Raw genomic sequence first — 144,179 nt, 5'->3', positions numbered from 1 at the left:
ACATTCAAGACATCATATAATGGTCATATAAATTTCAAACGACATTATATGACCCTAAGAAGTATTTCATAGAATCTTAACACTTTTTGCCACCGGGCCCCAAAACCTCAAAAAGCGTGGATAATAGCATTCAATTTTAAAATTTTTTGACCTTTTATTGCCCTGAAATAAAATTTGCCGAGATGTTTACCATAATCCCTAATACTATCCGGGAGTCCAATTAGGTGGGTGGAATCATCCAATTTGACTTAAAACAGTCAATTTACCAATTCGCAACTTGCACCGATTTTGTGAATTAAAGCCTATCATGGACATTCAAGACATCATATAATGGTCATATATGGTTTCAAACGACATTAGATGACCCTAAGATGTATTCCCTAGAGTCTCAACACTTTTAACAACCGGGCCCTATAACCACAAAAATCCCTCAAAAAGTGTGGATTATAGCCTTCAATTTTGGAATTTTTTGACCTTTTTTTGTCTTGAAATAAAAATTGCCGAGATGTTTACCATAGTCCCTAATACCATCCGGGAGTCCAATTAGGTGGTGGAACCATCTAATTTGACTTAAAACAGTCAATTTACCAATTCGCATCTAGCACCGATTTTGTGAACTCAAGCTTACCATGGACATTTATGACATCATTGAATTGTTATATATGGTTCCAAACGACATTATATGACCCTAAGATGCGTTACCTTGAGTCTCAACAATTTTAGCCACCGGGCCCCACAACCTCAAAAATCCCTAAAAAAAGCGTGGATTATAGCCTTCAATTTTGGAATTTTTTGACCTTTTTTTTGTCCTGAAATAAAAATTGTTGAGATGTTTACCATGGTCCCTAATACCATCCGGCAGTTCAATTAGGTGGGTGGAACCATCCAATTTGACTTAAATCAGTCAATTACCAATTCGCAACTTACACCGATTTTGTGAACTCAAGCCTACCATGGACATTTATGACATTATTTAATTGTCATATATGGTACCAAACGACATTATATGACCCTAATATGTATTCTATAGAGTCTCAAAACTTTTCGCGACCGGGCCCTGTAACCTCAAAAATCCCTAAAAAAGCTTGGATAATAGCCTTCAATTTTTTAATTTTTTGACCTTTTTTTGTCCTGAAATAAAAATTACCGCGATATTTGACATGGTCCTTAATACCATCCGGGAGTCCAATTAGGTGGTTGGAATCATCCAATTTGACTTAAAATAGTCAATTTACCAATTCGCAACTTGCACTGATTTGGTGAACTCAAGCCTACCATGAACATTAATGACATCGATTAATTGCCATATATGGTTCCAAATGACATTATTGACTCTAACATGTATTCCCTAGAGTCTCAACACTTTTCTCCACCAGGCTCCGTAACCTCAAAAATCCCTCAAAAAGCATGGATAATAGCCTTCAATTTTGGAATTTTTTGACCTTTTTTTGCCCTGAAATAAAAATTTCCGAGATGTTTACCATGGTCCCTAATACCATCCGGGAGTCCAATTTAGTGGGTGGAACCACCCAATTTGACTTAAAACAGTCAATTAACAATTCGCAACTTGCACCGATTTTGTGAACTCAAGCCTACCTTGGACATTTATAACATCATTTAATTGTCATATATGGTTCCAAACGACATTATATGACCCTAATATGTATTCCCTAGAGTCTCAATATTTTTCGCCACTAGGCCCTGTAACCTCAAAAATCCATCAAAAAGCGTTCAATTTTGGAATTTTTTGACTTTTTTTTGCCCTGAAATTAAAATTGCCGAGATTTCTACCATGGTCCCTTATACCATACGGGAGTCCAAATAGGTGGGTGGAACCATCCAATTTGACTTAAAACAGTCTATTTACCAATTCGCAACTTGCACCGATTTTGTGAATTCAAGCCTATCATGGACATTCAAGACATCATATAATGGTCATATATGGTTTCAAACGACATTATATGACCCTAAGATGTATTCCTTAGAGTCTCTACAATTTTCGCCACCGGGCCCTATAAGCACAAAAATCCCTCAAAAAGCGTGGATATTAGCCTTCAATTTTTAAATTTTTTGACCTTTTTTTGTCTTGAAATAAAAATTTCCGAGTTGTTTACCATAGTCCTAATACAATCCAGGAGTCCAATTAGATGGGTGGAACCATCCAAATTGACTTAAAGCAGTCAATTTACCAATTCACAACTTACACCGATTTTTTGAACTAAAGCCTACCATGAACATTAATGACATCATTTAATTGTCATATATGGTTCTAAACGACATTATATGACCCTAAGATTTATTCCCTAGAGTCACAATACTTTTCGCCACCGGGCCCCGTAACCTCAAAAATCCCTCAAAAAGCGTGGATAATAGCGTTCAATTTTGGATTTTTTTGACCTTTTTTTTGCCCTGAAATTAAAATTGTCGAGATTTTTACCATGGTCCCTTATACCATACGGGAGTCCAAATAGTTGGATGGAACCATCCAATTTGACTTAAAAAAGTCAATTTACCAATTCGCAAGTTGCACCAATTTTGTGAATTCAACCCTACCACGGACATTCAAGACATCATATAATGGTCATATACGGTTTCAAACGACATTATATGACCCTAAGATGTATTTGATAGAATCTCAACACTTTTCGCCACTGGGCACCACAACCTCAAAAATCCCTCAAAAAGCTTGGATAATAGCTTTCAATTTTGGAATTTTTTGACCTTTTTTTGCCGTTAAATAAAAATTGCCGAGCTGTTTACCATGGTCCTTAATACCATCCGGGAGTCCAATTAGGTGGGTGGAACCATCCAATTTGACTTAAAATAATCAATTTACCAATTCGCAACTTGCACCGATTTTGTGAACTTAAGCCAACCATGGATATTTAAGACATCATATAATTCTCATATATGGTTTCAAATGACATTATATGACCTTAAGATGTATTCCCTAGAGTCTTAAAACTTTTTTCCACCGAGCCCCAAAACCTCAAAAATCCCCTAAAAAGCATGGACAATAGCCTTCACTTTTGGAATTTTTGACCTTTTTTTGCCCTGAAATAAAAATTGCCGAGATGTTTACCATGGTCCCTAATACCATCCGGGAGTCCAATTAGGGTGGTGGAACCATCCAATTTGACTTAAAATAGTCAATTTACCTATTTGCAACTTGCACCGATTTTGGGAACTCAAGCCTACCATTGATATTTAAGACATCATATAATGGTCATATATGGTTTCAAACGACATTATATGACCCTAAGATGTATTGCATAGAATCCCAACACTTTTCGCCACCGGGCCCCATAACATCTAAAATCTCTCAAAAAGCATAGATAATAGCCTTCAATTTTGGAATTTATTGACCTTTTTTTGTCCAGAAATAAAAATTGCCGAGATGTTTACTATGGTCCCTAATACCATCCAAGAGTGCAATTAGGTGGGTGGAACCATCCAATTTGACTTAAAACAGTCAATTTACCAATTCGCAACTTGCACCGATTTTGTGAACTCAAGCCTACCATGGACATTTATGACATTATTTAATTGTCATATATAGTTCCAAACGACATTATATGACCCTGGGGGAAGAGGTTGACGAGCCTGCGCCGCCCCCGCCATTCACTTTTAACCTTCCTACCCCTTAAAGCTTTCTGACGGTCAGTCCGAGTGATTTTGGATTTTATACTTTGTTTTTTTTTTTTGAGCTTAAATTAAACTCCTTGCGTCCGCCTATAGACATTGCAGAGGAGCTACACATGAAAACGCCCGGCCAGTCCCTTACTGGGGCGAACAGAAAAGCTATGCGGGAAGCCATGGCCCGGGCCGTCCCTGTTGAGCAGCGAGATAAGCTGCGGGGGATACATGAGGGCTTCCTCGGCCCCATGATCAATTGCAGCGCTGAGGTAAATTTTCCCCTCAATTGCACTTAGTCAATTTTTCACTCTTACTTTGCTAACACATTTACCCTGTTTTTCTTATGCGCAGCTTTTCTTGCGGCTGACCGCCTTCCTTGAATGGAAGGAAAAAGAAAACGAAAAGCTGAAGCGCGCCTGGGAAAACGTCCAGAAGGCCCAGGATGCTGTTACTGGGGAAGTGGCCGTCCAGCGCCGATATTTTGATACCTAGATCAATGCGCTGTCCGACAAGGCAACGCGGCAGGCGGAGGATCTGGTGAAACTGGGTAAGTCCCTCAAACAAGAGGCCTTAGCCAGGGACACTATGAGGCAGGAGAGGGATCAGGCCCTCCTGGACGGCCAACGCTGGAAGGAGGGATTTGGGGCTTCAAAGAAGCTCACGAGTGAGGTGTCCTTGGCCCAGAAGCATTTGAAAGAATCCCTGGACGAGGCGGACGCAGTTAGGGCCGAGGTGGAGACCTTGAAGAAGTCTGTTGAGGACTTGACTCTCCAGCTGAAGACGCATTGGGCCCCTAGCGCAGACGAGGTCGTCCGTATTGAACAAAACGCTGAGGATAGGTTGAAGAGTCACTTCTTCGAGGCGTTCGAGCTCATGGTGGACGATGGGGAGGCCGCCTATTTTCAAGAGCGCTTAACTAAGCGCCTCAACTTCGTCTGCCTCAGGGAAGAAGCTAAGAAGGCTGGACAACCTTCTCCAGAGCTGTACGCCACACCAACAACCTCAGAGGACGAGAAAATGAAGTAGCGGCCGGCCATGATGTTGAAGGAGAGAACAAAGAGGTGCCAGCTGAGGACGTTTCTCCTGCAGCTTCTCAGGATCCCGTCCCAGTCCATGATTCAGCTTCAACCCCGGCCGCTCCCTGACTTTCAGCTTTTTCTGTCTTTAAGCTCTATTTATGTATATTTTTCTTGACTTTTTCAACCGCCTTTTCGAGCAGTTTTTATGTAAGATATTTTACCGCCTTTTGAGCGGTCCTTTTATTAATTCAGCTTTCAGGTTTTGCTTCATACTTTGCAAATTTTGCACTTAATTTTTTGTATTTTCGTACGCATACTTTTTCACATTTGAGCGATTTTATGTACGCGTATTTTTGTATCTTCGTACAATTGTGGGGTATGCCCCTTTATTCGGCGTTCTCCTAGTCCATATTTTGGGTGGTTTGATTGACTTGGTAGAATTTATACCTTAAGCGGTATGACTACTAACAAGTTAATCAAATCATAATAATGATTGCCCTTGTACTAGGTGGTACGCCGAATCAACACATTAATTGGCCGTTCAATTGGCTTTATGTGAGTTTGTCCGTTGAAACTATCGCTCGGACGCACTCAGAAAATTCCAAGTATGATCTCAACTTAAAATTTTCATGTTTGGCTGGGCTGAAATGCCTAGGTATGCCCTTGCCCCATTATATGGGTTTCACAGGGTACCTTACCTTTTCCGTCCGCCTTAATTAAGGGCGGACGGATTCATATGACTTGGGATCAAGTTTGCCTATTCTTATTTTATTTAATTTACTTTGGTTCTGCGACCGAGTTGCTATGTTGCAAGCAACCTACTTGCAAATTTCACGCGGCCTATCTGTATAAGTTATGATTGTGCAAATAAGCATAAATTAAATGGAAAAATAATTATAACAATGTTTTACTTTTCATTAATTTGTCAAAATTACATTGTTGTGGCCGTATGGCTTACATTGCTTGGTCAACAGACCTAGCTGTATACACAGCTTTTGGCTAAGTACTTAAACATAATATCTCTTCAGATTGTCAGCGTTCCATGTACGCGGAATGGGTCGGCCGTTCATGGCTTCGAGACGATAAGTCCCATCTCGGACTTCTTCCCTGACTCGATACGGCCCTTCCCAATTTGGGGTCAGCTTCCCTGAGACACTCGGCGATTGTACGCCCTTGTCATCTGTAGACGATATATTTCGTGTCTAAGTGCCGCGTTGCCCCTGGCTTCAGGAAGGAAATCTAGGGCAGTCTTCATGGCTTCCCAATTGGCCGCTTCATCATATAGCATTACCCTAAGGGTGGGATTATACATTTCAATTGGAAGGACCGACTCGGCACCATAGACTAAGAAGAAGGGAGTTTCCCCTATGGAACTCTTGGTCGTGGTTCGTATGGACCACAACACATTGACTAACTCATCAGCCCATAAGCCACCTACTCTTTCAAGCTTGCGCTTAATTCCATTGGAGATCAATTAGTCATATGCCTCTACCTGAACATTTTCCTGTGGGCGGCCGACTGAGGCAAAGCAGTGAGCTATGCCTTGGTCTTCCAACACCATAGACTGAGGGACGCCAAAGCGGGTAATAATACTCTTCCATATGAAGGCGGAAACATCCGTTTATTTGATGCCCCGGACGGCCTCGGCCTCTACCCATTTTGTGAATTAGTCTACTGCTACAAACACATACCGCCTTTGGCCGGACGCTGGTGTGTATGGTCCTAAAATGTCCATCCCCCATTTGGCAAAAGGGAGCGGACTGCTGTTGGCCGAAAGACTGTTGGCGGGCCGGTGAATTAATGTTGCGAACCTCTGGCACTTGTCACACTTCTTTACCATTTCCATTGCGTCCGACTTTAAGCTCGGCCAGTAGTAACCCAGGCGGGCAACCTTTTCAGCCAAAGCTCGTCCTCCAATGTGAGAAGCACACTGCCCCTGGTGAAGATCATCCAAGACACCATGCCCTCTCTCAGGAATGATGCATTTCAGGTACGGCTTTACAAATGCCTTTTTGAACAACTCTCCTTGCTTAATTTCAAACCAGGCCGCTCTCTTTTTCATCAGCCAGCTCTCTTTAGGATCGGCCGGGAGTAATCCATCCTTTAGGTAAGATATGATCCCGTCCATCCAAGTGGAGCTTCTATCAATGGCATGTACTGTTTCAGCGTCAATACTCCTCTTTTCTTTCACTTCCCAAAACACTGACCTGGGAGTATCACATGATGCTGAGGATGCTAACTTAGATAGGGCGTCCGCCTGATGATTGGACGAACGAGGGACCTGCTGTAGAGTAAAATGATCTAGGCTCTCAGCCTCCTCTTTTACAATCTTCAAGTACTTTATCATGGCCGGCTCCCTTGCCTCGAAGTCTCCATTCACCTGGTTGACTACAAGTAGGGAGTCCGAGCATACATCAATTTTTGTCGCTCCTGCCGCATTACACATTCTAAGGCCGGCCAAGAGGTCTTCTTACTCGGCCTCATTATTAGAGGCTTAAAACTGGAATCTCAGAGCATATTCAAACTTGTCTCCCTCAGGAGACTGACATATAACACCTGCACCACAGCCAGTAGCTGTCGCACTACCATCCACGAACACTTTCCAGATTTGATCGCCAGCCGTCTGAAGATCCGGTCGATTCATTTCAGCTAAAAAATCAGCAAAGGCTTGGCCCTTAATTGCTTTTCTTGGCTCAAATGCAATGTAAAAGCCTCTCATTTCCAAGTCCCATTTAAGCATACGGCCGCTTGCCTCTAAAGTTGTAAATGGCTTCTTCAGAGGTTGGTCTGTGTAGACCACAATTGAATGTGCCAAGAAGTATGGCCGCAGCTTTTTCGATGCCATGTATAATGCCAAGCCAAACTTTTCAATAGGGGGATACCTTAGCTCGGCATTATGAAGTACGTGGATGATAAAGTAAACAGGGATCTGGCGGCCGTCCCATTCAGCAAGTAGGACGGCACTTAAGGAGTGTTCTGAGATGGTAAGATAGATAAATAGCTTCTCGCTCTTAAGTGGACTGACAAGCCGAGGCAATGTATGTAGATGGCCTTTTAACGGTACGAATGCTTCCTCGGCCTCCTCTGTCCACTCAAACATGGCTTTCTTCTTTATGGTTTGAAAGAAATAGCGGCACTTATCCCCTGATCTTGACAGAAATTTACCAAGTGCGGCCAAACAGCCGGTCAATCTTTGGACTTCTTTAATTGTCCTTGGTGACTTCATGTCCATGACAGCTTGGATTTTTTCAGGGTTGGCCTCAATTCCACGTTGATCAATTAAAAATCCGAGAAATTTACCGGACTCAACACCAAAGACACATTTCTTTGGATTTAACATCATCTTATGCCGCCTGAGTTCGGTGAATGTTTCTCGTAGATCCTTCAAGTGGTCGGCCGGCTCTTTTGACTTGACAATCATGTCATCAATGTACGCCTCCATATTCCGGCCGAGCTGATCTCTGAAGACTGTATTAACGAGTCGTTGAAAGGTAGCTGGGGCATTCTTAAGGCTGAATGGCATAACTTTGTAACAATACAACCCCTGCTCAGTCACGAACGCTGTTTTCTCCTGGTCTTCTTCCCATTATGGAATTTGACGGAATCCGGAGTATGCGTCCATAAAACTCATCAGGGCATGCCCGGCCGTCGAATCAACCAGGCGGTCAATTTTGGGCAGAGGAAAGCTATCCTTGGGGCATGCCTTGTTTAGATCGGTGTAATCCACACACATTCTCCAAGTTCCATTCGGCTTCTTCACAAGGACCACATTGGCCACCCATTATGGGTAATAACATTGCCGAATGAAACCGGCGTCCAGCAGCTTCTTGACTTCTGCTGCGGCCGCTTGGTTCCTCTCTTCTCCATGATTCCTTTTCTTCTGGCGGACAGGTTTAACGGTCGGGCTTACAGCCAATTTATGCATGGCCTGGTCAGGGCTTATACCTGACATCTCGCCAACATCAAATGCAAATACATCTTTGAACTCTCTCAATAATTGAATTAACTCATCCCCAAGCACACCCACAACTATAGTGCCTACACTAACCGTCTGACTTGGTTGATCGGGGTCGAGCACTATATCTTGGTGACTGTCGGCCGGCTGTGGTCGTAACTCTTCCGGCCGACCGACAGTCATTAGCTGCTATGCTTGCTCTATCTTGGCCGCCTTACGCTTCTGGCCGACGTGCTATGTTGGGAGTGAGGTTCCTTCTTCTTTTGGATCGGACGATTTTGGTCCGCGCGTTGTAGGCTTAACTACCAACTGATTATATTCTTTTGCCATCTTCTGACTTCCTTGGATCGTGCCTATTTTCCCGTCCGTCCTCTCAAACTTTAGCAGCATTAGGTGAGGCATAATGATTGCTTTTGCTGCATTCAGTGTAGGACGTCCGAGTATGACATTATATCTAGTCAGTTCTTTCACAACCAAGAAGCGGACAACCATATCTCTTCCTTCCCCTTTTTGCCCGAATCGGACAGGTAAGTCTATCTGTCCCACTGGGTGGATGACATTCCCCCCAAATCCAACCAACGGGTGAGTGATGTCCTGGAGAACATCCTCTGGGAAGCTTAGATTTTTCAAGGCGGCCAGGCTGATGATATCAGCCGAGCTACCCGTGTCAATTAACATTCATCCGAACTTCAAGTTGGCTATCTTCATAGTGAATACCATGGGATCATTGTGCAAGGCTTTAACCTCCCCCCGATCGGCTTCACTGATGACTACTTCGGGGAAAGGTTTGGCCTTCACTGAATCCATTTGCATTACTTTACCCAAGTTGCGGGCGTCCTGCTTGACCCCCCTCATAGTGGGACCACCTGAAGCAAATCCTCCTGATATCACAGCAACAAAAGCTGAGTCAGTGTTGTTGCCGTCATCTTTCTTGTTTTTGTTCTTATCATTCTTCTGTCTTTGATCGGACGTGTTGTTTGTCCGTGTGTGAGTGAATTTTGACTTCATCACATACGAATTCAGCATGCCCTTCTCGGCCAGCTTGTCCAGCAGTCTCTTCAAGTTAATGCAATCGTTCGTGTCATGTCCCACATCCTTGTGGTAATGACAATACTTGTTCTTGTTCCTATACTGAGTCGGGCCTCTCAGCGGCTGTGGCTTCTCAAATTCAAACTTATCCTTGATTTCCATCAGGATAGAATAGCAATCCTTGTTGAATTCAAACTGAGGCTCGTACGCCTTGACCTTCTTGGACTTCTGTGACTGGGCGTCAGCCACCCAGACTTCCTTTCTCTTTTTTCCTTCTTTCTTTTGGCCGGTCGAGTCTTGTTGAGGAGATTTTTTATCAGCCCCCTTGGTCGGCGCTTCTGTTTTTGTGAGCGAACAAAAGTCCGTCGCCTCAATGTAAGCTTCGGCTTCCCGCAGAACACCTACGTATGTCCGAATATTTTTCCTTACCAAGTCAAATTTAAAACCATTGTGCCTTAATCCCCGGAGAAATTCAGAGTAAGCCATTTCGTCCGGCAGATTATGAATTTGGGCTTTTTCTTGGTTAAATCGCTGGACGTACGAGCGTAAGCCCTCATTTTTTCCTTGGACGATTGTCGCCAAGTTAAGACTAGTCTTTTGAGGCTGTATATTGTATGAAAAATTTCCCACGAACAGCAAACTAAGAGTAGTAAAACAATTGATACATCCGGTCGGCAAACTGTTGAACCAATCCTGCGCCACACCTTTCAGACTGGCCGGGAAACATTTGCACCAATTAGCATCATCTACACTTTGCAAGTACATCAGGTTCCTGTACGAGGTGATGTGCTCTTATGGGTTGCCCGTGCCATCATAGGCTCCCACAAGTACACTCTTCACCTTTGGTGGCTGAGAGGCATTTAAGATATCTTGCGAAAACGGGGGCGGCTTATCTCCCAGAGTAAGTAGGCGCATCTGCCAATCGATGGGTTGCGGTTGCACGGACGGTCCAGCCAGATAGGGAGCCTGTCCGTACACCTGCCCGTATGGCCCATATTGTCCATATGCCTGGGGGTTCAGCTGCATCAAGCCATTGAACCCCTAAGGAGGCTGATATTGCAGTGATTGGGCTATAATGGGAGTTGGAGCATTAAAGACTGTAATAGGAGTTGGGGTACGGACCGCCTGACTTCCGCTGGTGATGGTCGTGTTGGTATGTTGGGAAAGAGAATGATGTGAGAAATCATCCGGCATAGTTGGGGTTGAAGCCGTGTCTGAGTAGGCGGCGCGCTCCCGCTGCTTATGCCGAAGGTAATCTCTTGCGTCCTTCCATCGTCTGGACGGCTCAGGCTCCTCTCTTCAAGGTTGTCTACCCCTCCCCCCAGCCGACTGCGTTTTCATCAGCAAGTCAGAGAAATTAGTCCGTGGCACCCTCGGGGACCTTCCAATCGGCCTTCGAAAATGAGTGTTTCCAGCGTTCATTGCATGGACCGCTTTGCTGTGCGTCTTCTTTGGAGCCCTCTGCTCCTCTCTCCTAGGCGGTTGCCTAGAGGTAGAGGCTCCATTGTTTTCAATCTCTTTTCTGAGTTTGTTAAGGGCGGCCTTAAGAGAGGTTGCGGTAACAAGAGGGTCATCAGCTTCTTGAAATGTGACTATCAGAGGATCACTAGTACGGATTGTAGGGATTAAATCCTCTACATGTCCATCCTCACCTGGATTAGGTGTCTGACCGTCTATCGCCATAGCGTACGAGTATCCCCACAGACGGCGCCAAATGTTTCGGGTGTTTTTTGGATTTCCTCGGATACTGGTCACGCTCTCCTGGCAACGAAACGGTCCCACCTACAAAACAACGAATATTCCGATCAATGGAATATTCGCCTCCGACGATCAAGTCAGTGATCAGAACGGAAAAGGCTAGAAAGAGAAAGTAGAGAGAAGGTGGAGCTATTTAATGCTCTGTTGTTTGTAAATGTCTTAATCCCCTCCCATCATAAATGATTAGGGTATTTATAGGGGTGGGACTCGTGCCCCTCTCTAGGGTTTATACCCTAGATTTGCGTGATGTGATTGGTTGTGCAATCAGTGAATGCCACGTGCTACTCTGGGGGCGCCGTTTTGCGGCTTTCATTGTTATCTCTCGGGATTTGGGCCCTGACGTTGCTAGGGTTTTCTAGCATGTTGATTATTAAGGGAACAAATGTCCTTAACACATAACATCTTCTCGTGACGACACTTGTCACCCTCTGACTGGGCCACGTGTCGCGACGAGACTGGCCTGCGGCTTTAAGGGCTCTGAATTACGTGGCATCTTCCCGTGATGACACGTGTCACCCTATAACTGGGCCACGTGTCACTATGGGATTGGTCCATGTATACGGGGTATTTTTACCCACCACATTTACCATGGTCCCTTATATCCTCCGGGAGTCCCGTTGGGTTGGTTGAACCACCCAATTTGTCTTTAAACGACAATTTTACCAATTTGCTACTTGCACCGATTTCATTAACTCAAGCCTACAACGAACATTTATGACGACATATAATGATCATATATGGTTCCAAACGACATTATATGACCCCGAGATGTATTCTCTAGAATTTCAAGACTTTTCGACACCAAGCCCCGAATTCTTCAAAATTTCGCAAAATGCGTGGATATTAGTCTTCAATTTTGGAATTTTGGACTTTTTTCTCTCAGAAATAAAATTGCCAAAATGTTAACCATGGTCCCTGTCACGGGAAAATTTTATGACTAAACTTTTTTTTTTAAGTTAGAGACCAAGGAGATTCCCGTGATGGCACCTAGACCATGTCTAGACTAGCCTAACTCTTAAGCAACAAAGAATAAATGCACACAAGTAAGAGACAAGCACCAATGACTTAAACACTTTATTATTTTTGTGGCTTACTAATTACTAGGATTTTCTCTCTCTAGAATCTCTCTCTAGAGCTCCCCAAAATCGATGCCAAGCGAATGAATGCCTTGGCCTATTTATAGGTACTGACTACAGCCCATTTAGATAGGATAACTAGCCACTATGCCCACTACACCCATGATTTAATAACTAACCACTACCTGGATGCTTACTTGGAAGTATCTAGACTTATCCACGTACTCAAGGAAGTTATCCACGTTCAGAATGCCCTTGTAACTTCTTGGTAACCGCCACATCCCACTATGCCATGTTCCTATATTTTAGGAGACATACAGCGGTTATGCATATGTGGCGCGCAATCGCCTGATCAAAGAAACCGCCCACTCCCTTAGTGCTCCTATTTCCTAGGGCCACTAAGTGAGTGGTGTAACTTCCACATGACGTGGCACTAACTTCTCAGAATAACTGCCCACGTTTATGGCTACACCCCACTAATTTGGTGTTTCTATTTTATAGGAACCGTCCTCATAGTGGCTTAACCGCGTTCTCGTCTGACCATAGTCACAAGCATAGTCAACATAATCGTTAGTCAACCAACTAACATCATGGTTCCTATATTTTAGATACCATAATTAGCCACGTGCCAACTCAGCATAATCGTCCCGTCAATTTAGGGAGAGTGGTGCTACACAGGAGGTTCCTTCAACCGCCCCCTTAGCCCCACTACTCAGCCAATCACTATATTCAAGGCAACCTCATGCCACCACGATGACTAAGCATAACCATCAAGGAGTGCCTACTATAAACAACCCACAAAGGAAGGCTTTAGTTAGACCAATCATCAATCTAGGACCTTTCCTCAACATCCAGCACCTGGCCACGCAAGCCCATGGTTCCCCCGAAGGACCCATGGTCACCGTTAGCACGGTCTGCACTTGTTCATCCATACCGGAGCCACTATGGTCTCCACTATAGTAGTGGATCATTGAGACAACTTTACATGATCCCAAGAGCATCCCTTAGCCAAACCACGCACCATTAGCTAGCATGCCCGTACTAAGTCCCAAGCCCTTGTTAGTCACCCCGCACCTGCCCTGGTTGGGACCACCGAGTCAGTTTATCCTATCGAGGTGTCCACAATAGTCATCTAAGTCTGTTATAGTCCCCATAGACCATCCTATGTCCAAGTATATGCCCAAGGCCCCTTGAGTCAACCCCTGACCTTTGAGTGAGCACTCGCCCCTTAAAGAGCTTTATTTTGATTAAGCCATGAAATACTAGTGAACACCCAACTGACAATAACACAATAATGGGCTCTCAAGCCCGATCCTTGAACCCAAACTTGGCCCTATGGCCATGTATGATCTAATAGGGTGCTAATAAATTCCCTCAATAATTATCAAAGGTTGTTATGGAGTTTTTCTCATCCAAACACTCTGAGGATCTTTAAGTGTGTGCGTGCGCGCGTGCTACCCATAGGCCCAAGGCCTAGCTGACCAATGTTTTGCTAGCACCATGGTCTAAGCACTTGGTGGGTTATCCCTGATAACCTCACAAGACTTAGACATGGTAGTGAGCAACTCTAGCCTCACATGGCTCATTCTTCCCGAATCGAGCACGCACTTACTCGCGTAGGCAAGAGGGATCCCGAAGTGCTTGCACGCCCATGCGGGGTGGTCGACGGCCTTGCATAGGTTAACCCAAAAATGACCGTGACAATCCCTAATACCCTCCGAGAGTCCAATTAGGTGGGAGGAACCATCCAACTTGCCTTTAAGCGGCCAATTTACAAGTTTACAACTTCTTCGATTTCATTAACTCAAGTCTACCACGACCATTTATGACAACATATAATGATCATATATGGTTCCAAACAACATTATATGACCCGAGATGTATCCCTTAAAATCTCAAGACTTTTCGGCACCGGGCCTCGAAACCTCTAAAATTTCTCAAAAAGCGTGGATATTAGATTCAGTTTTGAAAATTTTTGACTTTTTTTGCCCGTAAATAAAAATTGCCGAAATTTTTACCATATTCCCTAATACTTTACGGGAGTCCAATTGGGCGGGTGAAACCATCCAATTTGCCTTTAAACAGACAATTTACCGGTTTATAAGTTGCACCGATTTCATTAATTCAAGTCTACCACGACCATTTATGACCACAAATAATTTTCATATATGGTTCCAAACGACATTATATGACCCCAAAATTTATTCTCTAAAATTTAAAAAAATTTCGACACCGGGCCCCGAAACCACAAAATTTCTTAACAGCGTGGATATTAGACTTTAATTTTGGAATTTTTTAACTTTTTTCGCCCACAAATAAAAATTGCCGAAATGTTTACCATGGTCCCTAATACCCTATGGGAGTCCAATTGGGTGGGTGGAACCACCCAATTTGCCTTTAAACGGTCAATTTACCGGTTTACAACATGCACCGATTTCATTCATTCAAGCCTACCACGAACATTTATGACAACATATAATGATCATATATGGTTCCAAATGAAATTATATGACCCCGAGATGTATCCCCTAAAATATCAAGCCTTTTTGACACCGGACCCCGAAACCTCCAAAATTTCTCAAAAAGCGAGGATATTAGCCTTTAATTTTGGAATTTTTTGACTTTTTTTGCCCAGAAATAAAAATTGTCAAAACATGTACCATGATCCCTAATATCCTCCGGGAGTCCAATTAGGCAGGTGGAACCATCCAATTCTCCTTTAAACGACCAACTTACCGATTTACAACTTGCACTGATTTCATTAACTCAAGCCTACCACGAACATTTATGACAACATATAATGATCATATATGGTTCCAAATGGCATTATATGACCTCAAGACATATTCTCTAAAATCTCAAGGCTTTTCGACCACGGGTCTCAAACCTCCAAAATTTCTCAAAAATAGTGGATATAAACCTTCAATTTTGGAATTTTTTGACTTTTTTTTCGCCTGGATATAAAAATTGTCGAAATGTTTACTATGGTCCCTAATACCCTCCGGGATTCCAATTGGAACTACTACAAAAAAACCTAACAAGTCAGACTTTTAGAGTCACCTGTGCATAAGGTGTGTCTTTTTAGGCGACTTGTTAAGTTGGGGTTAAAATCAACAAAGCAACTAACGAGTCGCCTAATATATATGAGGCGACTTAATAGGATAATAAGTCGCCCCATATATGCATGCGATTCTATAACCCGACTTATTTAGTGGTTTAAATTAGATTTTCAAAGTCACCTGTACGTAAGGTGCGACTCGAAAACCTGTCGAGTCACCTTATACATATTAGGAAACTTAATAGGTGAATTCTGATAGCTATAACTCTCACCTAAAGAGTCTCCTAATATGTATAAGGCTACTTAATAGGTTAATGAGTCGCACCTTATATACAGGTGACTTTGAAAATTTAATTTAAGCCACCGAATAAGTCAAGTTATAGAGTCACATGCATATATGATGCGACTTGTAAACCTATAAACTCACCTTATGTATATTAGGTGACTCGTTAGGTGCTTTGTTGATTTTAACTCCAACTTAACAAGTCGCCTAATTAGTATGAGGTGACTCGATATGTTTACAAGTCGCACCTTATAAACGGGCGACTTTAAAAGTCTGACTTATTAAATGTTTTATTATATGACCACTACCTAATAACTCGCCTAATAAGTAAGACACGACTCGATAGGTTGATTCTTATAATATATTAAAAATGATTACAATATCATATATACATATAAAGTAACTTTGGGACAATGGCAAGAACTTCAACCTTCCAGGCAAAGAACCAAAGATCAAGCATGCTAAGTAGCATAAACACTGAAATTATATGAGCAAATAAAAGTAGTTGGAAACAAATGTTGATTTTTTTACGTGTCGCCTCTTTCAACACAAGCGACACCTTAGATTAACTTATAGAGTCGCCTCTTTCAATACAAGTGACACAATAGCTTAACCTAGAGAGTCGCCTAACAACTAGTAGGCGACTTATATAAAAGCTATCGAGTCACCTCTGAGGCGATTCCTAAAGTTGGAAGTTATCGTATTGGTGGTTTTACAGTTGCCTTTGAGTTGACTCGTTAGGTCATTTACAGGCGACTCGATAGTGGTTTTTTATAGAAGTCTGGGTGGGTGGAACCATCCAATTTGCCTTTAAACGACCAATTTACCGGTTTACAACTTGCACCGATTTCATTAACTCAAGTCTACCACAAACATTTATGACAACATATAATGATTATATATGATTCCAAACGGTATTATATGACCACGAGATATATCCCTTAAATATTTCAGGCTTTTCAACGCCGGGCCACGAAATCTCAAAATTTTCTCAAAAAGAGTGTATATAGCCTTTAATTTTGGAATTTTTTGACTTTTATTCGCCCGTAAATAAAAATTTCCAAAATGTTTACCATGGTCTCTAATACCCTTCGGGAGTCCATAGGCCAATTTGGTGGGTGGAACCATCCAATTTGCCTTTAAACGACCAATTTACTGGTTTACAACTTGTACTGATTTCATTACCCCAGCCTACCACAAACATTTATGACAACAAATAATGATTACATATGGTTCCAAACGACATTATATGACTCCGAGATGTATTCCCTTGAATTTCAAGACTTTTAGACACCGGGCCCCGAAGAAACCAAAATTTCTCAAAAAGGTGGAGATTAGCCTTCAATTTTTGAATTTTTTAACCTATTTTCGGCTAGAATTAAAAATTGCCGATATATCCCTAATACCCTTTGGCATTCCAATTAGGTGGGTGTAACCATCCAATTTGCCTTTAAACGGGCAATTTACCGGTTAATACTTGCACCAATTTCATTAAATCAAACCTACCACAAACATTTATGACAACATATAATGATCATATATGGTTCCAAACAGAACTATATGACCCTGAGATGTATCCCCTGAAATCTCAAGTCATTTCGACACCGGGCCCTGAAACCTAAAAAATTTCTTAAAAAGCGTAGATATTAGTATTCAATTTTGGAATTTTTTGACTTTTTTTCGACCGAAAAAAAAATTGCCAAAATGTTTACCATCAATACCCTCTAAGAGTCAAATTGGGTGGGTGGAACCATCCAATTTGCCTCTAAACGATTAATTTACCAGTTTACAACTTGCACTGATTTCATTAAGTTAAGCCTACCATGAACATCTATGACAATATATTATGATCATATATGGTTCCAAATGGCATTTTATGACCTCCAGATGTGACTTTGCGACACCAGGACCCAAAACCTCCAAAATTTCTCAAAAAGCATGGACATTAGCTTTCAATTTTGGAAAATTTTTACTTCTTTTGCCCAGAATAAAAATTGCCGAAATGTTTATCATGGTCCCTAATACCCTCCGGGAGTCCAATTGGGTGGGTGGAATCATCCAATTTGCTTTTAAACGACCAATTTACCGGTTTACAACTTGCACAGATATACCGGTTTACAACGACCAATTTAATTAACTTGCACCGAACCCAAATTGAACAGAAACTGACCCAAACCAGTTTTAACCCGTTTAAACCCGAATGTAACCCAACTTGTTACTAACCTGACCTGAATTCAACCCGACCTGTTCCTAACCTGACCCGAATTTAACCTAACCTGTTACAAATTGACCCAAAATCAACTCGACTTTTTATTGACTTGACCCAAATTAAACCTGACTTGTTATTGACCCGACTTAAATTTTATCAGCCCTATTACTTACCCGACCTAAAAATTCAACCCGATCTGTTACTAATTTGACTCGAAATTAACACGATTTGTTATTGACTCTGCCTAAATTCAACCTAAATTATTCCTGACATGATTTCAAATCACCTTAAATGAGACCAAGTGGGTCCAGGCTAGTAAAAGAAAGGAGCATCATCCTCAAATTTAAGAGTTAAATATAGTATATATTTGTTGTATGGTCAAAGGAGATAATTATCTTCCTAAATTATAGACTATAGTTCCCTAGTATATTGTTATATATATTATAGTCAAAGGAAATATTTAGCTTGATAAAAATGATAATGATCTATTTATAGTTAGTTGAACCCAAATATGACATGACTTGGAAATGACCCAACTTGCAAATTATTGACTTAACATAACATAACCCGATTTGAATCCGAGAATGACCCGACTTGGAAATGACCCAACCTGATTATAACCCGCAAATTATTGACTTGAACCGAGCAAGACTTGAGCGGTTGAGCCCGAGAATGACCCGACTTGAAAATGACCCGACCTAATTATAACCCACAAATTATTGACTTGAACCGAACCCGACTCAAACCCGAGAATGATCCAACCTGATTATAACTTGCAAATTATTGACTTAAACTGAACCCGACTCAAACTCGAGAATTACCCTAACCCGTTTTAACCCGGCCTATTGTTCACCCGACCCTAATGTAACCTGACCTGTTATTAACCCGACCTAAATCCGGCCCAAATCCGATGAGAAATATGACCTGACGTGATCCTACTCAAGCATGACCCAAGTCAAACTCGACCCGCATAGGTAATGGAATTAATCTGAATTGACCCGACCCGAGTTGACCTGACCCACTCTTACCCGACCAAAACCCGACCCGTTTACTCGAATTGACAACTCTAGATATAATATTGAAATATAGTTTTTTGCCTAAAAAGGAAATGTAACACTTAATCCATCCTTTTTAAATACTTGCTCCACTTTTTTTTTCGGCCGTTTTTAAATACTTGTTCCATTTTCTTATTTGGAAAACTTTTATAATATTTAATTAATTTCTCTCACTTAATGGACCCACCATTAATCATATTTTATTAATTTCATGTTCTCACTCCTTTAATGTTTTTCCACTACTTTTGCTTTCTACAATTTTTTATTCTTCCACATACCCCACTACCTCTATATTTTATTACTTTTTTCAATTTTTCCTACAACTCCGTACATGGATAAATAGAGCAAGTATTTGAAAACGGAGAAAGTTTAAAATATGGAGGGAGTACAAGTTATTGGACATTTTTTTTTTTTTGGAAAATATATGCATTGGGTTAAGACATTTCAACCACGTGGTTAGAGTCACAGTCAAGCGAAATCACCTAAGCTATTTTTCGGTCAGGAATAAGATTTTTGGAGGTAAAAGGAGAGGAAGATAGTGTACATGTACTACCCTTATAACTGTCATCATAATACTTGTATGTAGCAGTTAAAGCTTGACTGTTAAGCTAAGGTAGGAGTCGAGGGTCAAGGGCGTCTTTTATTTTGACACAGTCCCCCATTATCATTATCATCCATTTTTGTCATTTTCAAATTTTAAAGTGCGTGGTTGGCGATCTGTGGCCATCTTCCATGCATGCTGGGTTGTCAACAACTCTCTCAAAATATCTAGCCCTATTAACCCGGGTTGAAAGGACTTGTAACCTGTAAGAGGTGTTTGGTTTGCAAAGTGGTGTAAGTTAGGAAACAAAAATAGAATTAAAGTGGTATTGGGTTGGAACTTGATACTTAATACTATATGTTTAGTTCAATTCTAAAATGGAATCTCATCCCCTTACTACCATGTATTTGATACTTAAGGTTAAGGAAATGCAATGTGAAAATAGTATAGTGCACCCGGGTGCACCATGTGCATGGTGCACCCAGAAAGAACATTAGACATATTTTAAAGAACATGGGAAAAAAAAAAGAATATGCTAGTGTTTGAAAAAGAACATACCTGTGTTTGACAAAAGAACATGTTTGTGTTTGACAAGAACGTGACATTACAAAGAACATAAAGTCTGTAGAAAAAGAACATGTTATTTTTCATGGTTACTTGGGTGGTTGAACGTGTTTGAAAAAAAACATCATATTTGACAAAAAAGAACATGTTCGTGTTTGACAAAAATATAGGTGATCATTGGGCGGACCGGGGCAAGGTTAAAAAATCAGCTCACTTCTCGAGTCGGGCCAAGTTTTGGGCTAAAGTTTTTGTGCCCAAACCCGCCCAAATGGTCCGGCCGTGCGGGCTTTTCGGGTTGAGTAAAAAAAATCATCTAAAATGCATAAAAACGCAAACCCAAACTCGCCCAAAAATTTAAATTTATGGGCTGGGTCCGACCCGATTTGGGGCAAAATTTTTTTGCCCAAAACCCGTCCAAAATCAAGCCGGGTCAGTCTAACTTTGATCACCTCTAGCCAAAGAACATAAAGGCTTTACAAAAATAACATGATAATACAGTAAAGAACATGTTTTTTTTTCTAGTTACTAGGGTGATTTTTTTTTTTTTTAAATGTACATACATTAAAGAACATATTGTAATATAAAGAACATATATTTCAAACTCAAAGAACATAATAATCAAATTTAAAGAACATATTATGCTCATGTTCTTTATAAATATTTATAATGTTCTATTTTTCGCCCATGTTCTTTTAAATATATCTAATGTTCTTTCCGGGTGCACCATGCGCATGGTGCACCCGGGTGCACCAACCATACATTAAATGGAATGAGCCAAACGGCCCAAACCCACCTTCCCCCCGTGGTTTCTAAACCTCATACCTCATGAATTTGGGTTTAAAATTTATTTTTTTGATAACCAAACATATAGTATGTGTTTTAGTAATTTTAACCCATATTGCATACCTCTAAGGCTCCAAGATCTTTCTGCCTCGGTAGAATTCTTCTCTTTCCAACCAAAAAAAACAAAAAACAAGTGCCGAGTATATAATTGCATTAGAGATTCCTTTTCTAAGGAGGGTTTACTACTTACTACGAGTAGTATTTTCCTTTTCTTACCTTTTAATTTTTTTTTAAAAAAACTATATACATATACAGTACCACTTTATAGGGAGTGCTTGACAATGATTTATGTGTTTGACATGCAACCAAATTCGTGGGTCGTGAGTCGTGACAATGTCTTCGTGCAATTAATCTTGAAGTAGTCAAGTAGACAAATACAAATCTAACTCACATTTGTAATATAAGTAGATAAAAAATAAAACATTGGACCCAAACCACACATCTCTTCCGCACACGTTTACGGAGGAGTGGAGGACATTTGGCCAACTTCCACAATTATTCCACTAGTACGAGTACAAATTTGGAAATTTGAAACACTTCAATTCCTCCTGTGTTCTTTTTTTGGATCTATCTCACACACATTAACTTCCTCCAATCTTTTCACGTGTAATACTTTTCATTTCACTTAAATTATCCCGTTTTTAATTAAGCTTTTCCATTTACTGTAATTTAATAACTTTGTACGACCACAAAATGATTTATAAAAGGATTTGTAGATATATAACGTAATATTGAAAATATAACAATTACATTATGATCTTAAAGCACACTTGATGAGGTGAAAATGTACAAGTGGTAAGGATTATTATAGATAAAACTAGCCTTTTGACCCGTTTGATGCACGAGTTGTTACTTAGATTATTTTTCTTGAAAAGTGTCGGTGTTGTTGTGGAATTTAGTTAGGTATATATACAGAGATATTGTAGGGCATAAAATGACACATTGGTTTAAGTTATATTTAAGTTTAGGAGATGAAAAGACTATTTTATTGTTAATGTAATGAACACTAATTAGTATATAAACTTTAATTTATTATATTGAATATGAAATACTTAATTATCTTACTTAAATTTGTAAGTTTTAAAATGCATAAATATTTAAGACTCAAACATTATTTATACATATTGTTTTCATATTAAAATGGAAACTTGAAAAGAAAGGATTAAAAGAGGTGACATGTGGCATATGAGTGATTATGGTGACATGTGGCTTAGTATAGATTTGTGGTTCGTGTTTTTAAATACTAACTAAGTATAGATATAGATTATACACGTCAGTATTAGAGAAGAGGTTCAACAATTTAAGGTTAGATTTATCAAAAAAAAAAAAAAGAAAGTCATCAAAAGGGGGTCTTAACTCTTAATTGTGGGCATAACTTAAGCAATTAGCATTGCCATGTTTAGAAAGTCGTGCGACATCATCAAACATTTTGACTGCTACGTATTACACTGTACTTAACTAATCTTTTTAACCCCCTTTCTTTTTTGTAAACAAGGTCTAATTAATTTGTTACCATGAGTATAGATTATGATTCGTGGGACTCATCATAGTCATACTCATGTCAATAAAGGATGAGATACTAATACCCTTAGCCCATTGGAATATCATTCTTTAAGAGTAAAAACTAAAAACTATAAAAAGTTGATATCGTAAAAGTATTTTACAAGTCGAATCTTACAAGATCTCACATGATTATATTTTACTTTACGTATAATAAATCATAATATATGGTCAAACAAGCATGATGAATGATGAAAAAGTTCGATTGTTACAATTTTAGTATAACGAATGAGGCATAGAATAAGAGGAAGCACATTTAGGGTCCAAAAATATTACTCTATCAAATTGGTGTGATATAGGGTATGATGGTGACAAACATTAAAAAAGCGCGCATTAAGCTAGGATTCCATGTAATAAATTCAAGATGTACTCTTGTTGAGTAATTACCAGGATCTAGCAGTAAGGGGTGGTATCTAAACTACTTGTGCTACATCTGTATCGTTTGCTTTTTGTTGCTCTAGTACAAAATGGAAAAACATACTCACCTAGTATCTTGTTTAATTGTCTTAATGTGTAGTTTTAGGGCATGTTCTCATTGACTGAACTCAGTTGAACTGAACTGAACTGAACTGAATTGAGCTGAACTGAACTGAACTGAGCTGAACTGAAATGAAATGAATATTTTATAAGAGAAGGAAATTAGGAGCTGAACTGAATTGAACTGAACTGAGCTGAACTAAACTGAACTGAATTTCAACGTAAGAGACCAGACCCTTACTATATATTAAAAATATTATAATTATTTTTATATTTATATATCTAATCTTAAATATTGTACAAAAAGTATGACTAACAAAAAAATAAAGAGGACTGCAAGATTTTTTATATAATTCTGATATAAAAAAAATGTGATGATATATATTAGATAATAAAAAGAAAAAAAAAATACAAAATATACTTGTTAACCAATACTATAAGTGTTTATTATTAACAAGTGGAGATGATTGAGAACTCATCTTGTGTTTTTGATGTCACAAAATCTGAGGCTCGCTATTTGTTAAGTTTACTTTTGTGACTAGGAAATTACATACCTTACGACCTCCCCGCTAACTCTTAAACATTGGGTTGGGTGAACAACTCAAAAGAGAAACAAGTAGAATTCTGTCCATCCTAGCTAGCTAGAGATAGAATTCAATTCTCAGCTACCTCGATCTTGACTAACGTTGAAATTGAGAGTTGTTTATCTAGCTATTATTAGCTAGGTACTTGACGTTTTCCTCTAGATTCAAACCTTCAGCTTGAATTTCTCCTTTCCTCCCTTAACATGATGAATAGAGTAAGTTTTATGTCTAAGGCTAAAAATTACTCCGTATATCATCATCTTATCCGGAGTATCTCCTCAATTATTCATCGTGATCTTTTGTACTGATATAGTCGGTCACTTTGTCTTTGGTTTAACGCTCCTAAACTATTGAATCGCTATATTTATATATTTTTTAAACAAAATACATTTATTAGTGATGTATATTTAGAAGAGAAATCTTCAATGCATCAAAAAATATTTGGTGTAAGATTTAAGAGCATGTACGCTATATATGTATCTGCTTAATTAATTAGCTTGGCAAACACGTACGATTCAAAAAAAATATATTTATGATGACTAATATTAATATTGGATCAATATCTCTGAAATTCAACACTGGAATAATAATAAGTGTGATCAATCTGTACAATTGCCTAAACAAATTTCCTACACCGGCCTTCAAATTAAGGCATTTCTGACAAACTTGAAATTGTACGTGCAAATTCATTCCTAATAATCGAATTTTTCTTCCAAATAAATGTATAATTAATCACTTGAAGTTTGCTGGACGAATCGGCCGGTAATAGCAGCTGCAAGGGCTGCTGTGAAGTTTGGATCTTTAGTCAAGGAAGAGGCCATTTGCTCAGCCAATAGTTTTTGGAATTCTGCTGAACTAAACTTGGGCAACTGGTTATTGGACAACGGTGTGCTATTCAACACCTTGTTGTTGCTGTTGTTGTTGCTGTTGTTGTTGTTGTTGCTGTTGCTGTTGTTGTTGCTGCTGCTGTTGGTGGTGGCAGCTGTGGTTTCGTTAGCGTTGGACTTGGACTTGGCTAGGTCAAGAGTGACGGTGGGACCTGACGAGGCATTGCATGGGACCGAGCCAAGGGCGATGGACCGGCTGGAGGCCGATGGTGCAGCACCCTCTTGTTGTGCTGGGGCTGGATGGTTGTGTTCTCCTTCGTAGGTTGCCACTAGCATTGACTGGTCTTCAAGACTTCTTTGAACCTGAAGATTTTGAAGAGGATTTATTAGTATTAATACTAATAATAATAAACAATTGGTTTTAATATAATAGGCTAAATAAAATAAAAAGCTTTGTAGATGAGAATAAAGAGATAATGTACACTACTACTTGAATTGAATTGAGTCGTGATTGCATTGGGTTCAATAATTAGGCAACCAACCGATTGAAAAAATGGTAATTGTAGGGTATGCCTCCATTAATAAAATGTTTGATAGTCAAAATTGTTGGCAGTAATCTGGTGATGATTGTATGTAATCAAGTAATTTAGAGGATCGGGAATTGAAAAATGATGTGTACAATATAATACAAGGATAGATGTAATTACCTTCTTCTTAACGGGACAAGTAGGAGCGAATGAGCACTTGAAGTAAGCTCTAGGGCAAGGGTTATCTCTAGTCACTTTTTGTCCATATTTCCTCCATTGGTAGCCATCCTTGAGGATCTGCACGCGATCATTAAACAAATTGAAATACTGGCATATGTATTACTCCGTATATATTTGTTACTCGTACACGACAGCTATTATTTGCGCGTTAAAAGCTAAATGATGACTTACCAGGGTTGAATCAGAAGCTTCGGTTCGAACAGCGACCCTTGTGATCTTAGCCTTAATTGTTTCTTCTTTGGGCTTTTCGTAGGAATCTTCTTCGTCGCTAGAGCTGCTCTCGACGATATTGTTATTGTTGTTAGTGTTTCTAACAATATTGGTGTTGTCGAGTTTCCTCTTCTTGTTCACATTATTATTATTATTATTATTATTATTATTATTATTATTATTATTATTGTTGTTGTTGTTGTTGTTGTTGATATCGTTACTTGAATTGGAAGTCTTGCTCATGTAATCAACCAACTGCCTCTTCAAATCATTGTAGTTTTCACACACGACTGTAAGCATTTCTGTTAGCCTCTTGTTCTCTGCATTCACCCTATTCAATTCCTCTACTAATTCTCCTGTCTGCTGGAAACAACCACCATACAAACAAACTTAATTAATTAATTATTTATTTATTCGTTATCAGTAGATGGTGGTAACAAGATGAGAATGAAAAAGAAAAAAGACGAACCTCTTGTTTGGGCCAAAGATTGGTAGTAAATTGATTGGAGGTAGTGGCAGTGATAGGAGGAGGAGGAGACGAGGCAGGCTTGACGATGTTGGGAAGATCTCTTACGGGGGCATCGTCGAAAAGGCGAAGGGTATTATTAGTATTAGTGAGATCAAAAGAAGGAGCGCTGAACCATTTTGATGATGAGTACTCCATAACGAATTTGATAAACCAAAACAATCAACCGAGCTTGAAATTAATAAAACTAGTACTCGCGTAAGAAACAAAGACAGAAAGAAGAGGTCTAGATGCAATTAATAAAGTTTTCTTGAATATTTAGGTGCCAGAAAGAAGAGAGTTAGTCAAATGAAAAGAACCAGAAGAATAAAGAGTATTTATAGAAACCAACCAAAAGATAAGGGAGGGAGGCAGGCAAATTGACACACTTGCGGCCGGGAGGAAGCTTGGAAGAAGCAACAAAAACAAAAGGTAGATGTCACTGCTTATAAGTTTTAAGCTGGCATTTTTTTTTAATTATTATTATACTACTTAGGAGATTGCGTGGATTTCTCGCGTGCAACACCGCTCTTTTTTTTTATTTTTTTTTTTTATTTTGTCTCTTATCCTATGTGGAAGGGTCAATTGGTCAAACAGTCAAGGGTCGGCTCCAATGGGACATGGCCTATTACTTTAGATATCCGATTTTTTAATTCACCGAAAATTCGATTTTGTCTTGTTTAAAATGAACATCTCTAAAAGTTGTATTGTTACAAAATAATTCAAATGTGGTATTATTAAAAAGAACCGGTCAAAAGTTATATTATTTTTGACAATTTTTCCATAAAAATATAGAATTTGTGCGTCGCTAATTCAAAGAACATACGACCCAAATACAAAAAACATATTTTTTTTATTATCAAACCCAAGAAAAACATGTTTAATCAACATATATGTTAAATATCATAAGTTATAATTTAAAGAACATATAGTTGATACCCAAAAAACATCTTGACCACACTCAAAGAACATATTACAGGCATATATGTTCTTTCAAACACAGGTATGTTCTTTCTGCTTTTTTTTTCTTTTTTTTAATCAGGTGAACCATGCACCCGAGTGTATTTTTATTTTCTTAAAGGGTTATTTGTAGTCATTTAATATTCTTTTGCCTATTTCAAATTCTATAATGAGCAAAAAAAAATTCTAATGAGCAAAAAATCATAACTAGGTGCATCCGCCCCTATGTGCATCCAGATGTGTATAAAAAGGTTCCGCTCTATTTGTTTCAAATTAAAATAAAAAATATATTAGACATTTTAACTATTCTGCGCGGTAAATTTGTACTGAAATTATATATATTTTATTAGCTTTTAAATTTGTCTTATCAGTGTGTATTTTATTTCAATGTATCAACTTCAAATATTTTTTACTAATTTTATATTAGATAAGTTATGCATTGATAAATATGTCAATTAAATGGTTGATAGATTAATAATTAAAGTTGTTTATTAAATATATATTACCCCTTTTTATTTTTAATTGCAATAAAGAAGTTTGTTTTATGTCTTATAAATAATACTCCCTTCGTCCCTTTATTACAGTATATGTCTATTTCTCATTTTGCACGTGAATTAACAAAATTAAAGATTGCTTAAAATTAATAATTGGGAGTATAAGTATGCATGTAGGGTTAAAGAGAGATAAAGAGAAAGAAAAAGTGGTTGAAAATCAGGAGAGAGAAAGTATTGGAAATTGATGTTAAAGAACCAAAAAAAAAAGTGATAAATCATCAAAAAAGAATAATATAGTAAAAAAATACAACCTATAAATAAAAACACAGACACTTAATTTTGGTCATCCAAAGTAGGAATACAGACATGTAATAACGGAACGGATAGTGTATGTTTTTGTTATACGAGTACAACTACGAATAAACGGAGATATTATATAAAGGTATAAAGTATAATTATTTACGGAGTATTAAACTACTAGTAATAAGTAAGAGAAGCGGTACATGTTGGTAGATGAAGAGGGGATATACAAAGTCAAGGTCAAGCAACACCTCCTCGTCCTAATCCAGACATTATTATACAACTATAGATAGACAAGAGAGTATGTATGGGATGTATGTTGTAAGGACCTCATTTGAAAATTTTAAAGTTAATAAAGAAATGGTTGGATGTATCAAAACTCCATTACTTAGATATCTATCTTTGACCCGTTGCTTTCCTTGTCGCGTCTCTTTTTTACTCGATCTTTCCTTATCTCTTTTACTACCTTTTTCTTCTAGATTTTTTTTTTTTTTTTTTTTAAAACTTTACAACTTCACATCAACCTATCTAATATATTATATTTAATGTCAAAAATAATTATAAATCATTTATATTTTTATAATTAATTAATTGATTTATAAAAATTAAAGGAAATTTTGTGTCTCCATTTTTTGCAAAAGTCTGTGAACCACTACCCACAAACCATTTTTGCAAAACTTTTGTACAAACCATTTTTTTGAACTAGGACTACTAATATTCTAAATACACATATTCTTATTTGTGGCTGGTTAGCCATTATGAGGGGTAACTCTTTAGTGTTATATTATATAGGGGTTATTTAGTAAGTGTTACAAGGATTATTTCGTTAGTGTTTGAAGGGTACGGTTATTACTTTGTCAGTATTACAAAGGTTACTCAATTAGTAAAATAAGAGTTACTTTGTTCATTTATAAGCGGCCACATGATATATGGTCAGTCGATCACAAGACCCGCAACTTTTAATAACTTAAAGATATACAGAAATATCTATTTTTTTTTACAAGATACAAAAATATCTATGAAGACAAATTTGTTAGCATATTACATTACTCCCTCCGTCCCCTTTTGATAGTCCCTTATGGACTTTTTTAACGGGAAATAATAAACACAAAAAAGAATAGTTAAAGTAAATTGAAAAAGTAAATTGACATTGGGTATGCAAAAAAATAGAGAGAGAAAATATTAAAAGTACATAGGAAAACAAAATTTACATGGGAAAATTAAATTTGCACAAATATTGTTGCAAATTGCACAAATATTAAATTTGCACATGGAAAAATTAAATTTGCACAAATATTATTGCAAATTGGAGAGAATTAGTAAAAAAAAATTAAAATTAAAAGTTGTCGAAAAAAGCATATGGGGTGAATATTTTGGGACTAAAATTTGTCCATAAGGGACTATCAAAAGGGGACGGAGGGAGAATAATATACTACAGAAATTTATTCTAATTAGTAGTACTCTATATATACCTCCTCCGTTTTTTTTAGTTGTCATGTTTGTTTTGTCACGTTTGTCAATGCACAATTTCAACTACTCATATCTTTAATTACTGATAAGCAAAAAGTATGAAAATTTGATATTTTGAAAATATATATTGTGATGAATCTAATAAGATTTCACATAACTATTTTTTTTCATTACATATGAGATACAAAACACGATCAAAGAGAAGTGTGAATATTACTAAATTCAAAACGTGTTAACTAAAAAAACCGGAGGTAACAGTAACTAGTACGAGTATATACGTAGTAAAATCAATTAGTACAAAGACAAATAAAGATGCATTGAACTGATTGTCTGTAGCCAATTAATCATGCCAGTACACATTATAATAAATATATAATTATTGTGTCATGAAAGTTTTCAAATTTGGATTTGTTATCTGATTACTTGATTAGAATCTCATTCATCAAGAGCTAGCCTTAAGAAATCAAAAATATTATTCCTTGAACAAGAATATATACAATTATATATTTAAATCGATAAAAATAAAGAAAGAAAGGAGAATATCCAAATTATGTTGTGTTTCAAATCAGCAGCTTCCTGTATGAACACGGCTGCAAGTTGACCAGTAATATACTTCTATGGTTGTTTATATTGTCATTAGCTATCTTTCTTACTTCTCCTTTTACTACTATTTTATTATTATGTCGGCAATAATTAAACTATCACTCTGAACTTTGATGCTTTTTAAATTTATAATCTTCTCACAACGATTTATTATGAAATTACACACAAACCAAACATTAAACACATGGCTTAATTAATATTAACGGGAAAAAGCTATTGATAACGATTCATACATAATTCAATTATGATGTTATTGCATGCTACCTTTCATTTAAGCTACCATAAGTAAAATTCATTTAATTTTAGCAAAAATGACATGAAAAAAACAAGGTCTAATGTAACTTATGTTTACTAAAAAAATAAATGGCCTAGCAAGCAATTGAATTGTGTTTAAAAATAAAATAGGTATTTCGTATATTGTATAAACAATGCAAATTAATTCACCGCAAGCTTTGAAATATACGGAGTATATGTGATTTGCTGTGATCGGGGGTATATCGATCAAATTTTTGGAGAACTTTGTACAATAATACTGTTTTTAATTGACAATTGCTCGGTTTTTTTCCTAAATAAAAGCTCAAATTCTCCCAAAATTCTTGTCCCTAGCTAAAGCTTCATTTTTCATGTGACTATTATGTCTTTTAATTATGTATAGCAATACAGTATACCAGTATACCCTATGTTTTCTCTTGTTTCCCTTTAAAGAAAACGTTTTGTGTAAGACAAAACTCATCAGGAATTCAATATATCAAACATTAATAATCTAATATTTGACATTAATTATTATATATTTGACATTAATAATTTAATATCTAACATGAAAAATATAATATCTTACATTAATAATCTAATGTCAAGTATTAGATTATTAACTGAACCAATAAGAGGCTCAAAACCGAGGAGAACCTAACAACACGACGTTAGTTAAATGATTTGAAAATATTCTCAACTCACAAAATATTACAGAGCATTTCCATAACTATAAATTTTCATCCTCCTTCAATCTTTATACTACATTTGTTTTTTATGAAACAAGATATACACATAGAGTAAATTAGGAACGTCTTCTCATAAGACCACTATCTTCAAGTACACCAATATAATATAAGTTACATTTTTTCAGAGCTATACCCAGTTAATTCCCCAAATAAACAAAATTTGTTTATTTGGGGGTATAATCGTCTTTTCAAGTATCAGTAGAGGGGTACATGCGTCTTTTTATGTACTAGTTGAGGGATACATGTGTAATTTCCTCGCCAAACAGTTAAAGCAAATTGCAAACAGTAATTGGACAGCTCACCAAAAGTACTGAATAAATGACCACGTTTTTTCAATATATTTACAAAAACGCCATCAGATTAACAAAAATTCGTTTATGTGGCAGATAAACTTGTATTTGCCCTTTTTTTCATGTGCACACAATTAGGAGAGGAACTGTAGTGAGTATCTCTTATTACGGCAACTTATTTTTTTCAAATATTAAAAAAAAAATTACAAATTTCTTCAAAAAAAAAAAAAATTGGTGTACGTTAATTTATTGTAAGACGGATTAAAATTATGTTAAAAGTATTTAAACTTATCCTTTGCACTAAAAAAGTTACTCCATATTATTTTTCAAACAATAAATTTTACAGAGGTTTTTCAGTGTGGCAAGCCACATGGTGCGGCACGGTTACTTGTATTTTAGGGTTACTTGTATTTTAGGGTTACTTGTATTCTAAGGTTACTTGTAGGGTGTTAGTTGTATTATGAGGTTACTTGTATCGTGGGGTTACTTGTATGGGTTACTTGTATTCTGAGTAACTCCAGACCGAAATCCCATACCGAACCAGTAACAGCCTACAAGTAACCCCTGATCAAAACCAATAACAGCCATACAAGTAACCCTAGAATACAAGTAACCCTAGAATACAAGTAACACCTGACAAAACCAGTAACACCCTACAAGTAACCCCGGCCGAAACTAGTAACACTCATACAAGTAACCCCAGAATACAAGTAACACCTATAAGTAACCCCCGACAAAACCAGTAACACCCTATAAGTAACCCTGACCAAAACCAGTAACACCCATACAAGTAACCCCAGAATACAAGTAACACCTACAAGTAACCCTTGCCGCACCATGTGGTCAGCCACATACAAAAATTTGTATAAATTTTATCTTACAAAAAATTCTAATGTATTAGATTAATTATTTTAGTCTATATAGTATGTAGTCATGAATCTATAAAAAAAATAATCATTAAAATAAAATTCAAATCAACCAATAATTAAAAGTTCCCCTTTAAGAGTTAAAGTTATTATAAAAATAGTTAAAATTACTCTCAAACTAACCTTATTACAATAAAATTAACGTACACTCACTGACTCGTCTTACACAGACTTATTGAAAATAATTTAGTCATGAATTACATAAATTGGCTAAAACAACTATTCATGTAATAACTCAAAACATTGTCCGACCTCAAAAATTAGAGTCCTAAGAATTTAACGAGTAGTCGTAATAACTAAGACTAGGACCAGGACTAACACTCCGTAAGAACTCCGCGTGTGGTGCGTGGTACAAAATAATGTTTGGTTATATTATAGTATGACATCAGTTAAATAAAAACATGTGCGGTATTATCGTTTTGACCATCTCTGATTCTTCTATACAGGACAGATAACCGAAGACATACATCTGAATTAATGACTGAATCTTTTGGATTAATATAATAAAAGGTCCATTTTGACTTTTTATTTATTAATATCCTCGCAGTCCGGATCCGGATATTCATTGGTGCACCTATTCTTATTGAATTGACTTTTTTTTATTCAACTGTAAATGTCAACCATTTTGAATAATAAAAAGGGTCAACTCTTTTTTTAATATTAACAAGTCATACCTATCCTTGTACTGTAAGTTTTAATTGGCATAGCAGGCCATGTTTGGAGGAAAAATATACTCGCAATTTTTTTTAATTTTAATGTTTGACATAGCTACCTATCTATAACATTTTTATGTTTTGATACAATGAATTTAATAGCATTTTATCATCTTTAACGACTTTTTCTAATAAATAGGCAGGCCAACTTTTCAAATATTGCTCTCTTGTTCTAATAAATTGCTCTATTGATGTGGTTTCACTATTGCTCTATATACCTATTACAAATTTTTATATGTGATTGGCGACATGGTGTGACCATCCATCATGAAGATTATTTTGTTAGTGTTATAGGAATTGCTCATTTAGTTTTACAAGGATTACTTTGTGAGTGTTATAAGAGTTACTCGTTCAGTATTACAGGGGTTACTTAAGGCCTGTTCACATTGACTGAACTCAGCTGAACTGAACTGAAATGAAATGAATATTTTATAAGAGAAGGAAATTAGGAGCTGATGAACTGAACTGAGCTGAACTAAACTGAACTGAACTGAGCTGAAAATAAACGTATGAGAACAGGCTCTTAAACAGTGTTATAGGGGTTACTTTGTTTTTTTTTTTAAATTTTTTTTTACAAGTGGTCACATGGTATGGCTAGCCGGCGTAGCCGCACACAAGACAAGTTGTATACCAATTATTAGTCAATAGTATCAATTGAACGGAGGTTTGTTTAGTCCACCTAAATTTACTTATCTAATTTGATCTGATTGATCTTATTTATTTTGATCTGATTGTCTTCTTTGACTACACTTAACCTTATATGTATGCTAATCTATGCGGAAAAAATATGCTCCCTCCATAATAATCACAACACTTTGACTTTTGCACTATTTATAATCTTAGTTTAATTATTATTTTTTTACTAATATAAAAAGAAAAGGCATATGTTGCCATTTTTTTATATAGAAAAAATTAAAATATTTTGAATTAGACTTTTATGATTTGATCTAAAATTATTGTGATTGGATTTAAAAATAATAAAAATAAAGTAAACTAAACGAGACTGGATACAATTTATATGATGCAATGTCATTAATGTCATGTACTTGCATATATAGTACGGAGTACAACTTTTTAAAATTCAACTAGATCCATACTCCGTACGGTATAAGACAAAGAATATTATTTAGGGTTATTCTACCTTATTTTCACTTCATTAGAACTGTTATGATTCATTAAACTGAGCTGATCTGAACTAGTTGGAGTTGAACCGAACTGATCTGAATTGTTTATGAGAGAAGGAAATTAAGAAATAAAGTGAAGATAACAGACCCTAAGAGTTATGTTAAGTGGGTAAGTAGTTTTAAATTATTGAGTAATAATAAAGTATACAAGTGGTGATCGAGAACCATATAAGGAATAGAGGAACTAGAGTAATATGTTGATAAAAATTTCGTGCCATGATGTGTTAATCAAAATGATGTACTTATATTATTATTAATAGAGGAATTGAAATATTATGTTATTATGAAAAAGAGAGTTAAGTTGAATAAAAAGGCAAAGCTGAAGGCACCGTCAAGAAAAATGAAAAAAGGGTGATTGGTGAGCCGACATTAGGTTTTGTAACCACCGCACCGGAATTTAGATGCAGTGAACACTGAATACATGATGACCATTTGTACGAATACATATTCTCTTTCTTCTTTCTTCGCTTACAAAGTTGGTTGGCCCATTTTAAATGGAAGCTGAGTCCACACCAGTCAACAACTACTACTCTACTAAGGATTACTAATTTACTATTTAGACTATTTACTACATATTACATAATACGTAGTAGATGTAGATGAACACCATTCTTTTTTTTCCCCCATCTTTTCTTGTCTTTTTCTTCTTTTGGTCATCCAGGGACTACTATCCTCTATCCTTCACCTATTTTTCAACCTTCTTCGCCCCTTAAGCTAAGTTTACAATATTTTTTATTCACCTCTTTATTTCTACTTTTAACTCTAAAAGTTTATATGTGAGATTATGAAAATCACAATATATTATTTAAGCCTGAAGCGAGGATAATCAATGATGAAATTGTTTATGGACTAATTCAACCAAAAGCTTATGGTTTAGGTTTAACAATATGATTTATACTAAATTTAAAACTTTTATATAAGAGCCCCTTAAACTTGAAATGTGAATGCAATATTTGTCATTCATAGACCTGACAACCTGACCCGACCCGATTGACCCGATCCGAATGAACCGACCCGTAACCTGAAGTTAACCCGAAACCATATTGTTTTATATTACTTAGTTTAGGGATTCTTTCTTTCCTAAGTAATAGGTACTCACGATTTTTTTTATATTTTTTTTAACGATTTTACTTTATTTTTCCAACCATCTTTTTAAGTGAATTTATTTGGTGATCCGACACAAACTTGACCCGAACAGACCCGATCCGAATTGACTCAACCCGAAATTGACCGGACTCGACATTGACCCTAAAAATTAACCCGACCCGACCTGAACTTGACCCGAATTCGACCCAAAACCCGAATCGATTCGACCCGAACATTTTCTGACTAGAACTTGCCCGACCTGAATTGACCTGACCCGAATGACCCATTTGCCAAGTCTAGTCATTTATATATCCTGCGCAAAATATTCCACTTTTAAAGAAGCAGTAGATGGTATTCGAACCAGTGTTTTTGTGTCACGCTGGCTCCGATACATTTTATACTCTATCATAAATACGGAGTAATAAAAAAATATGATTTATACTCGTGGGAATTGAAGATGGATCAATTAAGTTATTGGTAATCATCCAAACTAAATTGTCAACATCAGTCATGAGATGCTAAGCACGTTATGAACTTGAAATGTACGTAATACAAGTAGACAATCAGTAAAGGCCAAACCCACTTGGAAATTGCAATTACATAATTTACATATACAACAAAAAGACAAGAGTCTAATTACAGTGAGATTATGATTTTAGGGACAAAAAATAGTGGTATGAGTGTATGACTATTAATAAATGATAATAATAATTGCAAAAAAAAAAAAAAAAAAAAAAAAATTCAAGTCCAACTTCAACACACGTGCTACCACCAATAAAATTCTAGTTTAATGAATGAATAATCATCAATTGGGTGGCCTGACCTGAAAAATTCAAGTCTTTAAGTAGCTGAAACTGGTCATCTTTGTCAATTTTAGGACATGCAATTTGCAATTTTATTGTTGTCGTCCAATCAATTTTTGATTAGACAATTGACGAACTTCGATCACTTAGGCGGCTACTCAATTATCTAACGTCTAAACCCTCCTTTACGTCATTGCGTACATATGTATAACTCAGTCATTGTATTTTTCCACAGATACTATTTTCGGTGCCCCGTATTCCCATAATAAAAATGACACTGGTTTGGGCAAGTCTAGACTCATTAGTCATTACATTTACATAGATCTTGGGCTGCATAGCCATGTATTAGGTAGTACATTGAGCAACCTTTTGAAAATTTCGGTTCAACACTTAGATTGTAGGTCAAGGCTTGGCTAAATCAAAAGCACAAGGCACATGCATTTTAACACTACCTACAATCATCTTTACAATACATAATGGTAGCGGATGATGAGATTTCTGGAGCCTAAATATTACGAGATGAACTTACAATAATTATATGTGACATCATGAAATGAAATGAGTTACATTTTTTTTTTTTTTTTTTTTTGGCAATAAGTACATTACATTTTAGCATAGTTATTTTTTTTTTTTATTTTCTTAAAAAAATCATTAGAGATTTCAGCAAGTAATACTCTGTATGAGAATGCTTTGATGGTTTTTTGATGAAACTACCCTCCTAAAGACAATAGCAAATTAGCAATAAGAGGTTTGTCTAAAGGTTTGCTTTACCTTTGTTGAAAGGAGTAATACATGAAGAGGTTTGTAATTAATCAGATTGTTTCTTCCTACCATTTGTTTCACATTTTGACAAGTGAAAATTGTTGGACTTTTTTTTTTCAATATTATAATTACTCCCTCTTTTTTTTTATAAGCAAAGTTGAAAATTTTCACTATTCATACGACATTATTAACTTAATTTTTTTACTAATATATAATACAGAATATATATACATATGATCATATAATATGTTGTTGGATTTGTCATAGTGTCTACTTTTATAGATTAATTTTTCATAATTTTTACTAATTTCTCATTAAAAATATTAATGGTCAAAGATATGTCTCGACAAATGTGCAACTTGGACTCTAGCTTATAAGAAACACAGAGGGAGTAATAATTAGTCAAATAGTGTGTAACCCAAGCATTACACTGGGTTGTTATTCTTTTTTTTTTTATGCAAAAGTGGGACAAGCCCTATTATCCAAAGCACAAAATAAATTACATAATAAAACATGGCAAGGACACTCTTATGGTATCCTCCCTTAGAAGAGTTTTAATTTCGATTGGAGGAGCATTGAAATAAACTACCCCTTCTTCAAGAGGAACACCCAAATTGGCAAGCCCATCTGCCACCCTATTACCTTCTCTAAAACATAAAATAACTTGAAAATTACAACCAAATTAAAGGAACTAATTAAACTACGGCAATCTGTGAACAGCGGGTTGCTATTCTAATTAAACCTTGTAATTATACATATTTGATATTTTTAACGTCTTTTATTTTTAATTTATTTTTAAAATAGACATTATACTTTCAATTATATACATTGAGTAAAAAGCACATTAAAATTCATTCAAAAAAAAAAACACATTAACATAGGAGCTTGGGCTGTGAGGTTCATGTCCATGTAAAAAAATCATACGAACTAACTGCTAAAGGCCCAAAGGACAACATAAATATGGGCCAGGTAACTCTTCTCAATATCGTGGTCCCTTGATTCTATGCCCATGGGCCACACATACACCTAAGCCCTTGATTCTATACAATTCCTCTAATTATCATACTAGAATCAATCCATATACAACTCTCTTTATTATTATTTATAAACTCTAACCAGTTCAAATCTAACACAATTTGAATTTTCAAAAATTGAAATATTTTAAAATTATAATATACATTGTCAATTGTCATGGATAGTTTTATTATTAGATCAGATTTAATTTACTACCTGTACATGATACACCTAACTTTTAAAGAGGGTAATGCATCCAACGTACAGTAATATTATTGTACATCGGGCAACATCGGGGTAACTTTTCTTGGATTTAGGGCAAATTTTACACTTTTTTGAATAACTTTTATCAAGCATAAATAATTTTTATTTATATCAGGGTAACTTATATATACTAGGTAACTTTTATTTATTAAAGAGTAATTTTTAATCATTTTAAGATAATTTTGTAGCGGATGTACAATATTTTATTGTACATCCGATTTTTTAAAAATTTTGTGAATGGTTTTTTTGGAGATTAGACATCATATGTACAGATGTACTAGTTCCAAAATTGAGTATTGAACATATATACGTACATACGGGGTAATTGGTTATTGAAGACACATTTAATTAAGCATTTCATGTGAAGATAAGTTATTCTTTATATATATATATATGTCTCAAGTTTCATATTTAAATCGAACCATTAGTTGGCGATGAGGATGGATGAATTAAAAAAAGGTGGTGGAATACAAAAACAATGCAAATAAGTAGGTGGATATATCAATATATCATCATGGGAATCAACTTTATTTAACAGATCTCATCCTCATCCTCATCTCATCTATGTTGAATCACTTACTTTCCGGAATAGTACATTACTCCTACGTGTGATTTTTATTTATAGAGATTAATTATTTGATTAATAATCCGGAGTTAGTGAAGATATTTATGGTGATAAGCAAAGGATTTGTTTTTAATTGACTATAATTACAGCAAGCAGATCAGATTCACAACTACTCTAATCATTGTCTATTATTCAATGACTTCCATGCCTTGCTAAGCTAGATGAATAAATTCCACAAAAGATTTTACATGCACCTGGTGTACAGTAAAAATATTGTACATCAAGCCATGTAAGCAAACTCACACGTGCCAAACATTCAACCAATTTCTATCCCGACCTTCGAAGCAAAAATAGTAAAAACCAAAGAAAATAGAAGCCCCAATTTAAAATCGTTGTATTCAAGATTATATTTCGAATAATAATCAATTTCAGAAGAAATTGTGAAGATATGTGATTAGACTCAATGCAAAAACTGAAATCAAATTCAACCGTTTGAAGATCGATTTCGAATTTGGATATGGAGAATTCGGCATTCGAGGTAAAAAAAAAATTGAAATTGAAAATTTGTTCTGTTATAATTGATCGAAAACATGAATATTATTATGTTTGGTATGCATAATATTTTCAGATTTAATGTATACTACAGGCATGTTCCGATTGACTGAACTCAGTTGAACTGAACTGAACTGAACTGAATTGAGCTTAACTGAACTGAACTGAAGTTATTAATTAATGATTTTTAACTACGGATTAGTGATCCTTGATTATTTATTGATTATTTATTACTATACATATGTATATATACAAATGTACATATTATTATTATTATTATTATTTATTGATTATTTTATTAGTATTATTATTATTATTGTTATTATTATTATTATTATTATTTATTGATGATTATTATTATTATTATTTATTGATTATTATTATTAGTATTATTATTTCAATTATTATTGTTATTATTATTATTATTATTATTTATTGATTATTATTATTATTGTTATTATTATTATTTATTACTTATTTATTACTTATTTATTATTATTATTATTATTATTATTATTGTTAATATTATTATTGTTGTTGTTGTTGTTGTTGTCGTTGTAATAAGAGTTTAAAAGAATGAAATTTGGCTTTATATAATTAGAAATATCATTAGACGTAAATTAAGAGTTGAACTGAACCGAACCGAACCGAACTGAACTGAACTGAGCTGAGCTGAGCTGAACTGAACTGAACTGATTTTCAACGGAAGAGAACAGACCCTACTACTCATGAAATTACAATGATAAAAGAATGGGATGAGAAAATTGTAATCGAAATATTGTTCAACATTATAGCACATTGAACAATTTTACTCTTTTCATGTATAAAAGTTACCCTTTTTACCCACAAAAGTTACCATTTTTATGTATAAAAGTTACCCTTTTATCCACAAAAGTTACCTTTTTTATGTATAAAAGTTACCCTTTTTTATGTATAAAAGTTACCATTTTCGTGCATAAAAGTTATCCTTTCTATCCACAAAAGGTACCCTTTTCATACATAAAAGTTACCCTTTTACCCATGGAACGTACTCTTTTCATGCATAAAAGTTACCCTTTTTTTCTTCTTCTGCTGCCTTTGCAACGTTTCTTCTTTCCACAGCATCTTTTTTTTCTTCTTTTTCTTTGTAATTGCAGCCTTTTTTCAATTGCATTAAGATAATCAACATTTTGAAAAAATTATGAAAACACACCTTCATCATCTGACGACTTCTTTGTACTCTTCTTCTTCACCATTACGGAATAAAAAAGAAACAAAGAACAAAAACAAAATTAAAAAACCTAAATTCGAAGAATCAAAACAACTAAAACTAACAAAAATCTCATAAAATTAAGTAAACAAACCTAAATTTTGCAAATAACAACTTCATAAGTGAAAGAGAGGAGAGATAATCGTTGTTGAAGAAACAGAAACCAGGTTGAATGAGATAGAATTGTCAATTGAGGAAGAAAGAAGAGAGAGAAAGAACTTTATGAATGAAAGAGAAAGAGAGAGAAAATATTGGTTTTTATTTGTAGGCAATAAAACTTGGCACGTGTAAATCAAGATGGAAACAAAATTGTTTTTGTTTAGAAAGCCGATTTACACTAATTTAGTGTAAATCGGATGTTATTAAACATTTGTGTAAATTCCATCTCTTCAACGAAACAAAAGTCAATATATATGTTTTACTCCGATCTATATATATATATATATATATATATATATATATACACTTCTTCCGTTCTTTTTTACTTGACCCGTTTTGACTTTTACACTATTCACCAACCCTCCTTTGATCGTGTTTTATGAATAATATATAATGAAAAACATATTTATGTTGGATCATTTTGAATTCGTTTCAATAAAACTATCATAATATATTACTTTTATATTTTTTAATTATGGAGAATTAAAGTTATTGACCGTTAAAGTTTTGCATTGGCAAGCGTGATAAAAGAAACAGGTCAAGTAAAAAAGAACATAGGCAGTATATATATATATATATATATATATATATATATATATATATATATATATATATATATATATTTTATCTGTTTATCTCACTAATTTACTACATACCTCCGTTCAAAAATTACAAAGACTTAGATAGTATGCAGAGAATCGAATAGAGAAATTATTACATAATTCGTACGTACGTGGAAATTATAGCCGGATCACTGTGCAACGAGTGAGTATATATCCACTCTTTTTGAGGAATTTTTGAGGATTTGAGGTCCGATGTAAAAAAGTCTTGTGATCCTATAGAATACATCTCGGGGTCATATAATATTTTTGGGTAGGCTTGAGTTAACGAAATCGGTGCAAGTTGTAAATAGGTAAATTGACCGTTTAAAGGCAAATTGGATAGTTTCACCCACTCAATTGGAATCTCGGAGGGTATTAGGGACTATGGTAAACATCTTGACAATTTTTATTTACGGGCGAAAAAAGTTAATAAATTGAAGGCTAGTTTCCACGCGTTTTAAGGAATTTTAAAGGATTTCAAGGTCCAGAATCAAAAAGTCTTGTGCTCCCATAGGATACATCTTCGGATTATATAATGTCGTTTGGAAACATATATGACCATTATATGTTGCCATAAACGTCCGTGGTTGGCTTGAGTTAACAAAATTAGTGCAAGTTGTAAACAGGTAAATTGATCGTTTAAAGGCGAATTTGATGGTTCCACCCACCCAATTGGACTCTCGGAAGCCAGGTTATCAGAGATCATGGTAAACATCTCTGCAATTTTTATTTCCAACGAAAAAAAGTAAAAAAATTCCAAAATGGAAGGCTATTATCCACGATTTTTGAGTAATTTTGGAAGACCCGGGGTCCGATGTCAAAAAGTCTTGTGATCCCAGGAGATACATCTCTGGGTCATATAATGTGGTTTGGAAGCATATATGACCATAATATGTTGTCATAATGTCCGTGGTAGGCCTGAGTTAACAAATCAGAGCAAGTTGTAAATAGGTAAATTGACTGTTTAAAGGCGAATTTGATGGTTCCACCCACCCAATTGCACTCCCGGAGGGTATTAAGAACCATGATAAACATCTAGGCAATTTTTATTTCCGGGCAAAGAAAAGTAAAAAAAAATCCAAAATTAAAGGCTATTATCCATGCTTTTCGAGGAATTTTGGAAGATTCGGGGTCTGGTGTCGAAAAGTCTTGTGATCTTAGGGGATACATCTCCGAGTCATATAATGTCGTTCGGAAGCATATATGACCATTATATGTTGATATAAACGTCCGTTGTAGCCTTGAGTTAACGAAATCGGTGTAAGTTGTAAAAAGGTAAATTTATCGTTAAAAGACGAATTTAATGGTTCCACCCACCCAATTGGACTCCCAGAGGGTATCACGGACCATGGTAATCATCTCGAAAATTTTAATACTTGAGCGAAAAAAAGTCAAAAAATTTCAAAATTGAAGGCTATCATCCACGCTTTTTGAGTAATTTTGGAGGATTAGGGGTCCGGTGTCGAAAAGTCTTGTGATCTTAGGGGATACAGCTCAGGGTCATATAATGTCTTTTAGAAGCATATAGGACCATTATATGTTGTCATAAACGTCCGTGGTAGCCTTGAGTTAATGAAATAAGTGCATGTTCTAAACATGTAAATTTACTATTTAAAGGCAAATTGGATATTTCCACCCACCCAATTGGACTCTTGGAGGGTATCAAGGACCACAGTCATCATTTTGACAATTTTTATATCCGGGCGAAAAAAAGTAAAAAAAAACTCCAAAATTGAAGGTTATTATCCACGATTTTAAAGGAATTTTGGAGGATCCAGGGTCTGGTGTTGAAAAGTCTTGTAATATTAGCGGATACATCTAGAGGTCATATAATGTCGTTTTGAAGTATATATGACCAATATATGTTGTCATAATAAACGTATGTGGTAGCCTTGAGTTAACGAAATCGGTGCAATTTGTAAACATGTAAATTTACAAATTAAAGGAAAATTGGATAATTCTACCCACCCAATTGGACTCTGGGGGGTATCAGGGACCATGGTATAAATCTCGGCAATTTTTATTTACAGACGAAAAAAATTAAAAAATTTCCAAAATTGAAGGCTATTATCCACGCTTTTTGAGTAATTTTGGAGGATTCGGGGTCCGATGTCAAAAACAGCTTATGATCCTAGGGGATACATCTCTATGTCATATAATGTCGTTTGGAAGCATATATGACCATAATATGTTGCCATAAACGTCCACAGGCTTAAGTTAACAAAATCAGTGCAAGTTGTAAACAGGTAAATTGATTGTTTAAAGTCATATTTGATGGTTCCACCAACACAATTGGACTCTCGGAGGTTATCAGAGATCGTGGCAAACATCTCGGCAATTTTTATTTCCAGGCAAAAAAAAGTAAAAAAAATTCCAACATGGAAGGCTATTTATCCACGATTTTTGAGTAATTTTGGAAGACCCGGGGTCCGGTGTCAAAAAGTCTTGTGATCCTAGGAGATACAACTCTGGGTCATATAATGTGGTTTGGAAGCATATATGACCATTATATGTTGTCATAATGTCTGTGGTAGGCTTGGGTTAACAAAATCGAAGCAAGTTGTAATCAGGTAAATTGACCGTTTAAAGGCGAATTTGATGGTTCCACCCACCCAATTGGACTCCCGGAGAGTATAAAGAACCATGATAAACATCTAGACAATTTTTATTTTCGGGCAAAGAAAAGTCAAAAAATTCCAATATTGAAGACTATTATCCACGCTTTTTGAGGAATTTTGGAAGATTCGGGGTCCGGTGTCGAAAAGTCCTGTGATCTTAGGGGATACATCTATGAGTCATATAATGTCATTTGGAAGCATATATGACCACTATATGTTAATATAAACGTCCGTTATAGCCTTGAGTTAACGAAATCGGTGTAAGTTGTAAAAAGGTAAATTTACCGTTAAAAGATGAATTTGATGGTTCCACCCACCCAATTGGACTCTCGGAGGGTATTACGGACCATGGTAATCATCTCGATAATTTTAATATTTGAGCGAAAAAAATAAAAAAATTACAAAATTAAAGGCTATTTTCCACACTTTTTGAGTAATTTTGGAGGATTAAGGGTTAGGTGTCGAAAAGTCTTGTGATCTTAGGAGATACATCTCGGGGTCATATAATATCTTTTAGAAGCATATAGGACCATTATATGTTGTCATAAACGTCCGTGGTATCCTTGAGTTAATGAAATCAGTGCATGTTAAAAACATGTAAATTTACTATTTAAAGGCAAATTGGATGTTTCTACCCACCCAATTGGACTCTCGGAGGGTATCAGTGACCATGGTAATCATTTTGCCAATTTTTATATCCAGACGAAACAAAGTAAAAAAACTCCAAAATTAAAGGTTATTATCCACGATTTTAAAGGAATTTTGGAGGATCCAGGGTCCGGTGTAGAAAAATCTTGTAATATTATGGGATACATCTTGAGGTCATATAATGTCGTTTGGAAGCATATATGAACAATATATGTTGTCATAATAAACGTCTGTGGTAGCCTTGAGTTAACGAAATCGGTGCAATTTGTAAACATGTAAATTTACATATTAAAAGAAAATTGGATAATTCTACCCACCAAATTGGACTCTCAGGTGGGTATCAGGTACCATGGTAAAAATCTCGACAATTTTTATTTACAGGCGAATTTTTTTTTAAAAATTCCAAAATTGAAGGCTTATTATCAACGCTTTTTGAGTTATTTTGGAGGATTCGGGATCCGATGTCAAAAAAGGCTTGTGATCCTAGGGGATACATCTTTGTGTCATATAATGTCGTTTGGAAGCATATATGACCATAATATGTTGCCATAAACGTCCGCAGGCTTAAGTTAACAAAATCGGTGCAAGTTGTAAACAGGTAAATTGATTGTTTAAAGTCATATTTGATGGTTCCACCAACACAATTGGAATCTCGGAGGTTATCAGAGATCATGGTAAACATCTCGGCATTTTTTATTTCCAGGCAAAAAAAAGTAAAAAAAATTCCAACATGGAAGGCTATTATCCACGATTTTTGAGTAATTTTGGAAGACCTGGGGTCCGGTGTCAAAAAGTCTTGTGATCCTAGGAGATACATCTCTGGGTCATATAATGTGGTTTGGAAGCATATATGACCATTATATGTTGTCATAATGTCCGTGGTAGGCTTGAGTTAACAAAATCGGTGCAAGTTGTAAATAGGTAAATTGATAGTTTAAAGGTGAATTTTGATGGTTCCACCAACACAATTGGAGTAACAGAGGTTATCAGAGATCATGGTAAAAATCTCGGAAGTTTTTATTTCCAGGCGAAAAAAGTAATAAAATTCCAAATTGGAAGGCTATTATCCACGATTTTTGAGTAATTTTGGAAGACCCGGAGTCTGGTGTCAAAAAGTCTTGTGATCATAGGAGATACATCTCTGGGTCATATAATGTGGTTTGGAAGCATATATGACCATTATATGTGTCATAATGTCCATGGTAGGCTTGAGTTAACAAATTTGGAGCAAGTTGTAAACAGGTAAATTGACCGTTTAAAGGCGAATTTGATGGTTCCACCCACCCAATTGGACTCCCGGAGTGTATTAAGGACCATGATAAACATCTAGGCAATTTTTATTTTTCGGGCAAAAAAAAGTCAAAAAATTCCAAAATTGACGTCTATTATCCACACGTTTTGAGGAATTTTGGAAGATTCGAGGTCCGATGTCGAAAAGTCTTGTGATCTTAGGTGATACATCTTTGGGTCATATAATGTCGTTTGGAAGCTTATATGACCATTATATGTTGACATAAACGTCCGTTGTAGCCTTGAGTTAACGAAATCCGTGTAAGTTGTAAAAAGGTAAATTTACCATTAAAAGGCAAATTTGATGGTTCCACCTACCTTATTGGACTTCCGGAGGGTATCACGGACCATGGTAATCATCTCGATAATTTTAATATTTGAACGAAAAAAGTCAAAAAATTTCAAAATTGAAGGCTATTATCCACGCTTTTTGAGTAATTTTGGAGGATTAGGGATCCGGTGTCAAAAAGTCTTGTGATCTTAAGGGATACATCTCGGGGTCATATAATGTCTTTTAGAAGCATATAGAACCATTATATGTTGTCATAAACGTCCGTGGTAGCCTTGAGTTAATGAAATCAGTGCATATTGTAAACATGTAAATTTACTGTTTAAAGGCAAATTGGATGTTTCCACCCAATTGGACTCTCGAAGGGTATCAAGGACCATAGTAATCATTTCGACAATTTTTATATCCGGGCGAAAAAAGCCAAAAAAACTCCAGAATTGAAGGTTATTATCCACGATTTTAATGGAATTTTGGAGGATCCAGGGTCGGGTGTTAAAAAGTATTGTAATATTAGGGGATACATCTATAGGTCATATAATGTCATTTGGAAGAATATATGACCAATATATGTTATCATAACAAAAGTCTTTGGTAGCCTTGAGTTAACGAAATCGGTGCAATTTGTAAACATGTAAATTTACAGATTAAAGGAAAATCGGATAGTTCTACCCATCCAATTGGACTCTCGGGGGGTATCAGGGATCATGGTAAAAATCTCGGCAATTTTTATTTATAGGCGAAAAAAATTAAAAAATTTATAAAATTAAAGGCTATTATCCACGTTTTTTGAGTAATTTTGGAAGATTCGGGGTCCGATGTCAAAAAAGGCTTGAGATCCTAGGGGATACATCTCTGTGTCATATAATGTCGTTTGGAAGCATATATGTCCATTATATGTTGCCATAAACGTCCGTGGTAGGCTTGAGTTAACAAAATCGGTGCAAGTTGTAAACAGGTAAATTGATTGTTTAAAGGCGAATGTGATGGTTCCACCAACACAGTTGGACTATAGAAGGTTATCAGAGATCATGGTAAATGTCTCGACAGTTTTTGTTTCCAGGCGAAAAAAAGTAAAAAAATTCCTACATGGAAGGCTATTATCCAGATTTTTGAGTAATTTTGGAAGACCCGGGGTCCGGTGTCAAAAAGTCTTGTGATCCTAGGAGATACGTCTCTGGGTCATATAATGTGGTTTGGAAGCATATATGACCATTATATGTTGTCATAATGTCCGTGGTAGGCTTGAGTTAACAAAATCGGAGCAAGTTGTAAACAGGTAAATTCTTCGTTTAAAGGCGAATTTGATGGTTCCACCCACCCAATAGGACTCCAGGAGGGTATTAATGACCATGGTAATCATTTCAACAATTTTTATATCCAGGCGAAAAAAAGTTAAAAATTTTCCAAAATTGAAGGCTATTATCCACGCTTTTTGAGTAATTTTGGATGATTTAGGGTCCGGTGTCAAAAAAGTCTTGTAATCCTAGGGGATACATCTCTAGGTCATATAATGTCGTTTGGAAGCATATATGACCATTATATGTTGTCATAAACGTCCATGGTAGGCTTGAGTTAACAAAATCGATGCCAGTTGTAAACCGGTAAATTGATTGTTTAAAGGCGAATTTGATGGTTCTGCCCACCTAATTGTACTCTCGGAGGGCATTTAGGACCATGTTAAATATCTCGGCAATTTTTATTTCTGGACGAAGAAAAGTTTAAAAATTCCAAATTTGAAGACTATTATTCACGCTTTTTGGGGTTTTTGGGAGGATTCGGGGTCCGGTGTCAAAAAGTCATGTGATCTTAAAGGATACATCTCTAGGTCATAAAATGTCGTTTTGAAACATATATGACCATTTTATGTTGTCATAAACGTCCGTGGTAGCCTTGAGTTAACGAAATCGGTGCAATTAATAAACAGCTAAATTTACCGTTTAAAGGCGAATTTGATGGTTTCACCCAACCAATTGGACTTTCGGAGAGCATCAGGGACCGTGGTAATCATCTCGGCAATTTTTATTTACAGCCGAAAAAAAATTAAAAATTTTCCAAAATTGAAGGCTATTATCCACGATTTTTTAGTAATTTTGGAAGACCCGGGGTCCGGTGTCAAAAAGTTTTGTGATCCTAGGAGATACATCTCTGTGTCATATAATGTCGTTTGGAAGCATATATGTCCATTATATGTTGTCATAAACTTCCGTGGTAGTCTTGAGTTAATGAAATCAGTACATGTTGTAAACATGTAAATTTACTGTTTAAAGGCAAATTGGATGGTTCCACCCTTCCAATTGGACTCTCGGAGGGTATCAATGACCATGGTAATCATTTCAACAATTTTTATATCCAGGCGAAAAAAAGTCAAAAAACTCCAAAATTCAAGGTTATTATCCACGATTTTTAAGGAATTTTGGACGATCTAGGGTCCGGTGTTGAAAAGTCTTGTAATATTAGGGGATACATCTAGAGGTCATATAATGTCGTTTGGAAGCATATATGACTAATATGTGTTTTCATAATAAACGTCTGTGGTAGCCTTGAGGTAACGAAATCGATGCAATTTGTAAACATGTAAATTTACAGATTAAAGGCAAATTGGATAGTTCTACCCACCCAATTGGACTCTCGGGGGTATCAGGGACCATGGTAAACATCTCGACAATTTTTATTTACAGGCGAAAAAAATTAAAAAAATTTCAAAATTGAAGGCTATTATCCACGCTTTTTGAGTAATTTTGGATGATTTAGGGTCCGGTGTCAAAAAAGTCATGTGTTCCTAGGGGATACATCTCTAGGTCATATAATGTCATTTAAAAGCATATATGACCATTATATGTTGTCATAAACGTCCATGGTAGGCTTGAGTTAACAAAATCGGTGCAAGTTGTAAACTGGTAAATTGATTGTTTAAAGGCGAATTTGATGGTTCTGCCCACCCAATTGTACTTCCGGAGGGCATTTAGGACCATGATAAACATCTCGGCAATTTTTATTTCTGGACGAAGAAAAGTTTAAAAATTCCAAATTTGAAGACTATTATTCACACTTTTTGGGGATTTTGGAGGATTCGGGGTTTGGTGTCAAAAAGTCATGTGATCTTAGAGGATACATCTCTAGGTCATATAATATCGTTTTGAAACATATATGACCATTATATGTTGTCATAAACGTCCGTGGTAGCCTTGAGTTAACGAAATCGGTGCAATTAATAAACAACTAAATTTACCGTTTAAAAGGCGAATTTGATGGTTCCACCCAACCAATTGGACTCCCGGAGGGCATCAGGGACCATGGTAATCGTCTCGACAATTTTTATGTCCGAGCAAAAAAAGTCAAAAAATTCCAAAATTGAAGGCTATTATCGACGCTTTTTGTGAAATTTTGGAGGATTCAGAATCATGTGTTGAAAAGTCATGTGATCATAGAGGCTACATCTCAGGATCATATAATGTCATTTGGAAGCATATATAACCATTATATGTTGTCATAAACGTCCGTGGTAGCCTTGAGTTAACGAAATCGGTGCAAGTTGTAAACAGGTAAATTTACCATTTAAAGGCAAATTGGATGGTTCGACCCACTCAATTGGTTTCCCAGAGGGTATCAGGGACCATGATAATCATCTCGACAATTTTTATATCCGTGTGAAAAAAAGTCCAAAAATTCCAAAATTTTTATATCCACACTTTTTGAGGAATTTTTGAGTATTCGAGGTCCGGTATAGAAAATTCTTTTTATCCTAGGGGATACATCTTGGGGTCATATAATGTCTTTTGGAGCATATTTTACCATTATATGTTGTCATAAACGTCCGTGGTTGGCTTGAGTTAACGAAATCGGTGCAAGTTGTAAATTGTTAAATTGACCGTTTACAGGAAAATTGGATGGTTCCACCAACTCAATTGGACTCCTAGAGGATATTAGGGACCATGGTAAAAATCTTGGTATTTTTTTTTCCGGGCAAAAAAAGTCAAAAGATCCCTAAATTGAAGGCTACTACTATACCACGCTTTTTGAGAAATTTATTTGGACGATTCGAGATCCGGTGTTGAAAAGTCTTGTGATCCTAGGGGATACATCTCGGGGGTCATATAATGTCTTTTGGAAGCATAAATGAGCATTAAATGTTTTCATAAACGTCCGTAGTAGGCTTGAGTTAACGAAATCAATGCAAATTGTAAATAGGTAAATTGACGGTTTAAAGGCAAATTGGATGGTTTCACCCACCCAATTTGACTCTCGGAGGGTATCAAGACCATGTTAAACATTTCGGCAATTTTTACTTCCAAGCGAAAAAAGTTAAAAAAATTTCCAAAATTAAAGGTAATCCACATTTTTTGAGAAATTTTGGAGGATTCGGGGTCCGGTGTCAAAAAGTCTTGTGATCCTAGGGAATACATCTCGGGGTTATAAAATGTCGTTTGGAAGCATTATATGTTGTCATAAACGTCTGTGGTAGGCTTGAGTTAATGAAATCGGTGCAATGGTGTAAACAGGTAAATTAACCGTTTAAAGGCAAATTTGATGGTTCTATCCACCCAATTGGACTCCCGGAGGGTATCAGAAACCATGGTAAACATCTTGGGAAATTTCCTTGGGAGATTGGTTTACAAAAAATATCAAGGACAAATCTCCATCATGTCCTGATAGTTGGCCGACTTATTTTGGGACTACGTTATGGTGGATTTGGCGTTGGAGGGGTTGTTATGTTTTCAATAAACAAGCTGAAATTCCAATTGATATTCTCCCTTTCCTTCAAATGAGATTCGATGAAGCAAGGAGAAGCTTTGATGAGCATAGTGATGATAGCCATATCACCTCTTACAAGAAGCAGAGCATCGATGTTGCGTGGCGTGCTGTAGATGTTGGCTGGTATACATTGAATTGTGATGGGGCTGCAAAAGGGAAGTCCAAGTGTGGCAGGGGGAGGTGGTATAATTTGTGACCATCTAGGACACTTTGTGACATCATTTCACGCAAATTTTGGGCGCTGTAATGCATTTATAGTTGAGATAATGGCAGTTGCGTGTGGCATTAAGTTAGCTCGTAGCCTACAGATTAATCAATTGGAGATTCTATTAGATAATAATCTTGCGTGTATTCAGATTTTATAGAAAAGTGAAGCAGGAAGGGGTAAATGCGCTCATGAGATTTGTCTCAACAAGATCAGAGAAGATAGCTGGAAGATCAAGGTTGCACACATCTATAGGGAAAGAAATCACGCGGCGAATTAGTTAGCCAACCGCAGAGTCATTCACGACACAAAATTTATTCTAATTCGTTCGGTTCCGGTAGAGCTTAGTAGTATTTTAGCGGAGGATGCTAGGGGAGTAGCCTTACCCACCTGGTCCCTCCTTAGTTTTTGTTTAGTTTGTTTTGTTTTTGTTTGGTGTTTTGCTTGTTTTATTTTCGTTTGTTCTTCTTTTTCTTGAAACTAGGGCAGCCAATGCGCGTAGTGTGGCCAGCCCTTTCGGCTTAATTTTCCTTGGCTTGTGTTTGAACTTAACATGCATGGAGTTAATTACATAATTGAATTAACTATGCTCAAAAGTTAACAAATAGGTTTGATCCAGTTGGCGTAGGTTCAACCTAGTTTGTGTGGGGTCCACTTAGTTGGCGTTGGTTCAACCTAGTTGGCGTAGAATAATCACTACGCCATCGGTTGAACACCACGCCAACTGCTTGAACACTACTCCTACATGGTTGAACACCATGCCAACTGCTAAAGCCCTATGCAAACAGGGTTGAACACCACGTCAGTTCAGAGTAAGATTTAGTTGGGTTTATTAGAACAAGTATACTCAGAGTCGAAGATACTGTTGGCGCTACCAACTAATAAGTTTTGGGTCGATTTAATGGGGTCGTGGGTAAAGTTCAATATTGTTGGTGTGGTGTTCAACCCAGTTAGCGTAGACAATCCCAGTTGTCGTAGGTTGGCGTAGAGTCTTTCAAAATGGCATAGGTTCAACCTAATTGGCATAGGGTCCACTTAGTTGGCATTGGTTCAACCTAGTTGGCGTAGGATTAGTCTCAATACAACTCCAACCGCTAGAACGCTACGCTAACGGGGTTGAACACCACGCCAACTGCTAAAACCTACGCCAAGTGGGTTGAACACAATGACAACTGCTAGAAAACCCACACCAAAATGGTTGACCCATGCCATCGGGATTTACCCGACACCAACTCAGTTAAACCTACGCCGAAATGGCTTTAACCCACGCCAACTCGGTTAAACCAACAACAATTGCTAAAACACCTACGCCAAAATGGCTTTAACCCACGCCAACATGAGTTTAACCTACGCCAATTTATTAGTTATACATTTCTTTCTCACTAAGTTAGAGGAGCATAAGAGCATACTTCTTCATTAGTTTAGTCTAGGCAGCATCAAATTCCCTCCCTGGCTCCACTTAGCTGCAGTAGAATGACGTAGAGTCTATACAAATGGCGTAGGTTCCTCCTAGTTGGCGTTGGGTGCACTTAGTTGGCATTGGTTCAACCTAGTTGGCGTGGCATAAGTCCCAGCTTAGGTCAACACCCAGTTGGCGTGGGGTTTAACATAATTGGCAACTGTAAGGACACTACGCGACCTGGATTACACTACAAAAAAACAGCAAAATTGCGAGGGAAAATTCCGTCGCAAATTATATTTTGCGAGGGAAAATTCCGTCGCAAATATGTAAATTACGACGAAATATTCCGTCGCAAATTGTATTTCCAGCCCAAAACAAATTTTTGTAATTTTCTGCATTTTCAAACCTGAATTTTTTTAATGATAAATCGACAAAAAAAAAACTAAATATTTAGTCCTAAAATTGTTGTTTTAAAAAAATTAATTACCGACCTACAAAATTAGGGTTATGTACATATATATATAATAATAATTATGTCCTAGTACAAAAGATAGTCCACATTTTGGTATCTATACCAAACAAAAGCTAGGTTAGAGTGATTCTATGCTAGACTAAAGCTAAGCTACGCAATCGCCTGGAAACCCTGGCCTGCTCCACCACCACCCGGGTCGTTCCTAGGGTCTCGATGCTGAGGATGAATGGTGGAACATGAGTCGTTGTTGTTGAGACGACTCATCATCTCATCGAAACTCTCCTTGTATCTCCTCTCCATTTCAGGCATTCGAGATTCCATTTGAGTTTGGAGAGTTTGCATCCTGTGTTCCATCTGGTCTTGCATTTGAGAAATGACAGACGGCGTGTATTGGTGTGAAGAACGGGAACCTCGACCCTGTTTGCCATAGTAGAGCTCTGCACTTTGGCCAAGTCCCTTCACACGCCCCTTCTTATTGCGCCCACCCACCGACTCCCAGTACAACTCATTGGGACTCTTCTGAATCCCCTGACTCCTTGTTTTTTCGAGCTTCTTATGGTAGGTGTCCTACAAAATATTGAAGATAAAAAAAAATATTGTTAAAAAAACAACCAACAATATGGAGTTATATCGCATACTTTTAGGTGCCTAAGGATAGAAATTAAGAAAATTAAGCACATAAGTCAATTTTCAACCCTCACTCATCTAAAATCATCAAAATTTGGGCTATATCGCTAAAACCATGCCTATTTTCTATGTTTTCAAGCAAATGTAAGGTTTCTTTCTTCTAACATTCCAATATCAATTGCTTTTAAGTGCTTAAGGATAGAAATTAAGAGAAAAAAGCACATATGTCAAATATCGACCCTAACTCATCCAAAATCATCCAAATTTGGCCTATATGGCTAAAACCATGCCTATTTTCTAGGTTTTCAAGCAAATGTAAGGTTTCTTTCTTCTAACATTCCAATATCAATTGATTTTAAGTGCCTAAGGATATAAATTAAGAGAAATAAGCACATATGTCAAATATCGACCCTCACTCATCCAAAATCACCCAAATTTGGCCTATATGGCTAAAACCATGCCTATTTTCTAGGTTTTCAAGCAAATGTAAGGTTTCTTTCTTCTAACATTCCAATATCAATTGCTTTTAAGTGCCTAAGGATAGAAATTAAGAGAAATAAGCACATATGTCAAATATCGACCCTCACTCATCCAAAATCATCCAAATTTGGCCTATATGGCTAAAACCATGCCTATTTTCTAGGTTTTCAAGCAAATGTAAGGTTTCTTTCTTCTAACATTCCAATATCAATTGCTTTTAAGTGCCTAAGGATAGAAATTAAGAGAAATAAGCACATATGTCAAATATCGACCCTCACTCATCCAAAATCATCCATGACATCTTGTGATGAAACCAATCAAGGAATTCACTTTCGCATTTCTCCATGACATCTTCTCAACGCAAATAAGTTCGAGTACTAAGAATGTAGTCCTCAAAGTGCCTAATAGATTAATGACACATGGTTAATCATTGCAGCAATTATATTAAATTTAAGGGATTTTTAAATGTTTATCGTAAACATATATACCTTTCGTATTCACCAAGAATGCCGGTATTTCTTAAAACGAACAAATGAGCACGTTTGCGTTCCTTGTCATCTAAATACCGAGTTTTACCCAAATTTGACACACGACCCTTATCCACCGTGAACAGCTCTGGGATTTCATCGTTGTCAGCCGGGGATTCCACATCAACATTCACATTTCGACCTAGATCTCGTGTTTTTGTGTCAACTGAGGGCTGAAAGTAATTGGAGCAGAAGTTTGATATCTCTTCAGTGAGATAAGCGTTGCATATGGAACCTTCAACACGAGCCTTATTACCAATTTTTCGTTTCAGGTAATTGAGGAACCTGTAATTATGTTTATGTAGCCGTAGAAGTATAAGTAACGGAAATCAATGAAAGAGATGAAAGTAAGAGTTGAGAAAGGACCTTTGATTTACCTTTCGAAAGGATACATCCACCGATATTGAACAGGTCCACATAACTTGCCCTCATATGGCAAATGAATTGGTAAATGCTCCATGGAGTTGAAGAAAGATGGGGGGAAAACCTTCTCAAGCTTGCACAGGATCTCAGCTATGTTTTTTTCCAATCGCTCCATGTCGCTAACTGTAATTGTGTAGCAACATAAATCACGAAATAATTGGCTTATCTCTGTAATTGCATTCCATATATGGGTAGGGAGAAATTCTCTCAAAGTAGTGGGCAACAACCTATCCATGAACACGTGACAATCATGACTTTTCATTCCATGTAACTTACCTGATTGCAAATCAACGCATCGGCTCAAATTGGAAGCGTAACCATCAGGAAACCGCAGCTGTTTGACCCACTCACACAAAACCTTTCTCTGAGCCTTGTCAAGAGAAAATGGAGCCTTTGGCATGAATTCTTTTCCTCTATCATCCTCTTGAAGATGTAGCTGGGGCCGTTTACAGTATTTAGCAATGTCATTCCGAGCTGATGGGCTGTCAGAAGATTGCTTTTTCACGTCCATTATAGTGTGAATCAACTGATCAAAAAAGTTTTTTTCAACGTGCATGACATCTAAGTTGTGACGAACAAGCAGATGTTTCCAATATGGAAGGTCCCATAGAGTGCTTTGCTTGAACCACCCTTTTTTTACATTCTTGAGACGTTTCAGTGCCTCGGGGCCATCTGTTGCTCTCGGGAGGTTTTTCACACATTCCCAAAGTTCCTCTCCTGACATGATGTGAGGTGGTGAACCTTTTTCGACTTTGTTTTTACACAATGCATTTTTACTATTTCGAAAAGGATGATTTGTCGGAAGGAATTGAGGATGGCAGTCAAACCAAGAAACCTTACCACCATTTTCGAGCCAAAATGCTTTGCTTTTCTCCATGCAATATGGACAAGCCTTCTTACCGGCTGTGGTCCAACCAGATAACATACCATAAGCCGGGAAGTCACTAACGGTCCATAGGATGGCTGCTCAAAGATTGAAATTTTGTTTTCTCGAAATATCGTAAGTATTTGCCCCAACTTCCCACAACTGTTTCAACTCGTGTATGAGCGGCTGCATGTAAACATCCAAGTTGCCCTTAGGGTTTTTAGGACCCGAAACGAGTAATGAAGAAACATGAACTGTCTTTTCATACACATTGACGGAGGCAAGTTATACTGGGGTCAAAATGACAGGCCAACATGAATATTGTCCCCCAAACTGACCATGTGGAGCAAATCCATCCGTACATAGGCCAAGTCGAACATTACGAGGTTCAGAGGCAAACTCAGGAAAGCAACTATCTAGGTGTTTCCACGCTTCACTATCGCTAGGGTGTGCCAATGTGCCTTGAACTCGAGGATTTTTAGCATGCCATGTCATTTCCTCAGAAATGTTTTTAGTTGCAAAAAGCCTTTGCAACCTAGGTGTGATAGGGAAATAAAATAGAACATTCAAAGGCACTAAGCTACCTTTAGAAGTCTTCTTGTATCGGTCGCTGCCACACACCCTACATGTAGATAATTGAGTATCATCTTTCCAAAACAACATACATCCTTTCGGGCATGCATGAATCTTTTCATGGGGCAGATCTAACCCCTTAACAATTTTCTTGACCTCATAGAATGTCTCGGCCATGTGGTTGTTGTTAGGAATCGCTTCATTAACCAAAGAAGCAAATCCATCAACACATCTGTGCGGCAAATTATACTCACACTTTAGGCTAGTGATTCTAGAAGCCATCTCTAACACAGACAATGAACTCCCTTCGTATAACGGTTGTTCAGAAGCCCTTAACAAATCAAAAAATGGCTTGGCTTGTGCATTAGGCTCCTCCTCTAATGAAACAGGTGGCTCTTCGGAATGGCCTTGATCTTGAGACTGACCAAAGGCATCCAAAACCATTTCACGATATTCATTTGACTCCCTTCTACGAGTTCCTGGAAACCCTTCCCCATGACACATCCACTCGTAGTAATTAGGTAAAAAACCGCTGCGATACAAATGAAGTTTGACCGTATCTGGATCCCAGAGACGTTTGTTTTTGCATTTAAAACATGGACACCTAAATTCATTCGGGTTGCTACTCTCGGGATGATCTTCCACATATTTAAGGAATTCATCTACCCCCTTCAAGAACTCAGGATTAATAGAATTCCCAACCTTCCTTTCGTACATCCAGCTACGTTCTTTTCGTTTCATGATTACAAGTTCTACACAACTAACACATATGCCATTAATCACATTAGTCATAAAGCACAATATATATTCATCATAGATCAAACTGTTATGGAAATGCAAATGAGAAGAGAAATGATTTCCAAGGGTCCTTATCACTCCAACCTAACCCATCCTTGTACGTTCAATCTCATTAGTGAATGTATGCCAGAATTTCAATTCTATGGAAAATCCGGCAGCATTTCCCTACAGTTCCCCGAGTACACAATATAGGCGATTAGAAACACCTATATATGTACCTAGAGAACATTGTAGAGAAATGACAAGCAAGGATCTTCCTTAGAATTAAAACAAAGGAATACATTCACCACCTAAGTGAGAATAAACGTACAAGGACAGTCCCAACCCGGGACTATTCAAGACATACTCCTAATGTGTATGTCTTGAACGGGTATCTAGGCATATGATTATGCAAATGATTTTTTTAAAGATATATATACTTAACTAACATACATAATATTAAACAAATATATCAAGATTAAACTAAACAAGAGAAACAAATCATAACACCATACTATTAATATAAACCAAATCAAACCAAACCAAAGTAAACTAATATATCATATTAAACTAAACCAAACCAAACTACCGTTTTATATATTAAATTAAACTAACATAATTCTAAAAAAACTAAACTAAATTAAGATACTTTATATTAACATAATTCTAAAAAAATTAAACTAAAACACATTGTAATGTAACTAACCTTTAGATCTGCACTTCTTTTTAACAATTAAACCAACAAAATTGTACAAATCCTACAAAAAAATAAAAATAAATAAAATAAGTAAGGGTTTATAAGTAAACAAAATTAAATTGAAAAAAAGGGGGGAAGCAAAGGACAATTACTGAATTTTCAGCCAATATCAATGTAGGTGCTTCAGTCACGGCGAGGGGAAGGAGGAGCGGCGCAAAGGCTGCGTTGTGGTGGTTAAAGGTTAGCCGGTGGTGGTTTTTTTGCAAAATTAAAAAAAAAAACCAAAACTTAGAGGGCAACACTTACCTAGACGCGGCAGTTGCGTCACCGGAAACAACCACAGCCGTCAATCGGCGGAAACACTTCCTCGAAAGCTCTCTCTTCCTCCTTCTCTTTCTCTTTCTCTTTCTCATTCTTCTCTCTCTTTCTTTCACCCTTCTTTCTCTGTTTCGTTCTCGGCGGCGGGTTTGGGTGGACGGCAGGCGTTAACGTCGCCGGTCACCGTTGCTCGAGATAACGCGCCGCCCTCTTTCTCTCTCTCCTTCTCTTTTTCTCTCTCCTTCTCTTTCTCTCTCTCCTTCTCTTTTTCTCTCTCCTTCTCTTTCTCTCTCTGCTGCTTCAATTGCTCTTTCCCCCTTTTTTTTAGGTCGAGCCAGATTTTTGATTTAAAAAAAAAACGCATAACTTGCGACGGAAATAAATTCCGTCGTAAACATAAATTCCCGACGGAATATTATGTTGTAAATTAATTTACGACGGAATATTCCGTCGGAAATTTATTTTTATGACAGAATTTATTTCCGTCGGAAAATTTACGACGGATACAGCCTCGTAACTCAACTTTTCCGTCGCTAAATAGCGACGAAACATATTCCGTCGAAAAATGTGAAATTTGCGACGGAAAACGGGGTTCGTCGCAACAATTCCGTCGCTATTTAGCCTATTTCTAGTAGTGTTAACCTACGCCAACCCGGATTGAACACCACGCCATTTGTTAGAACTTTATCAACTCTACGCCAAATGGGTTAAACACCACGCCAACTGCTAAAACACCACAACACCTACGCAAAATTGGTTTCACCTACTCTAAGTACACCGCACACCAACTAGGTTGACCCAACGCCAACAGGTAGACGTTGTTGAACTAACTCGTAATCTTAACTATCCTTATTGTAATTAATACTATTAATACTATGATAATATTGTTAGTAATAAAAGCAAGAGCACTAGCCATTTATTGAATAATAGTACGCTTTTGTGTAGATGAGGCTCTATCCCAAAATTATATGGCAATTGGAGGTAAGAATAGTTTCTTAGCATTATAAAAGGTTAAACACTCCCTTTTTTTTTCAATGTATGTGATGTTTGAGAAGTTTACACTTCAACGTCCCCTCCACATAAAAAGGTTCCTTCCCATGAAAATGTAGTAAGCGTTTTTTACTACGTTTAGTGTTAGGGATGACAATAGGTCGGATTTGGACTGGGTTCGGATAGACCTGAATCCAAATCTGTTTTTGTATCTAAGATCATGATCCATCACGTTTGGAAAATGGAGACAACGGATCCGGGTCCAAAACAAGTCTAATATATTTTGCCTAATTTTTTGCATTAAATGTAATGTTTGGGTCAAAAACTGCATTTCAAACTTCATCGGAGATTATTAAATTCAACCTAAATTAAAGTTATACCATTAATCTAAAAATACAAAGTAACCAACTGATACACTTATACTTTAAAATAAAAATTATAAGCAACGAAAAAAGTACGATGTTACAAATAAGCAAGCGAAAAAACAATGATGATAAATACAATATGAACATCAATAAAGTACTTCCTCCGTTTTCTTTTAGATGCAACACACACTTTTTCACGGTATTAAAGAAATGTGGGGTTCACATGATATAATACACTTTAAAATGGGATGAGTATTTGTTAGGAGTGTAATTTAGTGGGTCATGTGCTTTAAATAAGGGGAAATAGTATAATTTTTCTCTTAAGTAACTTTCCTTTTATATTGTGATGCAAGTATTGTGACATTTCCTTTTTAGAAAAGTATTGCAAGTAAAAAAAAAACGGAGGAAGTATGATTTAGGAGTCAGACCCGAATTCAAATCCCTTTTTCTAATAGAAACTGGATTCAACGGTCCAAATTTTGAAGACCCTTCACAAATCTGGATCTACAGATTCGGGTAGAATACAAATCCACTGTTATCCCTGTACGGATGAATCGGATAATAATGGTTGCTAGATATAAGCCGTAGTTGATAAGAGTGGATAGCTAAATTATTGATAGTTTGTTCAGGACTTCAGGGTACTCATCACGTGGCCTTTGTCCGCATATGAATTAGACTCCTTGTGCATTTGAGGCATGGCTATTGGCTAGTACAATAATCCTATTTTAAAGTTTATCAAGTAATCTTAATCAATTGTTTCCTCAAAAAAAAAAAAAAGAAAAAAAAAATCCTAATCAATTACTGTGCATTTGAGGCGTGGCTTAACACAGTACAATAATCACATTTTAAAGTTTATCAAGTAATCTTAATCAATTTCTTAAAAATAAATAAGTAATCAATTTAAAATAAATAAATAAAAAATCTTAATCAATTACTCAATATGTTTAAAACATTCTTAATCAAATTTTGATTTACAACAAGATTAATAAAAATAAATAAATACAATCTTACTTATATAACCAAAACTACATTAGAGGTATAACTATATCAACTTTGATAGTTATCTTTATGTGGTATAATCTTTTATATGTGGCTAGTAACATAGTAGCCGGGGTTTACTTATTTAGCGGTTATTTGATCGGTCAGAGACTCATGGATTACTTATTTAGGAGGTTACTCTCACAGAGGAAATACTCTCACATAGGTTAGTTTAATATTTCAATATTCACTTTCCTCCAACTATCATACTTTTATTTTTCCTACAACCCCACTTTCTTTGTATTACACAAAGTATTATGTTTTACTATTTCTCCTAAAACTCCGCACTTGTAGAATTAGAGCAAGTAATAAAATACGGAGAGAGTACTCAATTGTATTCTTTAAATAATAACTAGATTGTCATAGTTAATCATCAATCAATAACAATATACTAAAAGACACACCAGCAATGACACGTGTCATCTTCTAGTGTGTCCTTAATATATTTTTTAAATTAAAAAAATAAAAAATAAAACTTTTAAAAATTGATAGATTATATACGCAAAATATTTACTTCCAAAATTTAGGGAAAAAAATCGTAGAATAATATATTTATAAACATAAATATATAACCATATCGATCTTTGTATAAAAAAATTCATATATTAGTAATTACTTTTTAATGTATAATGATCATTTATAGTAAAAAAAAATCATAAATATATATTTTTCAACTTGGTGAATGAAAAATTATCATATTTAAAATATAAATAAATTGACATCAAGGTTCAAAATAGAAGGAAGCAATATAATATGTATTCAAAAAAGATAAAAAAAAATAAATAAATAAAATAATAAGTAGTTTGATTTGAGATTTAAAAGAAAAAATAAATAAATTAATACTCCATGAAAAAAATTGAAAAATCGTGTATGACACGGATCTAACCTAGTTATTTCCCAAAAATAGGTTTTCATAGTTAATTAAGATAGTTAACCATTAATCTATTTGACTATTTCACATAGCCTACGTTAATTTTTACTATGCAAGGTAAATCTAAAGTTAATTTTGACTTATTTAATGATTATATAAGCAATAGTAATCCAAATGAACAAAATATTCCACTGAGTGTACCTTGCACAATTTTAATCAGATTGGTCCGTTGGTGCATGTATATAATTAAGAATCTCAAGGATGATTAGAGAATGTATGTTATCATACTAGAAGACAAAGTACAAATTAAAGTCAATAATATTTCGACATTGAATATGCCGTATCCCATACATAGTAATTTCTTTGTCCTTATTTATTTGCCCCATTCTAATTTTGTGGGTTAATTTTTATAAACTCTTGTGATAAAATTATCACAAATACATACTCCATAGAATAATAAAATCATGGGATTAATTTGTAATTATTTCAAATATATTATTAATAATTTTGTGAAAAATCAATTGAGGCAAACAAATATAGTTCGATTAGAAATATTGTAAAATAGATAAAATATCGTTTCCTCCGTGTTTTTTTTTTTTTTTTTTTTTTTTTTTTTTTTGCTTGACTTGTTTTTATTATCACATAACTTTAATTAACTATTAATAACTTTAATTCTTTATAAGTAAAAATTATAAAAGCTATATATTGTGATGACACTTATTTAAACGATTATAATAAAATCCCACATAAACATGTATTTTTTTACATATAATAAGACAGTCAAAGATGGAGTGGTGAATATTTTAAAAGTCAAAAACGGATCAAGTAAAAAAGAATAAAAAAATTAATATGAGTACTTCTTATAACTCCAGCTGTTTTTAAATACTTGCTTCATTTCTCCATGCGTGGAGTTTAAGAGAAATTGGAGAAAACATTGAAATATGGAGGTAATGGGGTATGTAGAAATTTTTTAAAAAAAATTGTAAAAAGCAAAAATAGTTGGGAGAATTGGATGAGAGAGAATATAAAATTAATAAAATATGAAAAGTGTAAAAGCTTTTTAAAAATTACTTATTCCACTAGTTGAGATAATTAAATTGTAAAAGCTTTTTAAATAAAGAAATGGAATAAGTATTTAATAATGTCCGAAAATGAAAAGTGGAACAGATATTTAAAACAGAGGGAATTCGATAGGAAAAATTGATAGGAATACTATGACATTCGTTCGGTCCGCCCTAAATAAAATCATCTTTTGATAATCCCCCAATAAAACGACCTTTGCACATGATCTTCCAAAAATTGGATAAAAAACCGGTAATTTGTTTAGTAGGTTAAAGATGGACACGTGTCATATTATGATTGGATAGATTTTTTTTATTTAATTTGAACATACTTCCTCCGTTTTTTTATTATTGCACCATAGAGGTTGGGTACAAATATTTTGGTAGTGGAAAAAAGTAAGAGAAAGAAAGGTAATAATACAAAATTGCCCAAGTGACATATTGAAAAATTAAAAAGTAAGTATGAAAGAGGAAATTGAGATAATTAAATTGTAAAAGCTTTTTAAATAAAGAAATGGAATAAATATTTAAAAATGTCCGAAAATGAAAAGTGGAACAAATATTTAAAACAGAGGGAATTCGATAGAAAAAATTGACAGGAATACTATGACATTTGTTCGGTCCGCCCTAAATAAAATCATCTTTTGATAATCCCCCAATAAAACGACCTTTGCACATGATCTTCCAAAAATTGGATAAAAAACCGGTAATTTGTTTAGTAGGTTAAAGATGGACACGTGTCATATTATGATTGGATAGATTTTTTTTATTTAATTTGAACATACTTCCTCCGTTTTTTTATTATTGCACCATAGGGGTTGGGTTCAAACATTTTGGTAGTGGAAAAAAATAAGAGAAAGAAAGGTGATAATACAAAATTGCCCAAGTGACATATTGATAAATTAAAAAGTAAGTATGAAAGAGGAAATTGCGCAATATTTGTGAAAATTCCTAAAAAGGCAAGTGGTGCAATAATAAAAGAACGGAGGAAGTATTTTTTTAAAAAAAAAATAATTAATTTTAAATAATTAATTTTAAGAAAATTTAATGAAAAAAAATCCCCTCCAACCACCGTCCCCTCCAAAATACGGCAGTAACTTCGCAGCCCACTAGCCAAACACCCACCAATTCAACAACCACCAAACACCCAAAATTTGCCACCTCTTTCTACATTGTAGCCCAGACCCGCCAGACCACCAAGCCACCGCTGACAGCTCAAACCCAAGCAGCAGATTCACGGGAATGAGGGTTTTGTTTTGTTTATATATATATATATATAAATCAAAAATTTTTTTTATTAAATCAATTTTTTAAAAATAAGAAAATTGAAAAAAAAAAAAACTAACAAATTACAAAGTGACACTGTAGGCACGAAAAATTTATATTAGTGGCACGTTGGATATTATGTTAGTCAAAGATCAAATTATTGACTTATTGATTATTTGACATTTAATTGATGTAAATTAATTTGGGTGAACAAATTTAATTAGCCCATTTTAATTTAGTTCATATGATTGTCAAGCCCAATATCCAATACACATCAAACCCTAACCCTAGGGTGTCTCACTCTATAAATAGAGGCTCTCTATTTCATTTGAAAGGGAGGAAAAACCTAGAGAGAGAAAAACCTAGAGAGAAAACAAAGAGCTTCAAAATAAAAACACCCTCGACGGCAAGATAGAGATCAAGCTCATCGGCCCTCAATCAACAATTCAAGTCAAAGGTCTACATCAAGTCTACATCAAATATCTTCGATAGAGATCAAGCCTCGTCGGCCCTCAATCAAGAGCCTAAGTCAAAGTTCTGCATCAATCGTCTTCGATCGAGATCAAGCCTTGACAACCCTCGTTTGTAAATCAAGTCAATACGTGAATTACGTCGAAATCAAAGTGGAGATCGAATCAGAGGACAAAATTAGAGATTGTACCCTAAATTATCAAATTAATGAAATTAAATACTTTGTTGCATTTGTTTTGAATCCATATTTTGCAGATTTGAAATTTGTGTTTACAGACACATGTCATGCTAACCCATCAAACAGGTTACCAACCAGTTTTATCCTATTTTTAGAAGATCGTGTGCAAAGATCGTTTTTATTGGGGGATTATCAAAAGGTGGTTTTATTTATAACGGAACGGGCAAATGTCATAATATTCTTGTCAATTTTTCCAATTCTAAGTATCAAGCTTCAAAGTCTCCAATATGATGGAACAATTGAGATGGGGCCATGAACTAAATTAAACAAACTACTTTTTTTTGAGGAAAAAATTAAACAAACAACTAATATTATGGGGGACGCTCCAAAGTATCCCAAAAGTCTCTACCATTATAATTGTACTACATACAAAAACAGGGGGTCCCACCTTCACACTAGGGTGCCAAGCCAGAACCACAAGTGACGGCATTCGGGCCCCACCAAATAATAACCTTAAAATATTATAAAACGTCCAAATTATAATTCTACGGCCTTGATATTATTTCAATGTGCTCCTTGCCCCTAGCTTGCTTCATTCTCAAATCAACTGGCTACACTTTCCAATAATCCCATTACATAAATCAATAATTATGTCTTCTTCAAATAATCACATAACATGTATTATTAGTCCACTCTCTGGTTACAAAACCTCAATCATTCACTAATGTTCCTTGTTAGTCAATCCTTAATTTCACTCCCTAACCATTGGAATCCTCTACTAAATCACACCATATTTATCTGGAAAGTAAGTTAAGTTTCATTTTTCCCACCAAACTTGAGACCTTTGTATTCTATGTCATGGACCAACACATAGATGAACATGACGAGTGTGAGAGCAAAACACCTACTAGGAACATAATTTTCGGAAAGTACGAGGTTGGAAGGGTCCTAGGCCAAGGCACTTTTGCCAAGGTCTACTATGGAAGAAATGACGCGAGCAATGAAAACGTGGCAATTAAAGTGATGAGCAAAGAAGAGGTGAGAAAAGCAGGGATGGTGGAAGCAATCGAGAGAGAAATATCGGTAATGAGATTGGTTCGGCACCCTAATGTGGTCGGCCTTAAGGAAGTCCTAGCTACCAAGGGAAGAATATATTTCATCATGGAATATGTGAAGGGAGGTGAACTATTCTCCAAAATAGCCAAGGGAAGACTCAAGGAGGAATATGCAAGAAAGTATTTCCAACAACTTATTAGCGCCATCGATTATTGCCATAGTCGCGGGGTGTCACACCGCGATCTCAAGCCAGAAAACCTTCTCCTAGACGAGAATGAAAACCTTAAGGTTACCGATTTCGGGCTGTCGGCTTTGCCGGAGCACCTCAGGCAGGATGGCCTGCTGCACACCCAATGTGGGACTCCCGCCTATGTTGCCCCGGAAGTGTTAAGGAAAAAAGGTTATGATGGAGCAAAGGCGGACATTTGGTCTTGCGGAGTAATATTGTTTGCTCTACTTTCAGGGTATTTACCATTTCAGGATGTTAACTTGATGAAGATGTATCGGAAGATATTCAAGGGTGAATACGAGTTTCCTCCTTGGTTCCCTCCTGATGCGAAGCGCCTTGTTTCGAAGCTGTTAGTTGTTGATCCTAATCGAAGGCTTTCTATTCAGGGGATCATGAGGCAACCTTGGTTTCGAAAGGATCCTCTGTCATCTTCTCTGGCTCAACCCCTCCAAGTCCCCGAACATCAGCAGCTAGTAAAGGAGCCTAAAGTGGCATCACCGCGGTTTTTCAACGCTTTCGAGTTCATATCATCGATGTCATCAGGGTTCGATCTGTCCAGCTTATTCGAAAGTAAGAAGAAATCGGGGTCTATGTTCACATCCAAGTGCTCTGCCTCGGCAATAATGGCAAAGTTTAAAGGGCTGGCTATGGCTAAGAAAATGAATGTTGAAGTGAGTTGGAAGGAGTCCAAAGTGAAGATGCAGGGGAGGGAAGAGGGGAGAAAAGGGAGGTTGCAAATGACGGCGGAGGTGTTCGAGGTGGCGGCGGAGGTGACGGTGGTAGAGTTGTCAAAGTGTTCAGGGGATACACTTGAGTATGTCAAGTTTTGTGAAGAGGATGTAAGGCCTGCTTTGAAAGATATTGTGTGGAGTTGGCAAGGGGAAACCCACTGCCAACTTAACTGTAATTCATAATTCTATTTTCTATTTTCTATTTTAGGCTAGGTCGCTGTAATTTTTAAGATTCTTCACTTGTTTATGATTGGGGTCTCATGTTTTTTTTTTTTTTTTTTGTAACATATGAAATCCTATCTACTTGGTATCATGAATCATGATTGATCTACAGCTAGAATGTAGTGTAATTTAGATCATATTCATGTAAGACCTCCCAAAATATTGTAATGTCTTCTTAAATCATGCATATAATTATTATGTTTTATCCCTATCTTCAGCTAATTCATTGAACAAGTTAAATATCTGGTTAGTAATAAATTCATCATTATCATTGTCACTAATTACTCATTAAATGTAAGTCATATAATGTCAGATTATTGGATGATTTTATACTAATACTCCGTAGTAGTTACAGAGTATTCAACAATGGGAAGCTGTGACAAGACATATATAGGAGAAAGGTTTGTTCACCTTCAGTTTCGTATTTTCTGTGGGCGATTGCAAACTTATGATGTTAACATTATATCTCTCATTTTTAATTTATTAATTATTTAGAGTACACAAATATCTTTGCGCACTTAATCTGTTCCAATTACTTACCGACATAACCGATTGCCCTTTTTTTAGGGAAACCATAGTAAAGTGTTAAAAACCAGTATATGTTTCATACTTAGAATCATCATATATTCTTTTTAGATCTTCTTTATTTTATTTTTAAATAACTTTCTGCCCAGCTCTTACTAGGCAGTTTAGCAAGAAAATGCCAAACTAACAATAATTCAATTTTTATATTTTAATACTCCGTAATATATTAAAGGGAGTATATTAGTATTTGTATACTGTTTCTAATTCACATTACTTGTAATTACCGGAAATAGCAATTTTATTCAAGGTTAATAGAATCCAAGGGCCTACTTCCACACTCTTGGTGAGCATTAGGATTCAATTCACGACTTTTTGTCATAGGAAACTGAAAATATATTGTTGGAAATTTTAGCATTATCTTGGTGAACGAAGTCCATCAAAATGATATTGAAAGGTAAGAGTAACAAACTCAATAAATATATTTATTTACAGTATCAGTTGTGTTGGAGGTCTTTTATTGTGAATAAATATTACTGTTAAATTGTCTTATATGTATATTCTATTTAGTGATTAATGTTATGAAGTATATCTGAAACATTATCTTTACCGTCATGTAATTATAGCATTGTTGGGTAATTACTAATTGGAGCACAAAGCCCATCAAGGATAAGATAAATTGGCAGAATGTGAAAGTCCAAACAATAAGTAGGGATTGACGTGTGTGTGCTGGAGAGTGCTCAATGGAAGTTACACACGTGACACGTCCAATTCAGTTCCAGTTACTTCGTGGTCCATAAAATCCATCATTGGAACTTCAGAAAAATATGATACCCAAATTACAAGATTATAAGAGACGTGACTTATATGAAAGGTCCCTTTTCTTTCAATGCTTTCTTAGTTTAATGTTTTATGTTTTTCTTGCTTTGGGTAGAATTCAGGCTTGCCTATTTTGCTCCACTTGGCCACCTGTTTCTCTCCTTTGCTTTCAAACTGTTATTGACAAATTAGGGAGAAGAGAGAATGAATAGCTTTTACATTGCTTGATCATTATTTATCAATAGATTGAGTATTTATACAAAACTATTAGGAAAGATATGATATATTATTTTATTACAATATATATTTTCTTATAGTTTATCTTAGGGAAAGATAATTAGTTTCCTAAATTAGATAAGTTTTGGTTTCCTTGTTACTCAAGAAGAGATCTTGTATAAATATGGAGGTTGGTGGAATATTATGATCAAGATATACAATTCTAAATTCTTCTAATTCTCTTAATATTATCACGGTATCGGAGCTAAGGTTCCTTCAATAAACAAATCTTGAATTTTTTTTTTAATTCACCATGGATGACACTCCACCTCCACCTCCACCAAAAATCGAGACTAATTCTCCCTTCTACCTCGGACCCCAAGACCGTCCGGGTGACTTCATAACCTCCCAAAGACTTAAACTTGATAATTACAATGAATGGTCACATGCAATTTTTATAGCATTGTCATCGAGGCGTAAATTTGGTTTTCTCGATGGCACCATAACAAGCTATGCTCCCCCCTGCACTAAAGATGATTGGATCACGATACACTGTATGCTCGTATCGTGGCTTATGAACACTATTGCCCCAGAGGTCCGTTCAATGCTCTCGTACTACGACAATGCTAAGAAGTTATGGGACGATTTGCAAGAACGATTTGGCCTTGTGAATGGCCCTCGTATTCAACAATTAAAATCGGAAATCAGTCGATGTGAACAGCCCAAATCAATGTCAGTTGCGGTTTATTACAGCAAGTTATCGGTCTTATGGGATGAGCTAGATAAACATGAGCCATTGATAGGTTGCAAGTGCGGCAAGTGTATGTGTGATGTGGGGAAGCAGCACGCTGCTAGACGTGATGGTGATCGTCTACAACAATTTTTGCTTGGGCTAAATTCTTATTTCTATGCCGCACTACGCTCCACTCTCCTCTCTCAAGACCCTTTACCCTCCTTGAATCGAGCATATCAAACCATTGCTCAAGAGGAGCGTGTGCGAGGCATTGCTAGCCATAAAGAAGAACCTCCCGAAGCGGTTAGCTTTGCGGTTCGAATGGAGAACAACTCCAAGCCTCGTCTTTCCCGTGCCGAGAGAGCAGCTTTAGAGTGCACACATTGCCACAAAAAGGGTCATGATGCTACCACTTGCTTCGACAAACATGGCGTCCCCTCTTGGTACATCGAGAAATATGGCTCGAAAGAAAATAATAGGGGGGCTGGACGAGGCAGAGGTGCGCCACTCAAGGCCAACGCCACCCCTGCCCCTGCAGCAGCCAGCACGGCCCCTGCCACCATGGCTGCCCCGAATCTCACCCCTGAACAGTGGCACGCTCTCATGGCTGTTTTGGGTAATTCATCCCCAATAACCAACCGTGTGAATGGTAAGTGGATCGTGGATACCGGTTGCTCCCATCATGTAACCGGCGATCTTTCTTGCTTGGTTGAAGTTCATGATGTCCCGTCTTGCAACGTTGGTCTTTCGGATGGCCAAAGTGTTGTGGCCATGAAAGAAGGAGTTGTAAATTTGACAGACAAAATCACTCTTTATAATGTTCTTTTTGTCCCAAAATTAAATTGTAACTTGATTTCGGTTTCACAATTATGCTCTACGAACAATTGTGAAGTCATAACTAACTCTATCACTTGTACTATACAGGACCAACGCACGAGGGAGGTGATTGGCACGGGTGATCTAAGAGATGGACTATACTATTTTCGAGAGGAGGCATCCATAGCGGTCGTTTCTATTGAAGACTCATCCAACTTGAAACTTTGGCATAAAAGATTGGGGCACCCTTCCGAGAAAGTTGTAAAACTCCTACCTTTTCTTCGTACTTCTAGAGGTCATTTAAATAAAGATTGTGAAGTGTGTCTTCGTTCTAAACACACTAGAGACAAATTTCCTTTAAGTGATAATAAAGCTTCTCGTATTTTTGAAATAGTTCATTGTGATTTATGGGGGCCATACAACGAACCCTCCTCTTGTGGTGCTCACTATTTTTTGACTTTGGTGGATGATTATTCTCGCGCAGTTTGGATATATTTATTGATTGATAAAACTGAGGTGTTTAAGATGTTTATGTCTTTTATAGCCATGATTGATAGACAATTTTCTCAGAAAATAAAAATAGTACGCAGTGATAATGGTACCGAATTTTTTTCTTTGAAAATTTATTTTTTGGCTCAAGGAATTATTTTTCAGACCTCTTGTGTGGGTACTCCTCAACAAAACGGGAGGGTTGAGAGAAAACACCAACATATCCTTAATGTTGCTCGTGCCCTTCGATTTCAGGGGGGGTTACCAATCTATTTTTAGGGAGAATGTGCCCTTGTTGCGGCTCATCTGATAAATAGGACACCTTCAATACTTCTTAATAATAAAACCCCTTATGAGTTGTTATTTGGTACCCCACCTTCGTTTAGTGAGTTACGTGTGTTTGGGTCTTTGTGCTTTGCTCATAATCAAAAGGTAAAAGGTGACAAATTTGCAAGTCGTAGTCGTAAATGTGTCTTTGTTGGTTATCCTTTTGGGAAGAAATGATGGTATTTATATGATCTAGATAAAAAGGTTTTTTTTACCTCACGAGATGTTCGATTTTTTGAGGATGTGTATCCCTAATTGGATGTTGAGAGTACCAACATTGATATTTCAAAACCAAATTTTGAGTCAAGTATTGATATGGGAGGTGACTTGGTTTTCCCATATAATCCCGAGGAGAGTTGCATCACTCTCGAGGTTCTCACTCAGCAGCGACCGGCTGTGGTTAGTGCGCCAACACCACAGTCGGCCAAGGCCCTTGCGCAAGAGCAGCCGCATATGGCAACCACGGACCCCGATGATATGGGTCGTGGGCATCGACAGAAATTTGCTAATAGCAAATACAAGGATTTTGTCACTCATACTCAGATTTCTCGAAATAGTCCATCTTCTTCACCTGATCCAACCTTCCCACCTCCCTCAGGTATGTCGTATCCTATAGCACATTATGTTAGTTGTGATATGTTTTCTGCAAAACATCGAAATTTTGTTGCAGCAATAACAACAGGTAGAGAGCCTCGTTCCTTCAAAAAGGCAATGCAAGATGAAGATTGGAAATTAGCAATGACTGCAGAAATGCGTGCTCTTGAAAATAATGGTACGTGGACCTTGGAGAATTTGCCTCCCGGGAAGAAAGCCCTTGGTAGTCAATGGTTGTACAAAATTAAGTACAACTCTGATGGAAGCATTGAGCGACTCAAAGCTCGCTTGGTTGTGTATGGTAATCATCAAACCGAAGGCATTGATTATGATGAAACTTTTGCCCCGGTAGTCAAGATGACGACTGTTCATGCTTTTCTTGCTATAGCCGCCTCGAAAAATTGGGAACTACATCAAATGGATGTTCACAATGCGTTCCTTCATGGTGATTTACACGAGGAAGTTTATATGAAACTCCCTCCGGGTTTTACTGTGGATGACCCTAAACTTGTTTGTCGTCTTCGAAAATCTTTATATGGTCTTAAACAGGCGCCTAGGTGTTGGTTTGCCAAGCTCACAACTGCTTTGAAGAAATATGGTTTTGTACAATCACACCCGGACTACTCTCTTTTTACTTATACTCATGGGTCCATTCAGCTAAACGTACTCGTATATGTTGATGATTTAATTGTGGCCGGAAATAATTCGAACGCTATCAAATTATTCAAAAATTATTTGAGCTCTTGTTTTCACATGAAAGACTTGGGTGTGCTCAAGTATTTTCTCGGCATTGAAGTGGCTAGGAGTTCCAAGGGGTTATTTTTGAGTCAACGTAAGTACGCTCTTGACATTCTTTCGGAGACGGGACTCATGGGGTCGAAACCTGCTAACACCCCGATGGAACAAAACCATCGTTTGGCTCATGCCACAGGGCCGCTGCTCACAGACCCAGCAGCATATAGGAGGCTAGTTGGACGCTTAGTTTATTTGGGTGTTACACGTCCAGACCTCACATAATCGGTGCACGTTTTGTCACAATTCATGAAAGCACCGAAGCAAGAACACTGGGAGGCTGCTCTTAGAGTTGTTCGTTACCTCAAATGTGCCCCGAGTCAAGGCATTTTACTAAGGTCGGATAGTGAACTTGCTTTGCACGGTTGGTGTGACTCCGACTGGGCAGCATTCCCTCTCACTCGGAGGTCTCTGTCGGGGTGGCTTGTCTTCTTAGGCCACTCCCCGATTGCTTGGAAAACAAAGAAGCAAGACACGGTTGCAACGTCCTCCGCCGAGGCTGAATATCGGTTTATGTATGCTATTACGTGTGAAATGAAGTGGTTAAAGGGCTTACTTCTTAGTTTGGGCATCCAACATCCCCGTGCTATACCAATTTATTGTGATAGTCAAGCGGCTATTCATATTGCTCAAAATCCCGAGTTTCACGAACGCACAAAACATATTGAAGTGGATTGCCACTTTGTTAGAGATGCTATTCAAGAGGGTCTTATTACTACTACTCATGTGCGTACCAATGAGCAATTGGCCGACATATTTACTAAGGCCTTGGGTAGATCACAATTTGAGTATCTCTTAAGCAAGTTGGGCATCTTTAATTCAAGTGCTCCAACTTGAGGGGGGGTATTAGGAAAGATATGATATATTATTTGATTACAAGATATATTTTCTTATAGTTTATCTTAGGGAAAGATAATTAGTTTCCTAAGTTAGATAAGTTTTGGTTTCCTTGTTTCTCAAGGAGAGATCTTGTATAAATATGGAGGTTGGTGGAATATTATGATCAAGATATACAATTCTAAATTCTTCTAATTCTCTTAATATTATCAAAACCTATGCTCATAAGATAGGAAACAATCTTCCCAAAAGATATACCATATATCCTAATGATATATTCACTAAATCATATCTTAACATAAAATAAACCTAAATATATTATTCCATTAATGATATCTACGGAAAATATACCATACATATATTTTCCGATATCTCATATCAAAAAAACACCCTCCCGCAATCGTAACGGCAGTAACACGAACGTTGTGATTGGAAATTCTTCAATTTGTTGAAGTCGAGATGCACACTCTTGTGATGTCGCCTTCAATTTTTTGAGGAACGTCATTCTTTTCGAACCTGCAAATAACAATTTTTGGTTTAACCAGATCAAAACCGAGCTCCAATCAAATATTGGTTTTTCAAGAGTAAACCACACTCAAATCTTTTATTGGTCTTTCAGAGTAAACCACACTCTCAAATCTAACTGAGCAAATTCATGCTCGAATCAACTCACAAACCTTGTCTCACGGCACAAGAAGAACCAAATATATCTTGTCTCACGACACAAGATAGCCGATTTTTTTTTTTAATATTGCGTCAAGCATAACGCTATTTAATGTCTTTATCTCCAAAGATGTGTTATAGTGGAGGAAGTCCACTCACATACTCCCACAAAAAAAAAAAAAAAAAAAAAAAAAACACATACACATATGATTAACGTGTACCAACCCAAAAAAATAAAAATTTAAAGAGTATTAATATTGCATAACGGAAGCAAAATTTTGAATCCAACCGGTGGGTTTAACTTTCTAACCCACCGGCAGGGGGGAAAATTTTTGTGAGCGATCCCAAGATTTAACCTGCTCTTGATACCATGACAAATTAGGGAGAAGAGAGAATGAATAGCTTTTGTATTGCTTGATCATTATTCATCAATAGGTTGAGTATTTATACAAAACCTATGCTCATACGATAGGAAACAATCTTCCCAAAACATATACCATATATCCTAATAATATATTCACTAAATCATATCTTAACATAAAATAAACCTAAATATATTATTCCATTAATGATATCTACGGAAAATATATCATACATATATTTTCCGATATCTCATATCTCTAATAGTTATGTTCCTAAATGACCTTCCTCGTCTAGTTGTTATATAATGTTTCTTCGTTTTGTTAAAAAAAAAAAAAGACTTATATGAAAGGTCAACTTCCAATTGTATGTGCAAGGCTCAATTTTGAATGTAGAATCAGTAATTAACCATTAGAAGCAATAACAAATAAATGATAAACAATCATATACAGTGAAATCATGATAACTTCCTACTTTTATTTGCTCTTTGAATAATAGATCTGTTGATGAGTTTGTAAATGAGTTTGAGGCCAGGCCAAGTAATGAAACTATGACTCTTCTAACAAGATTATTTGGAGTCAAAAAAAAAAAAAAAAAGACCACGAATGTCGTATAATAATAGTCAAAAGTTGACCATCAATTTAATAACAAGCTAAGGTTGAATTTAGCTAAGATAAATGATGTAAGATAGAAAAAAAGGTTGTATGGTTTGGAGTTGGGCTGAGTTATCCAGGATTAGAAGGGGAGGCCCAAGTTGTATAAAAGTAAAATGGAGAGAACATGCAAATCAATAGGTCTAAGATGCACACTTGTGCACCTATTTTAGATGCAACACCAGCCTACAAGCTCAATTTTAAACACGCCCTATTAAAAAAGCCCCAAACCAAATGAGTCCACCCAAAAACTGAACATATTTTTTTTAAAATACAGCCCACTTAACCATCACTTTCAACAACTATTATTTTTTAAATATATTTTTTAAAAAAGTGCTACTCTTAAGTTTAAGTTTCTGAAATTTATTACTCCTCTCTTTGATTTTCTCTCTCTAACAATCAAACACAATTCACTCTTTCTCTTCAAAAACAACCATGAATATTTGAGATGAGATGAAAAATTAAACGGATTCTCCCCCATAAGGCAATTTTATGTAAATTTCACTTAATTTTGTTTGAATTTATATGATTATCACTTAATTTTGTTTGAATATTGAACGATACTCTATTGTTCGAAATCTTTTATTGGAATTGTAAAAAAAAATTAGTGAAATCAAACCGATACCTTATGTTCACATTTTAAATGCATATGTTCATATTTTGAATACTTATGTTCACTTTCTGAAATGCATATGTTCATATTTTTTTATGCATATGTTCACTTTCTTAAATGCTTATGTTCATATATTGAATCCTTTTGTAAACTTTATGGAAATGCATATATTCACTTTCTAAATCCATATGTTCATATTTTTTATGTTTACATTCACCTTCTAAAATGCTTAATTATGTTCATACGTATTAAAAATGAACCAATGCATATGTTCATATTTTGAATGCGTATGTCCATTTTCTAAAATGCATATGTTCATATTTTTAATACTTATAATGCATATATTTTATAATCATATTATTTTGTTTTCTTCAATTATTTATGTTCATAATTAAATGCCTTATATTCATAGAAAATATTTGTTATTCATGAAATATTCTCATTAAGTCTGTTTGTGCATATGTTCTGTTTCTTAAATGCATATGTTTATATTTTTTACGCATATGTTCAACTTTTAAATGCTTATATTCTCTTTAAGGAAACCAATGCTTACGTTCATTTATTGAATTGTTATGTAACTTTCTGAAATGCATATGTTCATATTTTTTATGCCTATGTTCACATTTTGAAAAGCTAATGTTCACATTTAAGGAAACCTATGCATATGTTCACATTTTGCATGATTATGTTTATTGCTAAAAAAAATGCTAAAAATCATATGAAATTCATACACAGATGAAATTGATCGAAGCTAAAAAAATTCAATTTATATGAATTCAAAAAATCAGATAAACTTAATCAATTGACATTAAGCACACATTCACCGCATAATAAATTCAATTGAAAAATTGAATCAAAAAATTGAAACAAAAGAGAAAAAAGCAGAGAGAGAAATTAAAGAAGGAAGGAGAAAAAACAGAAGAAAATAAAATTATAATGAAATTTTTGATCAAATTTTTTGATGAGAATTAGGAAAGAAAAGAAAAGAGAAGAGAAGAGAGAGAATTGGTAAGAAGGAAACCAAAAATTGTTGATCGAAAAGAGGAGAAAAAATTGGGAAGAAGGAAATGTGTTGGCTCGAAGAACGTTGATAGAGTTCAGAAGAACAAGGCTGCGTTTCATTAAGTGAAACATGTGTTTTGGGTTGTTGCATCTATCAACAAATTAGAATTATGGGCCGAAGTTTAATTCTCATAGGCCCATGTATGCCAATTAGGGCCCATGTACCAATTAGAATTTGGCAAAACAAAATTAGTAATTTCATCACAGCAATCCAAAGTATCCAATTCAACTCTGCCCAGTTTGTATTAAACCCAATAAGTTATTGCTCCCTTCTAGAGATTGCTACTAACATACTACCTATAGAATCATCCAGATATCAATTGGTTGTTGGTGTAATGGTGATTGGGACTACACTTGGTAGGGAGGACTCGTGTCCGATCCCCCGCAAGGCCGCAACAACAATCGGGAGGGGACTGGAACCTAACCACCCAAAACTGATCCCCGAAGCCGAATTAGCCCAAAGAGTGAACCGGGTGGAACACCAAAAAAAAAAATAATAGAATCATTTAGATAACAAATACAAGATTACATATTCAATCTGTTTTCAAAAAAAAAAAAAAAAAAAAATTACATATTCAATCACAATTGATCACACATGATTCTAAGCATATATTAAGGCTAATAATAATATACAACGTACATTAAATAATTTATGAATTATACGATTAGAAAGTGATGCGTTTAAACAACCATGGAAATAAAAAGTACTATTTTTACATACAATATGGTAACAAAAGTTTGATTAGTAATCCTTAATTTCTTATGCAATAGGTAAACCAACCAAACCCTTAGAAAAAAGTTGGAAATAAAAGAAGTCATATTAGTTACGCTACTCATAGTATTCCTCTAGTATTAATTTCCCCCAAAAAATAATATATTAATAGGAAAGAAAAGGCAAGAACTTTGATCAATATCCACCCATGTACTCGATTACCAAACAATAACATGATTCCTAGAACCGATTGGGTGGATGATGAAAGTGGTTAGAAAATAAGAAATAGTCGAAGAATAGATTTAAGAGCATAAGATACCCAAAATTGACCAAAAACGAATTGAAATGGCTTTAAAAGTAGGGCTTTATATCAACCGTCAAAAGTGGACTAAACTATATTTTTTATAACGAATGAATGATACATAACATAACATAAATCTAAAGCATCTTTCACTTAAACCATACAGTATGCTGAATTTTTTTTGTTATTATTTAATTTTTGTTATTAAAATAAGTTTGAAATAGTGGTAAGGATATAAAGTTTATTTTTTCTACTTTAAGGTTGAGAGCTTGATTTCCATTAAAAATGCTCTTAATCGGAAATCTCTTACCCTTATGTTAGATGTCTAGCCTGCTAACCAGGGCTCAGTTTATGACTAATTTGTACAGGTTTTCAATTTGATCGATCGGTTCATCTTTACCACTACAGGGCTCAGTTTATGACTAATTTGTACAGGTTTTCAATTTGATCGATCGGTTCATCTTTACCACTACAAAGTACGTTGGATTCTTTTAAAAGTTGAAAATAATTATATACTCTCGGATACATGGTGTATCTAAGGGTATTTTTTTTGCTCATTCGATATATTTTATCGGATTTCTCTATTCCACGGTCTCTACACAACCTCACAATTTTATTGATTTTAGAATAAAAAAATACCATTCCATTCGTCTTTTATCTTATTTACTACGTAACGTTTATTTTGAAACAGAAGAAGTAGGAAAAGGTGGTCCCCACAAAGATCCTGAGAGAGTAGTATAAGTAAAGGGGGCATGTGGCGGTCCCAAAGGTGATTGGTGGTACTTCCTCTGTAAACACGTCAGACCCAAGGTGGCGCCGGAAAACGAAAACATCGTTGGGTCATTTTGACTAAGAGGTATTCATTCTGTTGATTTTGAAAACACTACTAAATTACTCCAGTAAATTATTGATTTGATTATGAATACAGGGGTTACCTATTTAAAAAAATGAGTCATCAGCCGCAGTTCATAGCAAGAGATAATTGTGATAGGAATGAACAAGAAGTCGGGAGTATTCATGTCAGGTCCCGATTAATTGAAACCCCTGATGTTAACCAGATTCTTGTTTCTGAGGTCTACTCTTACTCTCCTTTTAATTGCATTGCTTTTCCTCTTTGTTTTCCTTTTCTCAATTTGCTATATGATTTCTAACTTAGGCATTGATGTTAAAATTGGTTTAAGACAAAAAATTAAATTTGATTAATGAATAAGTATAGTAGAAAATTGAAAAACTGCAGAAACTATTGCTCGGTTTTAGTCAGTTTGGACTATTCATTTTGTCAATAACTGTAAAATTACATTTAAGTTCACCAATGCTTTGCACAGAAGAAGAGCTGGAAAAACTTCTTTTCGTATGTGGGTCCCGGCTTCCTAGTCTCCATTGCTTACATTGATCCTGGAAATTGTAAGGCTTCCTCATTTTTTTTCCTTCCTAAACTTCTGCATACTGTTCTAACCTCCTCAGTTACTTACAGTTGAAACTGATCTCCAGTCCGGAGCTCAATACAAGTACGAGGTGTGTATTGTTTATCTTCACATGTTTAATTTAAAAGCCTTTTTTTTTTTTTTTTTTTTTTTTTTGTCGCGTCCCTTCTTATGTTATCCGTCTAAACATTACATGGATTTAGCTACTTTGGATCATATTGGTGGCATCATGTGCTGCCCTCATCATTCAGTCTATGGCAGCTAATCTTGGTGTTGTTACAGGCATGTCCTCTTATCCAACTATGCATCTACTATGGCCTTCCATGCCCGTTACATAACATTTAGCTCCTGACTTTCAGGGAAGCATTTGGCAGAACATTGTAGATTTGAGTACTCAAAAGTTCCAAATTTTATTTTATGGATTTTGGCTGAAATCGCAATAGTAGCTTGCGACATTCCTGAAGGTTTGAATCTCATTTGACTTTTGTATGAATTTCTGATAAACTAACTAACATGTTTTCAGCAGACTACCTAACTAATGTCTCGATATGTGTGTATATATTCAGTATCTTGCCTAGCTGGTACTTATTTTGATTACATTGTTTTTTTGGCTAGTTTTTAATAATTTTCTTTTTTGCTTCCAGTTATCGGAACTGCATTTGCATTGAATATGCTTTTCAAAATTCCTGTTTGGGCTGGTGTTCTTCTGACTGGTCTTAGCACTCTGGTTCTACTTGCACTACAACAATATGGGGTGTGTAAATAGATCCTCCGTATTCGTTGCTATGGAGCATTGAGCATATTGCAATTCTTGTTTATATAATCTGAATGGTTCTTATCTTTACTGTTTTTAGGTGCGCAAGCTTGAGTTCTTGATTACTTTTTTGGTTCTTACTATTGCTGCATGCTTTCTTGTGGAGCTTGGATATGCAAAGCCACAGGCTTCAGAAGTATTGCATGGGCTTTTTGTGCCTCAACTCAAAGGAGATGGTGCAACTGGCCTTGCCATTTCCTTACTTGGCGCTATGGTTATGCCGTAAGTTTAATTCATAGACAAACTTGAGCTCTGTTGAATATCCCCAATTCCTCATTGTATTAATTTTCCTGATCAAATACTGTGTTCCTGCTTCAAAAGGTGTCTGACTCTGATACTGATTTCTTGATTCAGACACAATCTCTTTCTCCATTCAGCATTAGTACTTTCCAGAAAAATACCACGTTCTGCTAGTGGTATCAAGGTAATTCACCTGATGAATATGGTACTTTGTGTTTACAAATATCAACAAGTAGAGTTCAGTTCCCTTCCCCAGTTGTTTATTGTCTACGCTCTACTATGAGTTGTCATTTGAAAGGGTTCCTTTCTGCCTCTTCATGTTCTGTGTTACTTTTTTATGCATCTTTTGCTTTAATTAGGATCCTTTCCGTCGGTAACTTTGAAGCTTTGGATTTCAGACTGCAGGCATAGCTGTGTGTCTCTTACTATTATCTGTTGTAACATTTCAAAGATCTTAATTATAAAGAACACTATATCATGCAATTACTTGTTCACAGGAAGCTTGTAGATTCTATCTGATAGAAAGTGGAATTGCTCTCGCAGTGGCGTTCCTCATTAATGTATCTGTCATAGCTGTTAGTGGTGCAGTTTGCAGTTCCTCAGATTTGAACGAAGGAGATCAAAAGAGCTGCAAAGACTTGGACTTGAACGAAGCATCATTTCTACTTAAGGTACATTTTCATATTCTAATTTCCTCTGAATTATGGATCCTTAGTTTATTCTATATGGTCTATAGTTGTATACCAAATGAGTGGCATATGCCTAATTTTTACAGAATGTCTTGGGCAACTGGAGCTCAAAACTTTTTGCAATAGCATTGCTGGCATCTGGTCAGAGCTCCACAATAACTGGAACTTATGCTGGCCAATATGTTATGCAGGTACAATTCAGTCTAATTTATTTGCTCATTGGTGAATATTCTCCAATTTCAGTGTTTTTGTTGATGTTTCTCAAATCATTATGTAAAGTACAATACCTTCTGATCTCTGCATAAAAATAAACCTGCTTATTGCATCGACAGTTATTTTATATATCCTATGTTAGAACAAGTAAAACAGAAGAAAGTTGATCCTCATGATTAGATCAATACCTCTGATTAAGGTCATGCACTTTATACTGTATAGAAAGTTTCTTGTTCTGATATGCTCTGATTAGTTCAGTTCAAGATTCACACGTTAGGACAAGTTTGGACTGTTAAGCATAAATTATTTCAGTTAAGGTCAGATTTTCATAGCTAAAAATAAGTGTAGAGAAGTGTTCAGTTCAGGCTTAATATTTTCAAATTAGTTCAGTTCAGGTCTATTAACCCTTTTTTTTTTTCTTTGTCTGCTTAATCTCCTGGTTTTAGTCAGTCATCCTACCCATCATACCTGCAGGCTGCAGCCTGGTTGTTAAATTATCTTGATTGGTACTACAATATATTTTCTGCAAATTTCTTTTTTGTAGGGTTTTCTTGATTTACGAATGGAGCCATGGCTTAGGAACTTGTTGACTAGATGCTTGGCTATAGTCCCCAGTTTGATTGTTGCACTTATTGGTGGTTCTGCAGGAGCTGGGCAGTTGATCATTATTGCTTCGGTACAACCCACTTTCCTAACAACATTCTGTGCTCTTATATATTCTCTCTCCTAATTTTCTGTTTGTTAGAATACATTTGTTATCCTTACAGGTTAGTAGTATCTAAGCACGTAGATTCTGGCATACCCGGATAAAAATCACACACAATGAGTCAATGACACACATTTAACTTTTATGAGTCTAACGCTTCTTGTGAATTTGCATATTATTCATCTGTTTATCCATGACCATATTTATGACTTCCATGTAAGATATAAGTTTGTTAGACATTTTTTTTCTTTTCAAAAGAAGTTTGCTAGACATTTTGATTATATGAAGAATCAAAATGTTGTGTTAGGCTGAAAAGTGAAAACCTTGTTGCTGTTCCTGCTGCATTGTATCTAAGAATAAGAAAACGAAATTTTTCTTGTTCATGAGTGTTTCATTGGCAGCTAAATCAACACGGAGGACACAAATGTCTTTAGCGTTTGTCTCCTGTTCGTAGCCAATATGAATCTGGGAATGGTCCACCTCAATCTTTAAGGATCATAGAACATTAGCATCTCTTAAACTTTGTTGTTTATATTGAGTTTCAAAGAGTCATAGGTACTATAGCATTTCTGCTCGGCTAAACTTCACGTACTTGGATTTGCAGATGATCTTATCATTTGAACTCCCATTTGCTCTCATTCCACTTCTCAAATTCACCAGTAGTAAGGCTAAGATGGGTGTCCATGCTAATTCATTCCTGGTAAGTTTCTTAACTTTTTTTCATGAATTCTGATGTAAGAGCTAAGAATTAGAACTGATTAGATTCAACCTATAAACATTCGGACCAAATTATATACATTACTTTGGGTGAAAGGTATTTTTGTCTGAGTCTTGATGTTTCTAAATTGTCGATCTATGTACAGCTTTCGGCAGTCACATGGGTGATTGGCTCCTTGATCATGGTCATTAACATTTACTTCATCGCAAGCAGTTTTATCAAGCTACTGATACGCAGTAAATTAAAACTAGTAGCTGCCATATTTTGTGGAATACTCGGATTTTTGGGACTAGTGATATATTTGGCTGCGATTGCATACCTTGTCCTCCGTAAAAACAGGGAGAGTACCCAGCTTCTGTCACTAACAACGCGTGAAGATCAACAAATTCCTCGTGAAGACATAGTTAACATGCAACTGCCTCAAAGGAGGACCAACGTAGACAACGTTGAGTAATTCATGTATTAATTTTGGAATTTGCTAAAATATAATAATATTCATGAACTTCTCTGAACTGTTTTGAGTCAAAAACTGTTCACGACCTTGTAGATCAAAATCGTTGAATGTTAGCTTGCTCTTAACGATATACTAGAGAAAGTTCATGAATGTTATTTTTATCTTTTAGCTTATAATCAAGAAATAGACATTAGGCATGCAGAGTTTGGGTGCAAACTTAACAGTGAAGTGGTTCTGAATACTGAGAAAGTTAGGTGTTATTGGGAGATACTAGATAGCTAGGAGTGGAGACCTCTCCTTGGAAGATTTAGAATAATATTGGTAATGAAACATTTGGCCTTGTTTGTACATCAAGATTGGCCTCTTCGAGGAGAGTTGAGAGTACATTGATACATACTCAGTGTACATTATTTTATTTCTCTGCACAATTTATGATCTTGCTTAATTGCTACTACTATATAGACAAAGTAATTATATTTTGTACATACCTAGTCCATTATTTGTTCTTTCATTTATATATTTTTATTAAATGGAAGTGAATTTGTACTTTGTTAAAATTGATATGCTTCAAAATAAAAGCATAGTCTAGCTCATAGGAATCTTCATAGTCCCCCATTATAAGTACAATATCTGAACAATGTAATCCCTTAGCTTCTTCACAAAAGCATACTGGCAAGAAGTTTTTCATCAGAAGGCAAGCATACAATATATTCATTTCACTTCATACGGATGGATTCCTCTTGCTGGGGAGGGACAGGAAGAGGAAGGTGACCCTTTTCTTGGAGGCACTTAACGGTGTCGTATAAGCATTGCTTAACAGGAGTGAACTCCAATCCTAAGTCCTTGAGCTTCTGGTTAGTGAACTTGTATGGTTCTGCTCTTGGGTTCACTTCATCTGAGCACCTACATTGTTTTGTGATATACTTTTTATTAGTTACAAAATGATATAGTTATCAAACTAAAATTGTCAAACAGTTAACACTAGAGAAAAAGAACGACAACTAATTAACTATTAGGGTGGAAAATAAGAGAGCAAAAACAAATGGAGTAGCAAACATGTTTTCGTCCATAGTCAAAGATATGCAAATTGTTTTGATCAACTTGAGAACTGATAACTCCATAGAGGCATTAAAATTTGACCGAGACCAAGCACCACATCTACTCATGCTATACATCATTCTTCATAGCGTTCCGACTTGGGAGTAATCCTCAACCCTTTCACATATGTTTCATACCAAGTACGATATTACACTCTTCATTTCACAATAGCTATTCTACAATACTATTCAAATATATGATACCCGTCTAACTTTTCTCATTTCATATTGTTCTACTTAGTTGAAAAACTTTATACGTAGATTCATTTTATTAATTAAAAAATAAATGGGACACGAGAATATGTAAGTATGTTTGCATCAAAAAAACATGCAAGTACTTGCATCCAAACATAGCGAAAGAAGGTAAGTAAGACTTTTGTGTTGGTGAAATCTATATATGTTATCATATCATTATTTTTGGGCAAAATCTTTGAATGTAACCCACAAGTTTGAGAATTGAAACAATACAAAATACTACAAGAGGCAATCAGAAAGTAAGAAGAAGAAGATTTTGAAGATGAGTGTAAATATGGGCTACATGCAAGATCCAAAGTAGAATAGGAAGCCCCATCATTTAATTCAATTGTAAACTCATCCAAAATTCTTTAGTGGGGGCCCTACAAACCCCAATAACAAAATCAAAACTGAGATACTAGTGTAGTTGGGCACCAATGCATAATAACAACAAATTTCGTAGTAGGTGAGGACCTATTAGAGCTTCTCATTTTTCCACCCATAAAACTTACGAGTTTCTTAGGTTTATGTGGGACCAACTTTCACTAATGAAATATGGTGTTTTTCGATATTGATTTTTTTACCGAAATAATTATTGAATACTTCCTCGGTTTTCTTTTAGATGTAACACACCCTATAACGCGGTAATTAAGAAAGTGGGGTTTACATGATATAATAAACTTTAAAATAGAATGAGTGGTTGTTAAGAGTGTAATTTAGTGGGTCATGTGCTTTAAATAAGGGAAATAGTATAGTCCCTTAAGCAACTTTCCTTTTATAGTGTGTTGCAAGTATTGTGACATTTCCTTTTTAAAAAAGTGTTGCAAGTAAAAGAAAACGGAGGAAGTATAACATAAGAAATCAAAGCTAAATTAACAAAACAATCACCTAATAAACAAGACCTTAGATATGGTCTTTTAATGTCACTGTCACACCAACTCAACACTACTGTTTTTTCTTTTTCAAATCACTAATACTGGAAGTTATTTTTGCTAAAGCATGACATGTCAAAAGGATGGTAGGTAAAATCTGATCCTTTTGTTAGTATCTTGTTGATGCATGTTGTCATAGAATATATTATATAGGGTAGGTATTTGAAGTTGAGTGAATTTGACTATTAGTAGACAAATTAATACGGAGTACTACGTTTATTTATAATCAGCATACAATTCAAGTCTTTGACCATATTATATTTTAATTTATGATAGTCATTAAAACACAGTGGAAAAAAAAAGGCGTATAAGGAATCATATATCAAATGTTGAGTATTATTAAATTGTTCAACTTACATCCACTTAGGGTATATTTAAAAAATATATACCATTAATTGTTGAAAAAGTTTCAAAATTGGACCAACATAGATTGTTATTGTCAAGAGAATGTCTGGGTGCAATTGCATAATGAAGGATGTGATTGCCTTTTCCATTATTATTCTTTCTTTTTGTTGAGGATGTTAAATTAATGAAAGATTAGGCACATCGATCTTAAGATATGTTAATTTATTGTATAGTGGTGGAGCCAAAACATATACTTAATTATGTTTATTTCTTAAAGGAAGGAGGTAGTAATCATTATTTCTTATTATAGTGTATTAATTAGGATTAGACACATTTTATGTTTGAATCATATAAAATAAAATAAAAAGCTGAAAAGTCCAAAATGTAATACTAACAAGGATAATAAAAAAAAAAAGAAAAAAGAGTATAGAGTAGTTACTTGGTAGGAACAGGATACTCGGGGAAAAACTTGGCCAAAATATCACAAACATCACCACGATGAAGCACGCTCTCAGCACAAAGGTACCTTCCAGAGGCAGAAGGAGTCTCATAAACCAATATGTGGGCCAAAGCCACGTCCCTAACATGTACATAAGCTTGTACTGAATTTGCATATTTCTTGGCTGACCCTGTCAAGTACTTTAGTATGTGTATTATGCTTGCATTTACGCTTGATTGCAACAATGGCCCCAATACTAGCACCGGGCACACCACCACCAGGTCTACTCCTTTCTCCTTTGCCACTTCCCATGCCGCTTGCTCCGCCACTGCCTTCCCGTAGCAATACCAGTTCTACACATATATGTACTTAATTATGTCATAATACGTACAATAACTGATTTATTACGGAGTATTTTTTTAGTCTAAGCTAGCATTGTAACAAATTTCTCTAAGCATCATAATCTGGACGACTATAGCACTATCACGATTCATGACGACTTGGAAAGTTCACGTACATCGTAGTAGAAAGTAAGAAACAACTTTTAATTGTTGTGGTCTAGCAAATGCTATCATTGCAAATATAACAAGTGACAATGTTATTTACCTAATCGCAGACCATCCATACGTATTCTTTGACATATCTCAACAACAACCCCAAATAAGTCTAATTAGTACCACATTTATTTTAACTTATTATTAATTCGAAAAACAAGAAAAAGGTATAGCAATTAGCAACTACTCGTATTACATTAAGGAAGGGTCCTACGGACTATTGAGTATGTACTACTACATATTGTCTGGTCACAGGCTAAGTATATGACATAATGTGTAGAAAAATTAAGTTACTTTAGTGACTATCAAAAAAGAAGTAGTAGTGCTTAAGTTTATTTTTATTTTTGAGGTTGGTGGAGTTGGTTTTCCATCTATTTCTTAATTGTATGTGCCCCCTCCTTAATTCATAGCTTCAAGTTGAAGGTTTCTTTTTTCATTTTTTACTCTGTTTTCAATATAGTGTATGTGTATATGTATATGCCCTGGTGTAAATAATAATATAGCAAATGTAGGTAGTTACAAAGAGATTTAGTATTGGAAGCTAATTAAGGTTGTTTTGTAAGATAATAAATAAAGCATGAGGTATAGTATATGCTGATGAAATGATAAACTGAGTATTATGAATTCAAGTACGTCTTGTATGTATAGCATTAGAATGGACAATGGAATAGTGAAATAGATGGTACAATTAAAACATGTGAGAATGAATTATATTGGAAGAAAGTAAGAATGAAAGTACCTTGGTGGTCTTGCAAAAGTCGAGGTCACTCCAACAAGACTCATCAACCACCTTATCGGGGGCGCGATTAGGGTCCATATAAACAGCTCCGATAGAAGAAGTGAATACAACGCGCTTGACCTGTGCATCAGCTGCTGCTGTAATCACATTCTTTGTTCCGATCACTGCTGGCTCCACCATTTGTTCCTATAATCCATAGATAGTATAGAGTTTTCAATATATATAGAATATAGAAATATTCATTAGGAATTCATAAATAGAAAAGACAGAAAACTGACAGGGTCATCAGTAACAGGGGAAGCAGTGTGGAAAACACCATGACAACCAGAAATGGCAGCTTTGAGTCCTTCGTAATCAAGAAGATCTGCTTTACACAGTATCAACCTCTCCTTGGCTCCTTCCAGTTCCCTTAAGTGTGCATTCTTTGGGTCATCTGCTTTACACAGAATTCATAACTTATACTATTACAGTTAAAACATATATAATATATTCATATATAAAATATTAAAATATAAATATATACCTGGATTTCTCACGGTCCCCTTAACGGTGTAGCCTTTCTCAAGGAGGAGCTTAACGATCCATGAGGCAATGAACCCACCCGCACCCGTCACACAGACTGTCTGCCCGTTTCCAGAGTTGTCAGAAGGCATTTTATTAAAGGGACTGCTAATATTAAAGGGAATGATATGCTTCAAAGCTATGGGAAATATTAAGCTTTCAAAGCTAACAAATTCATTAGGAATTCTGTTTCTATTTAAAGCCACTATCAGATCAACTATTCCCACCTACCAACGTTTAGCCCAACATCCCCTTTTTTTTTATATATATATTTTATTTAAATTAAAGAAAAAGAGACATGATAAAAAGAGGGTTTTGAGTATGTGCTTAGTGAAAGGGAAAGCTACAATCATCAACTGTTACGTTGTTGTAGGTAAACATTTTTTTTTTTTTTTGGTGAGGTGACGACTGGCATAGGTGCAAATTAGAGCATGGGCACGAGAGTATAATCCTATGTTACTCCAACTCTTTCATTTACCTCACGACTCAGTGTAATAATGATCATTGTTCATCTTTTATTATAAGAAAATAAATATTAAAATAAGGGTCAAAATGAGACATAAAAATATAAAAATAATGTCAAAATGTTGCAAATAACTTGAAATAGATGGAGTAGTTTTTAGTACTGAGTATTTCTATAAAAAGTTACTATTCTATATATATGTGTGTCTTTTAATGGACTCTATTACTTAGATTAGTTTTGCTTTTTTAGGTGCTGCATTGCCGTCCTCTATAATTAACAAATTGTTAATCGTATAATGTGTTACTTGGCTAAATAATTACGTCTAAGAATTCCGAAAAAGAAGACGGTCAAATTGGATAACGACTATGTAGGCAGATTGAAAAGAATATTCAAAACTACAGCTCGATCTCGTTCATGTTCTCATCTATTTAATTTCTATACTTATAAATGTGACGCTAATTAATTACAACTAGTTAGATTAATAATATCCCAAAACAAATACATATTAAATCATTATAGCTTGGTCTTATTGTGATAAATTAGCATTCCATAAGTAATGACTTTGTATTATTAAAACAAAAAATTGCTGTTGTTGTTGTAGTAGTATGGCAAAAGAAAGTGGAGAAGTGCAAAGACGTAGAGTTAGGTCCGCAGAAAGTAAAGGGCATGCGCTTGGAAGGTCCAACCAAAATGGTGAAGAAGAAACGGGTACAAAAACACTAAAATTAGTACGTAACTGATTTGTTAGTTCGCATAGTAGCATACATGTCAACGAATTGAACGCCGCTAGATATTAATACTACCACACTTTGTGCGTTATTTTAGTTTTATTTAAGCAATTAGTAATTCTTTTCTACAAGTCCTTGCTTTAATTTGGTCTTAGTCTTGAGAAATCTACTCAGATTTAATTCATTTGATGAAGCCAATAATATAAATAACACAAAGAACACGTGTGTATTACTTGGTCTTCTTTGAATGACTCCTTATCGTGTATGACTTATGAGAGAATAACTTGTTGTATTATGTATGGTTTTCTTTATAAAAAAAAGTGTTGTTTATCAATTATATTGTATGCTTTGTAGCAAGTCAAACTATTGACTGAGTGTGTCTTGCTCATAAGTTGGACGAGAAAGTCTCTTTGCTCTCCCATGCATGTAAATGAATTGAATTAAACTGATGACAAAAAAAAAACAGAGCATTGTCACGAACTTTCTATAAATTATTACCTGTTCTTTGCATAAGTCTTCCTCCAACTGAATCCTTGGAGTTCAGGATCATAAAACAATACGGAATTGAAACCGAGAACATGGACAAGGAACCACAACAATCAATACTGGAAATAACAAGATATTTTAAGTGTCTAGTTGATGTGTACAAAATTGAGCCTTTGGGCTGATAAATTAATTACAGTTGCCCTTTTGCAAGAAGATGCCCCATCAAAACCTGAACATACTCAGGTAAATCCATCTAATCCTAACTAAACCCCTGGAACATTCTCTAGCTTACAAAATCATTACACCATATATATTACATCAGCAATCTGGTACAAAATTGTTGTCTTATGAATCTACCGTAAATTCCTCCACTACTAATTCACAGCAGGAAGAAGATTTGAAAAACAAAAATATAGTCATGACTTCTGTCCATCCGATAATCTTGGTCTTTTCATCTCACTCAAACCCTCCGGTGTCTTCACTTTCTCCACAACCTCGGCTACTTGATGGCTTCCATCATCAGCTTCAGCCTCAGACGCAGGTATTATCTCCCTATTCCTAGTGTTGGTCTGAGAGGTTTCCTTCTCACACACTGTTGACCCTTCTCGTTTTGGCCTGATTGCATCGTATACAGGTGAATAATATATACTAAACAGAAGAATAATTCTCTAGGTTACTAGATTGAAATTATAAGCATAATTCATCAAGTCTAGCATGCAACAAATTACATGACATAACCCCGAACAATTATGATTCAATAGGACATAAGACGAAAGATTAGGGAAATTTACATCACAGAATCAAAAGGTTCACAACAATAGCTTCGTGTTTTAATGAGCTCATAAGACACTAATGAGTGAAACTATGCAGTCAATCTATGCTACAAGATAAGCATCATGTATGCTTAATTACAGTGCAGCAAAGTAATAACAGAAAGGAAAGCTTTTTACTACTCAGCAGTCAAAAGGAATGCTTACGTATTTGAGCGTGGTTGAGGAAATTTCTTGTCAACAAATATATCCTGGGTAACAAATTAATTATTGTCAGGACTTTAGAACAATGATTTGTAATAAAATAGAGAGATGTCAAAGGGAGGGGGGGGGGGGGGGAGAACACCTACGATATCAGTTGGAATTTCATCACCTAGGAATTCCCATTGTTCAGTTCTCAGATTTAAAACCTCCTCATCTCCATCATCATACTCAACCTGTATACAAGTCAAATAAGACTACATCATTAATTGAAGAGAATAATAGCCAAAGTATCATGATGCTCATGGTGATAAAAGATGTCTAAAAAGCAATCTGCAAAATGTAAAATGATGACCATGATTAAAAACAGCAGTGAGCTAGATGATGCTGTACTCTAGGAAACACCTCACCTTGTGCTTTTTTGTAACAGTGTCAAATGATGAGATGGTGCCTTCATAATAACTGCAAAATAGAACTCTATGGTTAGAGCAACTGGAAAATTTATGAACAAAGGAATTCCTCATCTGATGAATGCGCCAAAAAAATATATCAATTAACCGAATTGGACAGTGAATGGCCTACAGTTAAGATGGTTGAATTCAACTTTATCAAATTTGGACATGTCCTTTTAGATATCTTTGGCTAAGCTTCAATAAGTTGGACAAAAATATCTGGTTTGTTTTTCTTGCCTCTCGTTTAGTCTAATGCAGGAAGCCAGGAAGAGCATCTACTTGCCATAAGGCACATCGCTAGGCATCAATGAGCTCGGAAGCCTCAAGCTTGCATAACCAAGACAGCAAATTTTAATCTTCATCAACAAGCAATACCATGACAGTGGATAGAAGCAAATCTTGTCGCTGACCGCCTTTGGATACTAAAGCTATTCAGAGAGAGAGAAAGGGAGCAAGAGCATGCTCCAAATTCAGAATAGAAAAAGAAAAGTGAGGACAGTTTATTCTATGCTACTATTATCATTCATCCTTCAAACTCTAGCCTTGCAGCAATTCAATAATAGCCAGTGACATAACCAACAGGGAAAAAGAGGTTGGTATTCCGAAGCATTCCAATTTATAATGAAAATCTGGTGATGAAATAAAACATTATATGTTGCTACATTTCTCCTAATTTTATTCAGTTCAACTCAAAGTCTATTTTGGAAGGCCAAAGTTATCATTTTCTATTCTTCATTTGCATGTTAAACAATACAAATGACGACGAAGGAAAGGATGAAGCCTGGAGTAAAACTTAATTAAAAAAAATAATAAATAAATAAATCAATTAAGGAATCAAACATATGAAGCATTAAAGTGATTACCTGCGGTCGAGAGGCCACCACACCTTGATTCTACAGCCAACCAAATCCTCTTTATAATTTTTTCTTCCATGAGGAGTCTCAATTACCTTAAATTATATTTGAGCAAGTGAAATATCAGAAGCTATATGACATCAGCATTCAAAATCTTGATTGGGTTACTTGTTAGCGAACAAACCCATCAAATGTTGTAAGCAATAATTAATACACCAAAGACTCAGGCTCTAAACCAGAAAAACTAAACAAAACATATCATTGTGCTTCAAAGCTTAGAAGCAAGGATAATGTATCAACCGACCGAGAGATGAAAAGGTAAAATGAGGTGATTAATAATTTAATTGGAACTTTGAATATCAGAAACAATGCCAAAGAAAATTATTATTAAGCCATTATGATAAACTTCTATGGTGGTAATTAATATATCATCATTCAAACGCAAGAACTGTGACAAGATTGGCAACCCTACAGGCCTTAACTATTGAAGACATGCTTCCACGGAAGCCAAATTTGTACAGCTTCACACATTTATCTTCTATCGACAGTTCTAGTGCAGTAAGAGACTAAAGCAATAACAACTATCAACTACATGAAAATTGGAATAACCAAAAAGTTCCAAACGAGATTTTCTTATTATAAATCATATTGGAAATATATATTGAAAACTGCTTCAATTAACACTTAAACAGTTAAATCACATTTGAAAGCAACAAAATTGTCAAGCACTGTGCTACACTGCTGTATGTGCATCTAGCTAGCCAGTAGATTGAATGCCTCTGCTACAAGGAGATGGATTTTACTCTACCACTGTCCTTCAAACTTTGATAAAGCATAAGTTTCACCTTATAAACTAGTCCTCTGATACTCGATGCTACAATGTGTAATTATTGTGTATGGAATATTGACACTTTATGCTTTAAGTACCATGAATTATTTTCAGAAAAGAAGATGAGTCGGAATACTGGATGTGCACCTGAAAGATGCTCATAACTAAGACAGTATAACATGATAAAGATGGCATGACATGGGATTTTCAATAAGGAAATGTGGAAAGCAGGAGTCTGGAAAGAACAGCAGAGAGGCATAAGGGTACGAAACTCTCAATTACTGTCTACTCTATGCCTTAGAAAGGTTCATTCAGATTTATAAATAAGTTTGGACATCTCAGTGCAACACAAACAACTACATCACAGAAATACTTCCAACATCTACCTCGCAGAAATACATCCCAGACAAATTGACTAGTCAATGATGCAATGCAACCTTGCACAAACTAGGATTCACATTCACAAAGACTTTTAATCACAAACAGTATTCTGTTAAATAAACAGGACAAACTTTTCTAATTGAACGAGTACATACATCGTCGTCTGAGGAGGCCCTCTTCCTCTGAGATCTAAAGGCATCATTTGTCTGGATCTTATCCTTTCTTGATAAGCCTGTTGTGCTCTATAGAGATGATCAAATTCAATCGTCAACTTCAATTTTGAAAAGTTTAATGCAAGATGAATAGGACTTAGTTACTGTAATAGTTAGTACCTTCTTCCTAGATCCCCCAGAAACATCCTTCTTTGATGGCTTCCCCTTCTTATCACTGCTACCACCATGAGTAGTTACCTGAAGAACCTTCTTATTGTCAAGATCAGCAGCTTGTTTCATCTCCCTTTCGGAAAGTTTGTCCTCCACTGCGGAAACTGCTTTTTTACTTCTTGGTGCTCCTGAACTTCGTTTCACGTGACCCTGAGATGTTTTCCCTCCGCCAGTCAAACTCTCATACCCTTCATCGAGATTATGGGAACTGAGCTTTCCTACCCTTTCGGATGCAGTTTCTGAATCAGTTCCTGGATTCTGACAGCAGAGTTCTATTGCCTTCAAAGGTTGGGCATATTCCGCAGAATGAAGCTCATCAGTAGTGAGCTCACTCTTTACCTGCTCAATGGAATGTAATGTTCCATATTAGGCTCTTAAATCCCAAGTTAATGATATGACCTGTAAAGAGTGACAACAGAAGGCCCACACAGAAAATCTGCTAAACACCAAACGAGTGGGTTTGCTTTTTAGACCGGTCAACCTCAACTGGAATAAAAATGGTCAGATCCACTAATTCTACCTCAATCTACTAGTTATTCACCGTAAAATTATAAAATCCTTAAATAAACCAACTGTTACTCATAATACAATGTCTACAGAGTAAACAGCATACCGAATGCTTTGCAGAATTACGAACAAGACCCTCGATTGGCTCAGTCTCACAAATTGAAGAAAGAATGGGAGCATAATCCTGAAGGCAGCAATCCAATAATGTTACTGCTTCCCGGATATATGGTTTGAGCTTCTCTGAACATTCTTCAATAACTTTTGCTCCCATTTTAAAGGATTCAGGTAAAGCATTCTGAGACAAAGGAATAATCGTGAGAATTACATGGAAGCACAGGAATCGAGAAAAAGATGAGACTTTTTTTGGGGAGGGGGGGGGGAGACATGTGAAACCTACTTGGTTTTCCAATCTGATGCTTTCCAGCAAGACCTTGACAAGATCCACTGAAAGAGAATCACTTTCTTTTATCATGAAATTCATGATTTTCTCCATAGCCAGGAACACGGAATGAGGATGATTGGAGCTTGAATTTCATCAAATCAAAACAGTTTAGGTTAGTGACTGAACTAAAAGTTAGCTTAAGGACTCGTTTCTCATAATTAAATTGAATATTAATATCAAAGTTATGTCCAATGAAAGTCCATAAGGATGAGGAGGTTTATTTCTCAAAAACAGACACATTATAACACTACATTTTTACTTCAAATCTTGTAATCACAAATTAGATTAAATGTCTTTTTACCTTTTCTCATAAAAAAATGTCAAGATCGGGACTTTATAATCACAAACTTTGTGTTTCAAAAAAACAATACGTGTGATTAGGGTATTCCTCAGATGGTAATGATGAAGCAAAGATTATGCAAAATGAAGTTATAAACAGATATATACATACTACGCAATCTGATTCGAATTTAATTTGATAACCTCTAATTCTTTCCTCGGCAAATTTCCAAAAGTGTAGCACATAGGCTTCGAGCTAAGGTATGTATTGGGAGGTCTGATGCATAAGTGTTATCATGGGGCTGTTTCTGAAAACTATAGTTTAATCATTCTCCTAACCTAACAATAAAGTATCTTATTCAAATACTTGTATAAAATTACCAAGAACCTTAACTGATTAATTTTTTTCATAGGGTTTAGGAGTTACCAATCAGGAATTAGATAAAATTCAGGGTTATTAGATTCCTTATAGAGTGGGAAAGCAATCAAATAAAGAGCCACAAATTGATGTAGTTTACCAATTTGGCCTAAGACTTGCATTATGGTACATGGTTGAGATCAAGTGAAAAATCAAATTGAAATTCAAGTTGTTTTCCTACAATTAATTAATTGCTGACGTACACCGGAACTTATTTGACCTACAATCATGATTATATGATAATCCACTCTCAGACAGACACAAATAACATATGTACAAGATTCAAAAAAATATCATAAATAGATTGGCTTCAATTTGACAGCAACATAAGGAGGGGAAAATAGAGGGGTAAGAGTTTCACCTGCTGTGTTTGTGGAACAGTTGAAACATCTTAGTGATTAGTGAATCACAATCAAGGTCCAGCATTATTACACATGATCGGAGCCTGGCTACACTTTCAAGAATCAGAATGGCCTTAGAATAACAGCGGCCTGGCGGACAGGATAGTTTGTCAAATGATAGGACAATGAGCTCGAAAATTTCCTGAAGGAAGAGAAATGCAGCCCATAAGAAAAAACACACATAGGATCCAAAATAGCAGAAGTGAAATACAGATGGGGTTCCCTACTTTCATTCTGTCATCGTCATATGGAGCAACAGGAGCTGAAATCCGCAAGATTTCATTGAGACAAGCAGCAACTGTAATGATGACATCAGCATCAGAATTCCTGATGAGGTGGTCCGAAATTAAAGCCTTCATTGTTGGCAATAGAGCGTCCTGTACAGGCTGGGATGGGGCTTGCCCAACTTTAGACAAGAGTAACACCACTTCCTATGGGATTGAATAAGACAATATCAGTTTGTTTACTAAACTTGATACAAGACTTGGAGATATAGAGCAAGCAAACCCTGGAAGTAGCTACTAAATTCTAACCATTAACAAAGCACATGAGATGATATATAGAGCAAGCAAACCCTGAAAGTAGCTACTAAATTCCAACCATTAACAAAGCACATGAGATGATATATAGAGCAAGCAAACCCTGAAAGTAGCTACTAAATTCCAACCATTAACAAAGCACATGAGATGACACCGCGGATGGCCAATGTTAATAGTGCAAATTGGGGGGCCTAGGATGATCTCTAACAAAGCAATGGGGAATGAATTCAGTAATATAAAGTGAATAATTGAACCCATTTAAGAGAGAAACACAAAGCAACAACAATTATGAATCAGAAAACTAAAAGCCGCAGTAGTATAAAATTAAAGGAAACCGAAAAAAAAGGAGGAAAGTGGGAGTGGTCTTACATCGAGTAAGGATAAGAGTTGAGGGGAGGAAGAAGGGGCCAACAAAAGCCTATTGCCAACATCCTTGAGTTGTTCAAGGAATTGTTGATTCACACTAGTATTAGTATTAGTATTAGTATTAGCATTATTACTAGTTTTGGTGGTTGCCATCTCTGCAAATAAATAAATCCCAGAAATTTGACGGAAAGATGAAGAATGATTGAATGAATATTAATGGGTGTTTATATAGCTAGAAAACCTGGAAATTTGCAATAGGGATTTAGCTGGAAAGATACTCTGCAATCAAAATTGGTTTGATTTATTTCCAATTCCGAGCAGATAATCACTACAATCAACTTGATTTGGCTACAACAGCTATACTCAAGGGTTTTGGAGGAACAACGAAGAACAATGAATTGGGGTTCAGCCCTTCGCCTTGTGCCCTCGTGGGACTGTGGGAGTTGTGGGTTTTAGCTTTTTTTTTTTTGGTTTTTTTCAGCAATCAGCTGATTTGCATTCCACGAAAAACTTAAAACAGAGAACAAAAAATCATATATGATATATGTCATATAATGAATCAAAAATTATTTAAACTTATTAGAATCATAATAATTTTGAAAACTGACACCAAAAAGTGGAAATACCTTTTTCTTATTTCCTGTTTTTGGGTTTTAGTTTTTAAAAAAACAGAAAACTAAAAACAAAAAATGATGTCAAACAAGCCCTATATTTTTTGTTTTCAGTTTTCTGTTTTTTTGAAAACCAAAAATCAAAAACAGGAAACAAGAAAAAAGTGTTTCCACTTTTCTGTTGTCAGTTTTCAAAATTATCATTTTTTAATAAGTTTAAATAATTTTTGATTCATTATGGGATATACATCACATACTTTTAAAAACCAAAAAACAGAAAACCGCATCAATGTCAAACAAACCCTAATATATAAAGCTAAACTTTTAGCCAGGCGACGAGGCATCGACACTTGGCGTTCCAACTTTTCGCCAAGTGTCGTGCCACGTAGGATAGAGTTATATAGAATTCAATTTGCAGGATAAAAAGGTTAGTTTAGATTTTTATTTTCAATCAAATTTAGATAGTTCAACTCCTAATTTCCTTCTCTTATAAAATATTCATTTCAATTCAGTTCAGTTCAGTTCAGCTCAGTTCAGTTCAGTTCAGCTCAGTTCAGCTCAGTTGTTCAGTTCAGCTGAGTCCAGTCAATGAGAACAGGCCCTTAGGGCGTGTTTGGCTCTAGCTTTTGAGTAGCTTTTAGTGGTTTGACCTAGTCAAATCACTACTTGACAAAAAATGTGGGTGTTTGGCAAAGTAGTGGTTAAGATAGTTTTTAGTGGTGGAGGTAGCTTTTATGAAAAGTTAGAAAAATTAGCTTTTGAAATTGGAGGTAGCTTTTGAAGTAGTTGTTGAAAATTTAATCTATAATTTTAAAAATAAAATGTTTATTTTTATATGTAACAGCTAGTCAACCGCTATTGTACCGAACACTCATATGTAAATTATTTATCTTCACAACTAACAGCTTGTTGACAGCTAACAGCTACATACACAGCTCACAGCTACCTCCACAAATACAGCTACCTTCACAGCTATATTTTGCCGAACATGCCCTTAAAAGAAAATAAAGATTGGGGCTTTCCACCGGTGAAATCCGACGGAAGCCCCTTTAAAATTGACAATGGAGACTAGGTTTATGAGATAGAAGAGAGAAAAGGAGGCTAGGGTTTTCAACTAATTTATGTATCAATATATGTACAAAGCTTTTTGACAATAATGGTAATGCAATTTTTTGAATTTTATTTGTAATTCAAAGAATATAAAATAAATTGTAGTTGTTTGGGGTAAAAATACCCTAAACACGTGGCCCAATGGCCTAGTGACACGTGGCATCCAGCCGTTGGTCAGCAGGGCTCCAATCCTCTGCTGACACGTGTCCTCTAAACCCTAAAAGGGAAACCATCCCTTCCCCACTATAAATAGTGGAAGGACCCTCATTAATAGGGGGCTGGAACATTTGTTGTTCACATTGAATACTCCTCACAAAGAAAAACACTTACCCCGAGCAATATTAATTGCAGAATTCTCCCATTACGCGAGAAGTAACTTCTACATTACGTGCATTCTACCTCCCGTATCTTTACTAACTTGATCGTCGGAGGCGGAGCTCCTACCCCCAGGAGTCTTCGTGATTTTGCAGGCACAGGCGTCGAAGGGCATTCTTGGAATTGTAACTCTCCCGCAGGACACATCAAAAAACCCCGAAACAGTAGTGTATTCAGACCAATGAAAAATTGTAGAGTAAATCCATTCCCTTTCTTTTGAGTTTGAGCATTATTTGTAATTATAGGTCATACTTTCTTTGAACACGCAACCTCTAATTCAAGATATAAGTGTCTTACCACTAAACTATACGCCATCCGTCCCTAAATTACGTTCTTACTTCTAGTATTTATTCCTCACATAATAGAGAGAAATATAAATGTAATTTAGAGACGGAGGGAGTATGATATTTTATATTATCTTTTGAATGTAAAAAATAAATATATAAAGAATGACAATATGAATAGAAAATTTAATTACAAGAAATTAAATTATAAATTAAAACGTATATTAATGATCAACCTAATGTAATGACATGACATCGCACAAGCGATCCTACCCGAGGAAGTACTAATGTAGTGTTATTATGTTTTTGCAAATGCATAAAAAATATTAAAATATTAAAAGTCACATGAAAAAGAGAGAAAGGAAGAAAAAGAAAGACGTGTGAGACCACTTCTAATTGTACCATTGAAATTTTATATAATGTCATTAGTTATTTAGTGTACTATATAAGCACGTAATTAGTACCACTAAATGCATATATAGTATTACTGAATGCATATATAGTACTACTAAAATATTCAATGGGTACTATTTGATCACTCAATAGTATTGATCACTCAATACTTCAATAGTACTATTCTAAAATCAAGTACTAAATTATGTGCAATTACACTCTTAACCCTCATTATGCAATTAACTCCCTTTAAATAAGGTCATCCTAAATTTAGTTTTTCAAAAAACCAAGAAAAAAACAGAAGAATAATTGGTCCACGTCTTGAGTCGATTCCAACATGTCACGAAATAATTGGGTAGAAAGTCGAAATGCTACGTGGCTTAGGAAAATAGGTGAAGTAAAAGGAGGAGTAGAAACGCTTGAATACCGAAATCCTCATCCCTGAGATCAAAGTTCCCGGCGGTTAAAAAATAAAGCACAGTGGCTCACTCAAGCCAGCAATCTCAGTCTCTCTCCCGGAGAAAGTCTTCCGCAGCCGCCACAACTTCAACGTCATCTTCATCTTCTTCCCCGACTAGGATCGTTTACCAAGAGAAATTCCCAGCTGAATCTGACGATTTACCTTTTTGGCAGAAAACCTGGTTCATTCTACTTTTGCTTCTTATGGCTTTCGCCTTCTTTGCCCTCGCCATCTTCCTCTTTCTCTCGCTTGATTCCGACTATTTTGGCTCCTCCGTCTCCGCCGTTCCTGCCTCCGAGGGTGTTCAGGTCTCTTTCCCTTCTTCTTAGGGTTTCGATTTCTGATTAATTAATTAATTAAGATTGCTTTTGACATATATTGGGGATCTTAATTAATTAACTAAGATTGCTTTTCACATTTGCAGGTTACATATGGTTCTGTGATCAAACTGATGCATGATAGAACTAAATTCAGGCTGCATTCACACGATGTGCCATATGGTTCCGGAAGTGGTCAGCAATCTGTTACTGCTTTTCCTAATGTTGACGATTCCAATAGTTACTGGGTAATTCCACCATATTCATTCCATTTTCCATATTTCTTTCTTTTCATTCCATCTAACTATCAATGTCAATGCTGTTTGCCTAGGTTGTAAAGCCTGTACCCGACACGTCTGCGAAGCAGGGTGACACCATCACAACCGGGACAATTATCCGCCTGCAACACATGAAGACTCGTAAATGGCTACATAGTCACCTCCATGCTTCCCCTATATCAGGGAACTTAGAGGTATTAAATTATTTGACCTGCAATTTATCTATGCTGCCTGGAAACCAAATTAGATTATTAATGTAAATCTCATTATAGCATAATCTAAATGCTCTACTTAATGTACATGTATCACTCAACATATGTCCTCCAAGCCCTTAAAAAAAAACGTGGTTCGTCTTACTCATTCTAGCTGTTAAGATCTTATGACTCCCCTAGAGTCTATTATAGTGATTGGTTACACTATACTAGCATTCACTACCTTTATTGATTGACAAATATGAGGATATAACCCTAACTTCTAATCCTATTCGATTGCTTTAGGTAAGTTGCTACGGAGGAGATTCAGTGTCAGATACAGGGGATTTCTGGAAGTAAGTCTCAAAACTGTGTTTTAGTTGTTGTTGTTTGTTGTTGTTGTTGTGTATTAATCTATCTGATCTTTCCTGGTAGACTTGAAATCGAGGGAAAAGGGAAGATCTGGAAGCAAGATCAGAAGATCAGGCTTCATCATGTGGACACTGGAGGGTATCTGCACAGCCATGACAAGAAATATCAGCGCATAGCTGGAGGTCAGCAAGAGGTAAGGATAATTTTCTTTCTTTTCCCTTTTCTGATGCTGATGTTGTTTGCTGTTGAAGAGCTATGCTTGGATACTTCATCATATGCTAGATTGTATTGTGATGGGCATTAATTGGGTTATCCCTTTTTTTCAAAAAAGAAAAAAAAAAACTCATCATGGTCACATTCGATTCTGTTAGCACCATTCTGGTTTGAATTTTGGTTATACAATATTACAACGTAGGAAACATAGACTTCTGGCTGAATATTGGGAAGAAAAAAAGAAAAAACTCTATCCTGAATTCCTGATATCAACCCTATGTTTGGAATTTGGATAGCAATTGTGAAAGGAAATGGAGAGAAGAGAAGAGAAGTATAAAGGAGGAGGAGGAAAGGAAGGGGACTAGGGGAGGGAGAGAGTGAGCTTCTATTTTCTTTCCTTATCTTTTCAATGTTGGAAGGATTTGATTTACTTCAAGGAGAAGGAAAATAACTCCTTCTAATTCCCTTCCCTCTTTTCATATGCTATTTAAACAAGGGATGATAGTTTGGTTTTTAGTTTGGTTTATTGCCCAAACCGAAACCGAATCACAATATTTTCGGTTTTTGGATTTTGCAAACCACACCGCACCATTTTGGCTTTGAAACCAAACCAAATTAAACCACTAAAATTTTGGTTTTCTTAAAAAAAAAAACCAAACTGCACCAAATTTTTGCTCCCTCTTCTTTTTTTTTAGATTTTGAGATACTTGGTCAGTCTCGCGTTCGGTTTGAGGCTCGCGAGGAACACCTCCCACATTGGTTGCCATTGGTCTAGGACATAAAAAAAAAAACACAAATCAATACAGCAACTCAGCAAAGCAGACAAAGCAGTTATACATAGGTTAATAGGCGAATTGAACAATTGGGCTTAGCAAATAGGTGAAATTGCCATTGAATCGCAGTTATTTAATAGCATACCTTTGGAGTTTGGACGGTGGATGGTGGTCGGTGGACGGTTGCCGGTGGAGTGAGGAACTGAGTGGAGTATGAGTCTATGAGAGATTGAGAGTCAGAGAGAGTGAGAGGTGTTTATTTTTCTTTTCTTTTTTTTTTTTTTGCATTATATACTTTGGCTAAAACTAGAGTTGGGCTTAGGGTTTATTTGAGGTTTGGGCCGAGAATTCTGTTCGGTTTTATTTTTTCGGGTTTTCAATTCCTCAAACTGAAACCGAACCATAATATTTTGGTTTCTAGATTTTGCAAACCGCACTGAACCACTAAGGAAAAAAAGAACCATATTTCTAATTTGGTTTGGTTTTCGGTTCGGTGACTTAGTTTCACCCCGGCTCCCTTTCTCTTCCCTTCTTTCCTTTCATTTCTCTTTATCCAAACATCATGTAAAGCTTAAATGCTAATCTGCATCTTTTGGAGCCCTTGGATTCGACATTGTATAACCCCCTATGGCCTTGAGCACCTTTTAAATTTTTATTATTGTATTGTGGTGATTTGTGACATGTTATTCTGTGCAGGTTTGTGGTGTCAAAGAGAAGAGCCGGGACAATATTTGGCTTGCAGCAGAGGGTGTATACCTCCCAATCAGTGATGGAAAGGCAGAGTCATCTTAGTTTTCTTCACCCAATTAACCTCATTAGTATTACTCAGAGGATCCACTCTATTGATGTTCTGAAGCAAATTTTGAGTTGGTGTAGCATCACTCTCTTATTTGTGTCGTCTGGAACAGTGGAACGTATAGGTGAGCAAGACTGATGTTTTTATAACAGAAAAGGCTACGATAGATACTTGAAGCTCTTTGGTTGATGATGTATGTGTTATGAAAAGGTTGTAGTTGTAGACCTTGTAGTTATATATCAAACTACCCTCAAGTTACATTCATTTACTCCAAGGTCTCCAACCCCACCTCTCCCCTCTCTTAGCATTGAGTACTAGTATGGGATAATGGATGAACATGGCTGTTTGAATCCGTTTAATACTTTACTCGATATACCTTGCAAATCGTAATGGGTTGGAAAAGCGCATAATTTGTTTAAGAATGGACTTCTAGAGCTTTCAATAAAATACTATAAATAAATTTAGATATAACTAAAATATATTTATAAAGAGTATATAAAAACATGGAAGATAACTTGGATGCAAAGACATTTATCAATTTATTAAGAAATTTTTTTCCCGCCAAAGCTATTTTTGACATCATTATTTTTTTCTCCTAAGTTCTAAAACTAAACAATTATAATATGTCTTTCAAAATTAATAAATAAGATTATGATTAACATTATTTTGAATAAAGAATAGGAAAGTTTAAGATGATAAATCCGAACTTTGCGCGGTCTGAAATAAAAAATCCGAACTTTTGATTATTCTGTAAAAATCCGAACTTTAATACTCCAAAAGAAAATAGGTATCAAAGTTCGGATTTGTACAGAATAATCAAAAGTTCGGATTTTTTATTTCAGACCGCGCAAAGTTCGGATTTATAATCTTAAATTTTGCTAAAGAATATTAACAACTATTTAAACAAATAAAATCTATTTAAACCGTGCAACGCATGTGATTAATCTAGTATATACTAGAAGACACACCAGCAATGACACGTGTCATTTTATGGTGTGTCCTTAGTATATTTTTGAAAATAAAAAATTAAAAATTGATAAAGAATATACGCAAAATATTTTATTTCAAAAACTAGGAAAAAATAATCCTAAAATAATATATTTAACAATTTAAATATCTAACCATATCTTTATATATAAGTTATTATATAAGTAATTACTTTTTAATGTATAAAGATTATTATAGTAAAAAAAATCATGAATATAGCCACAAAGGCTCAAAATAGAAGAAAGTTTGAATAAAAAATATAATATGCAGTCATAAAAGATATATATATATATATATATATATATATATATATATATATATATATATATATATATATATAAAGTTGTTTGAATTAGGATGATATAAGAAATTAATTTTGGACCAAATTATTTTTTATATTTAAATATATTTATAAATTAATACTTCGTAAAAAAAAGTGAAAAACCGTGCATGACACGGGGTCTAACCTAGTTTACTACATATCTTTGTGAACACTTATGCTAAATAAAAGATTAGCACATGGTCTATATACGAATTAGTATTTTCCAAATTATATATTTAGGTTTTAACATCTTAATCTTATTTTTGTTGAACTAAAATTATTTTTACATAATTAAAATTATTTAATTATTTATACTAAATTAAAATAATTTTTATTGCTTAAATCTTATTTTGTAAAGAAAAATGTAATGAAATAATTTTTGGTGAACTCAAATTAATTGTACGAAATTATAGTATTTTGGATCAGAGAGCCGTTTAACAAATATTACATACAAATTTGTTGACACATGCATGATGCAAAAGCATACATTATAAGTATTCATAAACTGTATGTTGAGACAATTCAAATTCATATGACTATTTGATCTTATGTGTAAGCAAGTAAGCGCATTTTTTTTTTTGAAACGTTATCAAATTTTGGCAACCACTAGTCCAAGATCACGTAGTGTAGGGAGGAAAGCTCTAGCCGAAAAAAAAAAAGTGGAGCAAGTATTGTAAAAGCTTACCAAACAAAGAAATGAAACAAGTATTTATAAACAACCGAAAAAAAAGTGAAGTATTTAAAAATGGAGGGAGTATATCTTAAATTAGAAATAAGAAGAAATTTTAACTCTCCAAATAGTAACTAGAAATTATACATTATGGATTTAAAACTTATAAAAAAAAAAAAAAAAAAAAAAAAAACAAGATGAAGGTTAAGAGTTAAAACTTAAAAGAAGTGTATTTGTTTGGTGTGGCATCTGTTGGAGTTGGGAGTTGGAGGTTTGCAGTTGTTTACAGGGGAGGGCCCTTTGTCCTCTCTTTTTCTCTCTCCTCTTTCCTCTGTCTCTGTCTCTGTCTTTGTCCTGTGGGTCTCAATTTCTGGAATTTTCATCAAATTCCTAATTCCTAGAGTAATTGATAAAGTTGTTATCTTTTTAGACCACATTTTGAAACCCTAATCTATTTCTCTCTCTAGATCCTTCTTTGAGGTTCTCTATATCCGCCTTTCATTTACGGAACGTTTTGATTTTGGTTTTGTTTACTAATTCTTTTGTCGTTTTGGCAGATTTTATCAGGAGGATTTCAATTCGGAGAAGGCTATAAATTCGGGGATTTCTCTAATCGGTGTTGTTATCTGTTAAAACATTCGTGGATGAAATGTCGCTTCTTCCAAATAGTGATTCAATTCACATTAGAGAGGTTTGGGAAGATAATCTGGAGGCTGAATTTGGTTTAATTCGTGATATAGTAGACGATTACCCTTTTGTAGCTATGGATACCGAGTTTCCAGGTATTGTTCTTCGACCTGTCGGTACTTTTAAGAGTAGCTCTGATTTTCACTACCGTACTCTCAAGGATAATGTCGACATGTTGAAATTGATTCAATTAGGCCTCACCTTTTCTGATGAACTTGGTAACCTTCCCACTTGTGGCACTGATAAATTTTGCATTTGGCAATTCAATTTCCGCGAATTTAACCTTAATGAGGATGTTTTTGCCAATGATTCTATTGAGCTTCTCTGTCAGAGTGGCATCGATTTTAAGAAAAATAATGACAAGGGTATTGATGCCAAGAGGTTTGGTGAGCTTTTGATGTCGTCTGGTGTTGTTTTGAACTATAATGTTCATTGGGTCACTTTCCATAGTGGTTATGATTTTGGTTACTTGCTTAAGCTCCTCACTTGTCGCAACCTCCCTGACACCCAGCAGGAGTTCTTTGAGATGATCAAGACCTATTTCCCTACCGTTTATGATATTAAGCACCTCATGAAGTTTTGTAACAGCTTACACGGTGGCTTGAACAAGCTCGCCGAGTTGTTGGAGGTCGAAAGGGTTGGTGTGTGTCACCAGGCAGGTTCTGATAGTTTGCTTACATCTTGTACATTCAGGAAGTTGAAGGACAATTTCTTCAGTGGATCCATGGAGAAATATGCTGGTATTTTGTATGGACTAGGTTTTGATAATGGTCAAAGTGTTCACTAATCAGGAGAACTATCAAACTTAATGTTCAATTTCCATGTACCCATTTTGTGTGCACTTTTGGTAAAATCAGTTTTATAATCAATTTTTGATTTATAGAGTTTTGTCATACCTGTGCCCTGCCGATCATATATATATATTTCTTCTCCCCTCCCCCCCCCCCCTCCTCTCTCCTCCTCCTACCGACTGCACTTTCTTTCTCTGTGTGTTTTACGCTTTACAATTCCTTATCTGCTTGTGATGGGAAAATAGAGGTAGCTGAGAATCTTAATGTGAATTTCACACTGCCTTGTTTTAAATGTAGATACTTAATCGACTGGTGATGTTCTCTGATAGTGCTGATTCCAGCATTTATTGGATGACGCTTGAAATTTCCTGCTACATCTGTTCTTATGATCCTTCTTTATAGTTTTTGACAAAGAAAGATGTTTGAACATCTATCAAGGCCTTCTTTCCGGTCTAACAATAGTGGGCACCTGGCTAGTCTGATCAGCAGGCCCAGCTTAAAATGTTGCTTCTGTTGGTCATTATTCAGTCTAACTAGAGTGGGTGGGTAGCTTCTATGGGTTCTTGGGTGGATGAGGATGGAAAACCACTTATGTTTGTTAACAGGGCTACCTTAGATCAACTTTGTGCAGGATTTAACAAGCCAAGGCACTACCTAGACCACTGGAAAATGGATGAGAGGTTTTTTGCCAACGATTTTGCATTGGGACTTTTGAGCTTACTGGGAGGGTAAACTACCAATGAAATAGGACCTGGAAGATCCTGATCAGCAGAACTGGTAAGTCTTCCTTTGCAAGGTTCACAATAATGCTTTGCCTCTCAGATTTGAGCTCCAAAACAGAAGTGCATTGCAACTTTAGTGCGAATTTGTGCAGAGATCCCCAATGTGAGCCTCCTCTCCATTTCTAGGACTAATACAATGGTCTAAAGATGGTTTGCTCTATAAAACAAATGAAGGAGTGATCCCTGCTTCATGTAAGAATGCCAAGTTCAGACTTGTAACTCTCCTCTCTTTTTTCCATTGTATTAGTCCTAGAAACCATCTGATTCATTTGATTTTCCTCTTTGTTATATGTTCAATGAAGCATTCATGTACGCATATGTATGTCAGGCAGCATTTTAGATTCTTGTAAAAGACAAAGTGGTAATATATTGATTTCAAGAATTAGAACATTTGTGGGAGGTGGATGATGTTCATCTTTTGTCACTTATACTACGTAGTTATTCTGTTTAACTCTGTCATGTCCAGTGGATTTATGATGATATTAATCATTTGCTCAAGTTGTTATTCAAATTTATACTGGAATCCTTTGCTACTTAGTTTTCCTTGAGACTTGCACATAATTATCCTGGAGTTGGGGCATTTGGGTGGGAGCTAGAGTTTAGCTTAGGGATACAGAGTGGGAGACTGGGAGGGGTTGCTGCATTTCTACCAATTTTTAAAAGGAAAAATCAGCATGACAATAGTCCCTTGAAACCTTGAAAACCTGTATGTTCTTTCTCATCATCTTTCCTGCTGCTGTTGTCTTTACTAGTCTGATGTTCAAGGTTGAGAATAATTAATCTAGTTCTCTATCAATGTTGTAATAAACCTGCTGCCTTATCTTGTTCTCGGGAGGAAGCAACTATTTGCCATTAGTTTGTATGAAGCAAAACCTATTTATTTGAAAATTCAATCTACATGCTAAAAAAAAAAGAATAGAGAAATTAGTAGAAACACAAAAGCTGAAACCTCGAAATCACAGTGAGCAAAGGGAATGCTGCACTGGTGCTTAGCATCGCACTTTGACTGTGCACTTAGGATAATGCTTCATGCTCTTCTAAACTACTACATTATTCATGGAACATGACAGTGACACGATATATCATTAGGGCTTCATCTTAGCAACGCCTCATTGACTACTAACTGCTCTGCTGCTACTTGGGCATCATTGAGCACTTTGATACAATTGCAAGCCTCTTTATTTGACATGCTTTGAGCACACCCACCTTGACTATCGATCATATATAATTTATTTCATTTAATAAATGATAATGTTGAATTATTTCATTTACTTTTGTGCTTGTACGATTGATTATTTACCTCAGAATAAAAAAAAAAAAAATTAAAATAGCAAATACTCAAATTTGTATGTTTACCTCATAATAAAAAAAAATTAAATTAAAATTGCAACTACTCAAATTTGTATGTGTATGTACGCACTAGATGTGCTTATATTAGTATTAATCTTTAAATTTAGTAGGCTATGTCTCTGCATTTTATACAGAGTTGTGCATGACCGGTTGGATCTCATAACAACTACTTATAACTTTGTTATTATTCATGGCTGAATAAGAATAAGAATAATAGTATGTGGTTGAACTTGCATCATTCATCTTCCCCATTTCCATGATCACATCATTATCAACTCTACCTCCCTTTAATGTTACTTGATCTAGTAGTGCATCCGCAGAAAATGGTGATCTCATTCCTTCTAGTATACATGCTACTTCTCTCATTGTTGGCCTTTGCTTCCCGCTCAAATTCATGCATCGCTTTGCCAGATTCACCACTACTTTTAACTCTTCTTCCTTTGCTTCGTCTGTCACTTGAACATCTAGAATTTCGTGTAAGTCGTCGTTTTCAAAATGATATAGGAACTCATTTGCCAACCCTTTCCATTCCCCGGATTTATCCTTAGAGACTGACGCCATGCCTGTTAAAATCTCCGCCACCACTACTCCAAAACTATACACATCACTCTTTTCTGTATATTGGTTTGATTGGAAGTACTCTGGATCCATATAGCCAAACGTCCCCTGCACACGAGTTGTCAAGTGAGTTTGATCAACCATCATGCTCCTTGAAGTACCGAAATCTGATAATTTTGCTCGGTATTTGTCATCCAACAGTATATTTGTGGACTTAATATCTCTATGATAGATAGGCGTAGAGGATGATGAATGCAAGTAGGCAAGAGCTCCAGCTATTTCTGCAGCTATTTGCAGCCTCATCTTCCAGGTTATTTGGAAGTCTTCACTAGGGTTGTGGATATGCTTAGCAAGTGTTCCGTTTGGTACGAACTCATACACGAGCAATGGAACTTGTGTCTCTAAGCAACATCCTAGTAGTTTAACAACATTTCTATGGTTGATTTGGGATAGAATAACCACCTCATTAATAAAATGTTCTGACTGATTCTTATCTACCTTTTTGTTAGGCTTCTTGATGGCCACCACTCTTCCATCAAGTAACATGCCTTTATAGACAGTACCCTGACCTCCGTGGCCAAGAATTCTGTTTGTGTTGAAATTGTCTGTTGCTTTCTCTAATTCGCGGACTGTAAACACTCTTGTACTCTCTACAAAACCCCCTTTAGAGATCATCTGCTGTTGTAACAGTAAACCACCATTTCTTTTAAAGAATCTAGTTCTTTGCTTGGTTTGTCTCCATCTTTTCACTAAGCGGTACAGCCCATAACAAAGAAGAAGCAACATTACTGACCCCAAAACTATGTTAAGCCCTGCACACATACGAATATTAATCTTTTAGCTGCTATTGAAAGATATATATTTGAACAAGTACCGAAAAGTAACTATATATGTCTCATGCCTCATGGTGTACTGTACTTACCTAGAATTGGTGCTGAAGTTATCAAGGACCTCTTTTTACAGTTGACGGATGTATGGTTCGTACCCTCTTTGCATGGATCTTCATACAAGTGAAATCAATCAAAGGAAAAAATATAATTGGTGCGACAGTATGTATTTCAAATAATGCAGGAAGCTAGGAAAAGTGCAGTTATATTAATCAGTTAAAAAAGAGATTGATTACCTTGACAACCGTTAGAAATATATGGATTTCCTTGAAAACCATCATTGCAAGTACAGATATTAACACATTGAACTTCATCATAAGAACCACAAAAGGCTTTACAAGAGAAATCACTATCCTTTTGATGGTTACTGTCAGACGTTCCTTGAGGTAATGCTGGAGGCATCCACTGCCATAGAGTCGGGAGTAGATCATCTCTTGCCATTCTTTCAGTAGCAGATATTTTATTCTCCATTAACGCGAACTCTACACAAGTATGATTCGTGTCAACATAATTACTTCTCAAAGCCATCTGATAAAAATCAACCCCCAAGTATTGTTGATCAGCTGATATCAAGCAACACCCGAGTCCATCACAAGTACCACCACTGCTCGCTCTTTCTTCAGCAGTGTTGGTACTCCCCTTGCACACCGAAGAACACCCAGCAACTGTTTTGCCCTTTCGGTTCATCAAAATGGCAACCCCTGGACAACCCTTAACCACTACATGATTTCCTGAAGTTGACATCCTAAAAGGGCTTCTATCCATGTCATTTATGACTTGTTTTTGTGAAGTGCATATGGTCTGCCATTGAGTTGCAACTTGTATTCTTAGATCAGAGATACCACAGTTACCAGTTGAACAACTTGTTATGTTCAATACTTCCACGCCAAATGAACTCAGAATCGGTGTTTCTGAAGAAGAAGATGATGAATTGCAAACAATTTCGTACCACGGATCGTAGTAACAATCAGTACCTATGCCAAATGGAAAAGGTATCATAATGGATGAATTTTGACAGCTTTCTTGACACCCATGCTTTGCTATTGGCATGCTTCTTGTAGGAACAGTAGACAATGCTACTATTAGTGTTGCTACTGCCCACAACATTGACAAGAAGCAATACAATTTCAATTTAAAGAGATTTAATATGCAGACGCTGCTTTTATAAGTAAGCAATAAAATAAGAGAAGTCTTTTATTGTCTGACCGTATATTCTTTACTGTGCTACCGCGTTTGAACACGGTTTTAAGTCTTCTGACTAACTTGAAATAAAGAGCACTTCAATTACGTCGGCTTTGGCTGTTGCCTCAACTATATCCTATGGACTAGATATGTTGAATAAAGATGACATTAAAAGATGTAGAAAGTCATACCAAGTATATTATTATAACCACCTCCGCTTCGTCTCACTTTGCTTCCTCAACTTTAGGCAATTACTAACTAAATTTGGCAGTTACCCCTTGCAAAAATTATACAGTAATTAATTAATTAATTATTTATTTTTTTTAAAAAAAATTGCAAATAGCTAATATGTGAAATGAATACCCCTTGCATTCTAATTTATTTGAAGATCAAAGTAATCTAAAAAGTGAAGAGAAAAGTGAAAGTGTTATAAGATCAAAGTATAGGTATGATGATGTCAAGTGGTTCACGACAATCGGGAAATAATTGTGTAAGAAGTTGTTTAATGGGAATTGGAATTGCATTAACAGTTTCAATATTTGGTCCAGCTTTATATTGGAAGGTAAACAAGGGTACCAAATTGGGACATCATACATCTTCTAATTGTCCTCCTTGTATATGTGACTGTCCACCTCCTTTATCCATTCTTAAAATTGTTCCTGGTATTATCTCTTTCTCTTTAATTATTATACTCATCACCACGTACTTTTTTCTTGTTTAGATCTCAATGTCAATCTTGTTCAGATTCGATCATCCAAATTATATATGTCATCTTAATATTGTTTGCTTATTATTATCATTTGCTGAAATTCAAAATGTATTTTTTCTTCTTCTTCTTATTATTTTTGATCTTTTTGATTAATTATGTTGAGATTGTATTTCTTGTATGAATATAATAATGAATTGGGTGTTCACTATTAATGTTGAGATTGTACTGTATTTCTTGTAAGAATAGTGAATTAGGTGTTATACTATCTCAATTCTCAACTCAACCACATTATTCATTTTGATTTATTTTTTTTTAATATACTTTTTTGGTTTAATGTGTAGGCTTGGCCAACCTTTCAACCGAAGGTAATACAACCTCTTCATTCTTCTTCTTGAAAAAAATCAATATTTGCTGTTAAATTTTGTTTATTAGTCTTGAGTTTCGAGAAATTTATAAATATTGTTAATCATTTAGATCGATTTAGTATGTATACACTTTCAAATCTCACATTGTATTACCCCGATTAAAAAATCACTATTAATGTTCGTGAGTATAGTATGAAGTTCTTTTTATGTATAATCGGTATTACATACTTTAGTTTATAAAAAAAAAAAAATTGATGAGTATATATATACGTGTGGTGAAAATGAGTAGATTGTGGTAAAAGTGATCCGGAGCTCCAACAAGAGATGGAAAAGCAGTATGCAGAGCTTCTAATGGAGGAGCTGAAGTTGCAAGAAGTTGTTGCGCAAGAGCATATTCGTCATATGAATGCAACATACCGAGAGGCACGAAGAGTGGCTTCTCAATATCAACGAGAAGCTGAAAAATGCACCATTGCTACCGAAACATGCGAACAAGCTCGAGAAAATGCTGAGGCACTCATACTTCGAGAGATGAAACTTGCACTCTTGTGGCAACAACGAGCACATAAAATGGGGTGGCAAGGAGAATAACTTTACTTATTTACTTTTCCTGATCAATTACAAATACAAGTATATGTTGAACTACCTCTGCTTATGTACAAGTCACAACTCATAAGCCATCAAGGCTTGTGCAAACCAAACTTAATTTGGCAAACCGAGAGTATTATATATAGAGTATAGACAATTGGATCAAATAAAAACATAATTTCATCGGCAAAGACAATCTGCATAATGACAATTTTTTATTTTAAATATTAGTAAATAGATATGGTACGTAAAACTTGGCCAATGTTTGTACTTCACAAATAAGGAAAAAAAATCGTGTATAAATTATTCAGTATCTTACCACATGATTACATGTATTACTTCCTCCGTAATATTTTAGGTGCATAACTTGCAAATTGCGAAATTCCAGACATTTTTGGAAGATGGGAGAATAAAAAAAAATGGCCTCATGTGACAGGAGAGATCAAGAGAGAGTTTATCTATCTATCTTTTTTATTTTTATTATTTTTAAATTTTTTTTTTATAAATAGTTGTAATAGTTTGACTTTTATATGCATCCACACGGTGCGGCAATGTGTCACATCAGTAATCCCTCTAGTAACCCCACTTAAGTAACCCCTCTAGAAACCCCACTTAAGTAACCCCTCAAGTAACCCCCCAGACAAATAACCCCTGACTTACTTAGTGACCCTTGACCAAGTAACCCCTCACTGGCCTAGTAACCCCTGACCGACCTAGTAACCCTTCCCCTAATAACCCTTCCCCTAGTAACCCTAACCGACCTAGTAACCCACGACCTAGTAACCCCTAGTAACCCGGTCTGACCGACCAAGTAACCTCTGACCAACTTAGTAACCTTGGACCAAATAACCTCTCTAACCTAGTAACCCCCAACCAACCTACACCACTTGCTGCACATTCACTCCCATATTCACGCCACCACCAACTGTCGTACCCACTGCCCCACACCACCAACAACCACGCCACCACCAAAATTCATCGAACCCACAACCAAACCACACCTAAACCACATCCAACCAGACCCACACCACGAAAACACCCAAACCACACCAAAACCACACCCAAACTCTAGATCCAACCGAAAAAAAATAAATTAAAAATCGTAAAAAAAAATTAATTAAATGAACAATTACCTTAAAAATTTTGTGTCGAATATGGTTAAAAATGCCAAATTCGACCATGAAAACTCTAGATCTAGAAAACCTCTAGCTTATTTTATGGCGACGTAGTACGAGGAGCTTCCTCTACTGGTACTACTGCTGCACCAAATAGCTTTGTTTGGGTGGGCTGATTGCCTAATTGGAGAAAATGAAAAGAGGAATGAGAAAGAGGAGAGAGAAGATGAAAAGAGGAAGCGCTCATGAAAAAGAATGTAGTGGATGGGTTTGGGTGGCAAACTTGAGAAAAGAGGAGAGAGAAGAAGATTTTTTTAAAAAAATAAATATTGTGGCTGTTGATTTGAAAATAAATGTTGACTAACTTGAGTCAAAACATTTGCTACGCTCGATATCCACACGGGGGAAAGCTGAAAGAAAGTAAGTTGACTCTTGAATATTGAATGAAGTCCTTCCAACAATTAGTCCATCATGATGGGGGGATCCCCCGCCCAGGATCTCGTCCCCCCCACCTTCCGGCGAGGAATTCGCCTTCATTCAATATTTGACCAACAGTTTTTAAAATTATCGGCTTAGGTCCTCCCATTCTTCCAGCCTCCTTTCTAAATGGAGAATTCCCCCGTTCCCGAATTAAAGTTTATATTATTTTATTAAGAGTAGAATCCCCAGTGATACACTTTCCTTAAGCAAGAGAAGAGAAAGTGCGCTATTGATGCTACATATTGCATAAGTACATACGGAATCACGAAAGCATAGTGACAACAAACTCAATTTAAGGAAGCAAGACCTATTATGCAACTCGAAAGGTAATGATAAAACCATAACTACACTTCTATACATTTTAAAATTAAAAAAACAAAGCCATTTCTTCTTTTTTTTCAAACCACCCATAACTGCCTATTATAGTAATTCAAAGATTATTTTTCGTGGCAAGAAATATATATACTCTGTGCTTTAGGTAAAAAAAAAAGTAAAGTAATTAATTTAAATTTAAGGGCTTGTTTGACATCATTTTTGGTTTTTAGTTTTTTGTTTTTTTGAAAATTACAAACCAAAAACAGGAAACAAGAAAAAGGTGTTTCCGCTTTGCTGTTGTTAGTTTTCAAAATTATCATGATTTTAAAAAGTCTAAATAATTTTTGATTCATTATGTGACATATAAATATACTTTTGAAAACAAAAAATCAAAAACCAGAAAATCATAGCAATGTTAAACGAAGTAAATGTCTAATACTCTAAGGGGGTGTTTGGTAAATGGGAATTGAGGGTGAGAATGAGAATTTTAATCCCAAATAAAACAAAGTCTCTTGTTTGAGATGGAATTGAGATTAAAGAAGGGAATGAGATTAGGAATAAAAGAATAGTAAGGGTAGTTTTGAAAAAAAAATGGAGAAGAAAGATTAGTAAGGGTAATTTTGTATTTTATGTTATTATTCCCCATCTATTCCCATCCACTACCCAAACAAAATATGGTTATATTTCCCAATCCCATTCCCACATTCCAAACGCCCCGTAATGGTAGAGTTGGTTAATGGGAAGTGGGCAATGAGCGGGTAGCTAAAAATAGCAATGAAGTGGTTAATCTTTGTGAATTGTGATATGAATGGCCTGGGTGCAGTTGCGTCAAACGCACTTGACGTAAACAAGTGGGAAGAAAATTGAATAATTAAAATACAATTAATACTCGTAAGTTATTATTTTGATGGTAATAACCAAAAACAATTAACAAACCCCTTTTCTCCTTGTTTAGTTTGTGAGTGACCGACGATCCAACTTCTCTCCTGAGTCCTGATCTGGATTGCCATCATGGATGTCCCTAGCTCCTGGGACGCCCTCAGAAAACAGGTTTGCTTTTTTTTTTTTAATGGTTCGCTAATTTCGAGTTAAATTTGGGAATTCATTACAGTTGAAAATTGAATCTGTGATGGTGCTTTACTGCTAGGGTTATACCAATTGACATGTTTTAGGGTTAGGAATTAATCACTGATTGTTGTTGGGAATCAGATTTAATGTAAGTTATGGTTGAAGGATGATTCTTGATCAAATCATGTCAATTCGTTTTTGGATTGCTAATTGATACTTGAAGCTGTAGAATTTCCAACTTACAATTCCTTTTGTTTATGCTAATTAAAATGACATTCATTCATTACATAATCCAATGTTCTTTTCCTGATTGTCTCCTTCATTCCCAAGGGGGTGTTGCATAATTCAGTTATTCTTAATACTTGATATGTCATACTTCCACAATTTAGGCTCGGAAACTTGAAGCGCAGCTGGATGAGCAGATGAATTCATACCGCAAACTGGTTGCTACAAAAGTTGAAACAACAGATAACAATCTTGAGTCTGGAATAGAACAACTATTAAAGCAACTTGATCTTGTTAACAATCAGATGCGAGCATGGGTGTCATCTGGAGGCTCCGAGATGGTTTCTCACACCTTAACCAGACACCAAGAGATCCTTCAAGATTTAACTCAGGTGTGTTATGTTGCATATTCATTTCATCTCTTCAGAGACTTGATGAGAGTGTTCAAATTTTCATTACTCTATGTGTGTTTTGTGTTGTTCCTATTATTTTTTTTTTATAAATGTCAAATGTAAAGGTTTGGGGAACAAAGAAGATAGTAACATTTAGGGGCAAATTTGTATTCTTTAGATATATTTCTGCCAATCAATCAATCAAAGCCTTAATCCCATAAGTGGGGTCGTATATATATATGTCTGTGTACACGTTAATTCTCAACTTAGAGAAACCTACTTATTCTGTAAATCATGGCAGTTTTTCTTGCTTAATCAATTCTTAAGACCATATTGAAGGTTGTTACTTCAATTGAAGAAGCTAAATTATTGGGCTCAATGCCTAAAATTATCCTTGTCTAAGGTGAATAATGATTGAATGCTTTGTACCTTGCACAACGATCTAGGGACTAGCTCCTGGTTAGAATTATGAGCTCATACATCCTTTTGTATCTGAAAAAGAAGTGAGTAATATTATTTTGAAATGTATACGCTGTCGAGGGAGTTTGGAGGGCACATTTCAGATGTTTTCACAATTTATTCTGTAAAGTTACTAATATTGAAAAGAACATTATTCTGTAGAGACAGATGTTACGTTTACATGGATGATGGGTACTAGAGATGCTGAATTTGATTCCATGCTGTATATCATTAAGTTTAGTGATTCTAATCTGTATTGTTAATGATTTCAAACTATTGCACAAGCAGTAATGATTTCTTCTGTTTACTCACTTTGCAGTAATGCTTAATCTTTTTCTTCATCCTGAGTAACTGTTGCGTTATTTGTAGTAGCTTGATGCCTGGTTGATTGTTGAGATCTAACCTAATGTTTGACATGGTTGAAGTGCAGGAGTTTTATCGGCTTCGGTCCAGCCTTAGAGCTAAGCAAGAACACGCTTCACTGCTACAAGACTTCAGGGAATTTGATCGTAGCAGGCTAGACTTAGAAGAAGGAGGAAATTCAGTGGAGCAATCTCTGCTAAAGGAGCATGCAACTATCAGCAGGAACACAGGGCAGGTATTAGACTAATATTTCATTATTATCATTACTTAAACCTTCAATTCTACCGATGGAGAGTTGAATTGGATTTGTTATCCGTTGTCCCTTATGGTCACTACTACAGAAATCATCGTAAATAGCAGTTCCATAGTTGCTGTAGTTATGTAGCGCTACTAAAAGGTTCTGATTTTTACATCAGTATTTGAAACTACTATAGAAAAATATATCTTTTACAGTAAGTGATAGAGCTGTTGCTATAGCATATCTATAAATGGTTTACGGCAGCGAGTTTGGCTGCTGTAAACCTATAGCAGAAAGTGGGAAGTTTTCAATCTGCCTAAACTAATATTCAATGAAATTCCTGTAGGTTGTGTTGTGCTTGGTACTTAGGATGAACCATCAGTATTCTATTGAACCAAAAGTGATTATTTAGTATATTCATCAACAAAAATCTTCCTCTTTCATCCCTTACGTTCAAACACATCATTCTCATGCAAATCCATTTGATTCATATCCTTCCTAACTCCTTCCAACCAAGTCATTTTCGGTCTCCCTTTACGTCGTTTAAGCACTCCATGATCCCACTCTTCCACTCTTTGTACCAGTGCACCCTTGGGCCTTTGTCTTACTCTCTGAACCAATGAAGGCAATTTTCCCTTATTTTGTCAAAAATGCCTGCTACACCCACTTTCTTGCAAATAATGTTTTTTCTTCTTTTGATTCTATCTCTTAGAGTGCTCCTACACATCCATCTTAACATGCACATTTGAGTAACCTTCACTAGTTCACTCCTTCAGTACTATAAAGCAGTACTATAAAGCAACACTGGTCTTATGGAAGTTGTAACACCCCCAAATTACTCTCTAATATTAACCATAATAATTCAAGTTTAGAGAGTAACATGGGAGTATTACCGCCACGTGATTACGTAAGGCTTAACAGAGTTTTGCAGCGGAAAAACAGTACTTATCTTTCATTAATAATAATAGTAATAATAATAGTTTGATACACTTTCAAAGTAGCTACACCACTAATACTATGTATACTAAATTAAACTAGGTGATCACCGCCCATCATTCCCAATGCAGCATATAGTTCATGTTGTCCGATCGCCATCACCTATCTACTTATCAAAATGATAAGTAGGGCCAAGCCAAAACAAAACAAATACGTATTAGCCAAAATGCTAAGTACATACAAATGCTAAGTACATACAAATGCTAGACATGTAAAATCAATTTAATTTAATTAAACATGCTTTCGAAGAAATTTAACTTTAATAAATCATAATTTATCCAAACCATTCCTGAATAGAAATTCATGTATAAAAACTTGTCAGAAGAACCAATTTCCGAAATAACCAACTTTCCAAAGATAATTCCGAATAGGATGGATCAGTCCATATTTTCGTAAATCATTTTACCACCTAAGTGTGCACACCCCCCAAGCTAGTAACTCCTTTACATAGTGCTATCAAGGGGAAAGACTAGGTCATACAAAGTCCATAGTCTTCAACTTACTCCGCATAGTGGGAGTTAAAAATCCAAAGATTCAAGGAATAAATCCTGATGAATAAACTTTTCAATATCTCATACTCGGGATAATTTAAACAATAAAACTTCCTTCTTGAATATCAATACAAGTTTATAATCAACCATATAAAATATTCAAATATTTTGAGATTAAACGATTAAACATGCTTCACCAAAAGATATTTCACAATCATTTAAACATGGTTCGAAATCACTTAACATGTAAATCACGTTGCATATAAAAGCCACTTTATAAAAGATCTAGCCACGTTTACGTACCTCAATTTTTGCACACAGTTACGGAGCTCCTAATTTCGAACTCGAAATTCCTCCTATTACAAACCAATAATCCTAATCAAATACTTTTCAACCTATAGACACGAAGACTTAAAATACCGACTTTGACTTGTTGTGCATGACCAATTTATTAACACTTGTATTTATAAAATAATCTTTAACTATCCGTAATAATAATAATAATAATAATAATAATTATGCTATTAATAATAATAAGAGTAGTAGTAGTGATACGTAGGTAAGTAGTAGTATGATAGTAGTAATTGTAGTAGTAGCAACTCAGCAGCAACAACTAAAATACTAACATCAATAATAATAATAATAATAATAATAATAATAATAATAATAATAATAATAATAATAATAATAAATGGAAAGGTAGTTTTAGTAGTACGTGGAATAAGAGTAGTAGTAGTAGTGAATGTTGATGGTTATCATTGATTATAGTAGTGACAAAATAAGTAGTAGTAATACGTGAGTAGTAGTAATAGTAAGACATAGTAGTGTATAATAGAAGTTCAAGAAGTATGGCAATAGATTGGGACTTACGGTCAACAACAACAAGGAAGGAGGTGGCGGCACGACGGTGGTCGAGTGGCGGCAGTTTGGTGGCACCGAGGTGGGTGCTCGTGAGGAGCCCAAGACCACGGATGAAGGCTAAAAAGGAGGTGAGTATGGAGGAGGAAGAAGCTAGTAGGAGGAAGAAAGTAAGAAGAGGAAGTAGTAGAGAGGAGTATGAAGGGGAGCTTGGAGGATGAAATGGAGTGAGGTAGTCATGGCTACTTATAGAAGTGACTTGATACTATGCCATCCATATTCTTAATTGTAGGAGGCAAGTGGGCATGCAAGTGGGTGGGTTTTTTCCCCCCTCTTGCCGACATCAATTTTTTTTTTTTTATATATATATTTATATATATATTTTGAAGTAGATATTTTTGTGTAGTACTAGCGTACTACACATATGAGTTGAACTCGTATATAAATAGCGAATTTTGTACTTTGTCGTTTGAATCGGGTACAATTTATTAACGGTTGAGAATTTGATTTGGGTACGACAAATTTTTGACTTGGCTCGTATAATTAAAATCATCATAAAATATAGATATAAAATTATCATATAAATATTTTGTATGATAAAATATATCGGAAAATCCATATTTAATAATTATTAAACGACTTAAAAAATACGGGGTATTACAGAAGTCCTATAGAATTTGATCTAAAACATATTTATATATCACTGTCATTGTCAGCGAATGTCAGTTGTTGCCAGTATGGCCTTATAAATATTAAATTTTAAACAGATCTCAAGCAAAACCAACACTAGAAGTGCAAAGAATGAAAACAATAAACAATAGTTTTAGGTGAAAATAAAAATTGTAGTAATATTCTGATCAAGCAAAGATATCTACGGCTATAGAAGCTACTTGGACAAAAAGAAACAAAAAGGCAACTATTAAAAACCTATTAGAAGCACAAAATGCCAACTATTAAACAACTTTCAGTCGGCCTTGTCAAGAGATGCAACAGCTATGCCTTGTTTGGAGTTCCATATTAGAAAGGTATAAATGATAACATATGATGATAAGAAGTATGTTAGATGTTTTCTTTATTAGAAAGGTATAAATGATAACATATGACAAGTCTTAAGCTAAATGTTAGTTTAAGACTTGTCTTCTCTTAGTTTTCTCACCCATTAGCCAAATGGAATGGAGTTATAGTGTTATATCATGTGTCTTTTTCTGGCTGTTTACTTTGACATCAAAAACCACATGGGTTCCTCCTCGATTAATCTCAAAATTTGTAATATCGAAGTTTGACTATATTCAAGCAGATTACATATGTTTATAATGGCAAAAAATTGCTTCTTCTTTGAGGAAGAGGAGTATATCTTGGTCATATGAGTCTACATATTTGGAGCTATTTCATTTGGAAGGAACAATGAGGCAGATTAATTGGTTAAAGGTGTTGTAGGAGGAGAGAAAGTTTCGAGTTTGATGGGCCCCTCAATCCCTCATGGTTCGTGGACCTTTAATTATTGTTTATGAGGCAAAATTTCCCTCTGTAGAAGAACAAAAAAGAAGAATTCACATGTATAATTCCCTCCCCACTCCCCCTCCCACCACCCCCTCGCTCTCGCTGAGCCAAAACCTTACCGTCCTTGGTTGAGAATGGGGAATAAGGGATAAGAGAGAAGATAAGAGGCTTACTTGGGTTAGCCTTGTGGGAGTTGCTATCTGATATGTTACTTTGCTTATCTCCTATACATTTATGATTTTCCATTGTTAGTGATTGCTGTCATTTTCAACCATATAAGAGCATATTATAATTTAAAGCTCAGTATTTCAGTGTATTCTCAACCTAATGTTGTAATTGTTCTAAAAGGTGCCCATTATATCCTTCTAGCTAATTTTGGTTGGATTGTCGATGGTACCTCATACTGTATGTTCCTTTTTTGAGAATTGATTAATATACCGGTTCTTATAAGTTAACATTGCTCATGTCTCCATAATTACATGCTCCTCCAACTTCATATCTTTATTTTTTATTCTACATAACTTCGACTGAAAGTTTGCAAGCTTGGTTTGAATTCATGTTAAAAGTTCACACTCTGTAAGGAATGTATTATGCAAATATAAAATTTTGTACTAGAACTTTCGACAAGAGCAAGTTCTCTTTTATTTTTATTTGGAAAGTTATCAAGAAGATAATGGCAATAAGTAGATACTAATATGTTTACTACCTTCATTTCACAATGTTTGTCCTAGTCGATTTGGAAAGAGTTAGAAAAGCAGAAAACAAAATTAGAAATATAATAAATTAGAAATTTTTTACAATGTATAGAGAGAAAACGGTATGCAGGACAATTAAAATGAACTATATGAAATTGGAAGGATATTTTTTTAATACAGAGGGACTTGAGGGAGTCAATTGATATTATTGACAATGTTTGATGTTTCTTTTAAAATTTTATAGTGTAAAATAAGAATTACAACCATGATTTTAAATCTTGGATGCGGTTGCAATTGCGAGCAACGCGGGTAGAATGCTGCTGTTGCGGCCTAATATATCGGTCGGGGTAAGCTCAAATTCCCTTACAATGCAATTGTGATGTAGTGATGCGGCCAAGATTTAATACCATGGTTACAATATTTTAGAAAATTATAAGATATTTATGAGGTAGAGGGAGACTGAAAATGACTTGGTGTCTTGGTTGGAAGGAGCTAGGAAGGATATGAAGCAAATAGATTTGCATGTGAATGAGCCAATGGGGTATTTGATTGTAAGGAATGGGGATTTTTGTGGATGACTATACGGAATAATCACTTTTGGTTCATGTAGCCAACCCCACTTATGGGATTTAGGCTTTGATTGGTTGGTTGATAAGATGTTTATGGTCAATGTGATTGGTGAATACTGGATAGTACTGGCCAACGTTGGAGGCAGCATCTTGTTGTTGTCATAGCAAGATTTAGGTTGAAAAATATTAGCCAGGACTGTTTCTAATACTCTATGGAATTGCAATATGTTGACAGTATGATGTTTTTGTTTGCCTTTGGGCCTTGGCTAAGTGATATGTGTGATGATGAATTAGCCTTTTCCAGAAAATAAAAATATTATATATAAAAAAAGGTTGTAAGTCTCACTCCATTGAAGAGACAACAATTTGGCATTTTAGCCATGAATTTTTGATGAAGAGTGTAGTGGTGCATATACTTTCCAATAAGTTTTGGACTATATATCTACCTGGGGCCTTGGTGGGTAGTGGGGGCAGGGGAGGTGAGATGACTTGTCATTTGGTATCTAAGGGTTATTAGCCATGTATTCAGATTGGGATCTATTTGGATTAGAAGTTTAACTAGCCTTTGATGGTCAAGCTTCTAGTAGGAAATTCAGTGTTTTATTGACTTTTTTGCTGAGCTGTTATGCTTCATTACAATATGGTCAAAATTAGGAATGGCCCACGTCACCCATTACTATATTTATTAGAATTAGTGGAATGTTTGTACTTTGTGATGTACGAGTAGTTAAAATGTTGTTTCATTGACAATTATGCTCTAATTTAATTCAGTTTGTCTCAATGCAAGTTTTATCTTTATTTGCAAATGTAGCTACATTTTCCAGGGGTAGGATAACAAGATGTCCTTAAATGTTCAATCTTGTACCCAAATTAATCAGGAAGAGCTTTTAGTTTCACCACCCTCGTACATTAAACTGCCATAAGGAAATTGTCGATTGTTTGCTCTACTTCTTCACAGGTTATGCCCAAATTAATCAAATAAATACTTTATAAAATGAGCTCTCAAATTTATCTCAATTGATATATGCCTGAGAATATCTTGTGTAGAGCAGGAACAGTCTAAAATGGCATAGTTATAGTTATTATTGTCTGACTTGAGGATAGTGAGATGAAAAGGAAGGTCCTAAGCACATCACTATTCAAACCAGCAACCTTAGGAAAAGCGTACTTTTCAGCCTACAATGGACAGGTTGAACTTGCTCCAAGAAGTTTAGAATATTGGGTATTTTAAATTTTTGAACCACTATTCATTTTGGTAAAATCTCTTCCCTCTGTGCTTCATTGATTTGATACCGCTGGTAATCATTCCACTGATTTGCAGATGGATTCTGTTATTTCTCAAGCACAATCTACCCTTGGCACACTAGTACTCCAGCGTTCAACTTTTGGGGGCATCAATTCAAAGATCAGTAATGTTAGCAGCCGTCTTCCAACGGTATGTAATTTGATAACGTTCTTGCAAACTGTCAGATTACTCAAGTATTCAAATATATGGAGTCATGTAGATGTATGTTGTGATATTGTTATGCTAGCATCAAAAGCTAAATTGAGGTTGGAGAATAGGATGATAATATGTTGGGGAAATTCTCATTGGTATCCCTATGTTATTGGACACTGGATTTAGTAACGACAGAAAAAGTTATTATCAATGGTAACCTACTCTTATTTTTATATCAAATCATGACATTATTATTTTTTTTTGGTGTTCCATCCGGTTCACCCTTTGGGCTAATCCGGATTCGGGGATCAGTTCTGGGTGGTTAGGTTCCAATCCCCTCCCGATTGTTGTTGCGGGGGATCGAACACGGGTCCTCCCTACCAAGTGTAGTCCCAATCACCACTACACCAACAACCAATTGGTAAATCATGACATTATGATCATATGAAATCCAATGTGCAGTGAGAGTAACCCTAATATGTCAAATTTGCATAATATTGGTAGATATTGATACAATGGAGGCTTGGTTCATAAATATTAGACATGAATTGGACCAATGGACCATAAGAATAGCAATAAGAAACACCATAATTGGTTATACTGTAGTGGGTCCGTTTAGGGCCCTGAATCCCTCTAATTGATAGCTAGCTCCATTCTCATGTGTTGTATTATGATTTGTGACAATGCTGTAGGTGAATCAAATTCTTGCCTCTATAAAGAGGAAAAGGTCGATGGACACTATTATACTGTCACTAGTCGCATCTGTATGCACATTCCTCATATTCATATACTGGCTGACCAAGTAGGGCAACATGATTGAATATTCTTTGTGGAGACTCGGGGGATTTCTTCCTGCTTTGTCATCTGGAGCTACTGTTCACAATTTCTTGCTTTATCCCATGGAAGATCCTCTTTATCTTCCACTTAGCTAGCATCTGCGAATTGTGGGGACAGGAAAAGCAAAAATGCATGCCATGAGGACCAAGAATGAAGTTAATGAGATTGATAACAGCATATGTTGGGGTCATTTGTTGTTTCCTTTCATGTAAAGTCAGTATAGTAAGTTGTGTGAACTTGTGTTGGTATAGAATTGTACCTTTTCTTAATACTGTATAATTTGTGTATGCTATGGGTAACCAACTGCATACATAATTAAGGAACCTTGCAAGTCAAAAGGTCGTTCTATTCTTCCTTACGTTGAAAGGTCAATAGCTATATACTTGTGCATGTGTAATTTTTGACGAGATATGCTTAGGCAGTTAATTACAATGAGATTAAAAACTCGTGTACGTTTATTTTAACAGCAGCTGATTTGGTGTAATATGCTTGTAAGATAGAATTTTCCTGAACCACAGAAATGATGAAATATCAGGATAGAATATGCCATATGGTCCCATCCCACTAAGTTTGCCATTTTATGATGATATATTTTTGTTTGATTGACACTTTGTTTGGATAGGAAGAAATGGGAGGAAAAGAAGAGAAGAGAAATGAAGGGGGACAAAATCTCTTGTTTGGGTAAAAGATTGGGGGAAGGAAGGGGAAGGAGAGGGAGGGATTCATTTTCCCTCTCTATTTAATAACCATAATCTCTCCAAAATTGGAGAGATTTGGAGGGAAAATGGAGCTCACCTCCCCCTCCCTTTCTTTTCCCTTCCCTTCCTTCATTTTCCCTCCCCTTCTTTTCCTTCCTTCTTTGCTATCCAAACAAAGCGTGAGTGATATGCAAGGATCCAGGTTGCTCCTCGATCTAGTAGTGCTGGAACAAACTCGAGAAGAAAGCAATGGTCTTTTGGAACCAAATTTCAATTAGTTGCCGTTGGTTCTTTGTTTTCTTTTGGGCTTATTTCTTTGTGTGTGTTTTTGTTGGAAGTTGTTCACCTTTTGGTTTTTGTTTGCGTTAAGGTTGCATGGAAATGTTGTGGATAAATTTTTTTCCATGAAGATCCGAGGGATTCCAACAGGTGTCCTGGGAATGGGATCATCCCATCATTCTAATCTGAATACTGAAATACTTGTAAAGTTCTACTTGTTTGTTCGAAAGAAAACCATGTAAAGAACTACATATACGTCGGTTTTTTTTTTTTTTTTCTTACTAGGGTATATTATATGATCGAACTCGAACTTAATAGTAAGCAATACTATTATGTGAACCACTTTTAAACAAAAAAATGTGGTGAAATTAATACTAAATGGACAATGAAACAAGAAAATCCATCTAAGATTGGTAAAGGTATCTAGTGCTCGATTTCTCTAGCAGCATGTGTGGAGTAGAATTTGACACAACTCTCCCAATTTAGCTAGTTATCAAAGACTATGATTGTGATTTATGAAATATAGACAGTGAAATCTTGGAAAGTCGCCTTAAGGATCATGAGTAACTATATATGATATTATGCATGTTGTTCACCAAGTACGAGAACCTTTCAGTAGTAAGCGTTAATTTTCATTATCAAATGTGCAATGTAAACATTTTACACTGTCATTAGATAATTGACAGAAGCTAACCATTTATATTATATAACTTTGATTATAGTTTCTTTTATTATATTATAAAATTCTAATGTCATTGTCTAAAATATTGTTAATAAGTATTAATGTACACTTCATAAGATCAACATTTTTTTACTAGTAAGCATAATGGTCAAACTAATTCATAACAAGTGTTGATTTAATTTTAGTTATTTATTTATTTTAAAACGAAGAGAGTAACAAAATTGTACGGAGTAACAGATGAAGAAACCTTATTGTACTTATCTTATCTATGTCTGTGTGATCATATGATGGCAGGAGACATGAAAAGTTTTCTTTAGTTTGAAGTACTCCAGGCCAGTTGAGAAGTGAATAATAAGTGCACGTTATATTCCTTACCCCAATCATGCAAAGCAAACAGTGATTTAATTAATTTGTTCCCTAACTTTAATTTGGTTAAGTCAGAAGTAGAACTCCATCTATCACATCGAGGTCTCTCTCTCTTTGTATAATATTGGTGAGTCATCATGTTCAAAGTTGATGATATATCAGAGGACATCATATCATATAAGAGTAGTACTTCGTATATATTACAGTGCATCTCAATGTATAGTTGTTGTACGTTTACAATGCATATAGGATGACTGAAATATAAGTAAAAGAGCCAAGAAATTGGAAGGTGGGAAAATCCTTCAAGCAATTACTTGAATACTATAAAACCCACCCAAGAACAAGGAGAATGTTTGTATTGATTTTAATTAGTGTTTAGTAGAGTACTCTCTCACTAATTTCCACTCTAAAGCACAAGGGTTTCAAGAACAAGAACTCTAGCTCTAAATGTGTTGTTTCACTAAATTTTGGGGATAATAAACAAAATAACCCTCAATGGGTATTTATACCCTTGCCAGATTTGGACAGGGTATCAGGTAGGCACAGGCGTGCCAAATATGGCACGAACGTGCTAGCCTAGATAAATCATTCCAATAGCTATTGCTCGTCTGGAACTGCAACTGTACGGTCGTGCATCCTCTGTTTGGGTCAACACAAATAGCTCGTAGTAAAACAATTATAACTTCCTCGTTTCACAACGGAATTAAGCTTATGGCCTATTGTTGGAAAGCTCTTGAAACAAGCTTTCACTTCCAACTTGAATCATCTCAGTACTTCAAGTAGTTTGAGAGATATGCCCAGTTGATATTGACCTATGCAAAGCTTTCTTGCTTAATAGTAGTACAAGTAATTCATTCTCTTAGCTTATATGTCAAGCCTCGATTGATTCTCGAGCCATATTCCAACATAGCAGCGGAAGAAGGGCCAATTTCACCATCTATTTGCCAGCCAATTTGCCCACCACACATCACACATGCATGGATCTTCATGGCCTCGGTTCCTATTTTAATTCTATATCCCTGTTTAAATTGTCCCTTAAAGAATACTTACAACACAGATGTATTTATACAAACGATCACCACTTTACTCACAAAAATAAATTCAAATTTCTTACCACTTTTCTTTCTTAAATTCAATCATTTCCACTGAATCAAACATAATAAAGTAAAAAATATATATCTATGAAACAGAGACAGTACATGATGAGATTTTTTTTTTAAAAAAAAGCTATAAGCTAGTAAAGTTGTAGGTGACACAACCTACTTATTAACTAGCTATAACTATCATTTCGACCATAATAAGCTTTTAAGAAGATATATTAACCATACACATGCATGCATATATAATATATGTGCATACAGGCAGACACCAAAGTAAGATAAGTCAATTTCTTGCAAACATGCATGCATGCGATCCAAGATAGGAAGAGGCAAGCTAAGCTTCATGTTCCTCGTCTTTTCAAAAGTGGAAGCTTACCTACCATTTTTATAAAGTGACATACACTTACTTTTAATTTTTCAACTTTATATACTGTATAAAAATATTTTTCACTTGCTCTATTTTAAATTAAATTTGATTTGTAAAAACAGTATTATAAATGTAAAGAATTGGCCTGCTTTACTGGACTAAGACTTACTACACGTTTGTCAATTTTTTTATTTATTTTTATTTATTTATTTTTTTTTATATTTTTTTTATTTTGATTGGAAATTTGCTTGATTATTCTTTTTATTCTTTAGTCAAACTACACACAATTAACGCTATATAATATAACATATATACCTACATATATATTTGAGACAATTTATTGACGCCATTCATTTATAAAAGAGTTTATCACATTGGATACCTCACTCATCACAACTCAATTATTTTTCTATCCACAAAACGGTGGTCCATATCATATACGAGGTACAAAAAGAAAGTGTACATACGTTATTATTATGATGTCAATTTACAAAGAAAAACAATTGGATATAGATTCCTTCCCTTCTCATCATTTTCTTCGCTTGGGAATTAGACAAGGAGGTTGTTGCGTTGATGAAGCGGATTCAGAAGTTCTTATTGACTCGGGACATCAGGGCTCGTGCTGCTGCTCATATTTTTTTTACTAGGATAGGTTTTTCTATAACTAGAGGAGTGGGGGCCCGAATTGTATCTCGGCTTCCCACTAATTTTTTATAGGTCTGACTGTATTTGTTTTTGATATATAATAATAATAATAATAATAATAATAATAATAATAATAAGGCGTCAGGTTGCCTTATGGAAGTCCCAGCAGGGGGATCACTCTTCGGCCTGGTTGCGGACGGTCTCGATATCGGGTTTGGGTTAGACTATAAATGGTAAGACTTACCGTAGTGTTCTTTGCTACAGGTTGGGTGTTCCTTTGTTCTCTATTTCAACATCGTGTTCTGCTTGCTCAAGGGTTTTTGATGGGGATATTTATGGGGATCATATAGTGTCTTGTGCTGGGGTGGTGGGTATTAATAATCGGCACAACGTTGTTCGTGACACCCTTGTTGATATTTGTTTTCGGTCTGGGATTTCTGCTCGAAAGGAGATTAACGTTGGGTTGAGTAGAGGAAACGACAGGGCTCTTCGTCCAGCAGATGTGTTGCTTTATTCCTGGGATAGAGACCTTGATGTATGTGTTGTCTTACTTCGTTCCTGGTCGTGTTGTGTCTACGGCGGCTCGGCGGAAGCGGGACAAGTATGGGGCGCGTTGCAGGGCTATTGGCTATGGTTTTCTTCCTTTCTCCTTTTCTTCGTTGGGGGAATTAGCTGAGAAGGATGATGTCTTCTCTTTGTATCTCGATCGGCTTCCACCAATTTCTTGTAAATTAATTGACTTTGTAGGTTTATTATTATATTATTATTATTATTATTATTATTAATACATGTTAAATTTTGAGATATTACGAAATGGATCTGGCAACCTGAACAAAGAGAAGAAGAGTTTGGTCCACAAACAAAGCCAAGGAGATTCTATACTAAAACCAATGATAGTAGCCTAGTAAGAGTAACTCATCTACCTTTTAAAGTGGAACCATCTCTCCTCCTTCTCTAATGTGTGACACTCACAAGTGGATTTACAATGGATTTGAATGATACAATTTAATTTGTATGAGCATGAGTTTTAAGTTTTAAATAATTTTTATAAATTATCCATATAGACATATAGTGCTTCTTAATATATCAGAGTTGCTATTTTTTATTTGAAGCCAAACAGTTGTTAATGTATACAATTGATCATAATACATGCTATAGTGCAAGATGTAATAAGAGATTCCTATTTCTTAAATAATAATTATTCTTTTCAGCCTCCTAAATCTCTATCAATGCAACTTGGTCTTGCTATTAAATTATACTTTGGGGCCGCCATCAATAATGTAATTTGATGATGGACCCATAAATTTATTTATTTATTTCATATTTTTTGGATTGTTCTCTTCATTTGATAGTCTCTATAATTAAGAACGTTTTGCTCATATTAGATAGTCATATTTGAGTATGTTTAGACGTAATAAGATCGAAGCTATGAATAGGAGTCGTGAACTTGTGATTGATAATGAAGATAAATAATCGTAGGAATTAATAATGTATCTTTTGCTGTAAACACAATGTTTCACTTGACAACCTTTAGTTTGTCACAACTCACAAGTATATTCCCAATCTCATTTCTTCTTCTTCTTAAAAAAACTTGGATAAGAAGCACTATAGATATAGGGCCTCACTCACTAACAGGCCAGTGGATCTCATATATCCTGAAAATGCTTGATATTGATTACCTTAAAACCTTCAAAGTAGCAACAAACTCAAGTACGTGCGGGGTACTTTCATAAGTAGGCAGTAGGTTGCATGCTCCCTTCAATTCAATGAATAATCAACCTCGTTTTCTCACTCTTTACAGTATAGAAATACATATACGTACCCGGCCACATCAACCAAATGAATCATGCATAAAATCATATAGTACCTAATTTGGGCACACTTATTTTTATACGAAAAAAACGTTTTTTGGTAGGCTTTTTTATTTGATAAATTTTATATAAAAATAATTAAAATATATTTTTTTTCATCATTCCTGTCCTTTCTAGTCCACAGGGATAGAAATCATATATTACTCGTATTAAGAGGCCTCCGATGTCATTATATATGATGTGAGGGGGGTGGCTATTTATTTGATAAAAGGGACATTATTTTAGTTTTTCCAAATGATTGTCTCATCTATCATTCACCGTTTTTGCCACTTCTAAATTTTAATCCACACCTTTCCTTCCCAAGGTTATATTCAATAAACATACACTATATTTCCCGTCAAAAAAAAAATAAAAATAAAAATAACATACACTATATTTTCCTTTTCATAAAATATATATGGAGAATTAAAAAAAGAATTAAATATACGGAGTAAAAATAAAAACCTTCAGTTCATGGCTACTGTCTAGCTAAGTAGTTATAGTTAAGTTCTACTACAAGAAATTGAGGCTTGAAAAGATGATCGAGTGTGTATTAAGCGATCTTAAATTACGAAGTATCATTTTGCACATTATTTGATTAATACAAGCAAAACAAAAATTGATAAACAAACGACACCAGATTCATTCTCATTCCCTTTCTTGAAACCCCCCAACCAAACGCCCCCTAATTATTTGGTGGGGTCATTTTATGACTTAGAAAAAGTTTTGTATTCTGACAAGGAGGATATATATGTCATGTATACCAAATAAGTAAATTATGCAGATTACATATAAGCTAAGCATTATGTTTGTGTCGCACACTCAAGGTTAAGACATGGATACTTGTAATTTATAATTGAGATTAGCCATCTGTATAAAATCTAACAACCATAAGTATTTGAATAAAAAAAAAAAAAAAAAAAACAGATTTTTTTTTTTTAAAAAAAAAAGTACTACATGCATAGAATTAATAATGAGTGTTTTATAAACCTATGTCCACTGGCCACTGTGGTCACAAAGTCTTCACCCCGTGATCAAGTCCCTTGAAAAGAACATAATGATAGTAATATGTTTCGATCAAAATTAAAGCTATATATGAAACCACTTACAAAATTTTAGACGATCCTTTCTCCATTTATCCTTTCTACCTATCTACATCCATCATTCTCTCACTCTCAATTAAATTACATAAGTCTTGCTAGTAATTAGCCTTAGGTTTGTAACTTATATTCCAATTTCAAATACTTCACTTAAATCACTCAAAAGCATTTACTAGCCTTAATTAGCTTACAAATAAACACCAATAAGCTGCAAATAAATAAATTATATTGAAAAGGATGGAGGTACCAAATAATAATGAACAAAAACCTCGCACTTTGTTTAAACCTTCAAACTCCATGCCAATTTCAGATGATCAGTCTCCATCATGCTCCATAGAAGAAGAAGAAGAAGAAGAAGAAGAAGCTCAAATAATTTCAACAAAAGCAAAAAATGAAAACCATCCTATTTTTAACTTGGATCTTAGCTTATGCAGCAATGATTTTGAAGAGCAAGACGACTATGATCCAAAACTCGATCTTATCGGTGGTTTCAACAAGGATAAAAATCCAATTTCAAACGTTGAGAGATTGGTGGGAGAAGCAAGGACTTTCTCATGCAACTATTGCCAAAGGAAATTCTACAGCTCCCAAGCACTTGGAGGCCATCAAAATGCACACAAAAGAGAGAGAACGCTAGCGAAACGCGGCCAACGGATGATGACTACTTCGACAACACGCGGTAATTATCATCTGCCTCAACATTTCTACAAGAGCAACAGACCACTAACATCATCATACCCTAGCAATATTTCAGCCCTTCCTCTTTATGGCTTATATTATAATAAACACAACAACAACAATCATAATCTTAATAGACCTCTAGGAATACAAGCTCACTCGTTGATACATAAACCATCTTATGGATCAAGGGTTCCTATGATTGATCAGCAACCAGCGATTAGGCGTCTTGCAATGGCCTCATCATCTTCTTCAAGTCATAACGCCGGGCCTGGCCATGGTGTTGCACGCTTTGATAGTGTTCATCATCACAAGAATTCTCAGCCATTGGATAGAAATAATAATATTGGAGGAGGCCTTTGTTGGAAGGAAACTGTCAATGTTCTTAAGACTAGTCTTAAACAAGATCATGATCATTTGCATAAGCTTGACTTGTCTCTTAAGCTTTAATGCATGTTAACCCGTTCACTTTTAGTTGCAATACTTTAATGTAAGAGCTTTTTGGTCATGTTCATGTAGGTTATTGTTTAGCCTTTGTTTGATTGGAATTTATTAGCTAGGCTTGAATTGATATCATTTACCCTTTAACTCCTTGAATTAAACCTTATATGACACGAAGTAGCTAGATTGATGAATGTATTTATGTTGAAAAAAAAGTTGCGTTATATGCTTTAGATTTTGAGGTCTATATTCTATGCTACTTGTAAAGTCTTAAATTAGATCCAAGCTTGAAATTTAATACCAAGTAATTGTACTTATTTAGTTGCATCCTTTATTTTTATTTTTATTTTTAACTTTAATTTTTAATTTCTTTTTTAAGTTATCAACGACGTTAAATATGTGAGGGTTATTAAAAACAAAGACCCTAGATAATGTATGACTCACTAGCTGGAAGCCAATACAATTCATGTTATACTTCGTATTATATTGATGAATGAAACATCAAATTAAACACTTATTTATTTATTTTCAATGACATCATATTTCCCGTTGAACACTACAAAATCTAATTAGTATTTGATTTGCTACCTAAGAGATCTCCAAATTATAGTGGGTCATGATTGATTATTTAGCGGGTCCATATCCACTAATTTTTTTTAAACAAAACGAAGAAACATTATATAACAACTAGATGAGGAAGGTCATCTAGGAACATAGCAGTTTACACTGAATTATTTACACTGAATTGTTTACACTGAAACCCACTAATTATTTACATTGAAATCTATATTAGAGCTATCAGCGTTAAACCCAGCTATTTTGAACTAAGCTAAAAAGAAACGGAACCGCTAAAAACCCATTTTGTGAAAACCGAAAACCGACCCGACTCAATTTTTTCCAACCTGAAACTAAAATTGAACCGAATTTGTGCAAACCATTAATGACCCGACCCGTTATCAAACCAAACCATTACAACCCGAAACCAAAAGCAACTCGAACCGATTACATCAGAACCCGATAATAACCCGACCCATTTTAAACCGAAAACTGTTTATACCCGACTAAAATTCAATAAACCTAACCGTTCTAGCCTGAAACCCGTTGTAACTGAACCGTTTATAACCTGTAACTCGTTATGACTGAACCGTTTTCAACCCGTAAGCCGTTGAGATTGAACCGTTTACAACCCGTAACCCGTTGAGACCAAATCATTTACAACCCGTAATCCATTATGACTAAGCCGTTTACAACCCGTAACCCAATATATTTATGATCTGATCTATTTCAACCTACTACTCAATAAAGCCAACATATTTAAGACTTAACTCGATTATCGTGACCCATTCCTACCCATTATATGATTAACCTAAGTCTACAATGATCCGAATCGATGTTAACCCGATATGATTTGAACTGAAACTTGCTTCAAATTGGATAAATCTATTTTCAAACCGACCGCGTTTAATTCAAACCGATTATGACCCGAACCAATAATGAACGACCCGGTTTCAACCGATTTTTTTTGAACCGAAACCTATTTCAAACCGACCCAATTTAACTTAAACTGATTATAACCCGAACCGATTACAACTTGACCCGGTTAGGACTCATACTATTTTGAACCAAAATCCGTTTTTAATTGACTAAACCCGTTTTCAAACTGATCCGGTTCAACCCAACTGATTATCACCCGAATCGATTATAACTTGACCCGATTAGGACCCAACCCGAATAGAAACCGCAATATAAAAAAAAATTTAAAAAAAAAACCCAAACCGGACTGACCCGGTAATTTTCTAAACCGACTCAAAACCAACCCGTTAATAATTTCAACCTGTTATAACCCGAAACCGATAAACCCAACCCGAAATTGAACCAAAATTGACACCGCTAGATCGTATAGTTAAAGAAATTTGTGCAAGATAATACTCACTCCGTTTTTAAATACTTGCTCCACTTTCTTTTTTTGGCCGTTTTTAAATACTTCATTCCTTATTTGGAATGTTTTTACTATATTTGATTCATTTCTCTCACCTAGTGGACCGGCTGGACCCAACATAAATCATATTTTATTAATTTCATATTCTCTCTCTTCCAATTTTCTCCACTACTTTTGTTTTTTACAATTTTTTTATTCTTTCACCTACCCCACTACCTCCATATTTTATTACTTTCTCCAATTTCTCCTAAAACTCCGTGCATGGAGAAATGGAGCAAGTATTTAAAAACGAAGGGAGTATTAATTTTCCATGAAGCCAATTGCCACATATTTTGTTTATTTGTTCTTGAGCTGAGACATAAATTGGAAATTTTCATCGTGTACCCAACTAACACAAGGTTAGTGTTTTGGGTGTGTTTGTCCCTCGGGAGAGTTACAACACGAAGACTGATCCGGGGTGAGTTGTACCTGCAAAACAAACGGAGACACCAGTTGGGTGGTGCTCCGCCTCCGACGCACAAGTTAGAAACTTGAAGGGAGAAAAAGGTGCGGAAATTTAGGTAGGGATCTGCTCGGATTCCAAGCTCAGGATGTCTCTATCAAAGAGTAAATGTGTAATAAATGATCAAAACATGTCCTCAAATTTACCCTCTATATATAGCCGTTTTACCCTCATAATTTTGTACGTTTACAAAAATTTCCTAGAGATTAAAACTTTAAGAGAGAAGAAGTCATCCGTTTGAGTCAGACGCGAGTAAGAAAGTTTGTTCTTCGACGACCCAGCCGGACCCACCTTCCTTCAGATATCAAATCTAAAGGTACCGTCTCTGTCTCTCTCAGCTCTTTTCTTTTTTTACCGCTTGTACATATTTCTTGCAATAAATGGATGCATCACCAACAGACAGTCACCAGGGACGGCTGAGTCTAGGACTGGGAGTGCCGTCTTGGGGTGTTGGGACCACCCTTTGCCTTGGATTCCGACCAGTTATGTGTCTGTGCAGGACACCATGGCTCGGACAATGCAGACGGCAACGGATCCAAATTACAAAAGTGAAGGCTCAGGCGGCCAGACGCCTGAGGGAGAAACGTCTGGTCAGGGAGACCAGACGGCTCTGGAGAGATCCCCTCCACGCGCCCCTTCAACCCCTGCTGACTCTTTCTTGGAAGAGTGTGACCAAGGCGGCGACGAGGCCGTCTCTGCCCCCTTGGGTCAAAGCGAGGAGGAGACGGAGAGCGACAACTCCGCCTCTACCTCTGAAAGCAGTGATGACTTACCCCCGCTTCTTGATAGCGAGGAGGAAGAAAGGAAAAAGTGGAGCAAAAAGGATGATCCCTTCAGCATCCACGTCTCTTCTAAGGACCGGATCCAAATGGAAGAAAACTTAAAGAACTTTACGAAAGTGCACCCGCTAGGAGACGGGTATAGGATCCGGGTGCCGCCTGAGAATGGAACCATCGCCTGGGGGGACGACAAACAGAACGCCAACAGTTATTTTGGCTGTTATGAGGCGGCGTTCAAAACTAGACTCCGCTTCCCCCTTCACCAGGCAGTGAAGGCAATTTTAAGAGGCTACGGCCTTGGGGTCTGGCAACTTAACCCCAAGGGGCTTAACCAACATTCTGGGGTATGTTGCCGCCTGCGAGTTCCAGGGGCTTAACCCCGGATGGGAGGCTTTTCCAAGCATGCACTATCTTAGCAGAAGCCCAGGCGGCTGGAGGGCGTGGTACACTCTAACCACGCAGCCGCAATATATGATGACCTTGAACAAGGTCTCGAAGTTCGATGGCTGGAAGCACAGGTTCTACCTGATGTCAGCCCCAACCAGACGGGAAAATTATGAATTCCGTCTGTACAATAAGAAGCCCGACTTGTTGGGCAGGAAGTGCGCTCTTCCCAGGATCCCAGAGGAAGATTTTGACAAAATAATTGAGGCAAACTTTTTCGGCCTCACAGACGCAACTCTGTCAACCGGGGAAACAATAAAAGTCCCCAAAAATTGGATCCCCAAGAGCGCCTGGTTCAGGGATGAGTGTTTTCTAGCCGCCTGCGGGCTAGGGCACATGTTTACAAAACGTATGCGCCTGAGTTTATACCATCTGTAGTATTTTTCTATCGAAATTGATTTATGATATTGACCAATTTCTTTCTTTTTGCAGAAGAAGCTCTAAAAATTCTGCAGTCGGAGAAAACTCCTAAACGGTCTTCTGCAACCATCCACAAAGATCTTGCGGAGAAAGCTGCGGTTGAGCTCAAGGCCAAGGTAACAAACGCCTGACCCTTTCATACGTTGATCCTTTAAAATCATTTTCCCGGATGCTATCCTTAACTTTGGTTATTTTTTCAGGGAGGAGAGGTTGGAAAGTCGTTTGAGAAGCAACTCAAACGGGCTAGGGAGGAGAACCCTGTTGTTCTCAACAAGATAAAAAAATCCACCTCTGCATCAACTTTTGGCGCCTCAGCCGGGGCTAAGACGATGCGGATATCGGGGCGACTCGAGAAGGTAGGCGGCAGCGTGTGCCTTGATCTTGTCAACCCCTTATCAGCAACTGCGGGGTTCACCACGCCTGCAAGCGGTTCCCGCTTGGCCAGCTCTGAAGGTAAGAACCCTTTTGAATCCCCGCTTGAGCTGGGGTGGCCTTTACGGGTGAAATGCCACTCCCAACAGGCGTCATCCTCAGACGGTCGGCAACAAATAGGTGCTTCCTTAGTTTCGCACTCATCACGTATTGATTGTGGTGCAGATCAATCTCCCCGCTGGCCAGACGTCCAGAAGCATGCCAAGGCCATGCTGGAAGCCGTCCGGAAGAGGGATAAGGACAATATCCCTGGGATAGAGACGTTCAATCTTGAACGCATTCTATCCCTTCTGGCTGAGGTAAGAAACTTGTCAATTCAATTTTATTTTTTCCAAGTGTCTTATCCCGCCTGCCATACTTATGCCGTCTGACTGTTTGCAGGCCATGCTGCGGGTGGACGGGCTCAAACGCCCTTATTCCCGCAAACGGGAAGAGGTAAAAAGGGCCAAGAAGTCCGCCATAGACGCTGATAATATTTCTTTACACTCGACTATCGTAAATGAACTTGAAACTAAAGCAATAATTATGACACAGGCGTCTAGAATCCAGCAGCTGGAGGCGGATCTGGAGACGGCCAAACAGCAGGCGTCAGATGCTGAGACGGCTAAGAACGCGGTGGAGGAGGCCCAGAAGAAGGCGGATGAGAGCGCCAAGAAGGCTGTGGAGGCGCTCAAGAAGGCCCAGACGGACCTTGGCACACTTAAAGGTGTTTCCGAAGAGAACACCAAACTGAAGGCCAAGGTTCAAAAGCTGGAGAAGGAGGCTGCTCAGGCTCAGAAGAACTTTGCAGCAACCCTGGAGGCGGAGCAAAACCGCCTTGTTGCTGAGAGTGACGCTGACAATGACGCCCGTATGAAGATTTCCTGGGCTGCCTTGTACCCAGACGCGGATTATAGCATCTGGGCACTAGCGCACAGCTATGCCGAGTTCGTGGTGTACTTGAGGGAACAAGGCGAGCCAGAGCCTGCCTCTTTCGAAGCTTAGGTCAACTCCAACAATGAGCCATCCGTGCCTGATCTTCCTGGTCCTGGTGAAGCACAGGAGATACCCTCAGATGGTGAGGAGGAGGGGGACCAGGAGGATCCGTCTGCAGGCCAGAAGTGACCACTCAGCGGCAGTATGCCAATCTTTGCTTTTTATTCTTTTATTCAGCGGCTGTATGCCAAAACTTACTTTTTCCGGCCTGCGTGCCGAGTATCTGTGTATTTACCGGCTGTGGAGCCAGGTTAATTAACAATTTCTTTCTCCCAGACGGGGTCCGGTGAACATTTGATCCATTACAACCGTTTGGTTGGATGGACTTTTATGAAATGCACCGACTGAGTCGGTTTTGATCATTTTACATTTGAATTTTTATTTTGTGCAAATTTTAATTTTTCATTTTTTGCCTAACTTATCAAAAGCACGTGGCGATTTCTTGCCTAACTAGTCAATAGCCTGGCTGCCCTTGCCCCTGGACGACTGTGTGATTGGTTTCAAGTGGAGTTGGTAGATTGACTTGAAAACGTCTGATGCTGCAAAGAGCATGATATGTTGGTAAGTCAATCAATCACAGTAGTGATTGCCCCAAACCAAGTGCACATCCGTACACCAACAGGCGTTTCGGTCACTACACAGACGGCGTATGTCCGTCTTGGTAGAGATTTCATAGCCATTGAACTCTTTTGCCCCAATTGGGGTGAGGTGCAATTTTCGGAATAAATAACCTGTGAGAACTTCAGCCGGCGACCGACTGATGCCTATGGGCATCCGGTATCTGGGAACTTATTTGTTCTTCATAGGTTATTTTGGTCAGACGGCTATGAGTTGACCAATTTGGTCGTTCAATTTTTGCCGTCTGCATGGATACGTATAACCGACAAATAGTCTGTTCTCTGCGACGATTGCACCCGAAGGGGTGTCGCCGGACCCCTTTGTCCATGTTGGGACAGGCGATTTTATAAAATGAGCAACCATCCGGCCATTGTAGCCTCTGGTCTTGTTTGAGACCAGTTGCGTAGCCACTAAACGTTTTTGTGCTTAGTTTCTAGTCAGTATTGAATTTACACTAAGTATTGAACTTAGTTTTTTAAGAAAACGAGTCTGTCTGGGTATTACCCAGACGGACAGGCAAATATTTGATCATACTAAGTATCAAACTTAGTTAGATAAATGGAGAATCCGTCTGAGTATTACCCAGGCGGATAGTCTAGCAGTTGAATAAACAAAGTATCAAACTTAAATAAACAAGAGATCCGAGTATTACCCAGGCGGATAAACAAATGTAACCTTCACTAAGTATCGAACTTAGTTAGGTAAATGGGGAATCCGCCAGGATATTACCCGGATGGATAATCAAACGATAACTCAATTTTGCAAACAAAGTCTGAATCTTCATTAATTGACTCATTGTTTACAAAAAGTTTACATTCTCAGAAGTAGTACTTTTTTAGTTTGTTTACATTCCAAGTTCTAGGCAGGCGCCTGCCTTCTGGAGTTTACAGGCGGTAGGTGCCGTCCCTTACTTCTTCATAGATACGGTAGGGGTCTTCCCAATTTGGGGTTAGCTTTCCCAACTCATTGCCCCTACAGGTTGCCTCCATTTTTCGTAACACTAAGTCTTAAACTTTCAAAGGACGCTTGTGTACTTTTTTGTTGTAGGCTCTCGTCATTCTCAGACGGTAAATCTCATGACGCAAGGCGGCATTGCCCCTGCGTTCCGGGAGTGAATCCAATGCCAAGCGCATTGCTTCCCAGTTTGCCTCTTCATCATATAGCATGACTCTAAGAGTCAGCTCGTAATGTTCGATGGGCAAGACGGCTTCAGCACCGTAAACCATGAGAAATGGGGTTTCACCGGTTGCCCCCTTTGCTGTTGTCTGGATGGCCCATAGGACATGGATTAACTCTTCTGCCCATAAGCCACCGGCTCTTTCTATTTTCTTCTTAATGCCGTCTGAGATGAGTTTATTGAAGGCTTCAACTTGGCCGTTTGCTTGGGGCCGGCCGACGGATGCAAAATAGCTTGAGATCCCCTGATCTCCCAACCAAGTTTTTAGCTGAGGCGTCTCGAACTGAGGACCATTATCAAACACCATAGACATAGGTACCCCATACCGGGTGATAATGTTTTTCCAGATGAAGGAAATCACGTCTGAGGTTTTGATGTTTTTAACCGCCTCAGCTCTACCCACTTGGTGAAATAATCCACAGCCACTAAGATGTAGCGCTTTCATCCTGGAGCATGCGTGTAAGGATCTAGAATGTCCATGCCCCATTTTGCAAACGGGATTGGGTTGTGGATGGCCGTCAGATCAGTAGCCGGACGGTGAATGAGTTTACCAAATTTTTGGCACTTGTCACATTTCTTTACCAACTCCTTGGCGTCTGCCTCAAGAGTGGGCCAAAAGTAATGTCGTCTGGCTCTGACGGCTAGGGACATGCCGCCTATGTGGGAGGCGCAGAATCCCGAGTGCAAGTATTCGAGAACTTCTTTCCCCTTTTCTGGGGTGACACACTTCAACAAAGGCTTCAGAAACCCCGCCTTGAAAAGTTCTCCATTTTTCAACTCGAATCTTGCAGCTCGCTTTTTCAGGACGGCTGCTTCCTGTGGCAAATCAGGAAGTGTGCCGTCTGAGAGATAGGCCCGGATGCCATCCATCCAGGTAGAGCTTCGGTCCAGAATTCCAACGGGATGCTCATAGATGCTTCTCTTTTCAAGAACTTCCCAGAAGACTGACCGAGGCATATCGTGGCAGGCGGAAGATGCCAGCTTTGACAATGCATCCACCTGGTTGTTTTCCGACCTAGGCACCTGATTCAGCCGGAATTACTCAAGTGCCTTGGTCTCTTCTTTGACTGCCTGAAGATATTTAATCATAGCCGGATGAGTAGCCTCGTAGCTTCCCTCATACTGGCTAACAACCAATAGAGAATCAGAGTAGGCGTCAATTTTCATGGCCCCTGCCGCCTTACACATGCGAATGCCGGCTAGCAGGGCTTCATATTCCGCCTCATTGTTAGTGGCCTGAAACTTGAAGCGTAGTGCATATTCAAATCTGTCTCCTTCAGGAGACTCATAAATTACACCTGCACCACAGCCGCTCTTTGTAGAGCTCCCGTCTACGTACACTTTCCAAACTTGATCAAGATTATCCGGAGCCACCGGACGAGTCATTTCAACAATGAAGTCGGCAAACGCCTGACCTTTCACTGCCTTTCTTGGTTCGTAAGTGATTTCAAGGCTCTGCATTTCAATAGCCCATTTCAACATTCTCCCGGATGAGTCCAAGGTAGATGTTTCGGGGGTTTTTGTCCCTTGGGAGAGTTACAACACTGAAACTGGATTCAACTGAGGACGCCTGTACATGCAAAGCAAACGGACCTCCGGATGGTTGGGGGTCCGCCTCTGAAGATTAAGTCAGCAAACGTTCGGAAGTAAAACGTGAGGAAGTAAAGTTATCTGCTTGGATTCCAAGCTCAGGTAAAGTGTGATAAGTGATGTATTATCTCGTATTGCGTGTCAAAAATTCTCTCTCTGTCATAAATGACATAATGTCCCTATTTATAGGGTCCTTTTGAAAAGTGTGCCTTCCTAAGATCTGGTGACCTAGGAATTAGGTCACGCCGTTTTGCGGCGCCTCGGGATTTGGGCCTTAGAAGGCCGCCATCCCAGGGCCAATGCCTGAGTGACACGTGTCGCTGTGCCCAAAAGAATTCTGAAGCACTTTTTGAGTGACACGTGTCGCTACCTGAATGGTCCCAGCTGGGCCTTCAGTCCACATAGGACGGAGAAGAGTCCACCCTCCACGTGTCATCATTCCATAGGTCCAAATGGCACCTATACGGAGGACACGTGGCGCTTTCTGATTGGGACACCTGGCCTGGTATAAAATACCCAAATCATTTGCCCCTCACAGGGGTCACGTGCATTGCACGTGACTCCTGTGACAGGTTTCAGTATCTGAGTGGTTAGATTCAAAAATTACTGGGGGAAAAAATTAGGGTTTTACCCCCCTATAAATAGTGAGGTTTGACCCCCCCCCCCTTGGATTCACACCTTGGCGAATCTCTGGAGAATCTTGGACTTTTTGACTTAAAGAATAGTGAGGGAAGCGTTTTTCAAGCATCCGACACTCGGCCAACAGTCCGACCGTTCTTTAGTCAACCAGGCATCTTTCTCCCTTCTTCTAAAGGTAACGCCTGTATTTTCTTTTTACTCTTCATTTTTTCTTTGTTTTCGAAAAAATGGCTCCCCAATTGCATGCGGCACGGCGTAGGATAGTGATCAGCCGGTCACCGGGGATGGCTGAATCTAGAACTAGCAGTGCCGAATGTTTGGCCAAAGACCCTGCTTTGCGAACTTCTCCGAATCCGACCGTTTCCGTGTCTGTGCAGGACACTATGGCCAGAATCAAAAGAACAGCAAGGCAGTGTAGCTCCGATGGAGTTTTCTACCATTCGGATGGGTCGACTGTTTATTTAGACGGCTCAATAAGAGTGCCTCGAAGTGAGCTGTCGGGACACCCTGTCAGCCCTTCCTATCTTCCTCCTACCCCCACCTATTACAATTCGCCCACATCTAGTGGAACTCCCAGTGATGGAATCCTGGGGGAGGCGGATGAAGAATATCAACCCGGGCCTTCTGGACAGGCGCCGGAAGAGAGTCTAGGGGAGGACCCCACTGGAACCAGTCGGCGGTCCCCTAGCTTTGATGAGAGCTCCGATGACGAGTCGGCCTCGTCATCTTCTTCAGAGAATGCCTCCGTGACTTCAGAGGAGGCTAGATCAAACATAGATTCTGCCAGAGAGTCCCTGGCAGTGGATAGGGGGGAAATCTGGGCCGAGCCGAGCGCTTCCAGGCGCTTGGAGAGAGCCCCCTACTATCAGCATGTTCCGCCAGGCAAGCGGAGCGCCATGGCATCCGGCCTTGCCAATTTTAGGCACAAGGTCGTCCTAGGCTATGGCTACACTTTGTCGGTCCCTAACGAGGGCGACACCATAACCTGGCCGAGCCTGGCCAGCTATCAAGACAAAGCATTCGGCTGCTATGAAGGGGCCTTCCTGGCTAGCCTCCGCTTCCCTCTCCATCCGGCCGTGGAGAGGATCTTGGACGGATACCAACTGGGTATCTGGCAACTTGTACCCAACTCCTGGATCAATATTCTGGGGTACGTTGCCGCCTGTGAGATGCTGCAAGTGGAGGCGAGCTTTGAAGCGTTCACCCACATGCACTATCTGAGCAGGGCGCCTGCTAGGGGCGGTGAGGGCTGGTACACCTTGACCACTTGCAAGGGGTACATGATGGTTGTTGGCAAAGAGAACAAGTGGAAAGACTGGAGGACTAAGTTTTACATAGTCAAGTCTGTCGACAGCCGCCTGAACCAAAAGAAAAATAGGTGGAATATGGATCCACCTCTCCTAGCAGGCAGGAGCGCACTGGCGCCTATTCCCAGGCGGGCAAAGGAGGAGATCATGGACGCGGGGTTGTTTACCGTGTCCGTGAGGACGAATGATGAGGGGGACAAGGAAGTCATCCCTCAATGATATCTCCCTTTGTACAAATGGTTTGAAGAAGGGACATTCTTAGCCGCTTGTGGGCTAAGTTCTGAAATGCCGAGAGGTAGTCGGCCGTCTGTTTTATTTGCATCTACTTAGCTTTTCAATACTTTTTTAATGGTGGTAACATTTGTTCATTCTTGCAGATAAAGAAATGGAGAAGCTCTCGGCCACAAGGAAGCCGGCTGTATCTGCTGCTCGATACAGGTCGAATGTCCTGAATAGGGCAGAAGCAACCACCCACCTAAAGGTGGATGAGCAGAAAACTGACGGCACCTCCAAGGTAGGAAATTGTTATACTTTCATTCTTGGCCAATATTTAACTTGTCCGAATGATTTCTAACTTGCGTTTGTATTGTATTGATGTAGGGTGCGCCTTCCAAATCTCCTTCAAAACCATCCGACCCTAAAATCCAAAAGACTAGGGCGGGTGACGTGAGCGCATCCGGCAAGGGCGGCCGGAAGCACGTTGGTCATAAGCCCAAGAAGGGCCCAGACGCCTCTTCTCTCGAAGCTGAAAAAGAGATCAGCAAACCGGATGCCCAGAGGGCATCGAAGGGTGGCTTTAAGCAACCCACCACTGCTGTCGGCTCAGCAGGAGAGAAGAGGAGCCTGGGGAGAGACGAGGAACAGAAGGACGACGGTAAAATCCATTCGCCTCTATTGTTCTTCCATTTAGATGTACTTGAGTTATTTTTCTAACTTTCTTTCCTTCTCAGTTCCTGTGCAGAGGCCGACTGTAATCCAGATGGCCAAGTCCATGCTGAGGGCGGTTGATCCTGACGACAAGGCGTCTGTCAGAGGAGTCGGCACCCTGGAATTGGATGGCATCCTGGGGAACCTCTGCGAGGTATGAGTCTTAACTTAAGCGATTCTCTTTTTTTTTTTTGCTCAAGTCTTTATCCGCCTGGTTTTAACCGTTCGGCTATTTTTGCAGGCCATGATGCGCGTCCAAGGGCTCAGGCAACCCCTCAAGGAGAAATCCAAAGAGGTAAAAGCCGCTAAGGCTCGGGCCGAGTCCGCCTTGGATCGGGCTCAATTTGATATTGCTCAGAATGAGTATCTGACGCTTGATATGATGTATTCGCAGGCGGAAGCCAATATGAAGGTGAAGAAGGACCTGGACTCGGCCCGCCTGCGCATCACTTCCCTTAAGAAAGAGATTACAACTCTTAAGGAGAAGCTCGAGCCTCTTTAAGATGCCAAAGAAGAGGCCGAGAGAGCCAAGCAGAAGGTGGGCCGCCTGGAGCAGCGCCTCAGCAACCAGGAGCA

At 36.5% G+C, this 144,179-nt stretch overlaps 13 protein-coding genes and 1 long non-coding RNA gene across 17 annotated transcripts; 7 read left to right on the top strand and 7 right to left on the bottom strand.

Annotated features, from left to right (window-relative positions):
- Positions 1–9,288: 9,288 nt before the first annotated feature.
- LOC110685091 lies at positions 9,289–10,125 on the bottom strand. Its single transcript, XM_021861555.1, has one exon. It carries the CDS (start codon positions 10,123–10,125, stop codon positions 9,289–9,291), a length of 837 nt encoding a protein of 278 aa, XP_021717247.1.
- A 14,031-nt stretch (positions 10,126–24,156) lies between these two features.
- On the bottom strand, positions 24,157–26,660 carry LOC110684974 (probable WRKY transcription factor 40). 2 transcript variants are annotated; one of them, XM_021861418.1, is made up of 4 exons: positions 25,921–26,660; positions 25,413–25,814; positions 25,182–25,298; positions 24,157–24,837 (listed from the first exon to the last, which is right to left on the bottom strand). In XM_021861418.1, exons 1-4 carry the CDS (start codon positions 26,113–26,115, stop codon positions 24,376–24,378), a joined length of 1,176 nt encoding a protein of 391 aa, XP_021717110.1. In that variant the 5' UTR covers positions 26,116–26,660; the 3' UTR covers positions 24,157–24,375. The 2 variants fall into 2 exon arrangements, with proteins under 2 accessions (XP_021717110.1, XP_021717111.1); XM_021861419.1 differs by having other exon boundaries at positions 25,413–25,811; positions 25,921–26,656.
- Positions 26,661–55,833: 29,173 nt separating this feature from the next.
- Positions 55,834–56,862, bottom strand: LOC110685090. Its single transcript, XM_021861554.1, has one exon. The coding sequence runs from the start codon at positions 56,860–56,862 to the stop codon at positions 55,834–55,836; it is 1,029 nt and encodes a 342-aa protein (XP_021717246.1).
- A 7,847-nt stretch (positions 56,863–64,709) lies between these two features.
- On the top strand, positions 64,710–66,602 carry LOC110684971 (CBL-interacting serine/threonine-protein kinase 25-like). The gene has a single exon (XM_021861417.1). It carries the CDS (start codon positions 65,012–65,014, stop codon positions 66,350–66,352), a length of 1,341 nt encoding a protein of 446 aa, XP_021717109.1. The 5' UTR covers positions 64,710–65,011; the 3' UTR covers positions 66,353–66,602.
- Positions 66,603–68,261: 1,659 nt separating this feature from the next.
- LOC110685089 lies at positions 68,262–70,490 on the top strand. The gene is made up of 3 exons (XM_021861553.1): positions 68,262–69,500; positions 69,606–69,758; positions 70,419–70,490. The coding sequence occupies exons 1-3, from the start codon at positions 68,262–68,264 to the stop codon at positions 70,488–70,490; spliced, it is 1,464 nt and encodes a 487-aa protein (XP_021717245.1).
- Positions 70,491–77,221: 6,731 nt separating this feature from the next.
- On the top strand, positions 77,222–82,615 carry LOC110684969 (metal transporter Nramp6-like). The gene is made up of 15 exons (XM_021861415.1): positions 77,222–77,376; positions 77,592–77,756; positions 77,829–77,973; positions 78,226–78,304; positions 78,375–78,415; positions 78,528–78,606; positions 78,684–78,788; positions 78,969–79,078; positions 79,179–79,360; positions 79,493–79,562; positions 79,876–80,049; positions 80,154–80,258; positions 80,825–80,956; positions 81,591–81,686; positions 81,850–82,615. The coding sequence occupies exons 3-15, from the start codon at positions 77,848–77,850 to the stop codon at positions 82,156–82,158; spliced, it is 1,608 nt and encodes a 535-aa protein (XP_021717107.1). The 5' UTR covers positions 77,222–77,376; positions 77,592–77,756; positions 77,829–77,847; the 3' UTR covers positions 82,159–82,615.
- LOC110684970 (cinnamoyl-CoA reductase 1-like) lies at positions 82,529–87,274 on the bottom strand. Its single transcript, XM_021861416.1, has 5 exons — positions 87,022–87,274; positions 86,777–86,931; positions 86,499–86,684; positions 85,206–85,558; positions 82,529–83,061 (listed from the first exon to the last, which is right to left on the bottom strand). Exons 1-5 carry the CDS (start codon positions 87,149–87,151, stop codon positions 82,875–82,877), a joined length of 1,011 nt encoding a protein of 336 aa, XP_021717108.1. The 5' UTR covers positions 87,152–87,274; the 3' UTR covers positions 82,529–82,874.
- A 1,561-nt stretch (positions 87,275–88,835) lies between these two features.
- LOC110684968 lies at positions 88,836–96,082 on the bottom strand. Of its 2 annotated transcripts, XM_021861414.1 has the most exons (12): positions 95,562–96,076; positions 94,881–95,084; positions 94,614–94,795; positions 93,511–93,637; positions 93,220–93,408; positions 92,556–92,945; positions 92,379–92,465; positions 91,023–91,108; positions 90,118–90,169; positions 89,857–89,943; positions 89,714–89,757; positions 88,836–89,351 (listed from the first exon to the last, which is right to left on the bottom strand). In XM_021861414.1, exons 1-12 carry the CDS (start codon positions 95,709–95,711, stop codon positions 89,153–89,155), a joined length of 1,797 nt encoding a protein of 598 aa, XP_021717106.1. In that variant the 5' UTR covers positions 95,712–96,076; the 3' UTR covers positions 88,836–89,152. The 2 variants fall into 2 exon arrangements, 1 of the variants encoding a protein (XP_021717106.1); XR_002503896.1 differs by lacking the exons at positions 88,836–89,351; positions 89,714–89,757 and adding an exon at positions 90,290–90,587 and having other exon boundaries at positions 89,895–89,943; positions 95,562–96,082.
- Positions 96,083–98,744: 2,662 nt separating this feature from the next.
- LOC110684967 (stromal cell-derived factor 2-like protein) lies at positions 98,745–101,999 on the top strand. The gene is made up of 6 exons (XM_021861413.1): positions 98,745–99,099; positions 99,216–99,356; positions 99,440–99,580; positions 99,884–99,933; positions 100,013–100,142; positions 101,632–101,999. Exons 1-6 carry the CDS (start codon positions 98,995–98,997, stop codon positions 101,725–101,727), a joined length of 663 nt encoding a protein of 220 aa, XP_021717105.1. The 5' UTR covers positions 98,745–98,994; the 3' UTR covers positions 101,728–101,999.
- A 1,948-nt stretch (positions 102,000–103,947) lies between these two features.
- LOC110684963 (probable CCR4-associated factor 1 homolog 7) lies at positions 103,948–106,360 on the top strand. 2 transcript variants are annotated; one of them, XR_002503893.1, is made up of 2 exons: positions 103,948–105,965; positions 106,063–106,360. XR_002503893.1 is itself a non-coding variant. In XM_021861411.1 (2 exons), the coding sequence occupies exon 2, from the start codon at positions 104,360–104,362 to the stop codon at positions 105,182–105,184; it is 825 nt and encodes a 274-aa protein (XP_021717103.1). In that variant the 5' UTR covers positions 103,949–104,190; positions 104,268–104,359; the 3' UTR covers positions 105,185–106,360. The 2 variants fall into 2 exon arrangements, 1 of the variants encoding a protein (XP_021717103.1); XM_021861411.1 differs by having other exon boundaries at positions 103,949–104,190; positions 104,268–106,360.
- A 1,017-nt stretch (positions 106,361–107,377) lies between these two features.
- On the bottom strand, positions 107,378–110,592 carry LOC110685088 (wall-associated receptor kinase-like 6). Its single transcript, XM_021861552.1, has 4 exons — positions 110,573–110,592; positions 109,002–109,921; positions 108,801–108,878; positions 107,378–108,690 (listed from the first exon to the last, which is right to left on the bottom strand). The coding sequence occupies exons 1-4, from the start codon at positions 110,590–110,592 to the stop codon at positions 107,447–107,449; spliced, it is 2,262 nt and encodes a 753-aa protein (XP_021717244.1). The 3' UTR covers positions 107,378–107,446.
- A 3,820-nt stretch (positions 110,593–114,412) lies between these two features.
- Positions 114,413–124,160, top strand: LOC110684965 (Golgi SNAP receptor complex member 1-1-like). Its single transcript, XM_021861412.1, has 5 exons — positions 114,413–114,569; positions 114,977–115,204; positions 116,094–116,261; positions 122,695–122,808; positions 123,504–124,160. Exons 1-5 carry the CDS (start codon positions 114,531–114,533, stop codon positions 123,615–123,617), a joined length of 663 nt encoding a protein of 220 aa, XP_021717104.1. The 5' UTR covers positions 114,413–114,530; the 3' UTR covers positions 123,618–124,160.
- On the bottom strand, positions 116,523–119,774 carry LOC110684966. Its single transcript, XR_002503894.1, has 3 exons — positions 118,622–119,774; positions 118,055–118,107; positions 116,523–117,366 (listed from the first exon to the last, which is right to left on the bottom strand). It is a non-coding gene; the product is annotated as an uncharacterized LOC110684966 (long non-coding RNA).
- Positions 124,161–130,412: 6,252 nt separating the features above from the next.
- Positions 130,413–132,317, top strand: LOC110684962 (zinc finger protein 3-like). The gene has a single exon (XM_021861410.1). The coding sequence runs from the start codon at positions 130,973–130,975 to the stop codon at positions 131,861–131,863; it is 891 nt and encodes a 296-aa protein (XP_021717102.1). The 5' UTR covers positions 130,413–130,972; the 3' UTR covers positions 131,864–132,317.
- Positions 132,318–144,179: the final 11,862 nt, after the last annotated feature.

This window comes from Chenopodium quinoa, unplaced genomic scaffold (genome assembly GCF_001683475.1).
Source record: "Chenopodium quinoa cultivar QQ74 unplaced genomic scaffold, ASM168347v1, whole genome shotgun sequence".
Classification (NCBI taxonomy): domain Eukaryota; kingdom Viridiplantae; phylum Streptophyta; class Magnoliopsida; order Caryophyllales; family Amaranthaceae; genus Chenopodium; species Chenopodium quinoa.
The sequence above is the reverse complement of the archived record's forward strand: the minus strand, read 5'-3'. Positions and strand labels throughout refer to the sequence as shown.

Bases quoted from the DNA above. Each gene is read 5' to 3' on its own strand.
- LOC110684970 (XM_021861416.1), bottom strand. From the start codon at position 87,151: ATGCCTTCTGACAACTCTGGAAACGGGCAGACAGTCTGTGTGACGGGT. The intron at 86,685-86,776 runs GTCAGTTTTCTG...TATGGATTATAG, and splicing joins CCCCTGTTACTGATGACCCT to GAACAAATGGTGGAGCCAGC. The intron at 85,559-86,498 runs GTACTTTCATTC...ATATATGTGTAG, and splicing joins ACTTTTGCAAGACCACCAAG to AACTGGTATTGCTACGGGAA.
- LOC110684971 (XM_021861417.1), top strand. From the start codon at position 65,012: ATGGACCAACACATAGATGAACATGACGAGTGTGAGAGCAAAACACCT.
- LOC110684969 (XM_021861415.1), top strand. From the start codon at position 77,848: ATGAGTCATCAGCCGCAGTTCATAGCAAGAGATAATTGTGATAGGAAT. The intron at 79,361-79,492 runs GTAAGTTTAATT...TTCTTGATTCAG, and splicing joins CTTGGCGCTATGGTTATGCC to ACACAATCTCTTTCTCCATT. The intron at 79,563-79,875 runs GTAATTCACCTG...ACTTGTTCACAG, and splicing joins GTTCTGCTAGTGGTATCAAG to GAAGCTTGTAGATTCTATCT.
- LOC110684968 (XM_021861414.1), bottom strand. From the start codon at position 95,711: ATGGCAACCACCAAAACTAGTAATAATGCTAATACTAATACTAATACT. The intron at 94,796-94,880 runs GTAGGGAACCCC...CTCTTCCTTCAG, and splicing joins ATGACGATGACAGAATGAAA to GAAATTTTCGAGCTCATTGT. The intron at 90,170-91,022 runs GTAATCACTTTA...TCTATTTTGCAG, and splicing joins TGGTGGCCTCTCGACCGCAG to TTATTATGAAGGCACCATCT.
- LOC110685088 (XM_021861552.1), bottom strand. From the start codon at position 110,592: ATGGATAAAGGAGGTGGACA. The intron at 109,922-110,572 runs GTCACATATACA...TTATAAAAGCAG, and splicing joins ATGGATAAAGGAGGTGGACA to CGTCTGCATATTAAATCTCT. The intron at 108,691-108,800 runs GTAAGTACAGTA...GTATGTGTGCAG, and splicing joins AACTTCAGCACCAATTCTAG to GGCTTAACATAGTTTTGGGG.
- LOC110685091 (XM_021861555.1), bottom strand. From the start codon at position 10,125: ATGGCTTACTCTGAATTTCTCCGGGGATTAAGGCACAATGGTTTTAAA.
- LOC110684967 (XM_021861413.1), top strand. From the start codon at position 98,995: ATGGCTTTCGCCTTCTTTGCCCTCGCCATCTTCCTCTTTCTCTCGCTT. The intron at 99,581-99,883 runs GTATTAAATTAT...CGATTGCTTTAG, and splicing joins CTATATCAGGGAACTTAGAG to GTAAGTTGCTACGGAGGAGA. The intron at 99,934-100,012 runs GTAAGTCTCAAA...CTTTCCTGGTAG, and splicing joins GATACAGGGGATTTCTGGAA to ACTTGAAATCGAGGGAAAAG.
- LOC110685089 (XM_021861553.1), top strand. From the start codon at position 68,262: ATGGATGACACTCCACCTCCACCTCCACCAAAAATCGAGACTAATTCT. The intron at 69,501-69,605 runs GTTCTTTTTGTC...TGTACTATACAG, and splicing joins ACAAAATCACTCTTTATAAT to GACCAACGCACGAGGGAGGT. The intron at 69,759-70,418 runs GTAAAACTCCTA...CATAATCAAAAG, and splicing joins GGCACCCTTCCGAGAAAGTT to GTAAAAGGTGACAAATTTGC.
- LOC110684974 (XM_021861418.1), bottom strand. From the start codon at position 26,115: ATGGAGTACTCATCATCAAAATGGTTCAGCGCTCCTTCTTTTGATCTC. The intron at 25,299-25,412 runs GTAAGTCATCAT...GATCGCGTGCAG, and splicing joins AAGCTTCTGATTCAACCCTG to ATCCTCAAGGATGGCTACCA. The intron at 24,838-25,181 runs GTAATTACATCT...CAAAATCTTCAG, and splicing joins CTTGTCCCGTTAAGAAGAAG to GTTCAAAGAAGTCTTGAAGA.
- LOC110684963 (XM_021861411.1), top strand. From the start codon at position 104,360: ATGTCGCTTCTTCCAAATAGTGATTCAATTCACATTAGAGAGGTTTGG.
- LOC110684965 (XM_021861412.1), top strand. From the start codon at position 114,531: ATGGATGTCCCTAGCTCCTGGGACGCCCTCAGAAAACAG. The intron at 115,205-116,093 runs GTGTGTTATGTT...GTTGAAGTGCAG, and splicing joins TCCTTCAAGATTTAACTCAG to GAGTTTTATCGGCTTCGGTC. The intron at 122,809-123,503 runs GTATGTAATTTG...ACAATGCTGTAG, and splicing joins TTAGCAGCCGTCTTCCAACG to GTGAATCAAATTCTTGCCTC.
- LOC110684962 (XM_021861410.1), top strand. From the start codon at position 130,973: ATGGAGGTACCAAATAATAATGAACAAAAACCTCGCACTTTGTTTAAA.
- LOC110685090 (XM_021861554.1), bottom strand. From the start codon at position 56,862: ATGAAACGAAAAGAACGTAGCTGGATGTACGAAAGGAAGGTTGGGAAT.